The following is a 102,045-nucleotide window of genomic DNA, read 5'->3' as shown; positions in this document are numbered from 1 at the left end:
TTTCAGCAAAATGTGTGTGACCATTTCTTCCTTTGATTTTTCCAGATCCATATATCAGAGGAAAACAGTGTAAAATAAGCATTTTTTTTTATCAAAGCTGATAATCTCCTAGATACACTTTCGATGTTGAATGAATTCTCAAATTTGGGCCGAATTAATGGGATTTCGTGGTCTGGGAACAGGCCAGTGATACCTTCCATTACACTACCGCACCCCATTTTTCAAAAGAATGTCTTGCTTTATAATTTGCACTGCATTGGTAGGCAAGGTACTGAAGTCCATGGAAAAGCCAGATAAATCCTGAGGCCTCCTGGACACAAGTCTTCTTCTTGGAACAACACTTTCAGGAAATCATAGGAGATAAGATAAGTAATAATGCTACTAAAAGCCAAGTCATTATTCCCGGAAGAGTGAGCTCTTTGAGGCCACACATTCCCTGGAAGAAGAGTGATTGAGGGAAGGCTCCGGTGTTCTCTGGAGGCCCAGTCGGGGCTGCAGCTCTGGCGGGAGGTGGCCCGGCAAGGCCCCCGCCTCCTGCGGAGGTCTCCGGACGCCCTCCCCCGCCCTCCCCCGCCGCTGCAGCGGCCCGTCTGGCCTGCTCACTCCCTCTGTTCGCACCCCGTGTGCATCTGTGTGTGCCCTGTGGGGCCTTCCCCGTGCATTCTCTTCACTTAAACACACCTTCCTTGAAGAGAAGAAAAATCAACTTTTATTTCAAAATATTCCATGGTTTACACTTCTTTAAAATGAATTTTTTTCCTGTCAAAGACGTGAGACGCCCATTCTGGATGCGAGATTTTGCCAGTCTCAGAGCATCGCCGCCCAGCACCCANAGCCAAGTCATTATTCCCGGAAGAGTGAGCTCTTTGAGGCCACACATTCCCTGGAAGAAGAATGATTGAGGGAAGGCTCCGGTGTTCTCTGGAGGCCCAGTCGGGCTGCAGCTCTGGCGGGAGGTGGCCCGGCAAGGCCCCGCCTCCTGCGGAGGTCTCCGGACGCCCTCCCCCGCCCTCCCCCGCCGCTGCAGCGGCCCGTCTGGCCTGCTCACTCCCTCTGTTCGCACCCCGTGTGCGTCTGTGTGTGCCCTGTGGGGCCTTCCCCATGCATTCTCTTCACTTAAACAAACCTTCCTTGAAGAGAAGAAAAATCAACTTTTATTTCAAAATATTCCATGGTTTACACTTCTTTAAAATGAATTTTTTTCCTGTCAAAGACGTGAGACGCCCATTCTGGATGCGAGATTTTGCCAGTCTCAGAGCATCGCTGCCCAGCACCCACGTTTTCCGGATTATTGACCAACTTTAATGATAGTTCGTGGTGCCTGAACGGCATCTCCTTGGCAAAACAGCGTGATTTCATTCAATCCCGATACGAGCCCTGCGAGACGGGCAGGGGAGTTTTATTATCTCCCGCGCCAGACAAAGGACATGAGAGTCAGAAAGGGCGTCTCACACCGAGTGAGTGCCAGCTCCCACATGTGTCACCCACTCCCCAGCAGAGAAGTCACCTCTCTGATGTTCCTTCACCGACGGTGGAGCACAAATCCCCGGACTGTCAGTACGACACTCAGCCCTTCTCGGTCTGGCCCAAAGCCGCCTGTTGGTCCGTGAAGGCCCTGAGATCGAGGCAGAATTGTGTTTACTGCTACACTGCTGGTGCCTAGCAGAGGGCCAGGTCTGTAAGAAGGACCAAGAAATGCCTGTAGGAGTGAGCCCACAATGCGAGGAACGAGTGAAGTTTTCAGACATGTCCAAGCCTCTGCCTTTCAGGAGGCAGAATTTTCTTCCATCGCTAACACCATTCAACTCCCCTCACTAACAACTTTCCAACTAACCTTTTTTTTCATGGATACAAAGCAACCAGCTAGTATCCCTCAACATAAAGGTCACACTACTCTATCACTAGGGAGGAAACCACCCTCGATTCTCTACACACATCAGGGAAGTGGATCCCTTTAGAATCCAGAGAGTGGGATTATCCAAAAGTGGACCCAGAGTCCATACTACAAGGACACGAACTCTAGCCTGGGTTAGTCCTGGCACATAAAGGCCAGAGGAGTGGAAAGGGCCCGGAGACCAGTTTTGGCCCACTTTATCAGTCTTCATCTGTTCTGTCTTTTGATAATATCTTTGGTATTCAGTCAACTCCGTCACTCCAGGGTCATTCTTCAGTGATGACAATATGGCTTGATCAGATGCACAGGAAAGTCTGTTTTCAGTCTAGCACGATTCAGGACAAAGAGCCTTTACTTCTTCACTCAGAGGATTGACTCAAAGGTGCTTGGCCAACAATATGGTCCAATGAATAACCGTTTGGGAAAATTATTTTCACAATTGCTTTCACCCCCTTTCCCCCTCCTCTGACTTTATCAACCATCTGAAATACTATACAATGTACTCACTTACATATTTATTGTCTGCCTCTCTGCCCCCAGTAGCATGTAAGTGTGCAAGATGTCTCTACCTGTCCCCCAAATATTTATGTGCTCCTCCTCTATTGAAGAGTTCCTGCTGGCAAGTCACTGCCTGGCCAGGAACACATTTCCCAGGCCCCTTCTACAGGGACAAAGCCCTGATGAATATAATACAGGTGAAAGTGATGTTCACAATGTCCCGGCTCCCATTCTCCCTCTCCCACTATCTGACAATGGCTAATGTCAATACCCAAGGTGACCTGGAAGCCACACAATGAAGAAAGCAGAGCTCGAAGTCAGCCAGACTCCTTGAATAAGGACGGTAATCTGACCACCTCCCTCTCCCACTTCTGTCGCGCACTTGACTTTATAGAAGCAAGAAATAACCTCGTATTGCGTTTGGCCCCTGAGACTTCTGAGCCTGCCTGCTACAGCACCTAGTAATAAATTCACTAATACATTAAGTTCCCCAAGGTCAGAGATGTTTAACAGTTTTCTTCAATGCAAAACATTGAGTGAACATGGTAGACACAATATATATTCAGTGAGTAATTATTAAATAATGAATGAATGAATGATAGCAATAACAAAACCTGGTTTCAGCGAAAGGCAAGGGAGCATGACTCAGATGTCTGGCTTGACCCACATGCAAAGCTGCATGTGCAGATAATATCACTGAGAATCCTGGGCTCCTAAGCAGAATATAACTTTGGTCTCCTCCCCAAGTCTTTGGCCTTAAGTATCTCCATCCCCACACTCTACTTTAAGGATGGAGGGGCTTTAGAGCAACTTCTACACTAGATAATACTCATACATTCATTCATGAATCACCTTCATGAGACTTTGCATATCCCAGGCACTGTGCTGGGCATTGGTTAACAATGGGATCAAAGTTGCCTAAACAGAACCCTCCTTGTACCTTACAGATAATTCTTGATCCCTGAGCCAACGCAGCGGAAACTGAACCCGGAGCATTACCTTCCCTCCTAAACATCACTGCTCCCCTGAGCAAAGATGCAGATTTTTAGGCTTATTTGTGGAATCTTTAGAATATTGTAGTCATCGTATGAAAACTTGAGAGCTTCTTTGACACTTCCCACAGCTGCCTAGTAGTTTCATGACAGTGGCCTCTGAGAATTCAATTCAGGATGCAACAGTCTACAGGAAGATCACTTGGTGTTCCCATTCTAAATTTGTCCTTGAACTAGAACACTCTCCACAGGAACTTAGTATCACTAATATTGTCATTTGCTTTATTTTTCTTTTGAAAAGGAAGGAGGCCCTCCTCTTCTGGGAAAAAAAAAAAGAGTCCATTAAAGCACTATTCACAATCTGAGGCACACAACCTAAAAAGGAAGCGTAGTCCCCAAAGTGGTCAGGGCAGAGGTCAGGCTGACCACCTCGAGCCTGTTCTCTAGCATCTGTTCAGTTTTCCCGACACTCAAGGAAAAAGGAGAGGCCTTCTGTGGACAGTCTTCCCTACTGCGTGAGTCCCTCGCTGGAGGTCTTGTCTGTGCCTGGACAATGTCATCCTCTGTTGGTGGGACCTTCCCTTCCACCCTTGTTTGTACTTTTGGAAGAAGTCTACCCCTCTCTCCAAAACCTTGAAGGCCAGTTAACCCTTAGCAGATGTGCATGAATATTTGAGATTTTAGCTACTCATGAGCAATTCCGAAGTTTTGACATGACAAATGACATGACATTTGTCATTTTTCTGAAGCATGAATTTTCATCTTGTGCGCTATAATGCTACGTGCACATCACAGCCCACTGAGCAATTCTTGTTGGGCAACTTAAGATTACTTATATTGTCAGCATTATTTTAGTTCCTTTTGTGATGACTGGGTAAATTAAATCATTCCCATGTTCTAACTGATCTAACAAGTCATTTTAAACTCTCTTAGGAGAGTAGACAGTTTTATAAATGCTACAAGTGACAGCCTCCAATCCTGAGGCTGCTCTACTGGTCAGGGCTCAATCACCTGCACAGCAGAGGCATTTAGAAGAGGACATAGATTTATGAAGCTGCTCATATGAGCCAGATTCCTAGGCTAGGCATTCTACATGGATCTCCTTTATGTCCACAACATCGTATGAGATAGATATAATTTCTTATTTTAGATATGTGGAAGCTGGCGGGGCTCAGAGAGATCAAGTAGCTCACATGGCTGGTAAGGTGGAATCAGTATTTAAAGCCAAGTCCCTCTGCTTCTAGAATCTTCCGATAGCAATCGAGAGCAGAGAATGAGAGGCTTTCCCTAGCTAGATGCCACCCAGAAAGTCCTTTTACCCATGAACAGGAGTCAGGGGAAGGAGAGAAACCACTTTAGGAACAGAGGCCTCAACACTGAAGAGGTATCAGCAATGAGAAACTTTGGCCTCGGGAGAATCAGGTTGAGGGGTGTGGAAAATGAAACAGATAGGAGATTGGTGTGCAGCATAGCAGAAGCTGACTTGGAACCCACCAGGCCTGTCTTCTGAAAATCAAATGGAGGCGATTTATGTTTCTGTTTTCACTTTTACAGTCCCTGTAAAGTACTTCAAGAACAAAGATCATCTAGCAAACAGAAATTGGGTATCTGGCTACAAGAATCTTGGGAAATGCTGCGATCTCTAACGAAATCTAGAGTGTAAAAAAAGTTACAGGGAGAGAGAAGAACCAGACGATGGAATGTCAATACATCCTAGCTGTCACCCAGCAGACAATTTAGCAATTTGGGGACCTAGAAAAGGTCCCAGCCTCACTCTGCCAAGAAAAGCAAATGAAACGGAAGGTGTGACTATTGCCACCTCTCTCCCCTCACCCCAGAAGTTCAGAGAAGGGCAAGGCAAGAGTATTCTTGCAGGCTACCCAGCACTTGAACTTGGCCCTTTTTCTCTCAGGAGAACCAGAAGGCTTCAGGAAAGCAGTATCCCTTGGTGGCTCAGTCATTTCTTGGAACACTGAGGGAACATGAACCTGAATAGGGAAGGTTTTAAATCTGCATAATGACACCTGTGGACCTGAACAGACATACTGATAGACTCAGACATAAGCAAGCAAGAAGGAAGGAAGAAGACCCAAAGGAGAGGGGCCCAAGGTTAGTGAACATAGAATTGCAACCATTTATCTCAGGGAACATGCTGGGGCCTCTTAGTCAAGTTCCCATTCCCTGTAATTTATACAATTCTTGGCTATCTTCTAGCTCTAGGTGAGGAGCCAGACCAGAAGAGTTAATAGTCCTTTGTGACCTGGCAACTATATTTGTTTAGTCTTGATCACTATCAGTGTTTTCACTCTATTAAATGTCCCACATTCATCATATCTCATTATCACCATTATTCTGAGAATCACATAGGAAAGTAGGAACTGGGCTACCAAGAATCTTGTGAATGAGTCACACAGTCCCAGTAGCCACATCCGGTGCTAACAAAGTAGCAGCTAGAAGCTCCTGGCAAATCCATGAAGCACCTTGCCTGGAGCGAAATGGAGGTGCTTCAGTGGTCCGGCTGTGAGTTGGTGAATTTGTTGCAAACAAATATAAATAAACAAATACAACTTTTTCCTAGGCAAAAAATCTCAACAGTCTATGCCTTCATTATGAGCAGACAGAGGTCCCATTTGACTGGTCTAGAGAATTTTGGTGATAACACATTAGGTTAAGATGAAGACGTGGGAAGAGTCCCAGTCTAGGAGACAAGAGACACAGGGACAGCGAAGGATCTTCTCCCCTCCTTGACCCTTCCAGTAAGACCCCTTCCCACCTGTAAACCACCATGGACCCTTCCAGATCTGGCATTCTGGGCATTAGGGTGTGGGGAAACACTTGGGCTTTCTTCCCCACTCTTCTTTCCAAAGCCAAAGATACTCCAAGTGTGTAATGGCCTTTTTATTCATGTCCTCTGCGCCTCACCCATCTCTGAACAAACTGTGCCTTGTCACAGACAGTCCCACTTCTAATCCAGCATCAGCGTGGTTGGAGTGTGAAAAAAAGGAAATCAGTATCAGATGACAGATGTGCTCTAGTTGATTTCATGCTCAGCATTTTCATACAACTGCTTGGACCAGTATCTTCTACTTAGAGCATTTTGAGCAATCGTCTCCTTAGTAAGCCTCTGGAGTGTCCATAATGTTTTGTGGCAGCACAAAATGTGTTGTCTGCCTGACGTTCTTGTCACTCCATGCATTCAGTGGACCCCCTTAAAAGATCTACTGGCGAGTGGGGATGACAAGAAGCCTTCCGGCTGTCAAGTCTGGTGCCCCTACAAGGTCAGCCCAGGAACCCTGAAACCAGCACCTACCAAGGATAAGGGGTGGCTGATCACAGCCCTACCCTGAGGCCCAGATAAGAGGTGACCCTGTCCTGGGCCAGCCCTTTATAGTTATCAAATAAACACATTGCCAGTCATAGGACTAGATAAAGAGCCCAGCGCCTCCCTGCACCGAGGCTCCTGTCTTCGATCTTAGTTGATTTTAATGACTAACCATTTGGGCTACATGGACTTTTTTTCTCTTTCCATACGTTAACTTTCAGCTTTCCTGTTTTAAATTCACTAATAAATAATGAGCCTATACAACCCTAGTCCCCCCACCTTTGACCCCAATAAAAGCAGAACCCAAGGCTCACAGTCTCGGTCTCCCTCTCTCACCTTACTGTGTGGCCCCAGGTATGTCATATAATTCCCAGGTCCTGTTAATTAATAGCCATTTTCCCCCAAAGTTTCCTAATGGTTATTGCTGAAGGATATCTTGCCATCATAATAAAAACCACGATGTTTAGTCTAAATACAAGGTTCATTACTGATAGGCTGAGACCCAAACACAACATGCACCCAGCAAAAGTCATTGCTTCCTGCCTATTTCCACTATATTTTATGCCTAGCTCTATTATGGCACATAACACAGAGGCCAGATCTTACTTTTTCTTTGCAGCCTCAGTAACACACACTAGTGATCAATAAATACTTGCTCAGTGACCTCTGCTTAGCTGTAGAAGGCTGAAGGAAAGGCACCAACTCTTTTCTCAGGATTTGCCTAAGTCTGTTTCCCTCCCAGCCTGAAATGAACGTCCTCTTGCTCTCATGCTTAGTCTTATCATTACTCTTCTCTTTCTTTCTCCCTCTTCACCATCACTGTCATTGTGCACTGTGGTTTGTACAGTAGGGTTTATACAGGTTCCTTTGTAATATTGGGTTCATTCATGGTATCCTCATAAATATGTGATATTACAAGCCCCATCTTCATCTGAAGAAACAGGTTCTGAGAGTGAGGGAGTGAGGAGCGGAGTTTGAACTTCAATCCCAGTTTTTAATTCCAGAGCCAATGCTCCCTAACTGTACTAAATCCCCAGGATTATTTCTTGAGTGCCTTCATTGTTCCCATGGCTGAGAAACTTGCATAGACTCTGGAAACCAACCAATGCAGAGACATAATCAACACTGAATGACAAATAAGAAAGCAGAGACAAAACCCTCAAGGTTTATAAAACAAAACAGCCAAAACCAAGAACAAAAATCCAGGATCAAGAAGTGAGTTCTGCCCTGGTTGGTGTGGCTCAGTGGCTCAGTGGACTGGAGTGCCAGCCTGCAAACCAAAGGGTCGCCGGTTTGATCCCAGGTCAGGACACATGCCTGGGGTGCAGTCCCAGTCCCCGGTTGGGAGCAACGAGTTGATCTTTTTCACACATCGATGTTTCCTCTACTTTTTCCCCCTCCCTTATCTCTCCAAAAATAAGTAAAATCGAAAAAAAAAAAAAGACAGTTAAAAAAAAAGTGAGTTCTGCTTGCATAAACTCCAGTTACCAGGAATGTTGATTTAAGTAGGACTTTCAAGAAAACAGCAGATCTTATGAGAGTTTCTCATGGTTTGAACTCCGCGATGGCAGGGTACTCTCAGGAGGAACACTTCAGAAGGGGCCTGGAAGGAATGTCTGCAGGACAAGTGAAGACTACAAGGAAGGGTGAGAAAGGGACAGGTGGGAAAACCGGTTTGGCCAGAGGATGAGAAGGGAAAACAGGAAGTAGCTCAAAGAGAGCCAACCCCAGGCAGAAGGAGGGGGAGACAGGCACAAGAGCCCACCTCTGTGGCCTCATGGTCCCCAGTGCCATGATGCCAACCGAACTGCATTGTGCCAGGTGAGTCAGTTCTGACCGGAAGGGCATCAGACCACAGGGCTGTCTGCATCTCCTCCTTGGAAAGCCCTGGAATGCTAAGACAATCTCTTCTCACCTCCCTTCTATAAGGGAGCAGCTGCCCCACAGAGCTGCTGGAGCAGCTATCTTTGCCTCCAGAAGTTCCCACAGGTCCCCGCCTCGGAAAGCCGAAGTTCCCACACGCAAGTCCCTTTCAACTTACACATGGGCTAGGGGAGCTGCTATTTACTTTTACATTGTGTGGGAAGCAGCAGGGTGCTATACCAGCCTTTGTAGGTGAGATAAGAAATACATTAATGCCCAGCTCCTGTCTGTGAAGGCCAGTTTCCCAGACTATAAGGACAGGGTATGAGAACCAGATATCAACTCCAAGAAGCAGTCATTGGCATGCCCTGAATTAAAGAGCTTAAATTCGCTCCCATTTTCATATGCCTACCATCTGCCTACTGCCTTAATCAGGGCCTAGAGATTCGGCCCTTTTTTACCAGCAACCACCAAAAAGAAGAGAAACGTGGGAGAAGCGGGCAGGAAGATGTTGTTTTTCTACAAAACTTAACACAGATATGCCATTCAAATTGCCACGAAGACCACAGGCCCTAAAAAGCCTGGTGGAGCCACCACCAAATAATTAGTCCCCTTCAAGAGCTGACAGGTCAGCTTCAGGCCAGACATGGCAGCAGCAGGCAGGAGCAATGGGTGGCACTGTCTGAGATATAGGCGCTGTGGCTATTCCAGCACGGTCCCTTAATTATGGTGTATTCTCTGACTTGGGAAGCCCACGATTCCTTCTGGGAAGCCATCTGATGGGGGGAGGGACCCTGTAGCTCACCTTTTCATCTAGTGCATTTCACTGTATTCAGAGGGACACCAGGTGAAGCCTCGGGGTCTGAAACATCTCCAACAGGACTGTCTCAGGCCAGTGGCTCTAACTAGGAGCTCTAGTAACCCCTGGGCTCACACAGCTTGTGCTGGAGTCACCGACAGGAGTTGGAAAAGAGTTTGTTATTTTAGTTCTCCAAGCTTGCCACTCTGGACTCTTTCATCATACTTTTAAGAAATAGCTTTTGTTACTGCTTCCAGTAACAAAGGTACTGTTTCCAGAAGATTGAAAATTGTCCTTCAATGCCAGACCAGGAAGAGCTTCCAAGGAAAAAAGTCACAGAGATGAGATTTAGACACTAGTAGTGTTATGTGCAGTGTCACTAACATACAAAGAGAGACAGACAGACAGAGGCAGAGACAGAGACAGAGAGACAGAGAAGAAAGAGGAGGAGGAGGAAGAGGAGGAAATTAAAATGCGTGTTCAAAGTCCAGGTTCTCCGCTCACCAGCTCTGTGCCCTGTGCTGTCTAAAGTGATGTTGCCACCTGTCTGATAGAGTCAGTACTTTCCCTACCTGGTGGTTGTACAGAGATGATCCTTGTCAATTTCCAGGAATGGAGCAGGTATACAAGAAATGTTTCTTGCAGCGGAAGTGGGAGCGTGGCATTATTTTGTACTGTATCTTAGCCACTCTTTCAAGAACCTCCCAACCATGTACATCTGTCAGTAAACCAATGATATCCGTTTGCCACTTTATAGAGGAAAAGTCCTGAATCCCACCAGAGGGCAGGGAAAGGAGCATGGACTCCTCCCAGGAGCTTGCCTCGGGCCATTCTGCTGCAGTAAGGACACAACACTCCCTCACTTCACGGGCGGGGAGCCAAGGAGAGAGGGAACTAGCGACCTCTGACATCCAGGACTTCAGGACCTTTACAGGCTAGGTCCGACCCAAGAAAATGCTCAGTAGTCCAAAGCCAGCAGTAAGGATATGGATGAAAGAGTCCAGGCCCTTCTGCGTCTGTGTTAGGTGCAAAAGGTCTTCTTCCAGGCAATCTCATTCTCTCTCTCTACTAAGTCTTGAATATCACATCTTCCCTACATGTTGCTCCTGATTCTTTACCGTTGCACTGCGTTTGGGCCCAGAGGCATGACTTCTGAAGCCTGGGGAGATAGGACCGAGCTACACCCACCCAAAAGTGACACAAGAGACTTGCACTCACATTTTGTTGGTAGAAACAGTCACCCTGGCAATATCCAACTTCAAGGAAGTGAGTCTGTCAGTCAGCTTAAGTAGGGTTTAACTGGAACAAAATTAAATTTGTTTAGTTCTTGCTTATGTGACATGCTGCCTGCAAGCTGTGTAAGGTCTTGGGATCCAGGCTGAAGCAGTAGCCCCATATGGGACATTGCCGTTCTCGTGATAAACAGAAATGAGAGTTTGTGGGTTAATGCAATGGCTCTAATGCTTCCGCTCAGAAGTGGCATACCTCACTTACACTCTTAGGCCAAACTGAGTCACCTGGACTATATTCGATATCAGAGAAATATAATCCTCCTACATGGAGAGGCAGGTATCACAGGTCACACAAGCAAACCTGACGGCAAAGGGTCAGGAGGTTAATGATCTTCTCCCAAGGAGTAACAGACATTGAAACAATAATGGAACACAATAGGAGAACATCATCCTACCCATAACACGAGGTGGAGGAGAGTGGAATATCTGTATTAGTAATCTAACATTAGTAGCCTTGTCAGTGTTCATGCAGAAGGCTATAAAATAGAACTTTCTAAGAGAAAATGATACATCCTTGCCTGAGGGATTAAGAGATTCGGGGCAGTTACACAGAAAAATAGATCAAAAAAGTTGATCTCAGCCTGGGTTTGAAGAACTTATCATTACCTACATTATACTAAAAAATAAAGTCATTCAACCAACATATACTGAGTGCCTACTGTAGGCCAGGAACTATAATCACTGATATACAAGGGCAAATAAAACAGGCCTGGTTTCTACACTCATGGAGATTAAATGTCTTTAAAGAAAATTGACATTAAACCAATATACACACAAACAAATATATATTTACAAAGTGGACTGTTACAATAGAAAATACTGGCTGTTGAAGATAGAAAAGCAAGAGAAGGCAATACTGAGGAAACAGTGTTAGAACTGAGTACTAACTCAGAGTTAGCCAGGCAAAGAACGTCCCAGGCAGAATGAATAGGTTATACAAACTCCCTGATGTGGAAACGAGTTTGGTGTACTTGCGGTGCTAATGGGAGGAGGGAAATCAGTGTAGTGATTGAGTGGAAAAGCAGTTCAAGGGCAAGTTGGTGAGGAAAGTCACATCATGCAGGGACTTCGGACCATGTAAAGGGCTTTAGATTGTGTTTTAAGTGAAATAAACCATTGATGGTCTTCAACGGTGGGGGGGACAGTTTATTTGTGAGTGTGAGATACAATCCTATCTTCATTTATTTCATTATTCTGGCTGCTACATGAAAGGTGGACTGAAGTGAGGCAAGAGTTGAGACGGAAAGACCAATTGGGAGGTCAGGCAGGAGTCAGACAGGAAAAGATGGCGGCTTGGGTTGTGTCTACAGAGATGAATAGGAACATGTCTACAATAATTCCATGACGTACCTTAGAGACAGAATCACTTGCAGTTTGTGACGAAGTAGACCGTGTGTTGGAGGAATGGAAACAGAGACTGAGAAGCAGGTGGCAGAAAAGATGGAGCTGGTTCTGCCTGAGTGCAATCGCCCAGAAGAGGAAGAATGATGCATTGAGAATGGGGGAATCGAATGTTTACTTTGAGGCAGTGCAATTTTGAGATTTCTGTGAGCCATCTAGTTAGAAATATCAAAAAAAAGTCATTAACTATAAGAGTCTGGGAACCAGAATAAAGTCTAGGCTATAGATATTCACTTAAGGGTCATAGTATATAAGTAATACCACAAATCATGGGAATAGAAGGGATGAGAATTTAAAGGGAAAAGAGAAGAGGGCCATGAACTATTCCCTGAGGAACTCAAATATTAGAGTTCAGCAGAGGGGCTGGGGTCGGGGGGAGGAAGTAGTGTAAGGCGCTAGCAACGAAGTCTGAGAAGACCAGAGAATTGGAGAAAAAACAAGGGCATATGATATGGAAGCCAAGAGAAGAAATACAATGTTTTTTAAGTATTTCTTAAAAGCCTAGAATGCCTTGAAAGGTCTGATTAAAGGAGGACAGAGAAATCACCATTGGTTTTGGCAGCATGAAGTGACCTAGCTAGATTGCCTTCAACCTAGCAAGATTGTTTTCTACCGCATGAAGGAGACAGAAGCCAAAACTGAATACAACAAAGAATAAATAAGAGTTGAGGGTGTGATACAGATAGCTCTTGGAAGAAGTGCAGCTAAGTAAGAAAACAAAGAATTGGGGCAATAGATGGAGGAGATTAGAAAAACATTAATATTCTATATTTGCATCTTCTAATAATAAGCAAACATTTGTTGGATGGACCCAATGGGAAGCTAAGGGTTTAAGAGGGTAAAAGCAGAAACCCCAACAAAGGAACAAACATCCTCATAAGGTGAAAAGGGGAGCCTGGCTTTGTGAAGGAAGAGGGAAACCTTTTTGGACACAGGAGAAACTGGGTGGTAAGACCACCAGGTGCTTGGATTTGGTAGCTGGGAGAAATGGAATATATTATATATTATATTCCATTTGGTCTATATTATATACCATTTGGGGCATTAAAAAAAACTGCACAAAGCAAGGTGAGAGAAACCTAGAATGGGATGCATGCAACTAGAAAACTGGAGAATGTACAAATATTCCTTGAAGAGAGTGAAAGAATGATCTTATCTCACCAGCGAGGTTGGACATCATGAGCTCAGAGTAGTTGGTCATCACTGGACTCAAAAGTCTTATCAATTTACCCAACTGTGGGATTTTTGCCCTGAAACACTCGGGTGCAGGCAGCCAGGCACACAGCAGGTAGTGACTTGGTTTTTGCCAGGTTGAGTTGCAACAGGCAAATGAGTAAAACAAAGGCAAAAAAGCTGAAGGCATCTACAAGAAAGTGTTGCCAGACTAAAGGCATCATTTGCCTGTGCCCACCAAAGCCCAATCAAATGCAAACAGAAGAGTCTGCAGCCCCCAAAAGTAAGAGTTTATTTGAGGAAATGTGGCCAGGCCCAGAGTCATGGTAATGTAAAAAAACTGGCTCTCCAATGGCTTCTAGAGGATGGGTTATATAGGGGACTAAGGGAGTTAGGATTATGGTCAGGCCTGTGGTCTCCACTGATGGTTTGGTGCTAGGGTAGGAGGTAGTTGATCATCGTATCCAGTCCTAATGTCAGCCACGGCGTCATATACTCTAGTTTTACAAGGGTGTGTTTGGTAGGGTTCCACTCTTCTGAGTCTGAAACTAAAATGGAACTGAGGCCTAGAAATTATCTTCAGTTATATTGAAACTCTGTCTCTGTGGTCGATAGACCCAAAGTTTTGTTCCTAAGATTGTTTCATGCTAACCAGGACCTCGCTGTCCTGAGTCCTTAATGATCAAGGGAGTGGACATGCAAGGAACGAGAGAGGCAGGTGAGGCACGGTGCTGGACAAGGCTGATCTGAATCAAAAGGAAAGAAAAGAGAAAAGGTCACAAAAAGAAATTAAGTTTCTGTGCAGTTCCACAAATTAAATATACAGATGGCCAACAGACTTAGGAAAATGCTCAACATCACTAATCAGAGGAGAAATGAAAATCAAAACCATAATGAGATATCACTTCATGCCTGTCAAAAAGGCTACGCTCAAAAAGTCAACAAATAACACATGTTGGTGAGGATGTAGGGAAAAGGGAACCCTTACACATGGTTAGTGAGATTATAAATTAGAGTAATAATATATTATAAAATCTATATTTTATACAGAGATTTTATAAAACCTAAAAAATATATATTTTAGACTTCTGGCCAAGATGAAGGCATGGGTAGCTACACTTCGCTACCTCTTTGCCACCTCACACAACCAAAAGAAGTACAACAAATTTAAAAACAAAGATAACCAGAACTGCCAGAAAATTTAACTCTATGGAAATCTGACAGCCAAGGAGTTAAGAAGAAATATTCATCCAGACTAGTAGGAGGGGCAGAGACGGGCAGCCGGATGGAGAGGACTCTTGGCAAGGCAATGGCTGGAGGATCAGAGCAGGTGGGGTGGCAGCTTGCAGACCAGTTGGTCCCACACTTCCATGCAGATAAACTGGGAGGAACAACTGGGGAGCAAGACAGACCACACAACCCTGGGGTCCAGCACAGGAAAATAAAGCCTCAAAATCTCTGACTAAAAAAATCTGTGGGGTTTGAGGCACTGGGAGAAATTCCTAGCCTCACAGGAGAGTTCCTTGGAGAGACCCACAGGGTCCTAAGATGTACACAAAGGCACCTACCCAGGAATCAGTACCAGAAGGGCCCAACTTGCTTGTGGGTAGTGGAGACAGTAACTGAAAGCCACTTCCTGAAGAGCTGAACAAGCAGCATTGTTCCCTCTTGGACCACTCCCTGACATACATCACCACAATGGAGCAACATGGGCTGCCCCACCCTGGCAAATACCTAAGGCTCCACCCCTTAATATGTAACAGGTCTGCTAAGACTAAAAAACATGCCCAAATGAAAGACAAGATCAAAGCTCCAGAAAAATACAACTAAGTGATGAAGAGATAACCAAACTATCAGATGAACAGTTCAAAGCACTGGTAATCAAGATGCTCACAGAAATAGTTGAGTGTGGTTGCAAAATAGAGAGAAAAGAAAAGGCTATGAACAGTGACATAAAAATGTACAGGGAACCAACAGTGAAGAAAGGAAACCAGGATTCAGATCAATGGTTTGGAGCAGAAGGAAGAAATAAACTTTCAACCAGAACAGAATGAAGAAACAAGAATTCAAAAACAAAATGAGGAGAGGCTTAGGAACCTCTGAGACAAACTTAAACATTCCAACATCCAAATCATAGGGGTGCCCGAAGGAGAAGAGGAAGAACAAGAAATTGAAAACTTATTTGAAAGCATAATAAAGGAAAACTTCCCCATTCTGGCAAAGGAAATTCCAGAAAGTCCAGAAAGCTCAGAGAGTCCCCAAAAGGTTGGACCCAAGGAAATACACACCAAGACACATCATAATTACATTACCCAACATTAAAGATAAGGAGAGAATCTTAAAACCAGCAAGAGAAAAGGAGACATTTACCTGCAGAGGAGTTCCCACAAGACTTTCGGCTGATTTCTCAAAAGAGACCTTGCAGTCAAGAAGGGGTTAGAAAGAAATATTCAATGTCATGAAAGGCAAGGACCTACATCCAATATTACTCTATCCAGCAAAGCTACCATTTAGAATGGAAGGGCAGATAAAGTACTTCCCAGATAAGGTCAAGTTAAAGAAGTTCATAATCATCCAGCCCTTATTATATGAATTGTTAAAGGAACTTACCTAAGAAAAATAAGAAAAATCAAAAATACAAACAGTAAAATGACAACAAACTCACAACTATCAACAACGGAGCCTAAAAAGCAAAAACAGTCTAAGCGAACAACTAGAAAGAACAGAGTAACAGAAATAGAGATCACATGGAGTGTTATCAGTGGGGAGGGGGGCTGGGAAGAGAATGGGAGAAAAGGTAGAGGGAATAAGAAGCATAAATAGTAGGTACAAAATAGACAGGGGGAGGTTAAGAATAGTACGGGAAATGGAGAAGCCAAAAAACTCACATGTACGACCCATGGACATGAACTACGGTGGGAAAATACTGGTAGAAGTGTTGGTACAGGGCAGAGGGGAATAAAAGGGAGGAAAAATGGGACAACTGTAATATTATAATAATATATATTTTAAAAATAAAAAATATATATATTTTATTAGCATAAAAAAGCTAGTACAATTTTATGTTAATGTACCCTTTCTTTTTTCTGTCTTACCCAGGAATAGGGCTGAACTAACACACACCTATCCCATCACAAACAAAAATTCCCTTCCCTTTCTCCACCCTTCTTTCTTGTCTCTCCCCTTCTATTTTCCTACTCTGTCTCTCCCTTTCTCTATCACTCTGTAAATGTGCTTGTGTGTGTGTGTGTGTGTGTGTGTGTATACGACTAAGAACCCTGACCCCTGGCTCCCTTACCAATATTTTCTTTCTGTCTCATGAGCCTAGAATGCTTCCTCTGACGGTTTTCCATCTCAACCTTGCCAACTCCCCTATGCTGGGAACAGCATATTTCCTATGTTATAAATGCCCTTAATTATAGGCGGCCCCATACATCAAGGAATGCTATGGGATGGTCCATCAAGCTAAACATTTATAGTATGGGTCCCAGCAAGAACCTTTTCCCACACTTTGAATTAGACAGAATCTAAGTGTGCCTGTTAGATATTCTAGCAATAGAAGTTTACTTCAGAAACAGAGGTGACTTCTGGGCCTGAAGCTTTCCTAAGGAAATAGAGAGTCGGGCAGAAAGCCTCTGTGCTGGATAGAGGGGCCAGTTCAAAATCCTGGCAGATCCAATACAGCTTTTGTTGCCAAACCAACAAAGGAAACAAAACAAAACAAAAAAAAAAACCAGAGGTGAAGCTTGCATGAAGAACTCTGTAAGACACTGCAGCGTTGACTCTGGTACGCCAGGGCCAGGCAAACTCTTAGAGTCCCAAGTGCTGAAGGGGTGATGGAGCCGCCCCTGCCTTCTCACCTTTTATTGAAAATGCTCTTAAGTGTGCATGCCTGCTGGATCTTTAAAACACTTATTTTTGTCGATGGTATAACTTCTGGGTGAACATTTGATAATTACATGACCTCACAATATCTTCCCACAAATTATTTATGAATTAAAAAGAGGAAAATAATAACTACAATAAGTGCCAGGATAAACCTGGCAGACGCCACCTTAACCTGGTGAACCATTCAAACACCAGCGACAATGAACAAACCAGCACCCTGTGCTTCCTGACACGATACATTGATGACAGCATCGCTTTGGTGTGCTCATAAAGAATACACCGGAGAAGGATAAAAACCACATGATTATATCAATGGATACAGAAGAAGCACTTGATAAAATCCAGCACCTATTTATGATAAAAAACATTCGGCAAAGTGGAAGTAGAGAGATCATACCCAAACATAATAAAGGTCATATATGGCAAACCCACTGCCAACATCTTACTCGATAGGTAATAACTGCAAGCACTCCCCTTAAGACCAAGGACAAGACGGGAATGTCTGCTTTTACCTCTTATTCAACATAGCACTGGAAGTCCTAGCTATAGTAATCAGATAAGAAGAAGAAATACAAGGCATCCAAATTGGATGGAAGAAGTGAAACTGTTGTTTTTTGCAGATGACCTGATACTGTACATAGAGAACCCTAAAGATTCCACCAAGAAATGACTAGAACTGATAAATGAATCCAGTAAAGTAGCAGGACACAAAATTAATTATCCAAAAATTAGTTGAATTTTTGGATAATAAACTATCAGAAAGGGAAATTAAGAAAACAATCCCAATCATAGTTGCTTCAAAAAGAATAAAATACGTAGGAGTAAACCTAACAAAGGGTATAAAAAACCTGTACTTGGAAAACTATAAGACACTGAAAAAAAGAAATTGAAGAAGATAAAAATAAGTGGAAGCACATACCAAGTTCATGGATAGGAAGAATTAACATCATTAAAATGCCCATTCTACCAAAGCAAACTATAAATGCAACAAAATTCCTAACAAGATAACAATGATGTGTTTCACAGAACTAGAACAAATATTTCAAAAATTTATACGGAACTAAAAAAGGCCCTGAATAGCAACAGCAATCTTGAGAAAGAAAAACAAAGTCAGAGGAATCACACTACCTAATATTAAACTGTAGTACAAGGCCATAGTAATCAAAACAGCATGGTACTAGCACCAAAACAGATATATAGATCAATGGAACAGAATAGAAAGCCCCCACATAAAACCATGCATTTATAGTCAATTAATATTTGACAGAGGAACCAAGCACATACAATGGGCTAAAGATAGTTTATTCAATAAGTGCTGTTGGGTAAAGTGAACAGATATGTGCATAAAAATGAAACTAGACCACCTTCTTATACCACACACAATAATAAATTCAACATTTATTATGGATTAAAGACTTAAATGTTAAACCTGAAAACATAAAAATCCTAGGAGAAAACATGGGCAGTAAAATCTCAGACATTGCTCATAGCGATATTTTTTCTGATATATTTCTTCAGGCAAGGGAAACAAAGAAACATAAACAATTGGCACTACATCAAACTAAAAAATGTTTGCACAGCAAAGGAAAACATCAACAATGTAAAATAGTCACCTATACCTCTGATAAGGGGTTAATACCCAAATGTGTAATGTTCTAACAAAACTCAACATCAAAAAAAAAAAAAAAAAAAACCAACCCAATTAAAAATTGGGCAAAGGACCTGAACAGACATTTCTCCAAAGAGGACATACAGGTGGCCAATTACGCATATAAAAAGATGCTCAAGCCCTGGCTGGTGTAGCTCAGTGGATTGAGCGCGGGCCTGCGAACCAGAGGATCACGGTTCGATTCCCAGCCAGGGCACATGCCTGGGTTGCAAGCCAGTTCCCTGCAGGCCAACTCCCAGCAGGGGACGCATGAAAGGCAACCATACATTGATGTTTCTCTCCCTCTCCTTCCCCTCTAAAGATAAATAAATAAATAAAATAAAATCTTAAAAAAAAAAAAAATGCTCAATGTCACTAATCATCAGAGATGCAAATCAGATACCATCTCACACCTGTCAGAATGGCTACCATCAATAAATCAACAAACAAGTGCTGGGAAGATGTGGAGAAAAGGGATACCCCTTGCATTGTTGGTGAGACGCAAACTCACGCAGCCACTGTGGAAAACAGCGCCGGGCAGTTACCTCAAAAAATGAACAATAGAGGAAGGGAGCAGATGCTCGCCCACCCTCCTGTCAGCTCCAGCCCAGCAGGGCGGCGGCTGCAACACCAGTTTACCGCGCCAGGCGCCCAGACAGAGGTGTCCTGCGGCCTGTGCGCAGCCACGGCGCCTGCTGTGACCCGAAGGCCTTTCCCAGAAGTGCACCCATGCCCCACCCTGCGCCTTCTGCCACCCCACTTGCTGGGGACTGCCAAGCCCTGGGGTGGATTCGGCCCCTCCTCCACCACCTCCAGGAACAACTAAAGAGTTAATTTGGGATTTTCCTGAGTAAACAAATCTTGATCGATGACATCTTTGAATGATTTTTAAAAGCATTTGATTTTTTTTTATCTTTGTTTTTGTGACAGTCCCTCACTGGTACATTATTTGTCCTGATCGTATTTCTCTCGGTGCATTGCTCCCAAGGGGGAGGAATCAGAAGCCGAGGGCTGGCAGGAGGGCGCACCAGAGGCCCGCCTTTGCTGCCAACCACAGCCCTGCTCCAGACCTTATGGCGGCGGTGGTCCGGCGCCTTCCTGCGCAGCTCGGGTGCTGTGTCCTCCCCAGTCTACTGTCTACATGCTCGGGGACCTTCTTGGGTGCTGGGCCTGCCCTACCTCCGGGGCGGTGGCTGGGGCGCTGTGGTTCCAGTGCAGTCACCTCTGGTGCTGGGCCCTGGACCCTGCAGGCCAGGCCAGACCAGAGCCTAGCAGGAGCCAAGGGAGCCACCTGCACCCCGACGCCCGTGTCTTTCCCGGGCACCACCGGGTTCCTGGCAGGAGCTGCTGCCGCTACCGCACCACACCAGCCTGGGAAGCCTCAGCCTATGGCAGTGGCGGAGGATGCTTGACCGGCCATGAGCAGATTGGGCGAGGGGGCTTCAAAGGCTCGCACTCCAGTCCCTACCGGGCCTACATGGATGACCCATCCGAGCCCTCCACCCCCGCCTATACCGCCAGTCTCTTCCACAGACCCCGGCCATGCCAACCCTGCTACTACCTGATACCACAATCTCGTAGACAATCTCGTAGATATGTTTGATGACTTCTTGGAAGGCAGACAATGTGTCAGCTGCGGGGCCTCGTCTGGTCTGCTCTGGAGGCGGGATGGACAGGGCACTACGTAGGCAACGCCTACGGCCTTTACCGCAAGATGAACGGCATCAACCGGTCTCGCATCAGCCGCTGCACCAGCTGTACGCTTCCCGCTGAGTGGGCCTCTGCTGCGCCAACCGCCAGACCCCCTCCACCACCGCCACCACCCGGCTGTGGTGCTGCAGCGAGGAGGGTTAGCCCATGTGCAGCGTCTGCGGCCTCTACAGGAAGCTCCGTGGTGTTCCCAGGCCTCTTGTGATACAGAAAGAGGGGGTTCAAACCAGAAAACGGAAGCCCAAGAACCTTAATAAATCGAGAATGCCAGCAGGCCCCACTGGCAGTGAGAGCCTTCCTCCCACCAGCAGCGTTTCCAGCTACTCTATCACCTCGGCCCCCAGCGTCAGTAAAGAGATGGCGCCCCATTGAGACAGAGCCCAGGCTGGCGTCCCACGACCTCCACCTGTCCCAGACCTTCTTGGCCAGTGCGATGTCTACACATGGGCCTTCCATCCACCCAGTCCTCTCAGCCCTGAAGGCTACATGTGTCTTCTGTGAGCCAGCCACCGCAGGTCAGCCCCAGCCAAGCAGGACCCTTGGAACAGCCTGGCCTTGGCTAACAGTCATGGAGCATCACTCCCTCCCTCCTCAGATTCCTGCACAGACCTGGGACTTGGGGAAGAGCAGAGACCAGGCTCTAGGCTCTCACCAGCGGGCCTGCCCCGACTGGGAATGGCTCCAGAAGAACAGCTGGGAAGACACTTGAAGTCAAGGTCTTTGGTGAGGGGAAGTGGGTGTTAGATTTTGTCAGGAGCCTTTTCAAGATGCGGGACTAGAGAAGAGCCCAGACTCTGATCTGGATGGATCCGCCATTCACTAGGAGCACACTTCAGTCCCTTTCAGGGAGAGAGAGACTTCTTTCTCGTTTTCTGCCCTTAGAGCCCCAACCAGAGATGAGATGTCCTTCTTTATCCTTCCATTACTGTGACCTGTGGTGATGGTTTTTCCGTGGTGTTTCCAGCACTGGGGATCTGAGGGTGGGTAGAGGGGCAGGGTGCTGGGACCCCTGCTCCAGCCTTCATTGGGGTATATGATGTGCCTTTGGATGTGACAGGCACCTCTGAGCAGCCCCTGCCCTTGCCCAACACTCCCCTCCAAGTGCACCATGGCCCTGAATCCCTCAAAACTGAGTCTTGACCCCAGAAACACTGGGTGTAGCACCCATGTTATTGGGTCATCCATGGGCAGATGCAGGAGAGGCTGCTTCACCCAGCATGCAATGTGGCTTCAGCCAAATCGCAACTTGGCAAATTTGCCTCCCCCACATTTCTTTCCCCTGGCTCAGGGACTCATTCCTTCTCTCCTTCTCTTCACCCCAAGGCCTCTGAAAATAAAAATCCCTTCCACCGGGAGGAGTGATTTGGCTTTGCCTTCTGCTTGAACATGGCTCCTCCTCAGTGGAGCAAGAGCTCAGCAGTTGAGGCAATCGGCAGCACACCCACCAAGCCTGCCCCCCAGAATCCTCCACCCCACCACACACAGGGTTCTGAGTGAGAACAAGTTCTGCTAAAGCAAGTTTTACTAACACTTATCTGAACCCCGAGATCTTTCTGGAGAGGCTGTCTGGGGGACACCCTCCTGGGCTGAGGCCAGCTCTGTATGGGGCAGGGCAGGGTGTTCCATGGGTTCTGACTCACCTGCTCTCAGATCCTCCTGATGCCACTTCTGTTCTGCGGAGGTGTGCCTCTGGGCCAGACAACAGGCCGAGTGCATCCAAGGGGTGCAGAGTGCCCACGCCCGCATCCTTTCCAGCAAAAGTCTCTCATCCAGGAGGTGAAAATCTAGGGATTTTGCAAAATAAAGTCAAAGCAAACAAACACAGCAAAACTCATAGAAAGAAAGATGAGTGTCTTCATAAGAGAAGAAGACACTGAGGTGAGCCTTGTGGGCTCTCCAGTGCCGACCTGGCCTTGGCCCTCTCCTGGTCTCCATGTGTCTGCTTCCACCTGTAACATTGGAGCCTGCGGACTCCTCCTTCCACGCCTCCCTCATCGACACAGCTTTCACCAACTGGGGCCTTGCTAGGTCCTACCTTGAAACACCCAGCCCCCTACCCCCAAATCCTACAAACTGTAGCAGATAATACCTCTAAATGAAGAATCTGTTTTAATCCTCATTTACATTGCTTTCTTTCATAAAGGCCATCCTCATGTACGTTCCCTAACCCACCAACCTTTTAACATTGTCTTAAGGTGAAGTAGCTGTAAAATCGTATTTACCTAATAAATTTATCTATACCTCTCAAAAAAATTAAAAATGGAACTATGGCTCAGTGAGTCTACCTCTGGGAATATATACAAAGAAATTCAAATGACTAATCTGAAAGAATATGTGTTCTCCTATGTTCATTGCAGTATTATTTATAGTAGCTAAGACATGGAAGCAACCCAAGTGCCTATCAATAGGCAAGTGAATAAAAAAAGATGGGACATATATATAATAGAATATTACTAGGCCACAAAAAGAATGAAATCTGACCATTTGCAGCAACATGGATGGACTTAGAGGGTACTACACTAAGTGAAATAAGTCAGACAGAGAAAAACAAATGCCATATATAGAATCTAAAGAGCAAAATAAACGAACAAAAAAATTTTAAGAAGAAGAAACTCCATGTCACTGAACTGGCTTGAGTCTGGGATTAGGGTATGAGGATACAATTTTAGCATGGGGACACGAGTCCAGTGACTGTTGTCCAGACCTCAGATGGCTCTGATTAGATATATTGCTGTAGTTGGCTGCCCATCTCTCGGGCCTAAGGACCCTGATCAGAGAACCACAATGGGTCGCCACATTTAGATCGCTGTTCTACGCCTTCTGACCACTTCGGTCATTGGCCCCAGGTGGTCCCAGCCCCTCTGCTGCTGTATTGCAAAGGGGCACCTATCACTTTCACCCCCAGCCAGCAAGAGACAGACAGTACAGCACTTTACGGAATTATGGTGCTTCTTTCATCAGTGTATTTCTCAATGCTTCGAGTCTGCTTGGGGACACAGTGGACTGTGGGAGGGTCACACCTGTAATACGTATTTCAATTCTTCTTCTTAAGCCTTTGAATTATACCAAAGAAGGTATGGCCCCTCAGCTTCGTTGATCCGACAAGATCGGGCACGTTCGGGGGGGTATGGCCGTAGACTCATCCTCACTGAATTCAGCCACTGCCGAGTCAGGTTTCAGTCCACCAAACAAGCAACCCGACGGTAAACACTCTAGTTGCTCAAGATAATACAGAGATTTTCAAATTTCTGGCCATTGCAACCATATCAATAAATGCAGTTTTTAATCTTTCTTTGTTTTTCTTTTTCTTTTTTTATTTTTTTCCAAAATCTCTGGCAATTGCATCAATATCAGTAAATTTTGATCCAACTCGAGGTGCCCTCGTCCTTGGTAGCAAACACTGCGTCTGTCAAGATTTAGTCAGAAAAAACGGAAATCACCTTCGGTGTTTTCAGCACCGAGGGATTTAGCACTGCAGATATTGTGTAAAGTGTTGAAAGGACTAGAGGACTAAAGCAGGGAGGGAGGGAAAGAGGTACTAAAAACCAGAGGTCAGGCACTGCAAAAAGCCGCCACCATTTCTGTTAGTCTGCTCTGGCTGCCAAAACAAAGTTATACAACTCCTGCAGGCACCAAGGGGAGTGAGGCGGGCACCTGGGCTCCAGGTGATAGCCGTGGAAATGGTCAGAAGGGGGATTTGTTGGGGAAGGAAACTGTGGGCAGCTCCAAGGGGGCTCAGCAGTGATTCCTAACACAGAAGCCAGAGGGGCTCTGGGTCTGTGCACCCCTTCTCTTCCCTCTCTTCGTCACCCCCCCCCACACAGAGATCTCGCCTGATCTCATGGATTTAAATGCCATGCATTTCTGTATATGCCTCCAGCGAACGTACCCAGCTCGTGTACAGTAGCTTCTGATTTGCATATCCCAAACCAGGCTTAATTTCTCTTCTATCTTTTCAGAAATGTTCCTGCTCTAATATTTCCTTATCACAGTGTTAATAAATTGCTCAGGCAAAAAAAAAAAATCTTGTCACTAGCCTTGACCTCTCTCTTTGTCTCACATGTTACCTCCCCTCCATCAGCCATGACATCAGCTCTACCTTCCAAATGGACTGTAAATTCAACCACTGTCACTCTCCCCGTCAGGACCGCTCTGGCTCTTGCCGCCACCTTATCTCACCTGGACCACCGCCATTTCCCCTGTCTGGTTCGCTTAAACCTATATTTGAGCCAGTATGGTCTATTCTCTGCAAAGCGACAGAGTCATTCTTTCAACACTTACATCAGATCGTGTCTGGCATCTGTCCACTTCCTGCTCCTTACTGGATAGAATGTACTCCACCACTCACCATTCACATCGGGCTACACCAAGGAACCACAAAATCCAAACACTCCAGGACAGAAGCCTAAACCTTCAAGGGGGTTGACAGATCTCCTTGGGCCTTGTATTTGATGCCCAGCCTTTTCAAATGATACTTCTTAGGCAGTCACCCTCACCTCAGCCCCCCATCTCCCTTGCACAAGTTTCTCAACAAAAATCCCCGAAGTGAGTGGGTCATAATCCTTCATACTCCTTGCTTCCCACTTTTCCTCATTCTCCAGGTAGTGATAGAAAGAATATGGGCTTGGGAGTTAGCCAGGCAATCTCTCAAAGCCTCATATCTTTCTTTCATAAATAGCATGGACTCAATACCCACTGATGACAGTTTTATGAGACTAAATGAGATAAAATACACAGAATGCCTGGCTGTAGTCAGTTTTCACTAAATGTTCCCTTTTCTACTCTCTTCTCCTCAAATCTGCTTACTTTTTGCTTTCTTCATTTTTTTATTTTGTTTTATTCTTAGATCAAGAGTCAACTTGGCACACATCCCGCCCAAGGAGACCTTCCAAGATAACAAGGATATTGAAGGAGGTGGCCAGGTTGTTGCTGCACTCTCAAACTCGACTTCTAATAACAAGGGGTGAGACCCGCAGGTTAAAGCAGTGCATCACGCCACTTGAGACCGACTTAATTCTTTGGCTTTGCCTGAGTTGAGGAGACCAGGCTTTACTTCCCTACCTGTCCAGCCTGAATTATCATTGAAGAATGACCAATTTTTTACTGTTGCCAAAAGTAATAACATCTCGGAAACACGAGGGCTCAGGAAGGAGAGAATTCAATATGGAGCTGGTTCAATTTGATAGGATTCTTAGATCTCAGTTCCTGCACAGAAAGTTTATTTTGTTGAAATACGAGTGCATTTGGCTCACATTGCATTTTTATTTATGCCTTATAGCTTAATATTATACATACATATTATATATATAAATATGTACAATAGGCTGACCTTTTCAAAGAAACCTGTTCTTAAAATGTGTCCCTCATTCCAGGAGAGGGAAGGGAGAGCAGTGCATAAACTTTTGTAAGGGAGTGAAGACACCTGAAATAATTAGATTCCTGGAGGTGATTTTATGTAGAAAAACATGCTCATAAATACAACCAGCACACTGCTGGCTGATAAGGCAGTTGTGGCCTGGCTTTAGCAGAACCTGATTACACCTGCAAAATGTTATCAGGAAACTGAAACGTATTAAACAGACCATCTATCATTTAGTAGCTGTTTTCTTGGTTTATAATCTGCTCCCGCATGTTATTTATCCCTGATTTAATAATACAATAAATTTTTGTTTGGAGTTTTCTTCTAGATGGTAGCTTTTCTAATGATTTTTTCTCTTATTTTGCAGTTACAGTTGCCATACAATATTATATTACTTTCAGGTACATGTTTGGAGTTTTCAAAAACATCCTTTTCTGTTTCATTTACAAAGAATCAGTAGCTCAGGCTCAGCTCTGTGCCCTTGGCATCCCTGTTGCGTGGAGCTGACGCTACCAAACTTTGACCCGTCTCTTCCTGGACGTACAGGTCAGGAAGGAGCTGAATCTCCAAGAAAGGTGAGTGATTGTGCAGCTTCCCGGGGGCCAGCCCCCACCAGGTAAAGTCTGTGGTGTAGAGAAATGACACAGAGCTCCTACAGAAACTGACAACCAGGAGACATCTTCCCAGCAACAACCCATCTGACTCCTACAAATGAGCCCAACCAAGACAGCAGAAATGAATGAGCGAACTTGGGTGACTTGATCATTCAGCTCGGGTAAGGTCTAATTGCTGCACAAGCGCAAATTAATCAGGCAGTTTATCTGCCATGTTTATAATCAACTACAGCAGGGGCAGAGAGCAGCCACCATAGATAATAAAAGGAACCTGTCTTCATTCATAGGGGACTTGACTTCATTTTCCTTTATTTAAAAGGTGAGCTGGAGCGGTGTAAAGCCCACATTCCCTATACTACTGCAATGACGTGTATTTTTTTTTTTGAACATGTAATGAGTAATTGTGCAACATTTTTTTTTCAAAGCACCAGCATGTTTCCAGACAAGTTTGCAACACACCTTATGACAAGGTCTGTGCAGGTAATTAAAAAAAAAAGCAAAGTATGCCAGGTATATTGTCAAAAAAAATAGGTAGTGGTGGGGACTGTGACAAATTGCACAGATTGGATGCCAAAGGCTTTGAATAAAGGGAGTAGCTGCCACTCGGCTCCCAGTTATTATTGTCATTTGGAAATCAGGTTTCAAGTGTAGATGGAAATCTGAATTCATGTTATTTTTTCATTTATTGTAAACACTAGTTTAAACAAGCAAAATGTTTTTGAGGCTCCTTGGTTTGCAACATTTGATTCAGCCAATCACTCTGACCTTCCTGAGACCCCTGATGTTGGGGAGCAGGTGAGGTCCCAGATCAGTCACTGACATGGTGACTGCAAGGGGCCGAGGTATGAGGGGGAGATTATGAGTTCAGATTGGGACCATCCAGTCTGGGAGAGGAAATCAGGGATCTGAGGGCATTCTCCCGGGGAACACATCAATACTTTGAAGGCAAGATGAGGAGAGACTGAGGATTAACAACCTAGGAAGTAGGAGGAAAACCTAGAGGGAAAAATCCCAAACACCAAGAGAGAGAAGGGAGTTAAGGTGGTCAGGAGGCTGAATCTTCACTTGGTGGCTTAGTCGGTTTGGGATACTGTAACAAAACTACCATGGTCCAGGTGGATTAAACAACAGAAATGTATTTCTCACACTTCTGGAGACCTGGGGAGTCCAAGATCAAGGTGCCAGCCAGGTCACTTTCCATCAAGAACCCCCTTCTTGGTTATGGATTATAAAGGTAAACCCACTTTTCTTATTTCTGAGTTTCAGCTATTAACTATTAAATATAATGCGTGCTGTATTATTTTAAAAAACATTGTTAAGAGAGAAGTTTCTTTTATTCTCAGTTAAGAGGGTTTTTTATGTCATGAATGAGGATTGACATTTTTCAAATGCTTTTTAAGCACCTATTCAAATCACCATATAGCATTTCCATTAATATGTTAATGTGAAGATTTATACTAATAGATTTTCTAAATGGTGAACCACCTTTGCACTTCTGGAATATTCTCTCTTGCTGTGGTGTATGTTATTTATAAATATATGTTATACAAACAATTTATTTTAGATTTTTGTATCTACACTTACTAGTTGACTATAATTTTGATGCCAAGGTTATTCTGGCCTCGTTAAATGAGCTCTGTAGCTCTCCATTTTAAACCATGGTCATGAGATGGAAATCATCTGTCTCTTGAGGGGTCAGTAAAACCTACCTGTAATAAATCTTCCCTTTTCTAGGTGGGACCATTTTTAACTAGCAATTTATTTTAATCATGGTTATTACTAGTGTATCACACTAGTAGTGTAATAACCATTACTAGTGCAAACACTAGTAGTTATTATAATCAATGTGCCTTTTTAATCACTCCGAGTCTCCGTTTTATCATCTGCTCCCGCTGCTAAAGTTTATTATTACTTATTTAGTCAATCTGCTTTCCTCTTGAGACAATTTGGTGTATTATACTTTTAGAAAAAAATTGGTTTTCATATTTATTGGCATATAGGTTTTTGTTATTTGTCATATTGCTTTTCTATCTGTAATTATGTCTCTCTTTTTCTTGTTAAAAAATGCATCTCTTGCTTACCCACAATCACTCTGGCTTATTGTTTTTCTCTCCAGAAAACTACCTTTCAGTATGCTGAGCCTATCTAAATTATTTTTTTTCATAATTCACTACTTGCTTTCTTTCTTATTTCCTTACTTCCATGTCCACACAAGGACTTGTACTCAAATATTAGTAGTAGCTTCATCTATAGGCCAAAATCTGGAAACAATCCAAATGTCCACCATCCAGTAAGTGAGGGACAATATTCATATATGCATCTCATTCATTCAACGGAACTACTCAGTAAAAAAAAAAGTATGGATACCCACAGCAATAACTCAAAAACCTCAGCTATACCTCATAAACATCATGCTGAGTGAAAAAGAAAGTACAAATGGAATTGTACTAACTATATTCACATGGAATTTTGGAAAAGACCAACTAATCAATAGTGACAAAAACACATCAGTGGTTGTCTGATGTTGAAATGAGGGTAAGTTCATTATTGACTAGAAAAGGGCACAGTTTCCACATGGTGGGAATGCTACACACCACAATACATACTGAGGTCTGTCTGGGAAAATGTCCAGCCATTTTTAATATAACAAAAACAGTTTGCGCAACATCAATATAATTTGGTAATCAAAGAGAGTGGCCTGAATGTGTACGTGTGAACAAAGACGCCTTCACTATACCAGTCAGTGGGGACAGTAGATGCTGTTGAGTGAGCATGGGTACTGTGTGGCCGTCACATTCAAAACAACTGAGCAAGTGGAGCAACGAATCTGCATCAAATTTTGCACTAAGCTTGAACATTCCTCTGTGGAAACTATTCAAATGATTCAGAAGGCCGCAGCTATGGGCAGCTGGTGATTTCATCAGGACAATGTGCCTGCTCATGCATCATGGCTCATGCATCATGGCTCATGCAGAGTTTTGGGGCAAAACATCAAATCATGCAGGTGACTCAGCCCCATTACAGCCCAGATTTGGTGCCCTGTGACTTCTAGCTTTTCCCAAAACTAAAATCACCTTTGGAAAGGAAGAGATTTCAGACCATCTATGAGATTCAGGAAAAGATGATGGAGCAGCTGATAGTGACTGGGAGAAATGTGTGAGGTTCCAAGGTGCTCACATTGAAGGAGACTGATGTGTCATTGTCCCATGTACAATGTTTCTTGTACTTGTATTTTCTTCAGTAGAAGTCTCTATTTTCATATTCCATGGCTGGATACCTTCTGGACAGACCTTGTATACTCTATATGTGTTTTGGTAGTATTGTAGTTGCATAAATGCCTAAATTTTTCAAACTCATCAAATTAAAATTTTGATGTGCGTTACACAGTAATTAAAATTTTACTGTGTATAAATTGTACCTTCATAAGATTATTTAAAAATAGTACTAGAGAGACTTCCTGCCAAGATGGAGGTATAGGTAGATACACTTTGCCTCCTCATACAACCAAAAGAAAGACAACAACAAATTTAAAAACAAAAAAAATAACCAGAACTGCCAGAAAATCAAACTGTATGGAAGTCAGACAACCAAGAAGTTAAAGAAACATTCATCCAGACCAGTAGGAGGGGCGGAAACAGGCATCCTGGATGGAGAGGACTAAAGGCACGGCAGCACCTGGAGGACCGAGGCAGTCCCACATTTGTGTGAGGGTAAATTGAGAGGCACCAGGGAGTGAGATAGACCACACAATGCAGGGTTCCAGTGCAGGGAAATAAAGCCTCAAAACCTCTACCTAAAAAATCTGTGGGGGTTGCAGTGGTGGGAGAAACTCCCACCCTCACAGGAGAGTTTGTTGTAGAGACCCACAGGGCCCTAGAATGTACACAAACCCACCCACCTGGGGAATCAGCACCAGAGGAGCCCACTTTGTTTGTGGGTCCCTGCAGCAGAGGGAGGGACAGAAAGCCAGCTGAGAGCCAAGCAAACAGCACTGTTCCCTCTTGGACCCCTCCCCCACATACAGCACCACAATGCAGCAACATAGGTTGCCTCACTCTAGTGAATACCTAAGTCTCTGCCCCTTACTAAGTAACAGGTATGCCAAGACAAAAATTATGGCCCTGCCCTGGTTGGTATAGCTCAGTGGATTGAGTGTGGGCTTTGAACCTAAGGGTCACCGGTTTGCTTCCCAGTCAGGGCATGTGCCTAGGTTGCAGGCCAGGTCCCGAATAGGGGGCCACATGAGAGGCAACCACACATTGATGTTTCTCTCCCTCTCTTTCTCCCTCCCTTCCCCTCCTCTCCAAAAAAATTTAAGAAAAGTTACTCTTTTTTAAATATGTGTGTGTGTGTGTGTGTATCCCTAATGAAAGGTTAGATCAAAGTTCCAGAAAAAAAAATACAACTAAGTGATAAAGATATAGCCAACCTATCAGATGCACAGTTCAAAACACTGGTAATCAGGATGCTCATAGAAATGGTTGACTATGGTCACAAAATAGAGGAAGAAGTGAAGGCTATGAAAAGTGAAACAAACAAAAATGTACAGGGAACTAACAGTGAAGAAAGGAAACCTGAATTCAAATCAATGGTTTGTAGCAGAAGGAAGAAATAAACATTCAACCAAAACAGAATGAAGAAACAAGAATTCGAAAAATGAGGAAAGGGTAAGGAACCACCAGGACCTCTGTAAATGTTCCAACAACCGAATTATAGGGGTGCTGGAAGGAGAAGAGGAAGAGCAAGAGCAAGAAAAAAACAGAAAACTTATTTGAAAACATAATGAGGAAGAACTTCCCCAATGTGGCAAAGGAAATATACTTCTGGGAAATCCAGGAAGCTCAGAGAGTCCTCAAAAGTTGGACCCAAGGAAGTACACACCAAGACACATCACAATTACATTACCCAACATTAAAAACAAGAAGAGAGTCTTAAAAGCAGCAAGAGAAAAGGAGACATTTACCTGCAAAGGAGTTCCCATCAGACTGTCAGCTGATTTCTCGAAAGAAACCTTGCACACAAGAAGAGGCTGCAAAGAAGTACTCAAAATCATGAAAGTCAAGGACCTACATCCAAGATTACTCTATCCAGCAAAGCTATCATTTAGAATGGAAGGGAAGATAAAGTACTTCCCAGATAAGGTAAAGTTAAAAGAGTTCATCATCACCGAGCCCTTATTGTATAAAATGTTAAAGGGATTTATCTAAGAAAAAGAAGATAAAAAACACCTATAGTAAAATGACAATGAACTCACAACTATCAACAAGGGAGCCTTAAAAAAAACCAAAAACAAGCTAAGCAAACAACTAGAATAGAACAGAATAACAGAAATAGATATCACATGGATGCTTATCAGTGGAGAGGGGTTGGAGGGAGAATGGGGAAAATGGTACAGGGAATAAGAAGCATAAATGGGACTTCCAGCCAGATGGAGGCGTAGGTGAAAACACTGTACCTCCTCACATAACCAAGTTTATGAACAACAAATATTTAAAAACCAGAACGCAACCAAAACAGAGAGAAAATTAAACTGTACCGAAGTCCAACAACAATGAACCATTCATCCAGACCAGTAAGAGGGGCGGAGTCAGCGGCTGGCAGAGCAGGGTCAGACAGGGTGCAGGCGGCAGTTCACGGATCCCAGGTGCGGGGTGGCAATGGGTGGACCCAGTGAGGATGCAAGGTGGTTGGCTGACCACAGTCACACATTTACGTGCAAATAAACCAGGTGAAAAAACAAACAGTGAGACAGACCAGGCAGGCAAGGGCCCTAGTGACAGGAATTAAAACCTAAAAGCACCAATTGGAAAAACTTTCAGGCTTAAGGTGCCAGGAGAGGCTCCCAGGCTCACAGAGAGTTTGTTGGAGAGATCCACAGGGTCCTGGAGAGTACACAGGCCCACACACCGGGGAACCAGCACCAGAAGGGCCCAATTTGCTTGTGGGAAGCAGCAGAGGGGACCAAAATCTGAGAGAGCAGAACACCATTGCCCCTCTCTGATCCTGCCCCCACATACAGCGTCACAACCCAGCTATGTGGGTTTCCCTGCCCTGGTGAACACCTAAGGCTTCACACCTCACTATGTAACAGGTATGACCAGACCACCCCCCCCAAAAAATGGCTCAAATGGAAGAACAGCTCAAAGCCCCAGAGCCAATACTTCTAAGCAACCAAGAGATAGCCAAACTATCTGATGCACAGTTCAAAACACTGGTGATCAGGATGCTCACAGAACTGGTTGATTTTAATCACAAATTAGATGAAAAAATGAAGGCTTCACTAAGTAAAATGAAGCAAAATGCACAGGGAAACAATAGTGATGGGAAGGAAACTGGGACTCAAATCAATAGATTGGACCAGCAGGAAGAAAAAACGACCAAACAGAAAACAATGAAGAAACAAGAATTCAAAAAAATGAGGAGAGGCTTAGGAACCTCCAGGACATCTTTAAACGTTCCAACATCCAAATTATAGGGGTACCAGAAGGGGAAAAGAAACAGCCATGAGTGGAAAACTTATTTGAACAAATAATATAGGAGAACTTCCCCAGTCTGGCGAAGGAAATAGACTTCCAGGAAATCCAGGAAGCTCAGATAGTTCCAATGAAGTTGGACCCAAGGAAAAACACACCAAGGCACATCATAATTACATTAGCCAAGATTAAAATGAAGGAGAGAATTCTAGAAGCAGCAAGAGATAAGAGGACGATCACCTACAAAGGAGTACCCATCAGACTGTCAGCTGATTTCTCAAAAGAGACATTACAGGCAAGAAGGGGCTGGAAAGAAGTATTCCAAGTCATGAAATCCAAAGACCTACAGCCAAGATTGCTTTATCCAGCAAAGCTTTCATTTAGAATGGAAGGACAGATAAAGTGCTTCTCAGATAAGATCAAATTCAAGGAGTTCATCATCACCAAGCCCTTATTATATGAAAGGTTAAAGAGACTTATCTAAGAAAAAGAAGATGAAAATATGGACAGTGAAAGGACAGCAAACTCACAGTTATTAACAACCACACGTAAAACAGAAGCAAACTAAGAGGACAGCTAGATCAGGAGCAGAACCGTAGAAATGGAGATCACATGGAGGCTCAGCAACAGGGGAGTGGGAGGAGGAAACAGAGGGAAAAGGTGCAGAGAATAAGTAGCATAGACAGTAGGTAGAAAATAGACAGTGGGGAGAATAAGAATAGTGTGGGAAATATAGAATCTAAAGAACTTATGACACATGGACATGAACTAAAGGGGAGGAATGGGGGAGAGGGTGTGCAGGGTGGAGGGGAGTGAAGGGGGGGGAATGGGACAACTGTAATGGCATAATCAATAAAAAATAAAAAAATAAAAATATATAAAGTACAGCATAGGGAATATAGTTAATAATATTGTAATAACCACGTATGGTATCAGATGGGTACTAGACTTAGGGTGATCACTTCATTAGTTATCTAAATACCTAATCACCAGGTTGTATAGCTAAAACTAACATAATGTATGTCAACCTTAATCAAGAATGTAAAATTATTTTTGAATAAAAATTATTTTAAAATCTAAAAAAAAGAAGCATAAATGGTAGGTACAGAATAGACAGGAGGAGATTAAAAATAGTATGTGAAATGGAGAAGCCAAAGAACTTATATGTATGCCTCATGGACATGAACTACAGTGGGGGAATGCTGGTGGGAGTGTTGGTACAGGGCAGAAGAAAATAAAGGGGAGAAAAAATGGGACAACTGCAATAGCACAATAAATAAAATATGTAAAAAACATTTTAAGTACTACAAGATACCACTTCTAAGACATTGGAACAGTTAATATCAAAAAGTCTGACAATACAAATTTTGTGAGGATGTGGAACAATTAAAACTCTCATATGTTGTTATATGAGGGTAAAATGATAACTTCACTTTGGACAACTCTGGCAGTTTCTAATAATCATAAACATACAGCTACCCTATTATCTAGAAATTCTACTTATATGTATATACCTAAGAGAAATGCAGACACACGTCTACAAAAAAAAAAAAAAACCCTTTTCCAAAAATGTCCATAGCAGCATTTTTTACAATAGCCATGAAAACAACCCAAATGTCCACCAACAAGTGAAAAGAGCTAAATAAATTGGGGTATACTCAGAGCATGAAATACTACTGATTTTAAAATAAACGATGCATTCCTGATGCACACAAGGTCACGAATGAACCTGTATGCATGTCTGTGTCCTGTGTGGATCCGTGTTAGCAGGTGCAACCAGTTGCTCACACACACAACAGTTAGAATATGAGCCATCTATTTCTACCACTCTCCCTTAAGTTTTAGCATCTATTGTCTGTGAGGGTTTTTTCGATGGATTGTGAAATCATTCTGATACCCCCGCTTGTTGGAAATACACTGCTCTGTGCCCTGACCAGCTGGGAAGTTTCAAACACCCTGGTGACAGTCACTTGTCGATTGACTTAAGATGACCTCTTAGCCAGACCTGACTTCTTTAGCCAAGACCTGACTGGGAAAACCCCTTTCTCCTTCTGTGGGTGAACTTTTCCTTGGTTGCACTTCTCTTTATTTTTCCTCACCTGGGAGGCTGAGAACAGGGTGGGGCCCAAAGCAAAGGAACCAAAAGGCCCCTCTGCCTGTTCCTGGTGTCTACAACACTAGCCCAGTGTGAAGGCAACTGACCAGCTCGCTCAGCAAATATTTAATGGAAAAAAAAAACTCAATAATGTAGTGTTTTGCCTGACGTTTTTTTCTCTGCGTAGCTCCCGGGGGAGCCTGTGTGGCCATAGGGACTAATCTTGCAGGACTCTGGGAGGTTATATAAGGTCAGCTCGGTTGCAAACAGACAGAGGAATTCTCACTTTCATAACAATACAGGCACCAGGAGGACAAAAACGGCATGACAGGCATCGATCGAATAGCAATCCGGCCTTCCCCAAGCGCTTTCTTCTCTTCTGGGAGACATCAGCTTTGGCTGCCTGTTGCCCCTTCAAAAGGATCAATTAGTCAGCAAACCAGCCACTCATTAGTAAAATGGATCATCAAAAGAAAGGTTCAGAGAATCAACGAGCTGCTCTATGGAGCAGATTTGCTTTGCACAAAATATGAGCTGTGTTTCTAGTAGGAAAGACCAACTTCACAGAAAGAAGCTGGAGGGAGACTACCACAGACACCCCTTTATTAGAACTCCTGGTTCCAGAGAGCCCTTTGCTCTACGTCTAAACTTCAGATGTCTGCTTGCTGGAGAAAACCTTCAGTAAGCTACCAAGAGCCCTTTAATCACTATTCACTCCCAGTTACAACATCCTTTTTTTTTTTTTTTTCGTTCTTTGGGGTTATAACATTCTGAACAGATAAGGCAGCTACTCTGTACAGAGATAAGCCAGAGGGGCTGGAGGCCTGGCATAGTTTTAGACTCTCAGTGTAGGAAAGAACAGATAGCTTGTAGAATAAAGACTCGGGCCTCGAGAACACAAAATACCCTGCCCACTGTTCTGTCAGATGTAGCCTTGATCAGATACCTCAGAAGGAAAATTTCTGCAATTTACATCTGTGACCAGCAGATCGGGACCCGGTCTGCTATAGACATTAGATCCACACATGGTGAGTTGAGGAGTGTTTGCAGGAAAAATGTCCATGAACTTGCATATCCTGGGGGCAATTCCTTCCAAACTTTGTCTTGTGTTGACACCTAGAACTTAGAGCTGAGTTCAAAGCTGATGAGTACAGGTTGGGCCTGACACCAAGCGAGCCAGAGATCATGGATCTTCATGGATCGGTGGGTAAGAGAGAGAGAAGAGCAAAAAGTCAAGGGGGCAGAGGGCAGTTGAGGGGATCGTGAAGCAACCTATCAAATCAACAGCAGCTACTGAGCCCTGTGCGACCACACAATGCGTTGTGCTAAAATGATACAAGGGTGCATGAGACATGGGCTCTGGACCTCAGAGGGGACAAGACATAAACCCCGAAAATGATCAAGAAACCGCCCTAGGGAGCACAGCTTCTGGACCATGTTGTGCAGGACCACTGGAAACTGCGTGAACAGCATAGCTGCAAAGGGAGAGAGTCTGGCCTCCCTCCAGGGGTCAGGGGTGCTTGTAAGATGCAAGTGAGACTTGAGGAGGATGCTGAAGAAGAGTTTGGATTCCCTAAAAAAATAAATGGAGAAGGGGAGCCAGTCCTGGTTTGGGTGGAAGAGGAACAAAGTTTGCAGGAGGGAAAATGAGTACAGAATGTTCATGTGCCAAGAAGAAAGTAAAGTAGAGAAAGAGAGGAGATGGGTGTTCGTATGGGTAAGAACTAAGCCATAAAGGGTCTTGTAAGTTGATGAGTGTGTTTGATTCCATGCTTTAGGAAACACAAAGCCATGGTAGTAAATCTATCAGCTCAGGGGACTGGAGTGAGGAAGACGAGGTGAATGAGGTCCTTGCAAAATGTCAGGGGACACCCAAAAAGCTCAATAATCAAGATAAATAATATCCTAGTGTAGCACTTAAAAGACGAATTGATACAAGAACTCTATGATGGACAAAGTATCAAGTTCTAAATAAAGATCGTTACAGTGGCTGAACCGCACCAAAGCCTGCGAGAAAAGCCAAACTAAAGGAATACCGATCTTGTCCTCTCTTTGGATATTCATCGCACATATTAGCATATTAAAGGTTTTGAAAAACACTGAGAAATGTAACTTTGTTTAATCCTGCAGATCCCAAATGCATTTAACCACACAACTCTTTTGGGAGCAGTATCTCTTATCAGTGCAAATACACAGATGTCCAACACACGGCCCGCAGGCCCCCTGTGGCCCAGGAAGGCGATGCATGCGGCCCACCTCAAAACCTTACATTAACTTAAAACCCTTTTTTAACTTCTAAGTTTTCATTAGTGTTTGTGTGTTTAATGTGTGGCCCAAGGCAACTTGTTCTCCTTCCAGGTGGCCCAGAGATGCCAAAGGTTGGACACCCCAGCTAGAATATCTTTCAGGACAGACTAATATAGTCTAACATTTTTTTTACCAATAAAGAATCCAAAGCATTGAAAGCCGACAAGATTTCTTAGTTAACTAAGAGCAAATCATTGAAAAATGTTGTAAACATATGAGTTATTTTCGTCATTAAAAAGTATAATATAATGACCAGTTTTAAACCTTTCTTTCATTCTTTTTACATTAATGCATTATGAACTTCCTTAAATATAATTGTCTAAATTGTAAGGAATTAAGTAAAATCTGTGCTGACTTCAGGTAAAATGATACCCTTAGTCTCTACCCACCCTATTGGGAAGTGAACACCCCAAACCCTGATCTCGCTACAATATGAGTTGTAATATCTAGACAAAACCCAGAAACCACGGAGGCTCCACAGACAAAACCAAAATACAAAGTTTTGTGGGAAGACCTGAAATTCGCAGCAAGCAACGTGTCCCCAGGTTTTGTGGCTTTCCTCTGTAGGCAGTCACTCGAACATGGGCCGATAAAAGGTGTGCACCCCGAACCACAGGGAGAATATGACCACAGCCTTGGGGTTACATGGAACAATTTCAAAAGGTCTGACATCGAAACGAGGACAGAAAAAGTATGTGAAGAAATAATGGCCTCGAACCTCTGAAACTTGGTTAATGACTTAAATGTGAAGATTTCATAGTTTCATAAGCCTGAAGCAGGGTAAATCTGAAGAGAATTATTCCTAGAAACACCACGCTGAAAACCAAACATGAAGAGAAAATTATAAAATCATAATTTCTGAGAAAATGACACATTATGTTCGACTATTTGAAGGATCACAATTCCTCCTCAGGAACCAAGGAGGCAAGCATACAGTGAAACATCCTTAAAGCACTGACAGGGAAAAGAAGGAATGAATTTTGTGTCTTGCAAAACTGTCTTTCAAAAATGAAGGTGAAGTGAAGATATGTTCAAGTCCTGGAAAACTAAGGGGATTCACAGCCACCGCATTTGCACCACAAGAAATGTTACAGTGAGTTTTTTAGCCTGGAGGTAAAGGACAGCACAGAAATCTCACAGTGAATATAGAGATACCAGCATAAGGCCGTTTGTTTCTTCTCGCAATTTCTTTGTAATGCTGTTAAACGACATTCAACCTAGTCTATGCCAGCTCCTCCTCGAACACTCCAGGGATGGGGAACTCACAGCCAGGTTTATTGTCTTCCTTAGGGTTAATCAGATCTTTCTCCCTGGAAGTCTACTTTTTATTTCCTTTTTGGCCCCTCTCCCCAGTGCCTGGGGTCCACAGAGTTCTCATCCCAACCCTGTTTCCCACCACCCTCTCGACACGTCTGGACAGTGACCGCCAGAGGGCACTCCAAGCACTGCTCAGTCTCTCACCTCTGCTTTCATTTCTCCCGGGTACACGGTGCATGGTGACAAGGCGTCCACTAGACGAACTAATCCCTGCCAGGAGGTACAGTCATACCCTGGTAATTGCCCGCTTTAGAACTCATCAAACTCTACACTCGTGACATTTTGACCAGAGAAAAAAAAATGTTTCAGCACTCGGTGCTTGCTCCAGACTTGTCAGACTTGGTAGAAGTTGTGTGAGTCAGGACTCCACCCCAGCAGAAAAAAATGCTTCCTCGCTTGGTGCTCATCGGTTTCCGCACTCGGCACGAGTTCTGGAACAAATTAACGATGAGTACCAAGGTACCACTGTACTCAATTGTTATTTCAGGTCACTGGGTGCTTTAACCCAACTAGAGCAGATAGACATAAAGGAGTAGAACTGCCAGGTTCTTTGGTAAGCCTGTGTTTAACATTTGGGGGAACGGCCAAACTGTTTTCCAAAGATGCTCCACCATTTTTTAACTGGAGGTTACTCCCACCAGGGATGTATGAGGGTTCTGACGTCTACACATCCTTATTAACCCGTGTCACTGTCTCTGTGATTACGGCCATCCTGGCGGGTGCAAAGTGGTAGCTCATTGAGGTTTTTCTTTACCTCTCCCTAACAATTAATGAGGTTGAGAATCTTTTTATGTTTTTTTAGATTTTATTTATTTATTTTTAGCGGGAGAAAGAGGGAGAGAAACATGGATGTGTGGTTGCCTCTCTCATGCCCCCAACTGGGGACCTGCCCCACAACCCAGGCATGTGCCCTGACTGGGAATCAAACTGGTGACCCTTTGCAGGTCAGCACTCAACCCACTGAGCCACACCAGGGCTTTTTGTGTTGTTATTGGACATTTGTATATATTATTTGAAGAAATGCTTTCAAATCTTTTGTCCATTTTTAACTGGGTTGTCTATTATTGAGTTATAAGAGTTCTTTGTAAATTCTGTATATAAATTCCTTATCAGATATATGATTTGTAAATATTTTCTCACAGTCTGTGTGTTGTCATTTTACTTTTCTTGGTGGTATCCTTTGAAGTACAAAGTTTTCTATTTTCATAAAGACTAGATTGCCAATCATTCTTTTATTGCTTGTGCTTATGGTACTGTATCTCAAGAAATCATTGCCTATGTTCTGTACAACAGTAATACTTCATAACACATCTCTCGGACCTTAGATCACCTTACAGGTGCCTCACTTCTATTACTCTATTTACTGACACGCTACACCCAGTTACTAACCTGTACTGTCACCTTACCTCAAATCTGACCACCCGCAACCACACTGCTTTCTAGATACAACTCACAAGCCCCCTCTTCTTAACAAGACACTTAACTTATGCCCGCCCTTTCCTAAAAGTGGTAAGCTGGGTTGAAGAGCACGGTTAACTCTATACATAGCCAAGAGATTGTCTATTTCTTCTCTGCCCACTGTGTCTGTAAATAACATAAAATAACCCTCTGCTATCATAAACCATTTTGCCTCCCCCACAACTGATCACACACGCACAATAAAGAAAGGAGTTGGTGGAAGCAGAGAACAACAAGATACCTGCAGAAGACTGCACCGGTGACTTTCACAGGTATCCTACCACAGAAGTTTACACCATAAACCCAGTGAACCAGAACAGATCAATTTAAGAAGTGGAGGACAACAAGAAGAGTATCACAAACAATGGGAAGACAAAGAAATAACCCCCAAACGAAAGAAAAGGAGGAAACCTCAGAAAGAATATTAGATGAAATAGAGGCAAGTCAACTATCAGATGTGGAATTCAAAGCACTGGTCATCAGGAAATTCAAAGAGCTGACAACGAGCTACCAGAAACTACAGGGGAGCTACAATGAACTCTCTGCAAACTATACCAACATGAAAAAGGAAATGGAAACCATCAATAAAGGCCAAGAGGAAATGAAGAATACAATTTCTGAATTGAAGAACACAGTAGAAGGTATGAAGAATAGAATCGATATGGCGGAAGATCGCATAAGTGAGATTGAAGACAGGTTAGAAAAAATCTCCCAGACGGAACAAGTAAGGGAAAAGAGAATCAGAAAAAATGAAGAGAATTTAAGAGAAATGCAAGACAACATGAAACGTAATAATATCCGAATAATAGGAATTCCAGAAGGAGAGGAAGAGGAACAAGGGATAGAAAACCTACTTGAAAGAGTAATAACGGAAAATTTTCCTAAGTTGAGGAGAGATAAAGTCGCACGGATCCAGGAATCACAGAGAGTCCCCAGCAGGTGGAACCCAAAGAGGCCTACTGCAAGACACATCATCATTAAAATGGCAAACCTCCAAGACAAAGAGAAAATCCTAAAGGCAGCAAGGGAGAAAAAAGAAGTGACATACAAGGGGGTCCCAATAAGGCTGGCTACTGACTTCTCAATGGAAACATTCCAAGCAAGAAGAGAATGGCAAGAAATATTCCAAGCAATGAGAAACAGAGGCCTACAACCAAGGCTACTGTACCCAGCAAGGCTCTCAATCAAGATAGACGGCCAAATAAAGAGCTTCCAAGACAAAAGAAGTCTAAAAGAATACGCTTCCACCAAACCAGCTCTACAAGAATTACTAAAAGGGCTGCTTTAAGGAAAGGAAGGAAGAGAGAGAGACAGAGAGGAACACAGGTACATAAATGGCAATGAATAAGTACATTTCAATAATAACCTTAAATGTAAATGGATTAAATGCACCAATTAAAAGACACAGAATAGCTGAATGGATAAGAAAGCATGACCCACACATATGCTGCCTACAAGAGACCCACCTCAGGTCAAAAGACCATCACAGACTAAAGGTGAAAGGATGGAAACAAATTTTCCAAGCAAATGGACAAGAAAAAAAAGCCGGGGTAGCAATTCTCATATCAGACAAAATAGACTTCAAAAACAGGGCCATAAAGAGAGACCCAGAAGGTCACTTCATATTGCTCAAGGGAAGAATCCAGCAAGAAGACATTAACATCGTAAATATATATGCACCCAACATAGGAGCACCAAAATATATAAAGAAAATCCTAGAGGACCTCAAAAATGATATTGACAGCAACACAATTATAGTAGGGGATTTTAACACCCCACTGTCAAAAATGGACAGATCTTCCAAACAAAATATCAACAAAGATATTGCAGCATTAAATGACACTCTAGATGAAATGGACCTCATTGATATATATAGAGCCCTTCACCCTAAAGAAGCTAAATACACATTCTTTTCAAATGCACACGGAACATTTTCCAAGATAGACCACATGATAGGACACAAAACGAGACTCAACAAATTTAGGAAAATAGAAATCATACCAAGCATTTTCTCTGATCACAAGGGACTGAAATTGGAAACTAACCCCACAGGAAGAAACCAAAAACACACAAAATCATGGAGATTGAATGGTATGCTATTAAACAACGAATGGGTCAAGATAGAAATCAGGGAAGAAATAAAAAAGTTTCTGGAAACAAATGAAAATGAACTCACCACAACCCAAAACTTATGGGACACGGCCAAGGCAGTCCTGAGAGGGAAGTTCATAGCAATACAGGCTTACCTAAAGAAAATAGAAACATTTCAAACAAACAACCTAACCCGACGCCTCCAAGAACTTGAGGAACAACAACAGAGACAGCCCAGAGCAAGTACAAGGAAGGAAATAACCAAGATCAGAGCAGAATTAAATGACATAGAGACTAAAAGCACAATTCTAAAGATCAATGAATCCAGGAGTTGGTTTTTTGAAAAGATAAACAAAATAGATAAACCTTTAAGTAGGCTCATCAAGAAAAAAAGAGAGAGGACCCAAATAAACACAATCAGAAATGAAAGAGGAGAGATTACAACTGATACCACAGAAATAGAAGAGATTGTAAGGAATTACTATGCAGAGCTGTATGCCAAGAAATTTGAAAACCTAGATGAAATGGACAAATTTCTAGAAAAATATAATCTTCCAAAACTCACTGAAAAAGAAGCAGAAAACCTGAACAGGTCAATAACAGCAGCGGAAATTGAAGAAGTAATCAAAAAACTCCCATCGCACAAAAGCCCTGGACCAGATGGTTTCACAGGAGAATTCTACAAAGCTTTTAAGGAAGAACTAACCCCGATTCTTCACAGACTATTTCAAAAAATCCAAAAGGAGGGAAAACTCCCCAACTCTTTTTATGAAGCCAGCATCATCCTAATTCCAAAACCAGACAGAGACACAACAAAGAAAGAAAACTTCAGGCCAATATCGCTGATGAACATAGACGCTAAAATCCTCAATAAAATATTGGCAAATCGCATCCAACAATACATCAAAAAGATCATACACCATGACCAAGTGGGATTCATCCCAGGGATGCAAGGATGGTTCAATATTCGTAAATCAGTAAATGTAATACACCACATAAACAAAAGCAAACACAAAAACCACATGATCATATCAATAGATGCGGAAAAAGCTTTTGATAAGGTACAACACCCATTTATGATAAAGGTACTCAGCAAAGTGGGAATAGAGGGAGCATTCCTCAATATAATAAAGGCCATATATGAAAAACCTACAGCCAACATCATACTCAATGGACAAAAACTAAAAGCTTTTCCACTAAGATCGGGAACAAGACAAGGTTGTCCACTTTCACCACTTCTATTCAATATAGTATTGGAAGTTCTAGCCACAGCAATCAGACAAGAAAAGGAAATAAAAGGCATCCAAATTGGAAAGGAGGAAACAAAACTGTCATTGTTTGCAGATGACATGATAGTGTACATGGAAAATCCTATAGACTCTACCAAAAAACTGCTCGAACTAATAAATGAATTTGGCAAAACAGCGGGTTACAAAGTCAATATCCAGAAATCAAAGGCATTTTTGTATACTAACAATGAAACAGCAGAAGCAGAAATCAAGAAAAAAATCCCATTCGATATAGCAAAAAGAAAAATAAAATATCTGGGAATAAACCTAACCAAGGAGGTTAAAGACTTGTATGCAGAAAATTACACAACACTGAAGACAGAAATCAAGGAAGACACAAACAAATGGAAACATATACCGTGTTCATGGATTGGAAGAATTAACATCATCAAAATGTCCATACTACCCAAAGCAATTTACAGATTTAATGCAATACCTATTAAAGTGCCGATGGCATATTTCACAGACATAGAACAAACACTTCAAAAATTTATATGGAACTACAAAAGACCACGAATAGCAGCTGCAATTTTGAGAAAGAAAAGCAAAGTAGGAGGGATTACAATACCTGATATCAAACTGTACTACAAGGCCACTGTAATCAAAACAGCCTGGTACTGGCATAAAAACAGGCACATAGACCAATGGAATAGAACAGAGAGCCCAGAATTAAACCCAAACCTCTACAGTCAATTAATATTCGACAAAGGGGGCAGTAACATAAAATGGAGTAAAGATAGCCTCTTCAACAAATGGTGTTGGGAAAACTGGACAGCCACATGCAAAAAAATGAAACTCGAGCACCAACTTACACCATACACCAAAATAAATTCAAGGTGGATAAAAGACTTAAATATAAGCCGGGAAACCATTAAAGTCCTAGAGGAGAGCATTGGCAGGAAAATCTCAGACATTCCACGCAGCAAGATTTTTACTGATACGTCCCCTAGAGCAAGGGATATAAAGGAAAGAATACACAAATGGGACCTCATCAAAATTAAAAGCTTCTGCATGGCTAAGGAAAACAGTACCAAGATACAAAGAGAAGCAACTGTTTGGGAAAACATATTTGCCAATGATACCTCAGACAAAGGTTTAATCTCCAAAATATACAAAGAACTCACTCGACTCCACTCAAAGAAGACAAGCAACCCGATTAAAAAATGGGCAGAGGACTTGAACAGACATTTCTCCAAGGAGGACATACAGAGGATCCAGAGACACATGAAAAGATGCTCAATATCTCTAGCTATCAGAGAGATGCAAATTAAAACCACAATGAGATACCACTTAACACCAGTCAGAATGGCTATCATAAACAAAGAAACAAACAACAAGTGCTGGAGAGGTTGTGGGGAAAAGGGGACCCTAGTCCACTGTTGGTGGGATTGCAGACTGGTACAACCACTATGGAAAGCAGTATGGAATTTTCTAAGAAAACTAAAAATGGACGTGCCTTTTGACCCAGTAATTCCACTGCTAGGAGTATATCCTAAGAACCCTGAAGCACCAATCCAAAAGAACCTATGCACCCCGATGTTCATAGCAGCACAATTTACAATAGCCAAGAGTTGGAAGCAACCTAAATGCCCATCGGTCGATGACTGGATCAAAAAACGATGGTACATTTACACAATGGAATTCTATGCTGCAGAAAGGAAGAAGGAGCTCCTACCCTTTGCAACATCATGGATGGAGCTGGAAAGCATTATGCTGAGCGAAATAAGCCAGACAGTGAAAGACAAATACCATATGATATCACCTTTAACAGGAATGTAAACAACAAAACAAACAAGCAAGCAAAATGTAACCAAGGACAGTGAAATACAGAACGTGCTGACAGGGTCCAGAGGGTAGAGGGGAGAGAAGCACAGAGTAAAAGGGGATGGACTCACATAAATTAAGTATGAAAGACACATGGACAATAACTAAGATGGGGGGCGGCGATGGGAGGGGGGTGGGGACCACTGGGGGGGTGCAGGGCTGGGAATACAAGAAAGAAAACTGTACTTGAACAAAAGTTAAATAAATTTTAAAAAAAAAGAAATCATTGCCTAACACATCAGAAAGATTTATTTCTATGTTTGCTTCTACAAGTTTTATAATTTTGGTTCTTACATTTAGCTTTATGATTCACTCTGAGCCAATTTTTGTGTGTTGTGTGAATAGGGACTCACACCCTTTCTCCTGCATTATCTCCATAGATAGCCAATTATCCCCATATAGGTTTGCTTAATGAATGAAAGTTTGACACAACTTGTGTTCAGAGATCACCAGCCATCTAGGTTTTTTCTACTGTCTTATGGGCTAAAAAAAAATCTGTGAAACTGTCACAGGACAGAGCAAATCTGCTTTGAACTGTCATATTTCTAAGGCTCTCAGAATGGAGAAGAGAGGGCGCTCAAAGTGTTGAGAGAGTGTAATGGTATTTCAGTCACATTACGCTCAGCTAATAATTCTGCTAGCAGCCCAGAGCGCGTGGGAGGGGTGGAGTATTCCTGGCACCTGTAAATGTGGGAAAACAAATGCTTCATTGTGAGGAGAGTAGACACCAGCTGAGCAAAGACTGTGCAAAGACCAGATAAGGATTATACAGAATCCACAAAGGTGGACTTGTGGATTACTATATAAAAGGCTTCAGGGCTTGCTTTCAACTTTAAAATTTGTCCATCCCAAATTTTCAATTACTATATTGAGAATTTTGTCCATCTTAAAAACTCATGTCTAGTTTACCATGGACGTAATGAGGGCCTAGTTAATGGGACTGCCTCTCGGAACCCTTCCCGGACTCCTGCGCATACCTCTGCCCTCCGAATCCTGGCTTTCTCAAATCCTCAATTCTGTCTCTCCAACTCAGGGAGGCCGACAGCCCTGTTTGCATTTCCCTTCCCCGTGCTGTGTCTTGGAAACCTTCTCTGGTCAATAAACTGAGGAAATTGGGGGCTCGTGTTCTTATTGCCCTTCGCTCAGAAACCTTTGTCGCGCACCGTCTATCGTTCAGCATAGGAACATCGTTTGACTGATGTTTACGGTGTCTCCGCTGTGAGTGCAGTCCCGATCACTGCATGGTGACTGGCTGTGGACATCTGAAGTCGCACACTTTGATATGTCGTGTAGTTTATTTTCACTTGACTCAAAATATTTTCTGATTTATCTTGTGACTTCTTTGACACACTAGTCATTGGAACGTGAAGGAATGATATCTACAGACAGCAGTATTGATGTTTCTCTCAGTGACAAATTTGTTATGTCTCCTTTCAGGTATATAAGTTTTTACCTAATATGCTTTGAAGCTCTGTGATTTGGTGCCCACTAATTTAGGTCTGTCTCCTTGAGAACTGGCTTTTCCATCATGACGTGATTACTGTCTCTCTATATCACTTACCGCCCTTACTCTAAAACCTACTTTGCCTGGTATTAGTACAGCCATCCCAGATTTTTAACTAATGTTTTCATAGTATATATTTTCCCACCCACTTACCCTTGACCTGAGTTTGTATTCATAGCACGTTTCTGGTATACAGCATAAAGTTGGATCTTGCTTTTTTATCAAGTCTGAAAACTTCTGCCTTTTTAATTGCAATGCTTATTTCAAGTAAACATTTGAAGTAATTACTGATATAATTAGATTCACATTTACCATATCACTATTTTCTATTTTTCCCATCCTTTTCATGTTCATTTCTGCTGCTTTCCCTGCATTATTTGCGGGTTGAGTAGTCTTTTTATAATTCTCCTTCTTTTCCACGATTAGTTTATTATTTATATCTTTTTTAAGTTGTGGCTCTAGAATTTATACAATATGCATCTTAACATATATTCACATTGAAGTTTACATCCCACATATCGCATAAGAATCTTACTTTAATGAATTATGTAAAGTGAATTAATGTGTTAATACACTAATGCATTAATTAATGAAACTTAATTTATCTTGTACTGTCACTTTCTAGTCAACGCTCAAGAAAATGCATCCCTGTGAGGAAGGACCCTCTTGTCTGGAGCCTCTGAGTAAAGGAGAACGAAGACCATGAAACCGGAAACCCTGATGGACGCTCATCCTCTGGACGCTCTCATCTCCCCATGGGCCTCCCCGAACCTGGACACGGCACCCACTTCTCAGAAGGATTTCTTGAACTCTTTCTCACATGTGTTACTGCTGCAGAGACTTAAAACCATCTTTATGAGGTGAGAGGACATAAATAAAATTAAATTATTTATTCTGAGGCACAGCCATCTGGCTTGTGTTTGAAGAAACTCAGTTCCTTCCCTGATATAAAAGGAGCTCAAAGAAGAGCCTACTCTCTCTCTCTCTGTCTCTCTCTCTGTCTCTGTCTCTGTCTCTGTCTCTCTCTCTCTGTCTCTCTCTCTCTGAGGGACATCTTTCCTTTGGATGATAAGGAAGGCGTCCAACGTACCAGCCTGCACACGTGGGAGAGGGAGGAATCCCACTGTGTCAGGGAGGAGCCCTCTCTCCCAAGGGCCTCTGCCTCACCTCCCCCCACCCCACGCCTCCCACATGAGTCCCCTCTTCTTCCACTTTCTCCCTCTGCTCTCCTCCTGCTCCTCCCAGCAAGCCTGCCAGGTGGGAGAGGTATCCTTCACCTAGACTCTGACTACCCTGAGCAAAGCTGAGCCTTGAACTCAGGAAGACTGGGACAAAAGGAATTAACACAGCTTAGTACATATTTAAACCTTCCCCAACAATGTATTTCATTCATCCAAATCCCAAGCTATAATAGGTGAGGATAAATTAAGTCACAGCTCAGTGAACTTCTAGAGAGAAGAAGAAAATCTCTTTCTGACGTATTAAATGCACTCCATGGCTAGTGAGTCGTCCAATCACCCACATTACCATCTGGCACGCTGCCTCTCCTTTTATCATGGGTAGTGCGGAGCCTATAAAACAATCAACGGCTTTCTCTAGAAGGTTTGGCTTTACATTTACTTTTGCCCTGCTTACTTGCCATGCCTGGATCTCAGCTCACAGCCTGTAAAGAATTAAAAGTCCAGGCAAGGAAGTGACTCTTTTTTTATTTGATTTATCGGGGTGACATTGGTTAATAAAATTATATCCGTTTCAAGTGAAAAGTTCTATAATACATATTGTGTGTTCACCACCCACGTCAAGTCTCTTTCCACTAGCATTTACCCCCCGCACCCTGCTTTACCCTCTTCTGCCTCCCCCACCCCTCTTTCCCTTTGGTAATCACCACACTGTTTGCATCTGTGAGTTTCTTTCCCTTTGCTTAATCCCACCCTTCCCGAGTCCATTCCTGCATGTGCCAAGAGCTTTCTCTCTTGCTCTTGGTGAGATAACCTTAAGGCCACCACACAAAGTTGGGGTGTCTATTGCACAGCTACAGGGCAGTGAAATCCTGGGTTCAAATCACCTCAATCTCTGTTCAGTTGCAACTCGCTCATTAGCGGTCTTCTCTCCTTCAGAATACACAGTGGAGCTCACGTTGCTTGTTACATTGGGGATGAGAGAGAGATGGCGTAAAACCTCTGCGACACTGAACACAAATGTCATCTGGACCCACTGAGAGCTCAACCACCCCTTCATTTCCTCCAGCAGGTTTCTCAAGGAGGCAGGACCGTCGGTGCACACCTGAACCGTGGCACCACACTTCCACTCTGGCTGTCCCCCTCCTGCATGAGTCTTCAGCACCTAAAAGACAGCCCCTGATGGGCAAGAATTATGTCTAATTCAACAATATCCTCCCACCCCTTATTGCAAGTGCTCAGTAAATGATTGCTCAGTGAGTACATGTGCTCAGGCCTTAAATTCACACCCATCTGTGTAAGCTCTGCTGGGTCTCTCTTCCGAAAGCCTGCTGTTACCAAAGAAGAAGGAGAAGGAGAAGAAGAAAAGGCTTCTGATCCTAACACAGACATAATAAGATAGCTGCTCTGACCAGCTATGGGACCCAGTGGGAGGGGTGGCATTTTAACACCGTGGCTCTGTGTCTCCCTCTATAATACCAAGGGGTGGGAACCTGCTGATGTCTAAAGGGTGCTTCAGATCTTCAAATTCTGGAAAACAAACGAAACCCCACAACATCTCTGACAAAGTCAGTGGGAAAACATTCCCTCCATGAAAGTCGCAGCAAGAGCAAGACAAAGCATCTTGTTACTTAATAAGACACACGTATTATTTTAACCAAGAACCACTCCACAGAAACATAAATTAACCGTGTTGTTGTTGCACTCTATTTTTAGGAGAAACGGGACATATGTTTAGGGATGGGCACACATTCAGACTTTGTGTACATATTCTAACTCTAAGCAAAGAAAAAGGGGATTGAAAACAATGGCTTTCGAGCACTAAGAATGCCTCGGTTGCCGAGGAGAGGTTTAAGATCACACAGAGTTCATTCTACACTATAGTTAAATTTATTGCATTTATTTTTTTAAGTTTTTTTAAAGATTTTATTTGGTTAGTTTTAGAGAGAGAGGAAGGGAAGGAGAAAGAGCAGGAGAGAAACATCAATGTGTGGTTGCCTCTCGTGCTCTCCCAACTGGGAACATGGCCTGACCTACAACCCAGGCATGTGCCCTGACTGGGAATCGAACTGATGATCCTTTGTTTCACAAGCCCATGCTCAATCCACTGAGCCACACCAGCCAGGGCCACTCTACATTATATTTAAAGGCTTGTGATAATATTAACTCAAAATGACAATAGGTTTTTTAAATATTTCTAAATATGTAAGTTACCTTATCAAATCAGGATTGGCCAAAATAAAATTCTAGAGAGCACCTTTTAGTGGCAAAAAAAAAATGCAATTGCTAAATAGCATTTTAGTCTTGAGATGACAAGAACTGGGCAAATAATACTGCCATTTATTGAGCACCTAATACATTGCAAGAACTGGCATGGATGTTTTCTGTGTTATAAGATAGTGTCATGGAGAGACAGATTTTTGGTCAAGATGGTGATGTAGGCAGACATGGCTCACTTCTTTGCACAACAACAACTAAATTACAACTAAAATATAGAACAGCCATCACTCAGAATGGACAGAAATCGAGTTGAATGGAAGTCTGACAACTATGGAATTAAAGAAACCACATCCATCCAGGCTGGTAGGAGGGGCACAGATGTAGAATGGGCTGGTCCCACACCCACATGTGGTGGATAAAAACTCAGGAGGGATGTCTCAGGAGCACAGAGTCCCAGACCCACACCAGGCCCCAATCCCAGGGCTCCAGCACCAGGAAGATGGGTCTCCACAACTCTGGCTGCTAAAACCAGCAGGGATTGAATCGCCGGAAGCCCGCCGTAGTTCCTCTTGAAGAACCCACACACAGACTCACCTACCCAGACTCACTCGCTCTGAGCTCCAGCAACAGGGTAGCCGTTTGAAAGGCACTAGTGGTTTATTAGGGAAAGACTGAAGTGCCTGGCATCAAGGCGAGCAGAGTCCTTTTCTAAGATCAAGGCCTCTGCTCCCACAGAGGCAGCAGACTGGTGCTGTATCTAAGATGCCATCAACCTGGCTAACACTGACCCACCTTAGAGATAGATCCCCAGAGACTCCACCCCACCTAACTTGCAGGCTCACCAAAGCTGCTTTTCCATACAAATGATCTTGGCTTAGGCTTCACAGCGTCCTAAATCCTCTCAAACTAGCAGCAGCTGGCCTCAATGAGACCCAGGCCCAGAATTAGAAGCCTAGATTCACAGCTTGGTTTTGCCTGAAAATCTCCAAGCCCAGCCCAAATAGCAGCTATCTTAGGTTGCTTTGTAACTCAGGCAGGGTGGCCCCAGGTAAAACACAGGTGGGGGCTGATCTTGACCTGCACCATCTGGGAAACTCCAGGGGCCAGCACACCCAGCGGACAGTTACAGACCACACAGAAGCACCTCCACCCTGCCCGTGAACAGCTGATCCTCCACAGTGGGGTGGAGGTTTGTGGTAAGTGGTCACAGACAATCCTTGCAGCTGACTGGCCTGAGTAAATCCCTCCCATTGATCTGCCAACAAAGGCTCAACTAGAAGAGAAGGGTGTACTCAGCCTACCCCGAGGGTGCACCTAGAGTACCCAGCTTGGGTAATAGGGGAGGCTGTGCCACCAGACCCTACTGGCCACCTACTACTTTAGACTACCCTACCAAGACAGGAATCAAAGCAGCTGTACCTAATACATAGAAACAAACACAGGGAGGCTGCCAAAATGAGTAGGAAAAGACATATGGCCCAAATGCAAGAACAGATCAAAACTCCAGAAAAAGAACTAAATGAAATAGACATAAGCAATCTATCAGATGCAGAGTTCAAAACACTATTTATAAGGATGCTCAAGGAACTTAGTACAGACCTTAAGAGCATAAAAAAGGCCCAATCAGATACGAAGGGTACAATCATTGAAATAAAGAACAATTTACAGGGAGACAACAGTAGAGTGGATGAAGCCAAGAATTAAATCAATGGTTTGGAACATAAGGAAGAACAACCAATCAGAACAACAAGAAGAAAAGAGAACCAAAAAGAAAAAAAAACACCAAGAGAGTGTGAGCAGCCTGTGGGACAACTTTAAGCAATTCAACATTTGCTTCATAAGAGTTCCAGAAAGAGAAGAGAACACGCGAGAATTTGGAAATCTGTTTGAAGAAATAATGAAAGAAATCTTCTCTAATTTGTTGAAGGAAATAGACATGCAAGTGCAGGAAGCACAGAGAGTCCCAGACAAGGTGGATGCAGAGAGACCCACTCCAAGACACATCCTAATTAAAATGCCAAAGGTTAAAGACAAAGAGATGGGAGGGTGGGTGTGGGAGAACTGGTGAGAAGTGAGGGGATTAAAAAGTACAAACAAGTAGTGACAGCATAGCCACGGGGATGTGAAGTGCAGTGTAGGGAATGGAGCAGCCACAGAACCTACACACACGACCCACGGACACAAACTAGGGTGGGGGATTGGCAGAGGGGAGAGGGGTTACTGGGTGGAGGGGGAGCTAAGGGAGAAAAATCAGGACAACTGTAATAGCATAATCAATAAAATATAATTTAAAAAATAAGATAGTGTCATGCAGGGAACTGGAAGTCGTATGCCACAGAGCTCCAGCTACATTGTACGCCTCCCTTCTAGCAGTGTCTCCCCTGGCCCCGTGCGCTCCTGAACACAAAGGGTGGCATCTAACCCTAGCACATTTCCCTGCACCCTTATGGCACCTGCTTGGAGTTCCGACCCGTGGTGGAAAAGCTCTGTAAGTCCTTCTTCTCTTTTAGTTTCAGCTCAAAGCCCTTCCATTCAAGTTGGCAAAGTGAAAAGAGAAGAAGAGACACTAGAAAATTTGAAAAAAGACAAACACAGCTCAATACCTTACAAAACATCTTCATGAGTCCAGGAGTATTTTAATTCAAACGAAGTTACTTAACATCCATGATTCAGAGGGCATTGAATGAGTACCAAAAACACTATTTACATGGTAATAATTTGTATTTTTTAGAAATCTAACATCATCCTCAGATCCTTCAAGAGTTCCGTGTGTCTTACATAGACAATTTCTGTATTTAGCACTGTGTCTGGCAACACTGATGGTCATTTCTCAAAAAACCTTGCTCACTATTACCAATGCTTGCTATAGACCTACGGCAGAGGAGACACGTCCCTTCATACATTCTGATTACAAGTTTCCAGCCCCTTCCTCCCAGAGCCCAATGTCTCAGCATTCCTGCTGGGGTGACCCCCTCCACAGAGGTTACAAATTGTGGTGCGAACTAGCTGATCAGTCCCCGTTCTTAGCAGGTTCTGCAAGCAGACCCTCCAGAATTTTTTAAGGAAAATAAAATGTAGAAACTACCACATCTTTAAGTTTTGGAGACACTGAATGTAATGGAATAATAATAAAGAAAATAAAACTATGTGCAAGTCACTGTCTGACCCTGCCAGAAGCCAGTTTTCTGTCAGATTCCTCCTTCAAGTTGCAGCTCCAGCTTCTGTTCTGGGGTCCTTAGAGGCCTGGTGTTCAAGATGCGCCTTCTTGATGAGGTCCTGGGGACTGTGGTGACGAAACCCAGGAGGAGAGTCACTGGGTCCTTCCGCCTCACTGTCACTGCAGGTATGTCACCGAGGTGAGCAGCATCTGATAGTCAGCTCCTTACTTGATACTCACTCATTATGTGGCTGTTTCCACCAGTTTCCAAGGACAGGGAGTTTGCAGTAGCTCCTCTAGGACATGTCTCTACTCCCTCAGTAGCCACCCACTGTCACGACTGCTTTGCGATCATTAGAACCTTCAGTAAAACCCACCCCGGTTCTCGGGGGTTGGCTCTGACATCTCTAATAGGGGTTCTGAAACCGCCAAGAAGGAGGAGGCCCTAGGCCAAGGCATGCATTTGAAATGGGGTCAGTGGATGGTTGCATTTTCAGCAACATGAAGAGAGGGCTCCTCTGTCAAAAGTCTGCTAGTCAGTTCACATCTTTCATGATGAACTAAGGAAAAGAAAGAGGAGACTGAATTTTCACTGGGCAGAACATTTGCTTTGGGACCATGCAGAGCTTAAATCTGTGCTAATTTGTATGAGTGTAGAATATGTGTCTTTAATAAACTCTATAAACATGTCCCTCAACCCAAAACTTTCTTTACTACAGAGCCCCAGCACATTGAGACAGAGCAGGTAGAAAGCCTCATGTACTTGGATCACACAAAGAATAGTAGGTAGGGAAGCTGCACGCTTTCTAAGAGGAATAGCTAAGGGCCTTATTGAAACTTCTGCAGGAGAACAGGATGAGGACCTCGGGAGGGTGAGAGTACCCAGGAAGTGGGCACCACATGGGTGACTCTCCAGGCCAGCTGGAGGGCCATGGGAGGCCTACTCCTACACATACCATATATATATATGAACAGTTATATCCTATATATGTGAACTTTAAAGGTTACAGGTTAAGCAGCTCAGTGATTTTCAATAGCATGATGGGAGCTTTGTTTCTCTTTTTTAATTTGGTTCCTTTAAAAGATAAATGGAATGAGGGCTTTCCGAAATTTAGGGTAGTCCTTGAAGATCTTGTGGTAGAACCTAAAAGATAAGAAACAAATAATTATAAAGATAAACAATGTGCGAGGTTTGCTGGGTCAACCTACCCTTATTCAGGGCCTGACACTTCCTGACGGCCATTTGTCCATCTTCTTTCTCCCTCCTGCATCCTACTTTTATAAATGTTTAGAGCTTCATGCATTGGGAAATATAAATGAGAGGACAGCAGGATGGTTGCACAAGATTCTGAATGTGCAACCACTGAATTGTACATTGAAAATGGTCAATTGAGTCAAGTATGTTTTACCACAGTAAAAGAAAGTGTAATAGCCAGAAAGATGTACTCCACAAATTCAGCTGAGAAATGTAGGAAACCAGAGACACTGAAGGCTCTGGACAAGGTTAACCCTAGAAAAACATTCCCAGGGAAGTATCTCTTCATCAGGCCTGGGATGCCAAGAAAATGTTACCCTGGGTTATGGGTTGAATCGTGTTCCCACAAAATATATGCTGAAGTCCTAACCCCCAGTAATGAGACTGTGACCTTATTTTGGAAATAGGGACACTGCAGACATAACTTATTAAGTTCAAATGCAGTCATCATGGAGCAGGGTGGGCCCTTAATCCAAATGACTAGTGTCTCCAGGAGAAGGGGAGAAAAGACACGGAGACACAGGAGAACAGGCCATGTGAACACAGAGGTGAAGAGCAGAGTGATGCAGCTATGAGCCATAGAAGACCAAGGTGGCTGGCCTCCACCAAAAGCTAGGAAGAGGCAAGGGAGGGTTCTTCCCCAAACCGTCAGAGGGGACATGCATGGAGATCAGATAGCACGATTCCTCTCCAACTTTGTTCTTCTTGAGATTGCTGTGGATATTCAGGGTGTTTTGTGGTTCCGTATAAATTTTTGGATTATTTGTTCCAGGGCTGTGAAAAACGTCATTGGTATTTTGATAGGAATTGTGTTGAATCTACAAGTTGCTTTGGGTAGTATGGACATTTTAACAATGTCAATTCCTTCTGCCCACAAGAACAGTATATGCTTTCATTTATCTGCATCTTCAATTTCTTTCCTCAGTGTCTCATAATTTTCTGAGTATAGGTCTTCTATCACCAAGGTTGGAGGAACCATGCTACCTGATATCAAACTATACTACAAGGCCATAGGAATCAAAACAGCATGGCACTGGCATAAAAATAGCCATATAGGTCAGTGGATCAGAATAGAGAACCCAGAAATAAACCCATGTCTTATGGTCAATGAATGTTTGACCAAGGAAGCAAGAACATATAGTAGGGTAAAGACAGCATGTTCAATAAACGGGGTTGGCAAAATTGGACAGATACATGCAAAAAATGGAACTAGACCATCTTCTTACACCACATACAAGAATAAACTCAAAAGGGATTAAAGACTTAAACGTAAGATTCAAGATCATAAAAATCCTAGAAGAAAATATAGGCAGTAAAATCTCAGGCATTGCTCTTAGTAATATTTTTTTTCTTGATCTACCTCCTTGGGCAAGGGAAACAAAAGAAAAAAAAGCAAATGGGACTACATCAAACTGAAAAGTTTTTGCACAGCAGAGGAAGCCCTCAACAATGTGAAAACACAACCCACTGAACAGAACACATTCATCAATGGTAACTAAGAGAGAATAAAACCACTCAGTCTGGGACATCTGTTTCGGCCACCCTGGGAGATTAATACATCCTGTAATTAATACACCCTGTAAAGAGGTCTTCTGCTTAGGTGGCCTGGCTCTCCTCTAGAAACTGGTAGCTCTCAGGTTATAATCACAAAGCGGTCTGTTAAAGCTCATTAGTCTGGAGTGAGGGACTGTTAGTAATACTGAGTCACAAGGCATGGCTGGACGTGGGTGCTGCGATGAGAGAGATGTGGCGAGCTGCCTCCTGCAGAGCCCAGTTAAGGCTATAAAAAAGACACCCTCTTGCTCTCCCTCCAGAGATGCTGACATAAAAGGATAGGGTCTCAGTCTGGATTCCATTGTTGCACAAGCTGGAACCCTCGGGTGCAACTGCTGTCCCTCCTGTGACCAAGTCTGACTAAGTCCGTGCTTCTCAGGGCCCCTCCCTCAAACGGTGTGCCAATGCCCACTCCCTCTCGACCTCCGACCTCAGGGGTTGGGGGCTTGCAGGGGCACAACGACACAGTCTGAGGTAGGGGAACTGCTATCCTGACTCTCTTATGGGCTGGGGACCCTCTGCTGCCCTCCACTCACCCCCCACCACAAGTCCAGGAGGTGACAAGAATAGGTCATGAGGAGAGCTGCTGTTTCATTCATTTCTGGCAGGGCTCTGCATGAATTCCCTGCTGGGGAAGAGAACCCATTCTCAGGGTAACCTCCAAGACTATGCAATTAATCAGTAGCTGGACTAAGACGCCTGTGTAGGAGCTTAAGGGGTTCCTCTGGGTCCTGGTTTCAAGACTGTTTCCCTCCCCTCTGAATTCTCTCTCTCTCTCTCTCCTTCCCACTCTCCCTCTTCCTCCCTTCCCCCTTTCCCCAGTAATCACAGGCATTCTCTTTCCTCCAACTGCAAAAGCCATTTTAGAGAAAGGACCTGAAATTGCCATTTAAAGCCTGATAACAACTTAGTATCTTACCCTTTCCCTGCCAGTGATACTTTCCATTAACACTCTCGTCGCCCTCATTCCCGGTGCAGGGGCTGGGAAGCAGGTGGGAGCTGGGAAAGCTTCAGCCTAGACCTAATAGGAGGAAAGGTCTAAACCCCAGCAAACCTCCCGGCATCTCCCAGGTGATTGGACAGTCCTGAAATCGTGTCCCACAAGTAATTGCTTACTGTACCTCCCAGGAAGCCAGCAATGACCTTGGCTATGGTTTACGGAGGGTGGGGGCAGGGGCAGCAGAAGAGTACCCAAATTAGCCCTGGTATTACATGGATTCCAAGGAAAGGATCCTGCAGTTTCCAGGAATCTGTGATGCCCTGAACTGGTAGCACCAAACCTAGAATTAAAAATAGCAGCCACTGGGCCCACACAGGGCTAGCGCTTTCCGGTGGGGGCTGGTTATACCCTGGCTATCGCTCAGAATTATCTGTGAGGCTTTAGAAAGAGCTGAGCATGGTCCCATGCATGGAACACACATTGAGAAATGCAACAGAAGTGAACTGAATTAAAGCATAGAAATGGAAGCTGCTTGTTGTTCCTGCTGACTCTTACCAACCCGTAGCCATCACCAGCTAAGCCTGCGGGAAGGGCAGGCAGACAGCCTGAGTCAACCGACCTCCGTGGACACAGGGCACTGTTCTCTGGGAAGCCTTCTTCAACAAGGGGGCCCAGGGACTCCCTGAGTTACCTGGAGGGCCTTTGTCTACCTGGCTTCATTGTTGCTCCTAGAAAAATACTTGTTCTTGCCACCTCACCTGAATTCCAACTTCAGGGAAAGCCCAAGAAGTCAGGCTTCACCAGTACAGATTACAGTGAAACGAGTGTCTTAGGTTCCGACGTCTGACTCCGTGTGCTGAAAGCCTGTTTGGAGAGGAAAGCTATGTGGACACCGCCACCTGGATTGAAGAGTTTACCTGTGGTGGTGAAAAGCTCGCAGCCCAAGGAAGCAAAGTGAGAAGAATGCGAATGCAAGTGCTGGGAGGGACCAGGTGGCCAGGGCAAAGCCCATCCATTCGACGATCTCACCAAGGAAATTGGCTCCTGAAACGTATGTGAACAGGCCACCTGTGTGCACAGGAATCCAAGGTCAACCATCAGAACTGGATCATCAGGACATTAAAACCCCTCTGCTTTGTTCCAAAATACACAAGGGTAAATATATATACATATGTACAGGGTAAGTGTGCGGCTGGACACTCTCTTCCCAGTCATCACAGTTTGGTGGCATCCACTTGGGGACAAAGGACAACAAAGCGACAGCAGCCCACAGAATATCCTGGAACCACGAGGAACAGCCCCAACTGCCTGATGGGCTCCGTCTGGATGTCTGACGCACGCGGGAGCCCCGGCTCTCAACAGGGCAAGGGTGAGGGGCAGGGGGCCTAGTTTTGTCTCACTCCATTAAGTAATGTTTCCAGTCCACCTCTCACCGTTTCGCCATTTCCTGGACACCCACACCTCTGGTCGGCACAGCTCATGTTCACAGTCACACGGGGTCAAACAACAAACAGGATGAAAACAGTAACACTGATGTGAGAAGGAACTCGTTTCTCCTTTGGCCTTTGCCCTCCCGAAGCAGCACACTCTGCTCCAGTTTAAAGGAGGGTGGGGGCAGCAGGGCTTTGGCCTCATGGAGCCCCGGGAGGTCTGCTGCGACCGATGTTTTTAAGGTTTCTTCCTATCTGGCCATGTATTCTGGTAACAGAACTCCCTTAGAAATCACCGTATTTCTAATCAAAGTAAATGTATCCATACTCGGAGTTTCTGCCTCACACCAAACTGGCAAAGTGTCACCTAAAACAAATATTTTTCCTTCTGTGGTTATATAAAAATATTTTTAATATATTTATTGACTATGCCATTACAGTTGTCCCATTCCCCCCCTTCACTCCCCTCCACCCTGCACACCCCTCCCCCACCATTTCCCCTCTTTCGTTCATGTCCATGTGTCACAAGTTCTTTAGGTTCTGTATTTCCCATAGTATTCCTGCCCGCCCCTCTGTCTATTTTCTACCTACCGTCTATGCTACTTATTCTCTGTACCTTCTCCCCACTTCTCCTCCTCCCACTCCCCTGTTGCTGACCCTCCATGTGATCTCCATTTCTATGGTTCCACTCCTGATCTAGCTGTCCTCTTAGTTTGCTTTTGTTTTACTTGTGGTTGTTAATAACTATGAGTTTGCTGTTCTTTCGCTGTTCCTATTTTTTATCTTCTTTTTCTTAGATAAGTCCCTTTAACATTTCACATAATAAGGGCTTAGTGATGATGAACTCCTTGAATTGACCTTATCTGAGAAGCACTTTATCTGCCCTTCCATTCTAAATGAGAGCTTTGCTGGATAGAGCAATCTTGGATGTAGGTCTTTGGATTTCATGACTTGGAATACTTCTTTCCAGCCCCTTCTTGCCTGCAAGGTCTCTTTTGAGAAATCCGCTGACAGTCTGATGGGTACTTCTTGGTAAGTGACTGTCCCCTTATCTCTTGCTGCTTCTAGGATTCTCTCCTTCATTTTAATCTTGGCTAATGTAATTATGATTTTCCTTGGTGTGTTCCTTCTTGGGTCCAACTTCTTTGGGACTCTCTGAGCTTCCTGGATTTCCTGGAAGTCTATGTCCTTTCCAGACTGGGGAAGTTCTCCTTTATTAGTTGTTCAAATAAGTTTTCCACTGGTGGCTGTTCCTCTTCCCCTTCTGGTACCCCTATAATTCAGATGTTGGAACGTTTAAAGATGTCCTGGTGGTTCCTAAGCCTTTCCTCATTTTTTGGAATTCTTGTTTCTTCCTTCTTTCCTGTTTGGTTGTTTCTTTGTTCCTTCTGGTCCACTCCCTTGATTTGAGTCCCAGTTTCCTTTCCATCACTATTGGTTTCCTGTGCATTTCCCTTCATTTCAGTCAGTTTAGCCTTCAAATGTTCCTCTAATTTGTGGCTAAAATCAACCAATTCTGTGAGCATCCTGATCACCAGTGTTTTGAACTGTGCATCTGAAAGGCTGGCTATTTCTTGGTCACTTAGAATTATAGGCTCTGGGGCTTTGAGCTGTTCTTGAGTCATAATGTTTGGTCTGTTCGCACCTGTTATGTATGAGGGGCAGAGCCTTAGGTGTTCACCAGGGCAGGGTGGCCCAGTTGCTGGGTTGTGACACGGTCTGGCTGAGTGGTTTGTTGTTGCTGGACTTCTGTACAGTTCAATTTTCACTGCTTTGGCTGCGTTTTTGTTTCTAAAACTTAGCTGTCTTTAAATTTAGTTGTGGGAGGGGGCACATTGTTTCCACCTATGCCTCCATCTTGGCCAGAAATCGTCTAAAAAATATTTTGTTTTTTAAATCATTCTCTAATATAAGTCAATAGCTGAAAACGGACCCTGGCAACCTAACTTTTAAGAGCTTTCTCTTTCCTTCTTGGTCTAGTGACTGAGTGAAGATTTAAACATGGAAACCCCTGAAAGTTCCCTTCCTTAAGGAAGACACGGCAGCAGCGGTTTCCGGGCTCTGCTTCCCCAGGCCCTGAGAGGAACCACCGACCCACTGAAAGGCGTCTATAAATTGTCCGTGAATAGAGCAAATGATACATCTCAACCCATGCTATTATTTTTGTTTGATGCAGGTACTGGTGGGATGTTAGCAATACTTATTTATTCAAATGTGCTATTGAATTCATAGTAGCTTTGTTATTTTCTAATCAATGACTACTAATCTGCACTAACACCATTTCATAATTTATAAAAAAATTTTTAGAGAAAGAGAAGGGGAAGGCAGGGGAAAGACAGGGAGACAGACCCTTACGTGACGGAGAAACATGGATGGTCTGCCTCGCGCACGTGCTCCAACAGGGGACCAAACCCACAGCCCAACCACGTGCCCTGCTGGGGAACTGAACTGGCGACCTTTCGCTCTGCAGAATGATGCCCCACCAACTCAGCAATCCCAGCCAGGGCCAGGAAAATGGGTTCTATGTACCCATTTAATGTAATGGGTTCTATTTACATAAAAAATGATGGGACCCACAATCTACACAAATATGTACCCAATGATATTGGACTGCTTGGGCTGATTGGCTCCCACTTGCTTATATTTGTTAGCTCACACCCGGATTTCTTGGGAGCAGTTAGGATTTATTTCTGAAAATGCACTTGTGAGACAGCCCATCCCAGTCTTTGATTAAGTAAATATGGTTCTTTGTACCTTTGAGAACATAATACAAGTGGTAGGAAATAAGCAAGTACTACCCCTGACTACTCATTAGATAAACCCAGCGAGACTTATTGGAGAGGACCAGTTTGCTGAGCATGCGTGATTCAGCTCTATTTGCTAACCTAGGAAATACCAATTCTCTTTGCAAACATGAGAGTTAATGTCTGTGTCACTTAAATGGGCCATGGAGTGCCCAGATATCTGGGTAAAACATTATTTCTGGGTATGTTCATGAGGATATTTCTGGATGAGATTCATGTTTGAATTGGTAGACTGAGTAAAGCAAATTGCCTTCCCCAAGGTGGGTGGGCCTCAGCCAGTCCACTGAAGCCTGGATAGAACAAAACGGCAGAGTAAGGAAGAAATCACTCTCGCTGCCTGACTGTCTTCAAGTTGGGACATCGGTCGCTCTTCTCCTGCACTCTGACAGGGACTTACCCCACCTGCTGTCCTGGGTCTGTGGCTTACATGTGGCAGATCACGTGGCTTCTCAGCCTCCATAATCATGCAAGCCAGTTCCTTCTGATAAACAACACAGATCTCTATTTCTGTCTATGTCGTATTGGCTCTGTTTCTCCTAAGAACTCCAACACAGCACATGATACTCTCACCAACTTCAACGAGGTAGCAGACTATCTCCGCCCCACAGAAGCCTCACTCTCCCCACCCCCATCTTCAGGGCATTGTGATCTGGCACCTTCTGAGAACCCTTGTACCTCTCTTGAACTTCGGGGTGCAGATCTGAAGCATAAATGTGTTGTGGGTTGGGATGGGACATGGAGAAGTCCCTAGAGAGTCACCAAATTGCCATACATTGTGCCATTTGCACCCTCATTGCACACTCTTCATTGGTTACTCACATCATAATCCCTGGGACAGGCTCAGGAGGAAGGGTGGGAACCTGGAGGACAGGGGAGGCGATACCTTGTGGGATCTTATAGATGATTTCTCCAGGCTTCCGGAGCTGGCACAATAGATAGTCACTATGAATGTTGATTCCCATTCCCAAGATAAACAGGAAGACACCTAAGCAAAGAAGAGATAGGGAAATGGAAAAAAAATGCATTCTGATTTTGATGTTTTTCTCACAAGCTAAGTGTTTTTTTCCTAAAAATGAGGGAAGAACATTGAACTTCAAATTCTGGGAATGGCACTGGGATGTGGCAGATTAAAGAGGGGGCTGTAGTTGTCCCCCCGAGAGCACACCCAGAACTTGTTTTTGTTTGTTTTCCTCTGTTTCTGTGGCTCCAGAACATGCTACTGTGCACACGCACTGGCATTTGCACAACAAGCCCTCTGGTTGTGCGTGTTCTCAAATATTTGCTGTGGCTGCTGTGTGGCGAGGTGTCACTGAAGACCAGGTTCATGTGAAGGTCACCGTAGCAGCTCAGGCAAAGCATGAGTAGGAGTAGGACGACCTTAGTGCAGGAGAGATGAGCCTCATTGGCACATGCTTTGGAGTGAGGGGCAGCAGCTCTTCGCTGGTCGATAGAATGTGATGTGTGATGTAAAGAGAACAAGTGAGGAAAATCCCGAGAGTTTGGGTCTGAGCCAAAATACTATATAAACAAGTCAAACCTTCCTGGATTTTAGTTCTTCTCGCAGATAACGAAACCAATGCCATGATCAACTTTATCTACAGTTTTAGAAAGGTGGTCAGGAAAAGTCTGAGACGATATGTGAATTGAAAAAGACCTAAATAAAGTGAGGGACAAAGCTTCATACCAGTATGGGGTCGGAGCGGTCTAGGCAGAGGGCGTGGTCTGCACAGAAAAAGCTCTGGAGCAGGGCAAACTTGGCCATTTAAAGCTCAGCAGGAAGGCCACTGAGGCTACAGCACAGTGAATGAGGTGGATGAGACAGGAGATAAGGTCAGGAAACCAGGCTGAACCAAGGGCAAGAGGGTGTCAAAGGCAATGGGAAGGAATTTGCATTTTATCCTGCAATCTCATCGGGGAGTTCTGAGATGAGAAGTGGCATGATGTTTTACAAAGCTCTCTCTGGCTGCTATATGGAGAAAAGACTGGGATGAGGGTGGGAGAAGGGGAGAATGGGATCACTGAGAGGTCACTGCAATAGGGTGGGGCGAGGTGATGGTGATTCCAACTGTGCAGAGCAGTGCTGGGGCTGGGGGGGTGGGTTCAGGTTCACTTACCCAGGATGAACCGTATGTCTGTGTACCACTCAGCGGGGTAGTCAGCGCAGTAAGTCAGGTAGTAGCTTTGCAGGAGTCCGTTTGCCATGCAGAAGACAGAGCCTCTGAAAACTACCCTGATTGGAAAAGGCCTCCCTCTATTGAGGAAGGCGTAAACAAATGTCCTAGGATGTACAGGGGACAAAGGTCAGGATTGTTGTTACAAATAGATATATCAACAAGAGGCAAAGGTTTCAAAACAGATAATCACATCAAACCCAGTTTTAAAAACAATTAAATTTGTGCAATAAATGAACATTATCCCACTCTAAAACAAGCATTCATATTTGTCTTGTTTCATTAAAATCCACTGCAGTCACCATTTATTATCTTCTTTTAGTCTTAGCGTAGTCTTGAAAGGTCAATGACACGACCAACCGGTAGTTAGTAAATTCAATCCTAGGAGCCCAGGGTTGGATGCTGTGCTTTCTATAAAGCAGTGAAGCCCAGATTATACGGGAAGAAAGGTAGAGCCTGGTGCTGCCCGTCTGCCAGGCGAGTGGCACTGTGGCAGCAGCCACTGGGCTGCGTGGCTTTCTGTGGTGTCTCTCCTATGTGATTTAATTACTGGCGTTGTAGCCTTCCCTACAGAGTGGCTGCAGAATCCCTTGAGAAAGCAGAAACTTCCCTAAACAGTAGGAATTATAAATCTAGAGGAATCTAGGAAGAAGGGCTTAAAAATATCAATAGCTCCGAAATAAAATATTGCCCAAGGTATGTGCTAAATTCTATACTTCAAATTACACCCTCTTTATACTTTGTCTTTTCTATGGTTGCCATGTAACAGGAAAGTTCATAAGCCTATGTGAATAGTTCAGTAAATAACTATCAAATAAGTACCCAAATAGTCACTGAGTCAAGAAATAGAACACTGTCATCGCCCAGGAAGCTTCCCATGGGTCCCTCTCTGTTCACAGCACCACCATCACCCCGGAAGTAACTATCATGCTGACTTTTATGACAATCATTTCTTCTTTGCCTCTGTGTAATTTTACCACATTTGTATGCATCCCTAAAAAATAGTTTATATTACTCATTCTTAATTCCATAGGAATTGAACAATATTCTATAATTCTTAATATAGCCTTGTTTATTTATTTATTTTTTAGAGAGGGGAGAGAGGGAGGGAGAAAGTGAGGAAGGGAAACATCAGTGTGTAGTTGTCTCTTGCACGCCCCCCCCCCCCCACTGGGGACCAGGCCTGCAACCCAGGCATGTTCCCTGGCTGGGAATCAAATGGGTGGCGACCTTTTGGTTTGCAGACCGGCACTCAATCCACTGAGTCACACCAGCCAGGGCTCTTAACATATTCTTTAATGTCTTATTTCTTTAACTCATTATGTTTCTGAGACTCAATAATACATATTGTTGCATATAGTTATACTTCACTCCCTTCATTGTTACATATCATTCTCATATAAGAATATACCATATGTGTTTATCTGTTTTACTTTGTTGGATATTTGGGTGGCTTCTAGAGTGTAATTTTGTTAGGCCTCCTTAATTTTCCCATTATTTTAATGAATTTGTTATGTTTAAAGCTTTGATACATCTGGAGCTTACTTTGTTGTAATAACTTGAATAAGAATCCAACTTATTTTTCCCTAGCACTAGTAAATTTACTAAACATCTTCCTCAGTGCCAGGCATTGTCATTGGTACTATACACTAAATGATCATACGTGTACATTGGTCCTTCTTCTGGACTCTTGATTCTGTCCCACTGATCTCTCTATTTCCATAACCACACTGCTTTAATAACTGTACCTTCAATNTAATTTTGTTAGGCCTCCTTAATTTTCCCATTATTTTAATGAATTTGTTATGTTTAAAGCTTTGATACATCTGGAGCTTACTTTGTTGTAATAACTTGAATAAGAATCCAACTTATTTTTCCCTAGCACTAGTAAATTTACTAAACATCTTCCTCAGTGCCAGGCATTGTCATTGGTACTATACACTAAATGATCATACATGTACATTGGTCCTTCTTCTGGACTCTTGATTCTGTCCCACTGATCTATTTCCATAACCACACTGCTTTAATAACTGTACCTTCAATATGTCTTCATCCTGGGTGGGGCTATTCTTACATCATCATACTTTCTGAGGATTGTTCAATTTATTAGTGACTGGTTATTTATTCATGTAAACTTAAAAACAACTTGTGGAACACCCTCTCCCCAATTTTAGAATTATTCTTAAATTTAAAAGTCAGTTAAGAGAACAAAATGGCAGAAGGGTGGTGTGTCGCCACCCTTCAAGGCCAGGCAGGTTCATGGTGTTCGTGCAGATGGAAAAGTATGCACAGAGCTACTGGGGCATCTGGCATGCCTTTATTCATGGGTGGGCAAGCCACGCACACTGCAAGCTGCATGTCCATCTGCGTGTCTCATGTCATGGCCCCTGCTCCTCAGCATGGCACCCATGGTGGCACATGTCCCCTTCTGTGTCTCTCATCGTCATCACCCCCAGCAAGGAGTCCCTACCCATTTAAATACTAGAGAGGAACAAAGCCCGAAAACTGCCAGAACATTACGTAACAGAACATAAGTCTGCGCATGCGAGCCCAGTTCTTGTTATGNGGGGCATCTGGCATGCCTTTATTCATGGGTGGGCAAGCCACGCACACTGCAAGCTGCATGTCCATCTGCGTGTCTCATGTCATGGCCCCTGCTCCTCAGCATGGCACCCATGGTGGCACATGTCCCCTTCTGTGTCTCTCATCGTCATCACCCCCAGCAAGGAGTCCCTACCCATTTAAATACTAGAGGGGAACAAAGCCGGAAAACTGCCAGAACATTACGTAACAGAACATAAGTCTGCGCATGCGAGCCCAGTTCTTGTTATGGGAACAGTTTCTTGGACCCAGTCTCAAGGCTAAGAGAACACTGGTTATCAGGCCCTTCCATGGCCATGGGATCACTGCTCCTCTTGGTTACCCAGACACCTGGGCAAGGAAGCCAGACTGCCTCCACTTACCCTACAGACGACCTCCAAGAATTCTCTCCTTCATAAAAGCAAAGAAAAAAAACGGCAAAACTATATTCAGAACCCTGGATATTAACCAAAGGCTTGCAGCAATCTGGGGAGAATCTTCGTGGGCGAGAAAATGGCTGACTCTCCGGAAGGGCAACACATTTTGTGGCATTTTAAACTCACCCTGTTCCATCTCCCCCTTTCCTGCTCTTCCCAGCCTTGAAAAGTAATAGCCCGCATTCCCAGACCCGGGAGGATCAAAACGGGGCTGGAACCCTTTCAGAGCTTCGCTGCCGAAGAGAAATCATTCTTTTATGCACCTGGTGGTTCCCCAGAAGGTTCCACTCAAAAAGCTGGTCTTCATTCCACCTCAAACTTACCCAGTGCTTAAAGTTTCTGGAGAGGGGGGATATGTTTTTAGTGCCTTAACAGCAAAGTGGCCTGAGGCAGTGGATAACAGGTGAGGCACATTGTAGAATAATCAAAAAGTTTAAAAGGAAAGGCTGAGGAATGAATGAGCTACCTGTAGAAGTTTTGCAACGCTCAGATATATTCCTGGGAATCTAGACACCCACCCATGTCATAAGGGCCATGAACATACTCAGAAAGGACCTGGAAATGTCCTGGGCTCTCACCTCTACTTGACTTCAAGGTCTGTACAAGTAGCAACCGAAGGTACAACAAAGACGTAAACTACAAGGTGGTTGTTGAAGGAGTTTCCTAACAGGCACACAGCCGCCCTTGGCAAAGACGAGGAGACTTACTGGGGCCAGGCATTTCAGGAAGTCTCCGCCCCGTCGTGACCCCATCACTAAGGTAGCAAGTACAAACTGCAGTGGCCACAGCAACCACGAGAGAGACTTCGCTCATTCAGAATGAGTTCAGAAGTCACTAAGCCAATGACGACGACAACCGGCAGAAACAACAAACCCTAAGAAGTGGGGACAATGGGATTCCCCGTGCCGCCACACAGTATCATTGGAAACACTAAGCTTTCGACAACTACGAGACAGCAAAGGAATAGAAGAGTATGTCCTACATATCGGAAAGAAGCAACAGTCAACACTGTGCCTGAGAAGCCGAGACAATCGGACAAAAAACTTTGCATTCACTTACCTTAAATATGTTCAAAGAGCTCAAGGAAACCATGTCTAAAGAACGAAAGGAAAGAATAAGAATGCTGTCTCACCGAATACAGACCTGCAATGAAGAGATAGAAACTATAAAAAAGGAACTGGGAAAGGCTCGAGTGGTGGAGCCACGTGAGGGTCGAGCTGGGCGGCCGCTGCCAGGGGCTGCCTGCACCTCTTCCTCCTCAGCCCTCCCGAATGTCCAAACTGGGCAAAAGAACCTTTGCCCCGGGCGACACCAACGTCGTAGGTCCACCATTGTGGGTATTGTATTTGTACTTGTAAATTAATTGCAAAACTAACAGGAAAGCAGACAACCTGACTACTCAACTGAAAATTAAAGACATTTTCTAGAATTAGCACTATCATGTACAGGTAAAGAATAACCTACCTTATCTGCACCTCTAGAAGGTCCTTCTTTGACTTATTAACACCAACAGAAGTTCCTTCCTTCTTTTCATATAATTATGCCCCTTCCCTTTCTCATGAAAAATGAAACAACAACAACAAAAAACACCCTCCTTTATGCCCTAATCAGAATATTATTTGGGTTTCTGCTTGAATCAGTATTTCCTAAAGAGCTATTTTTGGTTCTCAACTAAACACATGTTGCTTCTCACTGTGGCTTTTTATTTTTTGGTTAACAGAACCAAATAGAAATCTGGTGCTGGCAAGCACAACTGAAATGAAAAATTCCCTGGAGGGACTCCCTCCAAAGTTAAGGAGAGATGATTGCCAGAGAGGAGAGGGGTTTGGGGACTGGGGGAAAAAGGTGAAGAGATTAAGAAGTACAAAATAGTAGTTACAAAATGGTCACAGGGATGTAAAGGGCAGCTTAGGGAATACAGTCCATAATATCGTAATAACGATGTACAGTATCTGGCGGGTCCTGGGAATATCGGGGGGGACACTTTGTAAAATACATTGCCGTCTAACCCACATGCTGTACACCTAAGACTAATACAAAATCATATTGAATGTAAACCGTAATTGAGAAATAAAAATGTTAAACATTAAAGAGAGAAATATACAAATATATTGAACTTTATCAAAACTAGGAACTTTTGTGCAATGAAGAACATTATCAAGAAAGTAAATAGACAATCTATAGGGTGAGAGGGAATGTTTGCAGATTGTTTGTGATAACAATTTAGAATCCAGCTATAAAAGAATTCCTACAATTCAACAACAAAGAAACAAACAATCCAATTAAAAGAGCACTGGACTTGAAAAGATATTACTCCAAAAGACATAAATAAATGTCCAGTAAGCCCATGAATAGATGCTCAACATCATTAGGGTAAAGTCACTCAAAACTACAGTGCCATACTACTCAAACCAGCCCGAAGGCCATAGTAAAAAATAAAACAGAAAACAAGTGTTGGTGAGGATGTGGAAACATTAGAATTCTATGCATTGCTAGCGGGAATATAAAAAATTTAATTGAGATAAAATTCCAATACATAAAATTCCCCCCTTTTCCCTGGAAGCGTGATTCAGTTGGTTGGTCACAGGTTGGATTCCTGGTCGGGGAATGTGCCTAGGTTGCAGGTTCAGGCCCCTGTCAGGGCACATGCCACAGTTGGGGGGGTGTGGGGGCAGGGAGCCAGTCTGTATTTCTCTCCCTCCCTCCTTTAAAATCAATAAGCATGTCCTCGGATGAGTATAAATAAAAATTCTCTCTTTTAAAGTCTTGACACACCAGCAATAACAAGCACACAATAACCAGGTCTTTGTTCGTAAATACTTTTCCCTGAATGAACTGAGCACCATGGAGAAATAGCATATTTTGGACCTGTGGCAGGAAAAGCACAAGGTGAGTCAGTGTGCTCTGCTGGAAAGTGAGGAAACAGCTGAAGGTTAAAGGGGAGACAGGGGCTTTCACAATTATTCAGATGCCAACTGGAAGGCATTCCATTGCCCAAATCTGTGACACACTAGATATCGAAAAGGACAGTGAGTGTGGTCGGTTATTAATTTCTATACACTGAGGTTAATTACTACTATTTCATTGGGGTTTTGTAAAAATTAAATAAGGTGATGCAAGAAAAAAATGCCTGACACAGGACAGTTGCCACCAAGTAATTTGCTTCTCCTTCCTCTTATACCCCATGAGAACCTTGAGGCCTTAAAAGTGGCTTGAGTTCCTAGAGGGAAAGTTTCCCCAACGACTACAGAAAGGCTCTTTAAAAAGAGCTGTTTGCCCCCGTTGTGGGCCTACTCACGCCAACAGTGCCACCCAAACAGGCCCAAAGACGACGTCCTTGCCTTTCTAACCCCCAGAACATGGCGCAGGGAGCCAGGCTTCCCTCCCGCCCCTAACCTTCTAGGTCGGAAGGCAAAGTCAATCCTAACTGCGTCTCAGTGAAAGGACTATGTATGAAGTAGTGCAGGCTCACTCCTGATAAACAATTCCAAAGTCTCAGAGGCTCCACGTAATACAAGCTCACTTCCTACTCGGGCCAAAGTGCAAACATTTTCAGGGGTGATGCCTGCTCCACAATCCGGAGCCAGGATCCTCCAGCGCATCTTCCTCCTCCAGCAGACAAAGGGAGAGTCAGAGTATGGAGGGCCGTGCACCGGTTATCTGAAAGGCCAGGCTGCAGGCTGGAGGTAAGTGCACTGTATTACTCCCACCCAACTTTCCTTGCTTCCGCCCCACCCAACCGCAGGGGAGCCTGGGAAATGCAGCCTCGCTGGGAAAAGAGAGGAGCTCAGCGAACACACAGGGCGGGCAAGAGGCTCTGGACCGCCAGGAGTCCTGGCGAGCAAATACGATTCGTCTGGTCTGAGTGATTGTGATGTTGGAAAGCCGGAAGCGGTTCGGAATACATGTTTCCGTGTAGAAAGCAATAGAAACGATGAGCAAGGGGACAGGAATCAAGCAGCTCCGGAGGCTGAAATCAGGGCTGTAGAGGGTTGCAGGTGAGTTTCACCTTCCAGTCCCATGGCCCACATTCGGCCTGAGACTCGGTTTCTCTGATCTGAGGCCACTTCACTTTAATTCCCTTATACTCCTAGTGTAAATTTTCATCCTCCTGTGTCGGTTTTAATGCAGAACCTGATGAGCACTCTGTAAATAGGAAATTTTCTACCACTGCTAAGTAAATATTCATTTGGGGGGACTCTTATTGGAAAGGGTTAACTGAAATTGCAAATGTAATTTAAACCAAAGAAACAACCTTTGAAATTATACATCTTGCATAGACCAATTCATATTTAACTAAGTCTTCTTCAAATATAAATGCTATTGCTAAGGTTACCAAGCCTATGGAAGACTTTCCACTGTATGAAATTTTAGACTTCATTGTCAATCAAAATAAATTTAACTTCTACATCTAAATACAAGGTTTATATACGTATATGTTTACTTGCTACATACAGTAATAACTCTTTCCTCAGCCCCATCCCCCACCTCAACCACCACCCCCTTCGGGTTTTCTTTCACGGCAAAAACTCTCCCAAAGAGTTGTCAACCCTCACCATTGGTCTCCTCCTCTTCTTGCCCCACTTCCTCCCCGAGATGGACACTCATCTTGGTGAAACACCAGAGACTTCCACATTTCCAAATCCAAAAGCCAGTTTCAGCTCTTCTTTTGTGGCAAGGTAACCACTCCATCCTTCTGGAAACGCTTCGTTCAGTCAGCTTCCAGTACAGCTCTCTCCCTTGGTTCTTCTCCAACATCACCGATGTCTCTTTGTTTCCCTTTGCTAGTTTCTCTGCACCTCCTTAACCTCCAAATACTGGGATGTGCCAGGGCTCCCTCAGGACTATATTCTTCTTTGTCTACAGCCACTGTATATAATCAAGTCTAGTCTCATATCTTTAAATATCATCTATATGATGGCCACTCCCAAATCCATGTCTCTACACAGGATGGCTGCAGTCCTTGAACTTCGACTCATCTGACCAACTTCCTACTAGACATCCACAACAAAGAGTATCTTAAATGTTACACATCCAAACTCAAACCCCAGACTCTCACCCTTCCCATAACCCATGCCTCTCTGAGTCTACCCCATCTCAGAAAATGGCAACTTCGTTCTTCCAATTGCTCAGACCAAGGACCATAAACCATCATTGACTTCTCTCTCTCTTGTCTCCCACATAAAATCTATTAGCAAAACCTATCAGCTCTAGCTTCAAAATATTTCTAGAATTTGGCCACATCTCACCTACTCCATCTGAGTTCAAGCCTTCATTGAACCCTCTCGGATACTTGCAAAAGCCTTCTCACTTGATCTGTACTTCCTTCATTGTAGTCTCTCCTCCGTAGTGCAGACAAAGCCAAACTGTAAAGTGGGTCATCCTGTTTCCCTCTGGGGTGGGGGGGGAACCCTCACTGCAAAGGAAAAGCTCAAATCCCTATGATTGCCTTCAAGGCTCTACACCACATGTGGCAAACACAAGGCCAGCAGGATGAGTCTGGCCCTCCACCTTGTTTTATCTGGCCTGGCACCTTGATTCTACCCAGCAGCAGTGCTGAGCTCTCGCTTAACTGTTAAGGAGTAGTTGCATTTATACAGTCCTGAAATTGCATTCAGCCCTTTGAAGGCAACCGCGAGGCTGATGTGGCCCCCAGTGAAAATGAGTTTGACGCCCCTGCTCTCCACAGTCAGGTTCCCTAATGAGATCTCTGACCTCATCCACAACTGTTCTTCTTGCCCAGCTTACTCTAGCCACTCTGGCCTCCCTGCTGTTACCCAGACAGGACCAGCATGTGCCACCTCAGACCTTTGTCTGTCACCTGGAGAGCTCTTCCCCAGATATCCACAGGGCTCACTTTTTTTTTCATGTCTCTCCTTCCAGTGTTATTTTTGCTGGACCACCCCATATAAATACCAAACCTCCACTGCCTGCAGCACTCATTGTCTTCCTAATCCTGCTTCCCTTATTCCAATAGTACTTTTCACAATGGAATACACTGTTTTGTTTACTAATTGTCTGCGTCCCCTCACAAGAATGTATGGTCTGTAAGGAGAACATTGCCTCTTCTGTTCACCACTGTATCTGCAGTATCTTGAACGTGTGCCTATTCCAGGCATGTGGTAGGCCTAGAATAAATGTTGAATGAATGAAAGAGTCTATCTTAATCTTTAAACATCATATGTTACATGCATACTAATCTTTAAATAATACCCATGCATACTGAATATGTATCATACCTTTCATTTCCAGGAAGATAAAGTCAATGTACTTCTCACTATCCCTCCTACTAAGTTTACTAATTCCCCACACATTATATATAAAAACAAATGTAAGACGACTCTAAAGGGTAGATAAAATAAGTCACACAGGCTAGAGACCTTGGGCTTTAGAGAACAATTTAGCATTCAGTTCTCTGGGTTTTCTTTTAGCCTCATACATCCTAGAGTTGGAGCTAAAAAAGCTAACAACCACTAAGTGTCAATGGGCACAGACACCAAAGCCCCAACAAAAGCTTCCTCTTCTCTATCCAAGTGATCAGGAAAAGAAGCAATCCAGCACGATGAAACTTTTAAGAAAATAACTACTACAGCCCAGCACAACAGAAAAATCTGTGCCACACACCCCCACACACCCACACATCGGCAAGTGTTGATATGGAGTCTGGTAAATGAAACTATGAATGAATTCAGTAATGCTATAGAGTGAAAAATCAACATACCAAAGTCCATTGTGTTTCTATACACTAACAATGAACTATCTGAAAAACAGATAAAGCCATCTCGTTACAGTAGCATCAAAAATAGGTCTAAGTAAATGTAATGAAGGAGGTGAAAGAGCTACATGCTGAAAACTCTAAGACATTGATGAACGAATTGAAGAAGACACAAATAAATGAAAAGTTATCTCATGTGCATGAATCAGAAAAATTGATATTGCTAAAATGTTCCTTTTCTATGTATTATGTAGAACTGCTTTGACTCCCTGTCTTGGTAGTGTGGCCTCATGTAGTAGGTGTCCTGTAGGGTCCAGTAGCACAGCCTCCCCTATCACCCAAGCTGGGTACTCAAGGTGCACCCTTCGTGTGGGCTGAGTACACCCTTCTCTTATAGTTGAGCTTTGATTGCTGTTGGCAGGTCAGTGGGAGGGATTTAGACAGGCCAGTCAGCTGCAAAGACTTGCTGTGACCATTGACCATCAATCTCCACCCTCCAGGGAGGATCAGCTGTGCAGGTGCAGGGCGGAGGTGCTCCAACATGGTCCATAGCTGTCCACTGGGTGTGCAGGCCCTGGGGTTTCCCAGGTGGTGCAGGCCAAGGTCAGCCCCAACCTGTGTTTTTCCCGGGGTCACCCTTCCAGAGCTATTAAGCAATCTGAGGTGGCTGCTACTTGTGCTAGACTTGGAGATTCCCAGGCAAAGCCAAACTGTGAATCTAGTCTGGGTGCTGCTAGTGCCAGGCTGGGACCACTTAGCAAAATGTATGGAGGCCTGAAGGCTCACTGAGGCTGGTGGTTGCTTATTTGAGAGGATTTAGGAAGTATAAAGCATGAACCAGGACCAACCATTCATTTGGAAAAACAGCTTGGGTGGGCCTGTAAATTGAGTGGTACAGAGTCTCTGGTGATCTCCAGGGGAGGGAAAACAGTGTTAGCCATTTGATGGAGTATCATATATGGCACCAGCCTGCCAGCTTTGTGGCTCTGGGAGGTGAGGGCTGAGAAAAGGACATTAGCCTCTGAAAGCCTTTCTACCTGGGAGAAAGCTGTCCCCCAGCTCTCACCTTGACACCAGACACATCAGTGCCGCTCTCTGTGTGCCACTGGTCCCTCCCAAACTGCTACCCCAGTACTGGGGCTCAGGGGAATGAGTGAGTAAGTCCATGTGTGGATTCTTTAAGAGGAACTGGTTGGGACTCTGGAAGTTTCTTCCACCAACTAAATCAGTACTGGTTTTTGTAGCCAGAAGTTATGGGGACTTATCTTTCTGGCAGTGGAACCCTGGGCTGGGGGGTCTGGTGTGGGGCTAGGACTCCTTGCTCCCAAGATATCCCTCCTGAATTTTCATGCAGCACATGCGGATGTGGGACCAGCCCATTCCACATCTCCACCCCTCCTACCAGTTGGATAGACGTAGTCTCTTTAATTCCTAATTGTTGGGCTTCCATTCAACTCAATTTCTGACAGTTCTGAGTGATGGCAGATCTATATTTTAGTTATAATTTTGATGTGGTTGTGTGAGGAGGTGAGCCCTGTTTACCTATGCCACCATCTTGACCGGAAATCATCCAGAATTTTTTTACATTAAGTAATCCACAGGAACCAGAAAAAAGAAATCATATATGGAAAACTTATCAACAGTAAACACTAAATAAAATGTCATATTTAACCTTTAATATATTGATAATTGCATCAAATTTAAATAGTCTAAATATACCTGTTAAAAGCGAAAGTTGACTGAGCATAACTGAAGTGTATTCTGTCTACTACAGACTCACTCCAAATATAATAATAGAGATAGGTTGAAAGCAAACAGGTGGAAAATATATCATGCAAACATTAATAGGAAGAAAGGAGAAATAGATATACTAATTTCAAATAAAGTATACTTCTAAGAAAAGAAATTTGCCAGAACTTAAGAGAGACATTATATAAAAATATCTTCTTATCAATTCAACAAGAAGATATAGTAATCCTAAATGTATATCACCAAACAAAAAAGCTGCAAGTTTTGGGAAGCAAAACTGAGAGAACTGAAAGGAAAAAATAGACAAGTCCACAGTTACATTGAATACTTCAACACACCTCTCTCAATAATAGATAGAAAAATAGAAAAGCTATAAAATCAGGAATATAGAAGACCTAACATCATCAACCAATGAGATTAATCAACATTTACATTATGCTCTACTCAACAACAGCAGAATACATGTTCTTTTCAAGTGCCCACAGGACATATATCTACATAAATCACACCCTGGATCATAAGACAAACCTCAATATATTTTAAAAAATTAAAATAATATAAAACATGTTCTTTGACCACACTAGAGTCAAACTGGAAATCAAATAGAAAGATAAGAAAATCTTCAAAACTTGCGAATTTAGCACAGTTTCAAATAACTTATGGTTCAGAGGAGCTTCCTATGAAATTTAAAAACAACACTGAACCAATGAAAATGAAAAATACAACATATCTAAGTCTGTTGGACACAGCTAAATCAGTGCTGAGAGGGCAGTTTGTAGCACTAAATGAATACAGTAGGTAACAGAAAAGGTCTCAAAGTCTCTCCCTTAAGAATCTAGGACAAAAAGCATAATAAATTAGAAGCAGGCTGAAGGAAGACAATAAAAGAGAACAGAAACCAATAAAATTCAAAGCATCGAAACAGAAAATAAGCCATTTTTAAAAAATATCCATAACATGTACAGACTTCTAAAAAAGAAGAAGACACAGTCATGATAGAGGGTATCATTACAGAACCTGCAGACATCAAAAGGTAATAAAGGAATGCTACACATAATTCTATAAATATGTAAATTTGACCATTTAGATAACATGGCCGAAATTCTTAAAAACATAAGCTATTACAACTCAACTTGATGAAATAAAGCATTTGAATAGCCCTATAACTATTAAGAAATTTTAATTCATAATTTTAAAAGTCCCCCCAAAAGAAATCCAAAATTAACTTTCCTTAGCCCTAGGGCTAAGGAAAGAGGTCTTAGACTTGACAACAAATTTTTTTATAAATTTGACCTCATCAAAAATTTTTGAACTTTTGCTCCTCATAAGACCTTGTTAAGAGGATGAAAACACAAGCTAAACATTGGACAAAATATTTGCAAACTACCTACCTGTCAAAAGATGAAACTTCAAATATGTAAAGAACTCTTAAAACTCATTAAAAATAAAAAAAATTGATTGGAAAGTGGACAAAAGATATAGACATTTTACCTATGATTATACACAGATGTAAATATGTACATGGAAAAATTTTCAACTGCATTAGCTGTTGGGAGGTACAAATTAAAATCACAATAGGGTATTATTGCACATCTATAGGAATGGCTAAAATAAAAACTGACAACACCAAATACTGACAAAGATATGAAGAAACTGGATCACTCATACATTGCTGGTGAGAATGTATGTCCACTCTGAAATACAGTTTACCCATTTCTTCAAAAGGTAAACATGAAACTACCATGTGACTGAAAAATTACATTTAAAAAAACCTGTATACAAATGTCTATAGCAACTTTATTCATAACAGTCAAAAACTGAAAACAACTTATATGTCCCACCAACTCAAGTTGGTGGGTGATTAAACAAACTGAGATATATTCATACCATGGAGTACTATTCCGCAATAAAACGTAATGAACTAGCAATACATGAAGCAACCTGGATGAATCTCCAGATCATTATGCTGAGTGACAAAAAAAAAACCAGTTCCAAAAGTTATACGCAATGTGTTGCTATTTATACAACATTGTCCCAATTACAAAAATGAAGAATGAAATGAAGAAGAGATTAAGAGTTGCCAGGGATTCCAAGAGTTGGTTTTTTGAAAAGATAAACAAAATAGACACAATGGGAATTCTCCCTGTGACAAAAATGTTCTGTCTCTTAACTGAACCAAAGTTCCAATATCCTAGTTATAATACTGTAATATAGTATCACAAGATGATACCTTTGAAGGAAACTGGGTAAAGGTTACATGAAATGTTTATATATTATTTTTAAGAATCACATGTAAATATATAGTTGTCTTAAAATTAAGGAGTTTAAGAAATGTGCACTGTCTGAATGTACACGTCATGAGCAATGGTGGTTGACTTGGAGAATCAGTTTTTAGCAGTAACAGTTGTATTTGTGGACGTCTGGAAACACATCCTCTCTGGCTTAGGTCACTGGCAGATATAATTGAATATCAAAATTACCATTCCTACTAAATGAAACTCTCTCAGGGATTTACCAAAGCTCTCCAGATGATTTTGATGGCACCAGCCCGATGCTCATCCACAAATCAATTCTAGGAGCTAGGTGCAAGAGACGCTTGGTTGTATGAAAGCTAACCCGGAACCTAGAATATTTACTGGGGAAGGGCAGTGTGGGGGGAGGTACTCGATAAATAAGTAAAAGTACTCAACATATAAGTAATGAATTACTTAAAGTTTTATTTACCATCTTTTTTTTTTGGTTTTTCCATTTAGGTAACAAAAGTGAAAATTGTATATGAGCTACTTCCTAAACATGTGACTGTATTATTTATTTATTTCTGCATAACAAATTGCCCCCAAAACTTAGTGGTTAAAAACACCAGCAAACAAGTATTTTCACTCACAGTCCCTGTGTGTCAGGGATTCAGGAGTGGCTTGGCTGAGCAGTGCTGACTCAGGTTCCTCCGGACACTGCAGGTAAGGTGCTGGCCAGACCTGCAATCACCTGAAGGCTTGACTGGGGCTAGAGGCTCACTCATATGGCTGGACATTCGGTGCCAGGTGTGGGCAGGAGGCCTCACCTTCCCCTCACGTGGGCCTTAACCACACTGGGTCCAACCAAGGGCACTTGGGTATCCTCAAGTCACGGTGGCAGGCTTCCCCCAGAATGAGCAATCCAAGAGAGAGCGCCAACAAAAGCTATCTTTTATGACCTAGTCTCAAAAGTCACACACCATCTATTTGGTACTTTGTATTTATTACATGCAAGTCACAAATTCTGGCCCCCATTGGGTACCATCTTTTCAAAGAAGTCATTAAAAACTGTGGACATAGTTTTAAACTACCATATGACCTTAGCTGCTTAACTTCCCTGAACCTCAGTTTCCTACTGGCAAAGCGATGATAATGGTACCGATTTCACAGAAGGTTGTTGAAAGAATTAGATGGTATAATTAATTTAATGTGACTGGAACATATGAGAACTTAATGACTAAGTATTTCCTCCTTTCCCCAACCAAGGAAATACATCATTTGAGTTTTTCTATAGCAAGCCTAGGGACAGCCTCAGACCAGTGGTGAAACTGGTCTTTGTGCCTCGTCTTGGTGTCCGCTCACATCACATCCCCTCTGGGGCCCTCTCTTCCTTTTTACCTCTTCCTCCTACTTTCTCAGGATGCCAGTCACGCATGACGGTGGTGTGGATGCTCACACTCGAAAAGGTTGATTTTCCTGGAGATTTCCCAGTCTTTGAATCTTTCCAGTTCTTTTCTGGAAACCTGCCATTCCCTTTTCCTTGTTCTGCTCCCTATTATCAGCTAAGTACTAGCTATAACCTAGGGCCAATAAGATTTCAGAAGTGGAGTTAGCACTGCTATAGTGCTAGGCCTGTTATAGATACATCTGCAACTGATCTTAGGAGACTAGGAAAGAGGCCCAGTCTCCTTGTCAAAAAATCTCTTACATCAAAATAGAAGATTGAAGATAAACACTATTCCTTGAAAGAAAGTCGAGCCTGTCGCTCACTCATGCTTCACACGATTGCTTTAATCTAACAGTGATCAGCTGGCATTCACCCTCCCAAATACCCACTTCACTGTGAACATGAGAGTAGTGGCTAAGGAGGAGAGGTGTCATTTTGCAAGTGGATGTCCTTGGGGAAAGAAGAACTAGGCGCAGTCTTTCAACGTAGAGATTCCCTGTGGCATTGGGGATCTCCAGGGAACATGAAGGCCCTGCCTGGGTGACAGGAGTAGTGAGAGAAGAATCCTAAAACAGATGTGGAAGGAAGGAGAGATCGTGTGTCTTGATGGTTGCCTTGCACATGACAACAAACATCATCTCACAAGACACCTTTTTCTGGCTCATCCCCTCCAAGACGGCATCTGAGAAGTAGTCAGTGATGGAGGGTTTCATGTTGCCTCTCCATTGGATCTACTTTTTTTTTTTTTTGCCTAGCTCTCTACACATACATTGCTTTAAACCAAAACAGGTGAATGGTAAGGATTTCCGACATGTTTTAGGACCATAAAAAAAGAGTTCTAGGGGCAAAATGCATGTTTGGTATCAACCAGATTGTTTTTAGGGAGGCCTATTCTGTTTCCGCATCCTAATACAAAGACATCTATCCTGGGTTTGTGTGTGTGAGTGCTGGTGTGTGTATCTGATTTCTGGGCCAGTAAAGATGAAGCTCACAATGGTGTGGTAATTTGCCTAAGGCCACGCAGTGACAAGGGGGTAGCAGAGATGGGATTTAAACAAGGATCCTCTGCTTCCAAAAAACTCATTGATTTCCAAATGGAAAGGGGAAATTGAGGTCAAAATATAAAATTAGGACAGGAACAAAGACACACAGACAAAAACTAAGGGGGGGTGGAAATGGGAGGGAGGTGGGGGGCACTCAGGGGGTGGGCTAGGATGAGAGTAAAAGACAGAAAACTGTACTTGAACAGTAATTAAATAAAAATTAAAAAATATATATAACTAGGGGGAAATCCCATATGCTCTTTAAGACAATCCAATTTTGGTTTTCAGTGATTTCAGTCCAAAGGTCTCATTGCCCATATAGTAGTCATTTGTTATAATTGCCATCCAGCATTCATTCTTCCTTATTATGTAAGCTCCCCCATTTCTCCACTAGGGACCCACCTCCTTCCCTAGTCTTAGCTCATGAGAGGGTTCATCCTCTCCAGGCTCCTCAGCCAATCAGAACAGTGGTTGTTTCAAGGATGAGCATGTGACCCAACAAACCCCAATAAGGTTTTTTAATTTTTCACATTTTTTATAGAACTGGCCTTTTCCACATGCCTTGGGTCTGAGAAGATTCAAGCTCATAGATTCTGCCGTTGTCTTGGCACCACCAAAGCACAGCCCTTCTGAGAACAGAGCCAGTAAAAGAAGCAACGCTAAGAGCTGGAGAGAGAAACCAGGTCCTGATAGTATCTTTGGAACCACAACATAAATCTGGACCTGAAATTGGAATTTTCCAGTTATGGCAGTTAAGGAGTTCAGGCTTTACTTAGGCCTGTCTGAATTGATTTTTTCTGTCACTTGGAACTCGGTGTCCTGATTAATGAACCATCATACTGTTCTCTTTTGAAATAAGCACCAAACTTTTCCAAGTTGAAAGCCAGAATTGGTAAGGGTTTTAGGTTGCATTTAGTCATAAAATAAAGTTTCCCTCAAAGTATTCCCCTTGGAGCAGAACCCACCAAGATGTCCTTCCTGGTTGGAGCCTCTCTGATGCCAAAGGGCATGAGGCCAACCAGAACTCTGAACCTTTGGCCCACTTCCCCGAGTCCATCCCGAGAAATAACAAACATTGACAATGAACATTCACTTGTCTATATACCTGTCACTGTAAATAATGGTTTTGGACATATTAGAGAGTGGGATGCGTAGGCCAAAGCAAAGGTGACTAAATGCAGAGCAGATCAGCAGTGTATCCCATCGACTTACAGTCGATTACGGCCTTGTGCACCGGGTTGAATGGTGGTCCTCACACAAAGTGTGCCCACGAAATCTAGGCGCAGCCTAGATTTAGATTGTGTATCTTTACACAGGAAAGGGTCAGGAGAAGAGAAGGCGGATCCGCCGAGGAAAGTGATGGGAAGACAGCACAGAGATGTAACCACAAGACAAGGAACGACGTCAACCACAGAGGCTGGCGGGGGCAAGGGACGGATTTTCCTTTAGAGCCCCCAAAGGGAGCATAATCTCACCGATGCCCCGATTTCAGAATTCCGGCCTCCAGAAGAGTGAGAGAAAATTTTCTGTTGTTTTAGACACCCAATGTGTGGCAATGTGTTACCGCAGCCACAGGGCACCAAGACACCTAGTCAGAGAAATATTAGACCATTGAAATTAATTTCAGTTCAGACATCCAGCAGAGGAAACACCAGCAAAGGGCCACAGACAGCTAATATTTTTACAGTGCCTACTCTGTCCTAAGTATTCTGCACATATTTAATCATTTAATATTTACAGTAACCCTAGGAGATCAGTATTCTGGTTGCCCCTGTTTTACAAAATAAGAAACTGAGCCAAAGTGAGGTTCACTTAGCCTAAGGTCATACAGCTAGGAAATATCAAAGCTGGGATCCAAGTCCAGGGGAAGCTAGTGCCAGGGTTTATGTGTTTTGCTCTCCTACAGTCAATGGGTTTTAAAAAATTCAATCAGTTTGCATGAGCACTTGTTACATCACAGGCTCTTACCAGTTACATAGTGAAATCACCTGAGGGGCTTTAGGAACTAAAAGGAAAGAAGCACAATGAAGACCGGTCCATCAGAACCTTAGGCATAGGGCCTGGAGCATTAGTAGCTTTGGAAAACTTCCCTGGATGATCCAAGTGTGCAATCAGGATTAAAAACCACTGGCACAATAACCTCCAATGTCTGATTCAACTAATTTTTTTCCAATTGATATTCACCAGATATTTTGGCTCCTCCAAATTCTGAGCCCACACAGAGAAATCGGATCATCAAATCTGGTGGAGGAAAGGCTCGGTTCCATAAAACTGTGTTTCTTCTTCTCTGCAGTGGAATGGTTAACCATTTTCTAGCAAAAGCAGCACCATGGGAAAAAGTCAACGTGAAGTTTCTCCCAAAGCTCCTGGGACATCTTCCCATCTTGTTCTGGTGTCCTGGAAGTGAAGACAGCCAGGTCTCCCGGTCCTCCCCCGGTGGGTATCATCTGCTCATAATTCAGTAGAGTTGTTTAAATTATAAAAAACACTGAGAGGAATAGCTCATGAAGACCTATAATATGGTACACCATTTTTAAGTTTTCTGGTTCATATGTTTTTAAATCTTTCATATTTGTGCCTGGTACTATTGGGAGACCCTGGAACTGTTCGTTCACTTATTTTTCCTTTCTTCCTGCCTCTGTCTCAAACTAAAAGTTCAATATAAACAAGTAATCACTTTCCAAGGTTTTAAGAAACTTTGAGGATTTCTCTGAGTAATGGAAAGGTAACATCATTAAGACACAATTTCCTACAAGAAACTGGAATTTCGTACTGCCTGCTGACTTGATTGATTGATTCATTCATTCATTCTAACCCCAGAATATCAAAATCTGAGTGGACAGAGGGACTTGGTTCAATCTCCTGGCCTGAGTAATACTAATTTATCTGAATAACTAGTTTACCTTTTTTTTAAATATTTTATTTATTTATTTTTAGAGAAAGGGGATGGGAAGGAGAAAGAGTGGGAGAGAAACATCAATGTGTGGTTGCCTCTTATATGTCCCCTACTGGGGACCTGGCCTGCAACCTAGGCATGTGCCCTGACTGGGAATTAAACCAGCGATCCTTCGCTTTACAGGCCCATGTTTAATCCACTGAGCTACACACGCCAGGGCCCTTTTCTTTTTCTTTAAGTTGGTAAATTTGGTGTGGGTTTTGACATGGCGTATAGGAACACCTGCTCAGCCACTCATGCTAACTGGTCGTGACCGAATTAATAAATGATAAATGGTGACATGGGGTGGTTTACAGCTCAAAGTGCAAAGCTCAGCAAACTGAAGGACAAGGCACATCCACTGCTGAGCACAAACACATCATTTCTCTAAGATGGAATTTTGCCTTGTGTATTTCTCCTCATCTACGAAAAGAAAGTGATGGTTTTCTAATTCCAACTATTTGGCTTCATATAAATTGATACAAAACTATGAGTAAGATGACTAACAGACAGAAGCAGGAAATTGCAACCCTATTACAGAACACCCAATTCTCCAACAGTTAGATATGTTTATCAGATGTGCAACTCTGGGCAAACAAAGGACAGTCACTGAGAGAGGGAAGTGAGACCATGTGCTACAGTTAAAAGAGGGCAGACGGAGGCAGGATGCAGAAACAGAGACTGCACACAGAGACGGATGTTGGGATGTGTCATGGTCAGATGTGGAAAATGCCAAAGCCAAATTGTCACACTTTCTTCCCCATGACTTCTAGAGTCAGCCTTGATAACACAAAGCAAGTATAACAAAAGAACTTCAAAAATGGCCCAGAGCCTGATTTAAGGCTTGGGTAGTATAATTGGATATTGTGCCATAGATAAAAAAGATATTTGGAAATTAAAAAGAAGACAGGAATTCAAAAACAAAATACATGGAGGATAATTTTCAGCCATTGGTCACCAAACAGGCCCTCTTTCCAGATTGAACCTCACATTTCCACTTACGAACCTGGGGAATAGATCTTCTTTTGAGGACCAGCTCAACTGCTTACACATCACTCCCAGTCACTCCAACCAATCACGTCAATCAGATAACGTGCAGTCACTTGGGAAACAGGATCAGTAATAGTGATTGTCCCAAGGACAAAATGAAATAACTAATGTAAAACACATAACATGATTCCCAGAACACCCAGACCTCAAAAAATATTGGTTTCCCCTTCTCTTATCCCCCTTCTATAACCAAATGTAAGGCAAATTGCATTGTTGGCCCCAGTTCAGAGGGTTTTAAAATTCAGAGCTTCTATGCTGAGCTGACTCTCATTAGAGGCTCCTAGATTGAGCATAGTAACTTTAGAAGCAACTTGAGTCCAGACGTTTATGTCCCCATTGCCATACATGGCAGGGAGTCAAAAAGCAGAAGGGGGACTTGCCAGAACCAAGCTGCCAGGTTCTGACAAAAATCAGGACAAGATATCAATAAGCAGTTAGACAAAGATCAATAAGTAGACATTTGTATTCTGTCTAATAACAGAATACAGTCGTGCTCCCAGCTCCTGCTTGCTGGGGGCTCTTCATTAAAGCACCCTTCTTGGCCTTTCCACTCACTGTCCCTCACACATTCCTCCTCTGGGAAGAAGTGAATGACTTGATTGGCAAATCTGAAGGCACGCCCTCTCAAAAGTAAGCTCAGCCCTCCTCTCATTCTGCCATCTTTTCACAACAGGTTCCCCTGGGAAAAAGTCTGTGGTTGTTCAGCCATGGTTGTTGATGAGTAGTTTTGAGGTACAGAGTTAGGAGGCCCTCCTGATCCAAAATGTCATCCACATTTTATCCCAAACCAGCTTTACCACTACTAAGGGTGGTCATCTGTCTCTAATGATCTAATTCCTAGGGCTATCTCTCAGTTGATTCTGAACTTGGGTGGAGAAGAGGGATGACATTTATTGGACTCCCTCAAAACCCACTCACCTGTCTGTCTTCTAGTCCATGCACACTCACATGCAGACAGGCACCAGAGACCTCGGTGGCATGGTTATGGTCCCCGTTAGGTCCCTATCTCCCTCGATTTTCTTTTTCCTACCTGTTCTGCACCTCTCAGACTGACGTTACTGCCAGCCAACTTTCACACCAGAAAGAGGGATAGACACTCAAGGATGGCTCTTTCCTGCCTTCCCCCTGGAGTATTTCTGAGTGTCTCCCAAGGGACTTGGCATAGTTCTGAACAGGTGGGCCTCATGAAGAGTCATGACACCAGGGTTCAAGCCCCTATGAACTCTACTACTTTCTCACCAGGTGACTTTGTACACACATCACTTTGCCACTTTGGGTCACTGTTTCCTTATCTTTTCTAATCTTTTTAAGTGACATTAAGTTAAATTTTTAAATGGGCAAAAGGTTGAACACTTCTTTAACATGGCAAAAGTGAAATGGTCAAGATCTCTAAAGCTTGTTTTTATTTTTGGAAAACATATAGCTCTATATTTTTCAGATGGGCTTATGATGTCACCCGATTTACAATGTAAACTCCTGGACTCTTACTACTTCCCACAAGCATTCAAATAAAGGAGCCGGAACCCATGAAGTCTTAGAAAATTACATTTACTACTGAATTCCTACTTAAATATAGCAGAAATTTTCTAAAACATGTCCACTGCTTTGCTATAGAATGTAACAAAAGGTTATTCCAGAATTATCAAGACACTGGATATAAAGCTCTGTCATTTATGGTTTTCTTAAGGAAGGGCTGGCAAAATATAGCCCACAGGCCAAACAAAGCTCACTGCCTGTTTTTGTAAACAAAGTTTTATTGGAACACAACTACACTCATTTGTTTACATATTATCCATGTTTTTCTTTCATGCTATAACAGCAGATTTTAGTAGTTACAATGGAAATTATATGGCCACAGAGCCTAAAATGGTCACTACTTGGCTTTTTATAAAAAAATTTCCTGCCCCCCCATTCTAAAGAACCCCTCAGTTCATCTTAATTGATCCAAATTATCTCGTGAATGTCCTTAACACATGATTAAGTGACCACAAAAACGTGGCTTCTACTGCCTGTGCCTGCCTTCCTTCTCAGCCTGCAAGAGGAGAAATTCATCTTGTTGCTCTCCAGTGTAGGCATTAACCATCATTCTGATTCCCAGCCAATGAGTAATTTCCTTTGTGATGTTTGATTACCTCTAGATATTTGAGACATCTGCACCTCTTATGAAACTGGAGAAACACTGGCAGGCCACATCAGGAGCCTCAAGCTCCAGTCCCCTCTTTGCCCCTAGTTGACTAAACCTCTTGGTGCTCTGCTTCTGTAAATTGAGGAGGCTGGACAGATGAGATGAAGTTTCCTTAAAATAGATGATGATGAGCCAGTGTGCGAAGCGCCTCATGGAAGGCCGCACTAGCTGCTATGAAAGTCCATGGACCAGCATCACACCTGGATTTACAGAGGAGAAGGGCCTCAGGGAAGGCCTCTTGGAGGAAGAGGTGTCTGATCTGAATCTTGAAGGATGAGGAAGAATTTGTGCTGCTGGAAAAGGAAGACACCAATAAAGCAAAAGGCATTTTATTGAAGCCATTAAAATTTTTTTGGCTGACTAGAAAATGTCATTTGATTCAGCATCTAGACCCCAGGAAAGATCTCTCCAAATTCAGACATTCTAATGTGCGCATTCCACTCTGCTCCTGAACGTGCATTATGGAAGCTCACACTGCCCAGCAACTTTTCACAATACAGTCACCTTTTTGTGAAAAAAAAGTTTCTTTTTCTCTGTCATCCAAATACTGAGGTCACATCCAAGGCTTGAATATGACATCGGCTTCTATGGGCATAAGCAATGTGACTACCATTGCATGGGACACCAAGTTTGCTTGAGAAAATGAAGACACTCTCAGAGAGTTGGGCAAAGGATCATTCCAGAGCTGTAGACAAGGTCAATGAGAGATGAGATAACTGCAACTTCAAACAATCTTGGCAGTGGGATTCGACAACATGCTTGTGCAACAGTTATTTTCATGTGATTAAAGCATCCAAACATCTGCAACAATAGATCCTAAAGGAGAGGAATTATCTGAGTCCACCTAACTTACACCATCTCAGAAACAATGATTTGGAAGTACCGCTGGCTCTCTCACAGTTCTAACTGCCTGCACTAATGTCAGAAGTAAGATCATTCATGCATTCAACAGATTTTAGTACCAACTATGTGTGAGCAGTTTTCTGTATACCAATGACACAGCCATTAAACAAATGAGGCAAACATCCTTTTCCCTTCTGGACCCTACATTCTAGTGTGTCACCCTTGGATGGAGAAAAGTACAAAGAGTTTAACTTCCACCCATCTGGACATAGTGCTGTTCTGAACACTCCCTGGGGGACATTCTGCAAAAGAGTCCAAGCCACATCTGAGCCAGCTGTATTCCTGAGTCCTTGTCCCTCCATCTTTTTCATCATGTCATAGCCACGCTCAGGTCAGGGTAAAGCAAGGCAGCCTGATGCTTTTTCCTCGTGTATCCTCACTATAGAGCCACACGACTCCTAAAGCCTCAGAACAGAAGTGCTCATAGGCTTTGAACCACTCTTGGGAATGCTGACTAAAAATATAGCCCTAAGTTCTGAAAATAATGTAGACACAAAAATGTGTGTCACAACTTTATTTAACCTACCTCCTCCTCTCCATATCAAAAGGGGGGGGATTAAATGTCCAGCTATAAATTAATGGTTAGATAAATTACCATTTTTGCATGAGATGCAATCACAAGCAGCCATTTAGATGATATTTCAAAAGATTCTATAAGGTGTGAATATTCTTAGTTTAAAATTTTAGGTAATCAGGCAGGAGAAAAGCCTCTATATATAGTCAACATAACAAGTATAAATATAACAAGTGTAAACATCTACTAAAAAAAAAATAAAAGCCTTGATTGCCAGTCGGGATGGTGGAGTAGGTAAACTCCGTGTTTGTCTTCTCTCACGTCACATCAAAATCTCAACTAAATTAGAAAACAGCCATGGCTGAGAACCACCTAAAGACTAGCTGAACCGAAGTCCTGTAACTAAGGATATAAAGAAGAAACCACAATGAGACTGGAAGCAGGGTGGAGATATCGAACAGGCAGGCCCCACACCCACAGTGTGGTGATCAAGAATCATGAGGGATATCTTGGCTGTGGAGGTGCCCCCTAAGGAACAAGAGGTCCCAGCCCCACACTAGGCTCCGCAACCCTGAACACCAGTGCCAGGAAAAGGAGTCCCCGTAACATCTGGCTATGAAACCGGGGTGGATTTTGTCTAAGAAAAACAAAGGGCTACAGGAGACTGAGACACCTCGATCTTTTTTAAAATGTATTTCTATTTTTTAACTGCAGACTGAGACACCCTGATTTTTTTAATTTAATTTTTTAATTGCACCCTGATCTTCTTAAAATTTACTTTTATTTTTTAATTAGTTTTTATTTTTTAATATTGACTTTCAATCTTATATAAGTTTCAAGTGTACAGCATAGTAATTAGACATTCATATAACTTAAAAACTAGTATACATATAATATGGAATATTACTCAGCCACAGAAAAGAATGAAATCTTACCATTTGTGACAACATGGGTGGACCTAGAGGGTATTAGACTAGGTAAAGTAAATCAGAAAAAAAATGCCGTATGATCTCACTTCCATGTGGAAACTAAAAAACAAAATAAAAAACAAATGAAACAGAAACAAACTGATCAATAAGAGAACAAGTTGATAGTCACCAGATGTGAAGGGGGTTAGGTAGCTGGGGGGAAAATGTGAAGGGATTAAGAAGTACAAACAGGCAGTTACAAAACAGTCATGGAGTGTAATGCACAGCATAGGAAGTGAAGTCAACAGCATTGTCATAAGTATGTACAGTGCCAGGCCATTTCGGGACCTATAGAGGGATCGCTTTGTAAGGTAGATGCCCAGCCACTATCTTGTCCATCTGAATTTTATATAACATTGAATGCCAACCATAATGGAAAAATTAGAAAATTCATTTTAAAGGTGAAAGGGATTGAGAAGCAGAAATTGCCAGTTATAAAAAGTCACAGGGATGTAAAGTAAAACACAGTGATAGTCAGTGCTACTGTTAATCCTGTATGGAGTCAGATGGGCACCAGACTGCTTGGGGTGATCACTTTGGAAGGGATAAAACCTAATCCCTATGTCATACACCTGAAACTAATATAATATTGTATGTCAACTGTAATGGAAAAATACATCTTTTTAAAGGGCCTTGATGGACTTCCACCAAGATGGAGGCACAGGTGGAAACACTGTGCCTTCTCCCACAACCAAGTTTGAATACAACAAAGGTTTGGAGAACAAAGACACAGCCAAAGAACAGAAAATTGAATTATACAGAAGTCCGACAACAATGAACAGTTCAACAGGGACGGTAAGAGGGGTGGAGCCAGCAGCGGAGCAGGGTCGGGCAGGAAAGATCCCCTGACCTAGGCGTGCACGTAGCCCGGACCCAGTCAGCGTGTGGGGCAGACTGACCATGGTCGCACATTCGTGCACAGTGAGATGGACCACACAGGCCCCAGAGGGTGAACCCAGTGGTGGAGGACTGACGGCGGTGGCACACTCAGGTGCAGTGGGACGAAACTCACAGGACCCGGTGATGGTGGCAGCTGCAGCACCTGTGGTGCCGGCAGCGGGAGGCGGCAGACGGGTCGCCATTGCTCCTCTTTGACCCCACCCCCACATACAGCGTCACAACCCATTGACTGAGTTGCCCTGCTCTGGTGAACACCTACGGCTCTGATCCTGCTACTTAACAGGCATGAACAGCCCAAAAGATGGCACAAGAAGAACTCAAAGTCCCAGAGCCAATAACTCTCGGCAACCGAGAAATTGCCAACTCTCAGAAGCACAATTCAAGACACTGTTTATCAGGATGCTCACAGAACTGGTTGATTATAGTCACAAATTAGACAAACATGTGAAGGCTAAACTAATTGAAATGAAGGGAGATGCACAGGAAACCAATAGCGATGGAAAGGAAACTGGGACTCAGATCAATGGAATGGACCAGAAGGAAGAACAAAACATCCCACCAGAAAGGAATGAAGAAATGAGAATTCAAAAAAATGAGGAGAGGCTTAGGAACCTCCAGGACATCTTTAAACGTTCCAACATCCGGATTATAGGGGTACCAGAAGGGGGAAAGAAACAGCCACGAGTGGAAAACGTATTTGAACAAATAATAAAGGAGAACTTCCCCAGTCTGGCAAAGGAAATAGACTTCCAGGAAATCCAGGAAGCTCAGAGAGTGCCAAAGAAGTTGGACCCAAGAAGGAACACACCAAGGCACATCATAATTACATTAGCCAAGACTAAAATGAAGGAGAGAATCCTAGAAGCAGCAAGGGATAAGGGGACAGTCACCTACAAAGGAGTACCCATCAGACTGTCAGCGGATTTCTCAAAAGAGACCTTACAGGCAAGAAGGGGCTGGAAAGAAGTATTCCAAGTCATGAAATCCAAAGACCTACAGCCAAGATTGCTTTATCCAGCAAAACTTTCATTTAGAATGGAAGGACAGATAAAGTGCTTCTCAGATAAGGTCAAGTTCAAGGAGTTCATCATCACCAAGCCCTTATTATATGAAATGCTAAAGGGACTTATCTAAGAAAAAGAAGATGAAAATATTAACAGTAAAAGGACAGCAAACTCACAGTTATTAACAACCACACCTAAAACAAAAGCAAACTAAGAGGACAGCTAGATCAGGAGTGGAACCATAGAAATGGAGATCACATGGAGGGTCAGCAACAGGGGAGTGGGAGGAGGAGAAGGGGGAAGAAGGTACAGAAAATAGCATAGACAGTAGGTAGAAAATAGATAGGGGAGAGGGCAAGAATAGTAGGGGAAATATAGAATCTAAAGAACTTGAGACACGTGGTTATAAACTAAGGGGGGAAGAATGGTGGGGGAGGGGGGGTGTGGGTGGAGGGGAATGAAGGGGGAAATAGAACAACTGTAATGGTATAATCAATAAAATATATATTTTTTTAAAAAGGCCTTGATGGAATAGTACTAAAACTAACCATTGATATACTTAGGTATTAAAATTATGGATGTTTTTCTACTTTTTTGTATTTTTCACTTCTTCTTTACTGAATATTCATTTTGTAGTTAAAAAAAATTAAGCCTCAATATAGCTTTTAAAAGGCAAGGACAAGGCAGCAAAGCACAAATATAAAATAGTTTATCATGGTAGTGAAGAGCCTGAATTCTGTTTACAAACTCTCTGGTCTGAACGTGGTTCCCAAGTTGCTGTATGACCGTCACTTGCCTCAGTTTCCAGCCTGCAAAACAGGAGTGAAATTGGTACCTACCTAGATGGGTTAACATGAGGACCAGCAGATAATGCATGCAGAGTGTTTTTAGCACAGAGCAGGATACCTGGGAGCACCCCAAATGGTAATGGATCTGGTACCACAGTGGCTTCACAGAAACAGCTGACACAAGAGGACAGGAGAACACACATCACATCTTCACGCCGCAGGGACAACAAGTTCAGAGTTAGCCAATAGACTCAGGAAATGATTCTCAATATCACTAATCACCAAACCAGTATTATATGAAATGTTACAGGGGCTTCTCCAAAAAGAAGAAAAAGAAGATCAAAAACATGAATGATAAATGGCAATAAGTATGTATTTATCAACAATTGAATCTAAGAAACAAAATAAGCAAATAAGCATAACAGAAACTGAATCATAGATACAAAGAACATTTTGATGGCTGTCAGATGGGCAGGGAATTGGTAGGATGGGAAAAAAAAAATGAAGGGATTAAGAAGTACAAATTGGGACTTCCAGCCAAGATGGAGACATAGGTAGGTATGCTTTGCTTCCTCACAAAACCAAAAGAAGGACAACAACCAATTTGAAAAACAAAAAACAACCAGAACTGCCCCCAAATGAACTGTATAGAAGTCTAACAACCAAGGAGTTAAAAAAAGGAGCATTCATCCAGGCTAGTAGGAGGGTAGAAACGGGCAGCCAGGGTGGAGTGGACACATGGCAAGGTGGTAACTGGTGGATTAGGTGAGCAAGGTGGTGGCTGGTAGACCTGGCAGCCCCACATTTGTGTGCAGCGAAACTGGGAGGGACAACTAGAGAACGAGACACACTGCACAACCCAGGGTTCCAGCATGGGGAAATAAAGCCTCAGAACCTCTGAGTATCAAAACCTGTAAGGGTTTTAGTGGCACGAGAAATTCCCAGCCTCACAGGAGAGTCTGTTGGAGCAGCCCACAGGGCCCTAGAATATGCACAAATCCACCCTCCCAGGAATCAGCACCAGAAGGGCCCAATTCCCTTGTGGGTAGCAGTGGAAGTGGCTGAAAGTGGGGCAAGAGCTGAGCAAATGGCATTGTTCCCTCTCTAACACCTCCCCGACATACAGTGCCACAACACAGCAACATGGGTTGCCCCACCCTGGCGAATACCTAAGGCTCTGCCCCTTACTACATAACAGGTGTGCCAAGACAAAGAAATATGGCCCGAATGAAAGAACAGATCCAAACTCCAGAAAAGGAACTAAGCAATGAGGAGATAGACAGCCTATCAGATGCAGAGTTAGAAACATTGGTAATCAGCATACTCAGAAATAATTGAGTATAAGCACAAAATAGAGGAAGAAGTAAAGGCTATGCAAAGTGAAATCAACAAAAATGTACAGGGAACCAACAGTGAAGGGAAGGAAACCAGGACTCAAATCAATGATTTGGAACAGAAGGAAGAAATAAACATTCGACCAGAACAGAATGAAGAAACAAGAATTAAAAAACATGAGGAGAAGCTTAGGAATCTCCAGAACAACTTTGAATGTTCCAACATGTGAATCATAGGGGTGCCAGAAGGAGAAGAGGAAGAGCAAGAAATTGAAAACTTATTTGAAGAAATAATGAAGAAGAATGTCCCCAATCTGGCGAAGGAAATAGATGTCCATGAAGTCCAGGTAACTCAGAGAGTCCCAAAGAAGTTGGGCCCAAGGAAGCACACACTAAGACACATCATAATTACATTAGCCAAGATTAAAGAAAGTAGAGAATCTTCAAAGCAGCAAGAGAAAAGGAGATAGTTACCCACAAAGGAGTTCCCATCAGACTGTTAGCGGATTTCTCAAAAGAAACCATATAGGCAAAAAGGGGCTGGAAAGAAGCATTCAAAGTCATGAAAGGGAAGGACCTACATCCAATATTACTCTATCCAGCAAAGTTTTCATTTAGAATGGAAGGGCAGATAAAGTGCTTCTCAGAAAAGGTCAAGTTAAAGGAGTTCATCATCACCAAGCCCTTTACTGTATGAAATGTTAAAGGGACTTATCTAAGAAAAAGAAAATAAAAAATATGAACAGTAAAATGACAATAAGCTCACAACTATCAACAATTGATCCTAAAAAACAAAAACAAAAACAAACTAAGCAAAGAATCGCAGAAATGGAGATAATGTAGGTTACCAATTGGGAGGGGGAAGGGGAGAATGGGGGAAAAGGCACATGGAATAAGAAGTATAATTGCTAGGTACAAAATAGACCGGGGGGGGGTGTTAAGAATAGTACAGGAAATAGAGAAGCCAAAGAACTTATATGTATGACACATGGACATGAACAAAGGTGAGAGGGGAGGTGGAGGGGGATAAAGGGGAGAGAAAAAAATGGGACAACTGTAATAGCATAATCGATAAAATATAATTAAAATAGATAAATGTATATCTCACTCGGTTACAGTATGTTTAGATGAGACAATAGATGCTGACTGACTGAGCACAGTAAGCAACTGAAAAGAGCATCCCCCACCCCCTTGCTCTATTCTTTTTGGAGTTTAGCAGTCATTTGAATCCTAAAAGTACTAATTTCTTTCCTGACCTTCTCAGATCATAAGGCAAAGTTTTTCTGAACCTGGAATGTTTAACTTAGTGAATATTTGAGCTCTAAGTTAACTTCGACCCATTCACATTTATGTCGCTGGGGAACTGGAAAGGTAGATTAGTAGGTGGTGAGAGCGGTCCCTTATGGGTGGAGCCCAGGAAGTAGGTTCCCATCATTTCTCTCCCACAACTGAAGTCCAGATCTGGCTCTACCTTGTTCCCTCCTCGGACTCCCAAAGCTAAGTTCATCTGGGCTGTTTCCTTCTGGAGGTGTCAACACTCAGAGTCTCACAGAATCCCTAAACCAGCCCACCCGTACCCTGCCAATGAAAGAGAGGGAGAGGGTACAGGAGGGAGAGATGGAAGGGGGGAAGGGAAGGGAAGGGGAAAAGTAAGGGGTTAGACACCATAAGTGACGCTGAACCTCGAGGATTTGGAGAAAGTCCCTGTCAAAAACTCTGCCCAGCCTGAGTTTTCAGGCTTCCCGCCGCCCTCTCAACCTCCTTCCCCAGAGGAGCCAGAGGACTTGGACTGGAACCGAGAGGCGAGGCGCGGAGCCAGGGGCAGTGAAGGCGGCGTCTGCCCCACGACAGCCTCTCCGCTCGCCTGGGCCAGCCGGCAGTCCCAACCCATACAGGTGCTTCCCGTGAACCCGGCTCTGCGCTCCTGGCAGTTGCGCCCGCAGCCCCTCAGCAGCCCTTGGTGTGCGCCGCAGGCTGCGCACCTGGACACCTTCGCAAGACTGGCTGTGCGGTGCATGCCGCCGCCACGCCCCGCAGGGGAAAACGCTACCTGTGGAAGTAATGTGCACAAAAGAGGCCCAGAAGCACAGTCTCGGGCGGGCCAAGGAGAGCGTGGGGCTGACCGACGAGCATCCCCGCCGGGACCACGAAGGAGGGCAGCTCCTGCAGGAACCAGGCGGCGCGGGCGGGCAGGTGGGCAGCTGTGGTCAGACTCCCCGTGTGCTTCCCGTAGCTGGAGGGCTCCCCTAAGTACAGTATCAGGGCCCCCAGTGTGGCTAAAGTGGCGCTGCCCGCCAGCACCGGGCTCTGCTGGCAGTGAACAGGCATCGCGTTGGGTTCTCCGCCAGTGGCCGCCGCCAGCGCAGAGGAGAGCGCGGACCCGCCACGCCTTTATGAAGCACGAGACACCTCTCCGTGTCCGCCCCTTTAAGCTTCGGCACCCGCCCGCCTTCTGGTCTACCTCCCACTTGGGCGCGGCCAGCCCTGTCTCTGCCTGGCGTCAATGTCCCATTCGCGGGGGCTGGCGCTCTGGGAGGCAGGTAGAGTGGGAGGAGGGACGAAGGCTTTGGGGGGCCAGAGAACGCGTCCTGGGGTCCTGAACCTTGGACTAGCCCATGCCCGTGCTTCCACCCAAGTGGCCCCGCACTTCACAGCCTACCACTGGTCTCCCCCCTTAGACTGCCCTTGGAAAACTTGTTCCTTGCCCATCAACCTCTGAAGCTGCAACTTCTGGGACTAGGAAATGGAGAAACAACAGGAACGATTTAACAGGGAAGGGTCTCCCATCCGCGCACACGTCCCCAGTGCCGTAGCCCCGAAGCACCTACCCTCAAACCACCCCAAGCCGGGATCTCCCGACGCCTCTGACTCCCTACCTCCTTCAGCCTCCGCCCGCTCCCTTCCCTCCCTGCCTCCTTCCCCCCGACCCTGGGACCTGCGTCTAGGTGCTTCCCACATCTGCCAGGCCCTCTGTGTCGGGACCACGCTCTCCTTCTCCACTCCCAGCATCAGCATCTCCTCTGCACCACCACACCCGCAGTCAGGCACCAGCCTCTCCCAGCCCTGATCCCTCAGCAGTTTTTCTCTGGACCTCCAGGTGCGTCCGGAGGCCCCCCGCCTTCGTCAGAGAGTCAGCCCACTGAGCGCGGGTGTGGCTGCACGCACTGAGGCCCGTGATTAGTGACCCTGTGGGTCCTCCCTAGCCTCCCCTTCCTGGACCCGCGAAGGTGGCCAGGTTCAGGCTAATGTCTAGGGCTTCTCCTGGGAGACTCCCTCTCCCAGCTCCGCCAGCGGATGCGAGGGGTTCCATTCGGAGGTGCCACTGGAGATGCTACCTCGCTCTAAATACACCCAGACGCCGTTCTTTCTCTTCCAGGTGCCGCCTTTCGCTCATTCTCCACCTTCACCTATTTCCTCTTCTCTGATTCGGCATCCAGACTTCCTCGGCTGCCCTCCTCCTTTCTTTTGAGCCCCTTCACCTCTCAGCCCTTCTTGGACCTAGCTTTCCTCCTTCCGGTCGGCCTCCTCTTCCCACCTGCTGTTGTACACCCTTTTGGCCCGCCTTCCTCCATTGCTTTATCCCTATTAATTTTCCCCTCTGGTCCCTACCTCAGGCTCCACCTCAGTGCCCACCCCCTTTCGCCTACCTCCCCCTGCCCCTCTTTCCTGGGCGCTTTGTTCTTTCCTGGGCGCTTTAAGGGGGTTACCCTTAGCTCCAACTCAAGGCCTCTCAGAAGCCTCATTATTTCCCCTCCACTTTTGCTCTATTGCGCTGGCTGTGCCACTGAAAGGCACACTGTCTCATCTGCCCAATATGGCGGGGGCGGGAGGAGGTGCTTTCTGATTCCTGGGACAGGTAGTGTATTGACGGCACTTTATTGCTACAGGGCACCCTCTGCTTGTTGACCACGAGGCACTTCTCATCTCCCGGTTAGGTAATACGTTAAGTAGTAACCACACGTCAGTTTTTGACTGATCCTCGTGTAAGAATCACCCAGGCTGACGGAAGCGCACCATCGCAAGGAGTACTCAGGTGTTGGCTGGCACAGCTTCTTGGAGCTGTTGTTGCATGGGCTCTGCAGCGCAGATGCAGTCGGCGCTTCCTCAGTTACCGCCTGCTGGTAGAGGGCACCCAAATCTCCATCTCCAGCAAAGACCCGAGCTTCCCATCTGCATTCCCTCCCTGCTGAATGACTCCACTTGCATGTCCTTCAGAGATTCAAAGTCACCCTACCCAAGGCTGAACCAGTTTACCATTCCCTCTATGCTCCATCCATACCCAGATCCTCCGCCTGCCGTTCCTAATTGTTACACCTTCTCTGTCCTCAACACCTACAGCCTCCTTGGGAGGCCGGCACATGGACACAGAAAACTATAGATTACTTGATGCCATACATTATCAGGAGAACAAGCAATGTGACTTTTCAAGCCCAACTCAGTGGAAGAACTTTTTAAAAAATTTATCTTTAGTGGGGAAGGAAAGAAGAGGTGAGAAGGAGAGAAATATCAATGCATGGTTGTCTCCTGTGGGTCCCCTGCTGGAAACTGGCCTGCAACCCAGCATGTGCCCTGACTTGGAATTGAACCGCGATCCTCTGGTTTGCAGGCTGTGCTCAATCCACTGAGCTACACTAGCCAGGGCTGGAAGAACTTTTTTAAATGAAATTTCTCCCAATGCAATTCCCTAACTTTGATCTATTTTGGTCCTCATTAATTTTTTTTCACTGTACCAGTTAGCTTTTACAGCATAACATCTACCCTAGAAGTCAATGGCTTAACAAAGTCAATTATTTTCTGCTTATGATCTGTAAGTCAGGTGGGGGTCAGCTGACCTAGTGTGGGTTTGACTGATCTTGACTGTGCTCATTCATTCATCTGTGGAACAACAGAGAGCTCTGCTCCAGGCTGGGTTTGGTGGGGAAGCCTTAGCTGGGGCATCTCTAATTCACATGACTCTCATCCTAGGATGAGTGTGCTAGTCCCAATGTATCTACATAATCTCAACAACAGAAGCACTAGAGTGCAAGAAACACACAAGACCTCTCAAGACTCAGGCCAAGAAATACAACACTCTTACCTCCTATTCATTCTATTGACCCAATCAAATCACGTGTTAAATTCCAGAGTCAGAGTGGGAGAGTATTGCAAAGCTAAAAGGCAAAAAATAGGGATAAAGGGAGAAATAGAGAATCAGAACCAATAATGCAACCAACTGTTCAGTATTACATACATACAGAAAGTACCCAAAGTATAATATACTGCTTGATTGATTTGCACAAACTGAACACTTTGTTATAACCAGCACTTAGATCAAGACACAGATTATTAGTATACCAAAAGCTCTCCTCATGCACCTCCTTATATTCCTCTGAGAATAACCACTACTCTGACTACTAACAGCATTATTTTTTAGGCTTGCTTGTTTTTAATTTTATTTTTCAATTACAGTTGATATTCAATATTATTTTATATTACTGGCAGGTATATAGCACAGTGGTTAGACAATTATATAATTTACAAAGTCATCCTTCCAATATTTCAAGTTGGAACTTTACATAAATATAATCATATAGTATTTGCTCTTTGTGTGTGTTTTAGTGGTGCCTGAGATTTGTTTTAATCAGCTATGGTGAGATACCCAGAAATGACTGTCATGAATGAAGCTTATACTCAGACCTCTAGAAACAAGAGGCATAGCATACCACACAAACCATATGGGGAAGAACCATATGGGACAAGGCAAATGGCAGAGGGAATGAGAGGAAAATATGGACAAGAGCTTTTATTGTGGTTTATGAAGGAAGGAATGGACAAGGCAGGATAAGCGGGCTTAGGACTGTCTGGTTTCATTGTCTAATTTAATTGTCTAGTTTGAATAATTTCAGTATACTCTTGTTTTTAAGGACAATCTCTGGTTTTCTGGTATCTGCCTCTGGGGTGATTAGAGCAGGTGAATAATAGTCCAGGGCGAGCTTGATGTAAGAGGTGGTTGTGGTATGATGTGTGTATGTGTGCGTTGGGAGAGAGAGAGAGACAGAGAAGTCATCTCAGAAGTAGTGATCTCAGAAGGTCATGCTTTAATGATAGGAATTTTTAGACTGAAGGTATCCTTTCTAACAAAATCTCAAAGCAGTGCCCAAAGGGAATAAGATGATTCCCAAGTAATTTAGCAAAGCCCAACCCTCTTGAAAAGAAGACAATTAAATTTGGACAAGTAACAATGTGAATACCTTCACAATATCCAACATCCATCTTAGAGATCCAAGAACGTTGATGAACCCCAAGCAAAATGAACACAAACACAAACAAATCATACCGAGGCATATCATAAGCAAATTATTAAATGTGTTGCATTGACTTCTGAGACCAACCACTGGAGCTGAGCCAACTTTTACAGGTTTAGGACACAGTCCTACACTAGGCTACCCTGACTTCAGATACCAGCAAGTTCAGAGGTCGTCAGACCACATGCACTTCTGAACAACTGTCTATAAATCTGAGTGTTCCCACAAAAACTTCAGGTTCAATAATGTACCAGAACAATGTCATGGAACTCATGGAAGCCCTATAATTGTGATTAGTTTTACTATGGCAGAAAAAAATCAGAAACAGCCAAAAGACAAGATGCATAAGGTGAGATCTTAGAGGGTCCCCAACATGAAGCTTCCCTGTCCTATCCCCCTGGAGTCAGGACCCACTCACTACCTCCCCAGCATATTATGTGTGACAATATGCAGTGTACTGTCTACCAGAAAAGCTCACCCAAGCTTTAGCAACCAGAGTTTTTATTAAGGTTCCATTATGTGAGCACAATTGATTGAATCATTGGCCATGTAGATTAAAACACTAATTTAAAAGAATATATGAGAGAGGACACCAAAAAACTGGAATTATCTCCTGGAACATGGGTCCCTTATAGTACATGCTTCCCTTGCTAGGTGAGTTTTCTAGGAACCCATCTGTATTGATGTACCACTTGGCATTGTTGCGAGAGGTTGCATTTGGCTTCAGTGAATTTTTAATTGTCTAATTGTTTAATTGTCTAATAGACAATAGAAAGTTAGGGAGTTCTATAGAATAGAATTCTATAGAATAGAATTCTATAGAATAGAATTCCCTAACTTTGATCTATTTATATATATAAATAGAATTCCCTAACTTTGATATATCTATCTATCTATCTATCTATATATAATATAGTATAATTCTTGACGTTGCTACTGATACAGGTCATGGAGTTTTCATTCTTTCCCTTCTCTCCTTCATTTATTTTTTTCCCCATGTGTTTCTTTTGTATAGTTTTAAAAGTCATTTTATTTTTTATTTTAAGAAGTACTTAAAAAATGTCAGTTACAATTGGTGTACAATATTATATTAGTTTTAGGTATACAACTCAGTGATTATACATTTATATAATGTACAATGTGATCACTCCGGTGAATCTGGTACCCATCTGACACCACAGTTATTATGATAGTACTGACTATATTCCCTATGTTGTACTTTACATCCCCATGACTGTTCTATAACTACCAATTTCTACTTCTTAATCCCTTTACCTTTTTCACATATCCCTCCAACCCACCTCCCCTCTGGCATCCATCAAACTGTTTTCTGTATCTATAAGCCTGTTTCTGTTCTCCTTGTTTATTTATTTTGTGTTTTTTTTATTCCACATATAAGTGAAATTATATGACATTTGTCTTACTCTGACTTATTTCACTCAGCACAATGTCCTTTAGGTCCATCCATGCTATTGTAGGTGGCAAGATTCCATTGTTTTCTTACAGCTGATACATATTTCATTGTATATATGCACCACTTCTTAATCCATTCATCCATTGATGGAAACTTAGGTTGCTTCCTTATCTTAGCTATTGTAAATAATGCTGCAATAATATATGGATATATGTGTCTTTTCAGTTGAGTGTTTTGGATTTTTTCAGATAAATACCCAGAAGTAGAATTGCTGGGTACTTCATTGTCTCTCGTTATAGACTTTGTGTTAAAGTCTATTTTGTCGGGTATAAGTATTGCCATCCCAGCTTGTTTGTTTGTTTCCATTTTGATGAAAAGTCTTTTTCTATTCCTTTATTCCAGTCCCTGTATGTCTTTCAATCTGAAGTTAGTCTCCTGCAGACAGCATATGTAAGGGTCTTATTTTCTCATCCTTTCAGCCGTCCTAAGTCCTTTGATGGGAGCACTTAATCAACCTGTATTAATTAATTTATTTAATATTCCATGTTATTTTGCATTAGTTTCAGGCATTCAGCATAGTAACTAGACAATCATATACTTGACAAAGTGTTCCCTTGATATTTCCAGGACTCACCTGGCACCAGACATAGTTATTACAATATTATGGACTACTCTTCCCATGTTGTACTTTACTTCCTGGTGTCTATTTGTAACCACCAATTTCTGCTTCTTAATCCCTTCACCCTTTTCACCTAATTCCTCAAGGCTCCCTTCCTTCCGGCAACTATTAGTCTGTTCTCTGTATCTTTGAGTCTGTTTATATTTTGTTTGTTTATTTTGTTCTTTAGATTCCACATATAAGTGCAATCATATGGTATTTGTCTTTCTCTGACTGACTTATTTCAATTAGCATAATTCTCTCTAGGACCATTGATGCTATTACAAATGGTAAGATTTCATTCTTTTTTTATAGCCAAGTAATATTCCATAGTAAATGTGTGCAACAACGTTTTTTATCCCCTCATCTATTGATGGGCACTTGGGTTACTTCCATATGTTGGCTACTATAAATAATAGTACTATAAATAATACTGCAAGGAACATATGAGTGCATATGGAGGGACCCCCAAAATGAAATTTATTTATAATAGATTGGGTATTTATTTTTATATTCTTACATGTTTAAACTTCAGTCACTTTCCAAGACTCTCCATTTGATGCAATACACCCATTGAGATGTCTTTTTCCACTGGTTTGACAAGTTTTGAACTTGTCTATTTTGATGCCTTTTAGTGCTTCTAATGTTTTTGTTTGTTTGTTTCACCTCTTCCATATGGGCAAAATGTTCTCTTTTAAGGCCTTATTTTATCTGGGAAAACAAAAAAAGTAGTTTGGGTTGAGGTCAGGTGAATAGGGGAGGGTGAGGCATGGGGGTCATGCTGTTTTTGGTCAAAAACTCAGTGCAATGTGGGCAGGAGCACTTGTAAATCACCCATCATAAAATGGGCAAATGCATTGAAAGAGTCTTCAAGAAAATTCACTGAAGCCAAATGCAACCTCTCACAACAATGCCAGGTGGTACATCAATACAGATGGGTTCCTAGAAAACTCACCTAGCAAGGGAAGCATGTACTATAAGGGACCCATGTTCCAGGAGATAATTCCAGTTTTTTGGTGTCCTCTCTCATATATTCTTTTAAATTAGTGTTTTAATCTACATGGCCAATGATTCAATCAATTGTGCTCACATAATGGAACCTTAATAAAAACTCTGGTTGCTAAAGCTTGGGTGAGCTTTTCTGGTAGACAGTACACTGCATATTGTCACACATAATATGCTGGGGAGGTAGTGAGTGGGTCCTGACTCCAGGGGGATAGGACAGGGAAGCTTCATGTTGGGGACCCTCTAAGATCTCACCTTATGCATCTTGTCTTTTGGCTGTTTCTGATTTTTTTCTGCCATAGTAAAACTAATCACAATTATAGGGCTTCCATGAGTTCCATGACATTGTTCTGGTACATTATTGAACCTGAAGTTTTT

At 43.4% G+C, this 102,045-nt stretch overlaps 1 protein-coding gene, 1 long non-coding RNA gene and 1 pseudogene across 3 annotated transcripts; 2 read left to right on the top strand and 1 right to left on the bottom strand.

Annotated features, from left to right (window-relative positions):
* The first annotated feature begins 8,483 nt into the window (after positions 1-8,483).
* LOC119001464 (transcription factor GATA-4-like) lies at positions 8,484-21,897 on the top strand (annotated as a pseudogene).
* A 9,993-nt stretch (positions 21,898-31,890) lies between these two features.
* LOC119001444 (uncharacterized) lies at positions 31,891-52,381 on the top strand. The gene is made up of 3 exons (XR_005069575.1): positions 31,891-31,904; positions 48,502-48,504; positions 52,286-52,381. It is a non-coding gene; the product is annotated as an uncharacterized LOC119001444 (long non-coding RNA).
* Positions 52,382-54,432: 2,051 nt separating this feature from the next.
* SRD5A2 (steroid 5 alpha-reductase 2) lies at positions 54,433-94,654 on the bottom strand. Of its 2 annotated transcripts, none has more exons than XM_037066876.1 (5): positions 94,357-94,654; positions 63,464-63,627; positions 62,233-62,334; positions 58,033-58,183; positions 54,433-54,510 (listed from the first exon to the last, which is right to left on the bottom strand). In XM_037066876.1, the coding sequence occupies exons 1-5, from the start codon at positions 94,632-94,634 to the stop codon at positions 54,444-54,446; spliced, it is 762 nt and encodes a 253-aa protein (XP_036922771.1). In that variant the 5' UTR covers positions 94,635-94,654; the 3' UTR covers positions 54,433-54,443. The 2 variants fall into 2 exon arrangements, with proteins under 2 accessions (XP_036922771.1, XP_036922772.1); XM_037066877.1 differs by having other exon boundaries at positions 63,464-63,600.
* Positions 94,655-102,045: the final 7,391 nt, after the last annotated feature.

Source organism: Sturnira hondurensis, unplaced genomic scaffold (genome assembly GCF_014824575.4).
Source record: "Sturnira hondurensis isolate 20B ecotype Veracruz unplaced genomic scaffold, ASM1482457v3 Scaffold0016663, whole genome shotgun sequence".
Classification (NCBI taxonomy): Eukaryota; Metazoa; Chordata; class Mammalia; order Chiroptera; family Phyllostomidae; genus Sturnira; species Sturnira hondurensis.
This window is presented reverse-complemented; position numbering and strand designations above follow the sequence as displayed.

What these genes read in the sequence shown, in the direction of transcription:
- SRD5A2 (XM_037066876.1), bottom strand. Translation starts at nt 94,634, where the DNA reads ATGCCTGTTCACTGCCAGCAGAGCCCGGTGCTGGCGGGCAGCGCCACT. An exon ending in AGACATACGGTTCATCCTGG is followed by an intron (nt 62,335 to 63,463) that starts GTAAGTGAACCT and finishes TTCTTTGCTTAG; the next exon opens with GTGTCTTCCTGTTTATCTTG. An exon ending in CGAGCTTTTCACCACCACAG is followed by an intron (nt 54,511 to 58,032) that starts GTAAACTCTTCA and finishes CTTATCTTTTAG; the next exon opens with GTTCTACCACAAGATCTTCA.